Source organism: Anolis sagrei, chromosome 2 (assembly GCF_037176765.1).
Source record: "Anolis sagrei isolate rAnoSag1 chromosome 2, rAnoSag1.mat, whole genome shotgun sequence".
Classification (NCBI taxonomy): Eukaryota; Metazoa; Chordata; class Lepidosauria; order Squamata; family Dactyloidae; genus Anolis; species Anolis sagrei.
In genome coordinates, this window is record NC_090022.1 from 251,931,101 (window position 1) to 252,075,279 (window position 144,179).

The 144,179-nt window shown below is 40.8% G+C and overlaps 1 protein-coding gene and 1 long non-coding RNA gene across 4 annotated transcripts; both read right to left on the reverse strand.

Annotated features, from left to right (window-relative positions):
- Positions 1 to 3,856: 3,856 nt before the first annotated feature.
- RGMB (repulsive guidance molecule BMP co-receptor b) lies at positions 3,857 to 62,012 on the reverse strand. Of its 3 annotated transcripts, XM_060761829.2 has the most exons (5): positions 61,766 to 62,011; positions 57,711 to 57,803; positions 46,572 to 46,819; positions 29,689 to 30,197; positions 3,857 to 4,734 (listed from the first exon to the last, which is right to left on the reverse strand). In XM_060761829.2, the coding sequence occupies exons 2-5, from the start codon at positions 57,713 to 57,715 to the stop codon at positions 4,072 to 4,074; spliced, it is 1,425 nt and encodes a 474-aa protein (XP_060617812.2). In that variant the 5' UTR covers positions 57,716 to 57,803; positions 61,766 to 62,011; the 3' UTR covers positions 3,857 to 4,071. The 3 variants fall into 3 exon arrangements, with proteins under 3 accessions (XP_060617812.2, XP_060617811.2, XP_067320631.1); XM_060761828.2 differs by lacking the exon at positions 57,711 to 57,803 and having other exon boundaries at positions 61,766 to 62,012; XM_067464530.1 differs by lacking the exons at positions 57,711 to 57,803; positions 61,766 to 62,011 and having other exon boundaries at positions 46,572 to 47,070.
- Positions 62,013 to 91,323: 29,311 nt separating this feature from the next.
- Positions 91,324 to 120,293, reverse strand: LOC137096436 (uncharacterized). The gene is made up of 2 exons (XR_010909472.1): positions 120,105 to 120,293; positions 91,324 to 91,625 (listed from the first exon to the last, which is right to left on the reverse strand). It is a non-coding gene; the product is annotated as an uncharacterized lncRNA (long non-coding RNA).
- Between the last annotated feature and the right edge of the window lie 23,886 nt (positions 120,294 to 144,179).

The window sequence follows — 144,179 nt, forward strand, 5'->3', positions numbered from 1 at the left end:
AAGGGCTTTTCAACGACAATAAGAAAAAAACTGGGCACTCTGTGGGGTGGGGATTCATTTCCCCCTCCCTCTCAAAGCGTAAAAATCAGCTTGAAGCCTTCTGTGTGCGAGAGAGAAAGAAAGAGAGAGACAGCCATTTGGAGTGTCTGTGAAAACCAGTGTTCCCTCTAAGCATAAGTTCTCCCCAGAGACCACTCACCAGCTTCAAACTATCCATATGTTTGGCATTAACTGTGGGGGACTTCAAGAGCCGACATGTGCAAATAACATTTTCTCATGAAATCCCACAGCGGGGCCAAGAAAATTAAAAACTAATTTTTTTAAAAAGGGGAAAAGAAATATACATTCCAGGTACTAACATTTCTGAAATATTACTTATCTCTGGACTTCATGATTTAAATATTAGCGTACATATAGACTTGTGGGGCTTGGGAACACAGGAAATTAGCTAGCACGCAGCTGTTGTTTACGATGGGCTCACATTGCAGCTAACAACTCTAGACTTGTCTACCAGACTTCTTCCACAAATACCTTACCACTTGGCACACAAAAAAGGTAAAATTCAACTACTCTAAGGTCATCATGTTTCTCTCCATACAAAACCAAGGGGTGGGGTAGGGCTCTTTTTGTGCTTCAAATACTCCATTTCCAAAACTATGAATTAAAGGCAGTGTGGTTTTTTTTTTCTTTTATCATAAAGCGAAACAGTTCGGGACTGCATGAATTAATTTATGTGAAACTACGAAATGAGAGCCTAGTCCTGACACCATTTTGACTTCACAGAATGGCAGTTTTACCCATATATAATGGAGCTCCCAGTGGTGCAATGGATTAAACCCTTGTGCCGGCAGGACTGAAGACCAGCAGCCTGATATTACTGGGTATTATGGAGGTGAAGGAGCCTAATTGCAACATCATGATAGGTTGGAGGTTTGAATCTGGGGAGAGCATGGATGAATTCCCTCTGTCAGCTCCAGCTCCCCATACGGGGACATGAGAAAAGCCTCACACAAGGATGGTAAAACATCAAAACATCCTGGGCAACGTCCTTGCAGACAGCCATTTCTCTTGCACCAGAAGTGACTTACCGTTTCTCAACTCGCTCCTGACACAGAAAAAAAAAACCTCCACATATAATCATTTCCTACACCGACAAATTATAAAATGATGCACAGTCAGCCCTCCACATTTGCTGAGATAAGGAGCCCAAAACTCTGTGAAAGTGAAAAAACATGAATAAATAAACTGCCTTTAAAAAAAGAGAGAGAGAGAGAGAGAGAGAACATCCACTAGGAATCTCTAGGTTCAGCACAACTGTATTGTTAATATCCACAAGAAGCTGAACACAGAACTGCACTGGGAAAAGAAGTCTCCCTAGAAATCTCTAAGTCATCCAGCATGATAGGGGACTTTGCCCATGGGGTCACACTGGAGGATTAAGAGATTCCTAGAGAGAACATTTGAAATCAAATCTGCAAATCAAATCAAGTCTACACCGCAAACGTGGAATGCTGCCTATATTTCTTTGATTCTATCATTAAATCAAAGTACTGTCAGATGAATCATAAAAATGTAACCTTTGCTTGGGTTTAACTTCACAGAGCCACCAAAGAGAGGCTGATATTACTGGGTCTTATGGAGGTGAAGGAGCCTAATTGCAACATCACCAGTTATTCCTTAGCACATAGCTTTAACCACTGTATGTCATCAACTCTCAATTCAATCCCAATTAGCATCTAGGCATAGCTCAAAATGAGTCCCAAGCAGGCTCTACTGCAGATCAAAAGTGTGGCACAACACGCACGGGGGACAGAAAGCTCAAATCCCAAGAAACATTGGCAAAAGAGACAGAAATCTATGCTTTGTAACAAGGCTGGATGAAGTCTTTCCCATGAAATAGCTCAGTGTTCTTGGCTCGAGAGAGGGGAAATAAACCTATCCTCCTCCAGATGTTTGTGAACTTCATTTTGCAGTATCCCCACTGACAACATAGCCTGAGCCTAATGGAAACTGTAATCCAGTGTTCCTCAACCTGTGGGTCCCCAGATGTTTTGGCCTTCAACTCCCAGAAATCCTAACAGCTGGTAAACTGGCTGAGATTCCTGGGAGTTGTAGGCCAAAACACCTAGGGACCCACAGGTTGAGAACCACAATTGTAGTCCAACATCTTGAGGGCCACAAGTTGCTTGGGCCTAGGGTAATGAACTAATAACATGATTCAGTACAAAGCAACAGAACATATTCATGACATGGTGCCTTTCTTTTCTCATTAGAAGTAGCAGAAGGAGGTGAAACGTAGGGTCCTTTAGACACCACTGGATAACATATTCATACATGAACCGGTGGGAACTGGAGTCTCAACAACTGGGCAGACCACAGATTTCCATATCTGAGCCTTAATTACTGCTATCTCTCTATATATTCTTTTTGAATTGAGGCGGTTGGCATCTTTTCTGGATCTTGAATCTCCACATCTTCCACGCAACTTGGAAGATGTTTCTTTGCAACAAATTACAAAGCAGACCTACAACCTGCCACTTTATATAAAAAGAAAGAAAAACAGGCTAGTGGCATTCATTTTTGCAAGGTGAAGTTGAGTTTCTTAATGGGGCTTATAGAATCATAGATTGCAACGTAACCCTAAATTGAATGTAGTCCAACTTCCTACTCATGCAAGAGTTGTCTCGTTACAACAGACACACTTTAGCTAGCATTGCTGGTCTTTAAAAAGGCATCGCGCGATTCTAGGGTTGAGTGAGGTCTAACAGGCTAACATGGCTACTCTGTGGAAGATGTCGCAAATGAGAAACTTGTTTGAAACCGAATTTACCATGTGGATCAAACTATGCCAGCCTTCTTTAGAGCAACGATAAGTTACATGTGGCCTCTATTATTTCTGCCTCTATTATTATTTTTTGACAACTCAGGATACTAAAATCCAGAATATTTTGGGGCTACTTGGAAAAAAACATACCTGCAGCTTGGATGGACATATTTCTAGACTGGAGATGGGGACAGAGAGAGAAATGAACCAGGTAAGGCCTACTACTATAATAGGCTACACATTTAATACAAACAACTTGAAGACATCCATCTACCAATATATACTAAAGAGACTTGTATCCAAATCACCCCCAAAGCTTTGGGCCCTGCTCACATACACTTGGAAGTGAAGGGAAAGACTCATGTTCTGTACATGTGCCCTTCATACAAATCAATACAAGGTGTGTCGTTTTGTGCTTGTGCATTATAATCCAAGTACAAAACAATCACATAAAAGTAGTCCTTAAGAAAAGGAAGCAAAGATTATCTGCATCAAGGAGGGGGGGGGGGACCAAGATGCAGTTCTGACTGCTGTGAACATGAGAACCAACAATAAAGGAAGATCTTTGTTTCCACGAAACAAAGACTACTGGCCCAATGTCCAGGCAAAGGTGGGAAACTTGCAGCCCTCCAGTTAGATATGGACTACAATTCCCATCAAGCATGCCCAGGCAACACAGCCAGTGGGAACTGTAGTTCAATAAGATCTGGAGGACTAATTGTTGCTCACTGCTGCTCCAAGTGGAAGAGCGGGCTCTTCCCAAACCTGTACAAAAATTCAAAGCCAGGCTTAACTTGCCAAAGGAATGGGAGAGGGGAAAGGGAAGGATCAGTATGTTGATTAAGCTAGAAAATACTTAGAGGGAGCACTGGGTATGGTTTATATACACAAAGATATAAGCTGTACATATTACCTAAGTACACATAAATATTTAATATATAAAAAATAAAGTGCTTTCTATCAGGTCCTGATGAAAGGACATTATAAAACATTTCACCAACTGCAAAGCAAAAAAAAAATTACAATCAAAAATGATGTTTCATCCAACATACATTGGGGGGGGGGGGGGGGACGGGACGGGACGGGACTGGTAAAACAATATATACAATTCGCTGGGTGTCCCAGGACAGAAAAAAAAGCATCCCTTCATATACATGGTATATACATATATACTCTTTACTCAATATATTATGACAATATATATTTTAAACCCTTTGTTCTCAACCACAACAGGAGAAAAAAAAACCCTACAAAAACACAACAAGCATCAAACACACAAGTCCAAGATGAAGAGACAACTTCCTCTCCCAGCTCCCAGCCCCATTGTTGGGGAAAATGTGCCATCTCTCCTTCCTGGGGTGCAGCGCCTCGACATCCTGCAAGGCACTATGAGCAGCGGCTGTGAAATTGGCATCCCCGGTGGTGAGCAAATCAAAGACGCAAGAGTAAAAATAGAGGTCCTTCAGCAGCATCTTCTCGTGGCACTTTGCTGTGGCGCTCTCCAGCGTGTAGACAGACCGACTCTGACTCGAAGCACCAGAAGGAAGGAGCTGCCCCATGACCGGCAAAGGGAGGTGTCCACTGTCATCAATGCGTTCGCTTGAGGGGCAGCCATTCACACAGAGCTGGAGGTCCTGGCTCTCTTCATAAGCCATGGCTAGCTCTTTCGGCATACGGATGGCCAGTGTTAAGTAGCGGCCTAGCTGGCGTACAAACACAGTCGTCCCGATGTACCGGGCATGCATTTCCACATATTTGCCGCTCACTCGCTCCACAATACGTAGGCTTTTGGTGTCACCATCACCGCCACTTGTGGTGCCATCCACAAAAGCTGCTGGCAAATCGTCAGTCACTGCCTGGTACACTTTTTGATCTGTACAGTCTTGGTAAGATTTGAAGATAATGGTGATCTGTGAAGAGGAAGAAACAAGGAGGATAAAGTTAGACGAGGACGATCTATTTTAATACTTGGAAGCGAGCTACCCCTTAATACAGTTCCTCGTGTTTTGACCCCCCCCCCAAACCAAACATTATTTTTGTTGCTACTTCATAACTTTAATATTGCTATTGTTATGAATTGTAATGTAAATTATCTTATATACACTGGACTAAATTTGGCACAAATACACAATACACTCAAATTTGAATACTGGTGGAGTTGGGGGGAGGGCGTTGATTTTCTCTTTTGGGAGTTGTAGTTGCTGGGATTTATAGTTAACCTACTATCAAAGAGTATTCTGAATTCCACCAATGATAGAACTGAACTAAATTTGCCACACAGAACCTCCATGACAACAGAAAATACTGTGTTTTCTGATGGTCTTTGGTGACTTGTATGACACTCCCTCACGGCCCCCGACCCCCAGGTTGAGAAACTTTGATATAGAGGGATCCCTTATCCCAATGACTTCATATTTGTGGATTGGGAGAGGATTTAATGCACTATCTGTTACATTTCCTTTGCATACTGATCCTAGAAACAATCTTCTGGGAGAGCTTTTGGAAGAAAGGGCAGCATGGCAAGAGTCAGCAGTTATCTGTGACTTGTTAGCAGATTATTCCAAAAATAATATTAAAGGTTGCCACATTTGCAGTCGTAGCCCAAAAAATCTGAGCCAAAATAGTAAAGTCCCCAGGGGAGTCTTGAAATGGAAATGGAGATAGTCTGGGATGATACAAATCAGACATTTGTTATTGTTATCATGTCACTGCTACTATAATTTTAAAGATCCAGTATATGGAATAAGTGTTAATGTTTATATTAGAAAGTGCTTATTGTACTTTTAAAGATTGTATATTATTTGATGTCATGGCCTGTGGCTGGTACAATAAACGATTCATTGATATTTGATAGGTATCTAAGGGTTTACATATTCCACTAATATGATTAGTTGAAAGCGACTATGAAAAGAACCAATTTGTCATTACAATCGGCCCAATGTAGCAGATTACAATTTTCAGATTCTGTACCCACAAATCCAACTAACTATTGCTTCAAAATATTCCAAGAAAATTCCAAAAAGCAAACTCTAATTTGGGCATTTTGTACAAGAAATACCATTTTGTTATGTCGTTATACATAATGGAACCTTGGTGCCCACATATTTTGGTTCCTGGAACCAACTTCATCAGATAGTGAGGGTCCACGATACTTATGAAGCACAATTTTGAGCCTGCAACACTGTTACGGGTCTAACGGTAAAAAGCAAAGCTGGAAAATTTTCTAGCGATTATCAGATTAAGCATGTAAGTTAAAATGTTATATTGAAATGAATGATGGCATTATTTTACTGGACTGTTTATAATACTGTAAAGATAATACACCTCCCTTCTATTGTAATAAAAATGACTAGACCTGAAAGAACACTGCATTTCAGGACACATCAAAAGAGAGACATACCAGTTATATCTTATACCAACAGGTTAACTTTCTATTGCTGGGATGTAGCTGAAGCATGTTTCACTTTGAATTACTTATCAGTTTCAGTCCAAGTTGAGAAAATAATGTAGTAAAGTTTATAGAAGCTTGTATCCATTATTTAGATCATCCTAACATGATTGATTGTTGTACAATAGCTGAGACAACTATGGATAAACATGAGTGGCTGCGTAAGAAATTTTCCATGGAAAAATAGACCAATGGAAAATTGTCTATTTTTGAAAAAAATCTACCCTACATTTCTGAAATACAACCCTTCCAAGCAATCACTGCAGTGAAACAATATCCTTAAGAATTAAACATATTCATTTTTAAGCATCCGGTGTACTCCAGCATGGGCATATACTTGGAAAAGTAGATTTACAACACTCATTGCTATGTATTAATATGCATCGATTATTTAAATGGGAAGTGTATTGAGGCATTCAAGTATGGACAGTTGTAAGCATCTGACTTGAAGCTATACAGTAAGGAGAACTTTAGTAGATTTGATCCTAGAACCTCAATAGGAAGATGTGATGCACTAAGATGCTGACCATCTGCAATAGAGAAGACTTCAAACCTGTGCTCTGTACTAGTAGTTCTCTAATTTTGGTCTACAGGTGTTTTCAGGTCTTCAGTTCCCAGCATCCCTAACTAATGGTCAGGCTGGTTGAGGCTTCTCAAGTCCAAAATGATTAGATGACTGAAGGTTGAAAGCCATAGCTTTGCACAGCAGTCATGCAGACTGAGCATCACAGAGCATGACTGGTGTGGTATCCTAGAAGAGGAGGAGATAGAACTAAGGCAGGCATCAAAAACCAGAATGCCCAAGAAAGGTGGAGGACAGGCAAAGCCTAAAACTAAGTTTCTGGAAAGGTTTAACACAGCGGTTCCCAACTTGTGGTCCATGGACCACCGGTGCTCCCCAAGAACTAAAATATGGTCTGCAGCCTCAATGTTACTACAAGAGCAACTGGTCTCACAAAATCCTCTTATAGTGCTGAGGCTTGTTAAATATAATGTTCTGTGGACGAGCAGATGGCAACTACTGGATTGCATATGTTCTGTATCAGAAACTAGAGCTGATGTGGTCTATCCAATGCAATTTTCTGAATCAGCACCCCAAATAACCCAAACTGAATCTCAAGTTGACCAAAAACCGATGTGTAACCCTTTTGGTACTAATGTTAGAGAGTGGTCCCTGGTCAAAGAAAAGGTTGGGAACTACTGGTTTAATGGAAGGCTGCAAAATGCTTGAAGGACTCTGGCATATGTCTTTTCAGGAGTAGATTGGAAACACTGCGATTTCCCCAACTGCCACAGTTCCTATCTTCTTTGTCCATGAAAAACAAGAATTGTACCAAGCATTTCGTAGCCTTCCAATTAAAAAGATACAAGAATACAACGCCTGCAGGCCACATTTGTCCCTTTGCCACAAAGGTTCCACCATAAATCCAGAGTCAACTGCAAGACATGCTGGAAGACACAGTCTGACACTATTTGGAAGGCTGCACAATCCTCCTCCTTAAAGACGCATCCCAAGGACAACTGTGGCAAAAAGTACATGGATCAGGCACAGGAGGAAATAAGTAGGAGCAAGATGTTCCTATATTGTAGGAGACCTAATTCTCCAACTTTGTTTTTCACCATCAGATTTGTGCAATCCACAAAAGAAAAACCCTGCTGGGCACAAAAGCACTGAATCAGATTGTCTCTGAATTTGCAAAGCCTCCTTGAACCTTCCAGAAGTGCAGCCTCAAATGTTCATGCGGAGAAGGATGAAAATCTGTTGAAACGGCTCCACCACACAAAGAACACAAGACAAAACTGAGGTTCAACCTCCTTTACGATAGCTGACATATTCCCCACAGCCCCACCATTCTTCACCTCACTCCACCCCCGCCGCGACGAATACACCCCTCATTATTTTCACTCCACATGTTCCCACCAGTGCTGTCTGACTGGAATTTTCCAACAGTTTCTTTAGTTTAAATCACTTCCACTTCTAACTGGAGGCCAGCTGCAGTCGAGCAATCTGTTAAACTCATAGCCCTGAGCTAGAGCTGGGACTGCAGGGCTTTGAGGGGAAGTCTGCTCCTGTGTTGTCTGGATTTAAGCAAGAATCCTGCCCTTTTTACTCCACCGGAGAAAGCCACAATTCCTCCTCAGTATTAATCATGCTCGCTCAGTTCAGAATCCCCCCAGGACCCCGCGCTGGAGGCTGTCTCACAAGTGATTTGTTGTGCTGCCAATTCTTCCCTCACAAATGCTCTCAAGAAAGGGAGAGGGATGTAGAAACAGCTGCTTTCTACAGGACAGGAAATACAGTTTATCTTGTGAGTAACCACACGTAGACGCAGCACTCAGCACTGCAGCCACTCAGAGAGGGAAAGTTTCTTGGCAGCCATGTTGAAAGTGGAATTCCATGCAAGTCTGCTCACATCGGAGAGATTAACTCAACAAATTATTCCTAATGAGACGCAGAAGGCTTTCTTCCTCTTTTGTCTTCCCCCCAACCACTGATACCTTCGCTCTTCCAAGTAACAGAAACCAGACACAATAAAGAAGAACACCTCCTTAACAAGTGTTCTCTTATTTTGAGGGAATTGTGTCTTTTTCCACCACAGGAGAAAACTATGGTTAGATATATTGATTTATTTATCATATCAGAAGCAAACTGAGGGTACAGTTGTAATGTATTTAAAAACACAAACAAAGTTTTAAACTAAATGTCCTTTAACCAGTAGCTGGCCTTTTGGAGTGCCTCAGGTGTTGCTATAAGAAGGTCCTCCATTGTGCATGTGGCTGGCCACGACCGCATTGTAGCAGGTTTATCTGTGGTTTGCTCTTAGATATATAACTGGTCAAGTTTCTGGGTCACTTTTTAGATCACGTCTCAAACTCAAGGTCCGTGGGCTGTATCTGGCCCACCATGTCATTTTATGTGGCCCACAAGGTATAGCAACACTGACCGCGGGAAAACGGTAAGCATTTTAAAAAAAACTTGAATTTGAATACATTTGAATGGTTATGCTTGCATTTTGTGTTTGTTGCCATTTTCAGAACACGATCAATGGATGGGGATGGTGTGTGTGATATAGTGTCTCAGGTTTTTTAACAGTATGTTATGAGGAGTTACATTTATACAATCCTCCAATTACAAACGGCCTTTTGAAGGCAACCATAAGGCTGATGTGACCCTCTGTGAAAGTAAATTTGACACCCCTGCTTAAGTGAGATAAAGCAGGTTAGAAACAAATGGGGGGGGGGGGGGGAGAAGAGAGGATGAGGAGAAGGATAACAACTCCTTATGGCAGCAAAACAGTCTGAGGCAGGTAATACAACCATCTATAGTGCTCCTGGAATGATGCTCCAGCAAAGCTCTGAATCCTTCTCCATTTGTCTGGCCACTTCAGCTCTCTCCAAAATTTCATGGCACTCTACTACATGGGCTCACACCAGAATCTCAGCCTGTGTTCATAAGATTTATGAGAAGGTTTTTAAGCACAACTGAAAATAGGAAACAGGGAAATAGTGGTACCTAATTGTATATAGCCCTTAGCACCATCTATCTCCATGAAGAGTTAGAAAGCTGCACCAACTTCATGTACTATCCCCATGGACACTAATTTGTTATTTTTCTTAAAATAGAAGTGATACCCCAGTTACTTTTCACAAAGTCTATGTACACAGAGCCATCAGAAAACAAAGATATATCTATCTCAGTCACCCATGTAGATAATTTTGTATTTTTCAGGATAAGCAATGCTCAACCTGTTACTTTCAAAGTTATTTGGGGGGGGGGGGGGGGAATGCCAGGCGACCCAGTTCCAGTCTCATTCATTCAAACTTCAAAATGCTACTTTTACAACTACAACTCCCAGAAACCCCAACCAATTTGGGATTATTGGTATTACAGAGTCCAAAATGTCAACCTTACCATGCTCTGCCTTTTGCACAACGGCAACACATTTCTTCATGGGCTATACTATCAGATCTTAGAATACATATATCTCCCGAGGAAATGCCCTTCTTGTCACACACTAGACTGCTATTGTCAATTATTGCCCCTTAAAACCTTCTTGGAAGATAATCCATTCAACACATCACTTTTGTACACCCCCTCTCTTTGAATAGGTACATGGAAATACTTTTCTGAAATCTATGAACCTCCAAACACCACCTGCATTTGTTATTTTGCTTTCCTGACCTAATCCATAAACTGCAATAACTTATTCTGGCACATTTGCTCTACACCACACCATTTATTATTAATAGACAATGTTCCATTTAAAATATCAATGCCTTTGTTAAACATTTCGCCTCCCTGCCCCACTTTGCCAACTCTTCCCCTAAACTACTTTGGCCCTCCTCATTCATTTTTAATGCTTCAATTCTACTCAATCCCTCCCACTTCACCAGTGATCTATACTTGCTATCAAAGCCCAGCTCTCCAGGGATGCCCTGCAAAAGAAACACTTGATTTCTACACTCCATGCATACCTTTCAAATTTAGATTTACTGCTTGGCTTTAAATGGAAAAGGCCAGTATCTAGTGGTACATCTCTAAATAATTTGCACTAGATCCTCAATATTTTTTTTACTTGCCACCATTTCACAAGAGCATATGAAATCATAAGAAAAAGTATCAACTGTCTTGGCATTCTCATCTGTAAAACAGGGATACCAGCTGTTGTTTTGGACCTAGTCTTTTCATCTTTGTGCCCCTCTGTGTGCCCCTCATGTCTTTTCTGAATTATGGCAACTAGCGGCAAACCTATCATGGAATTTTCTTTGTTCACAGAGAGGTTGTCTTTCTCTAAAGCTGAAACTGAGGCTAGCACAAATTTAGCTAGTTTCCATGGTCGAGCATGAGTTTTAAACTTGTTAGTGCACTACTACATCTCAACATATGACTTTATCCCTAGAGCATCTGTTTTGCGTATGACAAGTTGGAAATCTTGGCATTATGGTAAAAACAAGTGTCTATTATCAGGATAGAGTCTGCCCATCTTACTTATTTCCATCTAAAACCTTCAATATGTAAGAGTGGAATCCATGTACCTCCATAGACACACTCTAAAAATGCTCATTCAGATTGTACATGGACCTATCAAAGAAAACAAACAAAGAAAAACAAAGAAATATGAACCTCCTTGGAGATTAAGATCTTCTGGGGAGGGCCTGCTCTTGGTATCACCTTTGTCGCAAGTACAACTGGTGCAACTCTCTCCCCAGTCGCAATAGATCAGCCCCCTCCCTTCTAGCCTTCAGAAAGAGAGTAAAAACCTGGCTATGGGATCAGGCTTTCAGGGAAGCAGTGCAGTAATTGGTATATGTGCAATGACTATGGAACGGCCTTAGATTACGACTTCTGGATGGCATATAATGAATGTAATTTTAAATGCTTTTATGTACCACTTTTTAATCCAGTTGTTTTTAAGCTTAATGTTTATATGGGTTTAAGGCATTGAATAATTGCCATATGTAAGCCGCCTTGAGTCCCCCTTGGGGTAGAGAAAGGCGGGGTACAAATAGGGCAAATAAAATAAATAAATAAATAAATAAATAAATACACCTTCCTGGAAGAGATAAAAATTGGAGGGCAGAATCAATAGGGGTGGCCATGTATTCAGTGGCATACTTGAGTACCTTCAACAGGTCACACCCAAAATAAATACAAACTTTTATTTGGAAATCCTTTCATTTTTATTAAGAAACCTGTAAAGATATGACAATTCAAGAGCATGCTGTTTCCTTTTATAGCCTTTTTTTTCAGAACGAGAACAATATAAACTGTTAAAACTGATTTTACCAGGCCAAAATACTAAATATGGTACATTAATATACCAAGCCATCCACATGAGTGTCTTCTTGGTGTTATCACTTGAAAATATTTAATCACATCTATTTTAGGATTTTTGCCATTGTTTGGAAACAGCATTGTGAAAATGAAGGGGGGGGGATTATAAGGAGATACTGTAGTAGAAAAAACATCTGCCACAAAAATCACTACTGCAAGAACAGAACCAGAATGGTAACTTTTCCTGATCTGTTTAACACACAATAGAAGGGTGTGATCTTATGTAAGCGATCTCCTATTTTCTGAGCGCTTAATAGATTCTACCCACAAGCATTTCCTGAGTTTCATTACCCAATGACTACAAACAAACAATACTACATTCAAAAAAATTAATCTGGCTCTGGCTCTTGAACATGATCAGGTAAACAGGAAAAGGAAAAAGCCCATTCTGCCTGTTTGCTGAATGAAGGAAACTTTTTATTTTGGACTTTGATCAGTGCATAGTATTCCAATTGCATATATTGCACCACTGGTGTAAAATGTGGTTATCCAATCAGTAATTCTATTTATAGCCTGCATTTGAATGCTGGGGCACAGATGTGGCATTGCAACATTAATTAACCAGCATAACTTTCAAGACAATATCATTTCCTGCTTAGATGAAGAGGTTGTTCTGGTTTCTTCTGTCATCAGGCACGAATAATAAGAACTGGAGGTAGAGAAAATGTACCCTGGCAGAAAATGATACTTTTAAGCATACTTGAGAATCTTTGTACTTTAAAAGAAAGGGCATGAATTGTCTTCTGTCTTACTTGGTGCTAGCTCCTCTCATGCTTACAAGGATAAGTCGGTTTGATTTTTTAAAAACAGGTAAGATCTACCTGGACTTTCCTCAGGTAGTCCTAAAGGTGGCTCAGAAAAGTATATAAATATAAGAGATGCCAGGATGATCAACTGAAAAATATTTTGTGCTCAGAACTCAATATGCGCAACAAGAGCCCATATAATAAGCAGGTCTACTGTACAATGTCTTGAGTGTTGGACCAGGATTCCAGTCAATTAATCTTTTAATCCCTGCTTGGTCATGGAAACTCACTGGATTGCCCTGGGCAAGGCATTGCCTATGAGCAGTGGTTCTCAACCTGTGGGTGCCCAGGTGTTTTGGCCTACAACTGGGAGTTGAAGGCCAAAACATCTGGGGACCCATAGATTGAGAACCACTGACTAAGAAGAAGGCAATAACAAACCACCTCTGAACAGATCTTTTCATGAAAACTCCTGTGGCCAGCCAGGTATTTGGGGCTCCAACTTCCAGAAGCCCCAGCCAGCTTGTCTTATGGTCAGGGATTCTGGGAGCTCAAGTCCCAAAGACCTGGAGGGCCACAGGTTTAAGATGCTTGCTCTAGGCCAGTAGTTCTCAACCTGTGGGTCCCCAGATGTTTTGGTCTTCAACTCCCAGAAATCCGAACAGCTGGCAAACCGGCTGGGATTTTTGGGAGTTGTAGGCCAAAACACCTGAGGACCCACAGGTTGAGAACCACTGCTCTAGGATATGGTCAGCTGCCATAGGTTGGAGTTCACCTGAAGGCACAAAACAGCAACACGTGTATCAATGACATTTCAGGATAGGAGGAATCAAGAGAGTGAGCAGGGAGGGCTGAGTGAAGCTGCACCAATTTCATTCTTGGCCTGCCACTTTAGGAAACAGAAGAATGTAAATGAAAGAAGAAGGAATAATTACCCAGACACCTTTTCAAAGTATTTTCAGTATTGATGAGTACAAAAAAAGACTTTTCCACAAACATCTTGTCACTGTAGCAAGTTGTCATCTGTAACTATAATTGACATGCAAGTACAATGCAATCCACCAACAGGTCTGTGGAGCTGGCATATCTATAAACCTTTTCAAAGCATGGTTGTCATGCAGACTGCTGAACTAGCAAGTTGAGTCAACAGAAAGAACACTTAGCTATTTTTAGATCTTTCATTTTCCAACATAGGACTTTTGAAAAGACGTATCTTCGCTGTGCTGTCGCACGCTGGGCCTGTACATTAGACCGTACACAGGACATAAATTCTCTGTGCCCAACGGGACGCCGGGGCTGCCTCAGAATAAAGGCCCTTAGATTCCCCCAAACAGAGTCTTTAGAATTCTTAAAGTAAGTCCAACAAAGTTCTTTTATTAAGGAACAAACAGGTATTGTAGAGCTTTAAAGTATCAGTTCTCTCAAACTTGTCCGCAGGGAACAGGCACTGTCTTCTTAACTATAATTAACTAAAGGGGAAATCCTAGCTTCTAATCTGGGCAGTCTGTACTTGCCTCTGTTGACGTGGAGCCCCTGCACCCGGTACCAACTGCGTCTGGCTTCCGCGAGCGACCCTTGCCCCAACAGAGCTTTGTAGACCTCCAGGTTGCTGTGATGGCCGACTGGAGTCCCTCAGCCAAGCTGTAGCTGTATGTCTCCTGGCCAAGCCGTAGGGCTGTATAACCCCGGCCAAGCTGTAAAAGACGAAGCTTTTCTACAGGAGCCACTTCGTTCTATGTCCTGTGTGAAAGGCTTCTCTGTGAGAACTAACTCAAAATGGCTTTTTTCCCTCCAAAACTCAACAAGGGGCGGGATCAGGGAACCTAACTATAACTGGCAGGTGGCTTACCCTATAAATGCAAATTATAACAGGAAACCCCCTGCTGCAAAATCCCAAGCATGGGATTGCACACAAACATTTAAACACAGCAAATACATCTGGAGCTCCTGGAACAGCTGTTCCAGAACACTCCTGGCCTAGATTTCTCAATGATGAGAAATCTACACTATAATAAACGGACCAAAACATCGTGAGTCAAATTCTTACACTCTAAAAACATAGCATTCAAAATCTTTCTATCCAAACCAATCATACGTTCCCACACACCCCCCATGTGAGACGCATGCAGTACATTAAACAATCATGAAACCTTTTTTGTACTCAAATACCTATTGACACTGGGGTCCTATCTGGGGGCACTTTTAACTTAGGGATGGTGGCATCAGATGGAGCAATCTCGGCCCTGGCCCTAACAAAACCCAAAGAGCAAGAACTAGAGCCTTTTTGTCTGGCATAAGCCACAGCTGTGATAGCTTTCTCCAAAGCGTCGCAAAAGACATGGAGTTCGGTGTGCAAGCTCTGTAAAGGGCTCCTGGCCGTGAGTTGGCGTGGGATGCTCAGCTGGTGTAAATCTTGAGCCTGAACGATTTGCTGTTTGGTCTTGGGATCACGCTGTATCTTGCGTCTCAAAGACGGCAGTCTCTTCTTTGCTACCTGTCTGTTGGGAGGCAGGGTAGGCCGGTCTGCTTTGAAGGGCAAAGGGGCGATCCAATTCCCTTCCTCGCTGAGAGTGACCTCGGAGTTCATGATGTTCAGGAACTCTTGTTCATCTCGGGAGAGCGCAGTGTTCTCGTCGTCCTGGGATACATCGCAGATGGATGAAAACTCAGATGAAACTCCTTGGCAGCAAACAGAAATGTGGCTGAGGCAACTCTGCATGAGGGTGACTCTGCCACAGCTGAGGGTGTTTGGCTGATCTGGACACAGAGAAGACGGAGGATGCATTTTGTCGACACATACAGGTCCCTGTATGGTCCATCCTAATGGAGTCTTCTGTGCCAAAGGTGCACCAGGAGGACCTCTCTTTTCAGCTCGGATGCTCATCAAGCTGGGGCAGTTGGATCCAATGAGCAGGACTATGTCGATACCCGGCTCAAAAGGTGGAATGAGGTCCTGTAGTCCTTTTAGGTGGGGATGCGCTTGCATCATCTCTCTGGTAGCAATCTGGTCCTTATTGCGTGGGATGGACGCACACTCAATAAGGTCAGGTAACTCAAAACAAATGTCTTTGCCACATGGCGAAATGATAAATCCAGACGCAACGCGGCCCTGTCTTCGTTGTTTGCCTGTACAAGTGGAAATACAATAGTCAATAGTCTTTGCCTGCCCCTTAAAGATTTTGAAGAAGTCAGGGGTGGCCAGGGAACCGTCGCTTTGGTTGTCAAGGGCCACGTACATTTTCTTCTTCATCCAAGGCTTGCTGGCAGGAAAAACCTCTGCCAAACAAATGGGGTGGCAAATCCTAGTCTTCTTTGGGCTGCCGCACAGCTGTGTGCAGGCCACAGAGGGTGCCTCAGTGCCCGATGAAGGTCCAGCTGAATCTTCTTGGCAGTGTTGACTGGTGGCCCCGCTCTTGATCTTGGAGGGCACGAAATCCTTGTCATGCATGGCTGAGCAATGCTTTTCGGATTGGCACACCTCGCACTTCACCTTTTCTTTGCATGACTTTGACTGGTGGGGAGTTGCACCGCAGCACCTGAAGCAAATCCTGGAGCTTTTGAGGATCTTGACCTTGTCTCCGTGAGGCTTCTTGGCAAACTCCCTGCAGTCGGCCAAACTGTGGGGCTTTGCATGCAGTGGGCACAAGACATCCTCGGGGTCAGCTGGAGATGAGTTGGTCTCCGTGGACTTGACGGTGATGTTTCTTTTGGTGCCACTGTCTGCAGGTTTCTTAGGGTCTTTGATGGGCCTGTCCATCCTTGGGGTCCCATAAAGAGTTGGAAATCCCGTCTGTGGGTCGTTGAGTTGCATGGCTGCATTTGTAACAAAGTCCACAAGATGGGTGAATGGTGGGTAGACCTGATGGTTGGCCTGTTTGAATCTGAAGACTTCTTTGCCCCACTCTTCTTGTAAGGAGAATGGCAGCTTCTGGATGATGGCAGTTTGGGACAGGTGTTGGTCCAGGCAGGCAAACCCTGGAAGATGTGGGTTTCCCTTGGCAGACTGAAGCTCAGTCAATAAGTCTGACAAGTCCCAAAGCTGTTCAAAGTCTTTTGGTTTGAGCACTGGGAACTTATGAAGTCTGTCCATCAGTGAGGCTTCAATTTGGGTGCTGGTCCCGTAGCGCTGATCAAGCCTCGTCCATGCAGTGTCCAACGCTCTGTCTGGTTGATCGATGAGAGCGGAGAAAATCCTTCTCACCTGCTGAGCTGATACTGGACCAAGCCAGGCGATCAAAAGAGTCAATTGTTCCTCAGAGGTGAGTCTTAAACTCTGAATGGCTCGCTGAAAAGTCTTTTTCCAAAGTAGGAAATCTTCTGGCTGGTCAGAGAATTTCTCCACACCTTTGTCCCTCAAATCTTTTCTCGGGTTCCTAAACAAAGACTCAAGCTGCAACTGAGGAGTCTGAAGGAACGGAAGGGGTGTTTGGTCAGGGGTAAAGGTGAAGTTCTTCTGAAATGTCGAAGATCCATTCCAAGGAACACCTGTGGCCTCAGGAATGGGCGAAACTCTGATTTCTGGGCTGGGCTTTGGTGCCTGAGTTGGCGGCTGTGGGCTCCTGGCCCTGAATTGCTCGACCAGCCTGCGTGGCGTGATGTCGCTGTCCGCATGCACCAGGTTGCCGTCTTGGAAACCAACGTGGGCTGGCAAAAGAGGTGTGGTAGGAGGCGTTGGCAAACGGTTGACATTTTCTTGAGATAGTTCTCCTAGCAGCGCCTTTGCCAAGATGTCGGCACGGACTCTTTTCTGCGCTGCCTCCTGCTGGATGCGCGACAACTTTAATTTCGCCTCTAACTCGGCTTGTGACTGCTTTTGCTTCGCCTCTAACTCGGCTTGTGACTGCTTTTGCTTCGTCTCTAACTCTAGTTGAGCCCGCTCAAAGTTCAGGCCTAGGTCTGCCGCTGCAGCCTCAGCTTCTGCTTCTAGGATTTTTTCTCGCAGTTTGAGACGCCTTGTTTCTCTGTTGTAAAAGGCCGCCATAGATGAGGAGCTGTTTCTGGAGACAGACGATCCTGATGCGGAGCCATGTCTGCTGCTATGCCTCCTGCTGGTGTGGCTGTGCTTGCTTTGGCCAGAAACACCTCCCTGACTGCTCTGCACACTTAAAGCCTTTGGGGAACCTGAGATGTGAGCCATGACAGAAAATTGCCCAAACAGTATAGCAATACAGGTAAAATGCCAATTGGAGCAATCAGTATATCAATAACCAGCAGTCAATGGAACACACAATATGGAAATGCAGTAATAAAGCAGTCAGTGAAATGATGCAGGTATAATAAGCAATATATCAATGCAATTATATACACACAAATGGCTTATCACTTTGAAGCAATGCAATAATGACAGGTAAAGACGCAATAATTTAAATGCACATCAAACTCTTGCTGAAAGGCTGTAAAAAGCCAAAGGCGATTGCAAAAAACCCTTTCCAAAAATCTGAAAGGCAAAGCAGAAACAAGGCTTGTTTCAAAAGAGCGGGAAAGCTTGCTTCTGCTGGAAACTGTAGCAGGACCTAGCAGAGCTTGCTATGTAGATACTTAAGAAAGGACTGGAAGAATGTTGCAATTCCATGCAGACCTGCTGTGCAAAAGCTGGAGGAGAAATGTAGCAACTTGCAAACTGAGTAGATCTTCAAAATGGTGGGAAGAGAGCTGAAGCAAAGAAGGAGGCTGCCAGCCCCTCCCTTCTGGTCTTCCAAAATGGCCGAAAATGAAGAGACGCAGACAGATGGGCTCCTCTTCAAGATGGCCGAAACTCCTCAGACACACACACACAGATGGATGGATCCAGGTAATGAAGACTTGAAATGGCTTGTACAATCTTCTTAAAACACTGTTCTGTAGCTGTAAAGCCTTTTTCTCTATTCCCGGGTGGCAGAAGCCACCAGCTCCGTCTTTTACTGTGCTGTCGCACGCTGGGCTTGTACATTAGACCGTACACAGGACATAAATTCTCTGTGCCCAACGGGACGCCGGGGCTGCCTCAGAATAAAGGCCCTTAGATTCCCCCAAACAGAGTCTTTAGAATTCTTAAAGTAAGTCCAACAAAGTTCTTTTATTAAGGAACAAACAGGTATTGTAGAGCTTTAAAGTATCAGTTCTCTCAAACTTGTCCGCAGGGAACAGGCACTGTCTTCTTAACTATAATTAACTAAAGGGGAAATCCTAGCTTCTAATCTGGGCAGTCTGTACTTGCCTCTGTTGACGTGGAGCCCCTGCACCCGGTACCAACTGCGTCTGGCTTCCGCGAGCGACCCTTGCCCCAACAGAGCTTTGTAGACCTCCAGGTTGCTGTGATGGCCGACTGGAGTCCCTCAGCCAAGCTGTAGCTGTATGTCTCCTGGCCAAGCCGTAGGGCTGTATAACCCCGGCCAAGCTGTAAAAGACGAAGCTTTTCTACAGGAGCCACTTCGTTCTATGTCCTGTGTGAAAGGCTTCTCTGTGAGAACTAACTCAAAATGGCTTTTTTCCCTCCAAAACTCAACAAGGGGTGGGATCAGGGAACCTAACTATAACTGGCAGGTGGCTTACCCTATAAATGCAAATTATAACAGGAAACCCCCTGCTGCAAAATCCCAAGCATGGGATTGCACACAAACATTTAAACACAGCAAATACATCTGGAGCTCCTGGAACAGCTGTTCCAGAACATTCGCTAACTGCATTTCAGAGGACAGAAGCTGCAGATGCTGTTGATGGGAACGACAATTAACTGGATTTAATAAAACTTCAGATACGTCACAATAGGAAATAAGGAGGGAAATCAGATTTAATAAACTCTGATATAAGAAAGTCAAAAAGTCTCTAGGAAGGTGGAAATATGTCATCACCAAAAAGATCTATGAACTCTGAATAAGGGTAAACAAAGCCAGTGATGCAAATTACAAAGAAACTAGACAACCTTTCCATTGTACCAAGTTTTCAAATCAAGGAAGTAAAACCAGTATAAAGAGAACAAAGTAAATAATAATCACACTGCCCTAAGGTCAAATTTACTTGATTATTCTTGCAATTTATTTAAAGCAAATAATAGCATTTCCTATTTACTGTTCAGCAACTTTGGGAGGAAATTTGAAGGGAGATTTAACTAGCATCAGTCATCATTTCAGTCACTGGAAGTCTTGCTGATAAGAAACCCAGAGGCAGACAAGTGTCAGAGAACTAATGATTTCTGGAAATCTTAATTTACAGTCCTCTCAGTTAAAACTTGAAGCCCCACACAGCAATGAGGTAAGAACACCTTGGCAATATAAAGCTTTAGGAGTATGACAAAACAATGAGGCTAACCCATCAAGGTTTTAAGAACTGGATCTATGGAACTCCCTACGACAACATTGAATGAAGTTCTCACTTACAATGATGAAATGTTGCATTTATTATAGACTCATTAACACAAGCTGAACAACACATAGTCCTCAAACCCCTATGCTATATGTTGCTGTATGTCTCTTTGTTGCTAACCAATGTGTCACTATGATCCATGGTGCCATTATTCTGTAACGAGTATTCGGATTCCCTTTCCTGTCACTTCCTTTAGCAACAAAGGACAAAAGACAATCTACCCTGAAATCTCAAAGGTCTCCAGGGTTCGGATGGATGCTCTCTTGGCAATGAAGCTGCCAAAATAAGTGCCACTTATTTTGGCAATCACTCTGTGCTCAGCTCCTGTAGAATACCCATGGGATTGGCACTACTACGAGACACAAACTTGTAAGAGGAAACAAATCAAGATGTTAATCATGAGAACAATTTGCATAAAGGAATAGTTTTGCTTTCCAAATGATAGAGTAAGGCAACTTAAACGTACAGTCGGTAGGGTAAATCTGCTTAGTTACAGGAGACTTCCGCAGCTAATTAAACTCATAATAGCTTTTCCCTCAAACCAGATCTATCTAATCTTCATGCCAACAACCAGGAACAGATGCTGTACAGCAACCTTCCTCTGCTTCATGATTCTAGGATGACTCAGATGTTTCAAAGACAATTACTGAATTCCCTTCGGAGAGACTTCTGCTTGAGGATTGTTACTTAAGCAGGCTCTGCAGCTTTCTTAAAACTTCAGCATGACCTCACATCTTCCTGCTTTCCATGTTCATCTACTCTGAAGCTCGAACAAAGCCCTCCTCAACTCTGCTTTTCTTAAGCCACTGTCTCCTATCTTCAGGTTTTTTTTAACTGAATGCTACTGCCAATCACCAATAAACATATGTCTTACTGAGCCTTAAAAATACCATGACCAAAATCTCTGATCAACCACATTCTTACCCTGTGTCATTGTCCTGGCTTATTGGTCTCTGGGGGAAAACTGGTGGCTCTTGAAGAAACTTTTAATTATGAATCAAATTTGTTGATCTCCCAATGGATCCAAATTATATATTCTCTCTTCTTAGTACCTATGTAAACAAGCAAATTCTCCCAGAGTCATTTTCAAACTGTCAGCTAAAAGTTTCCCTCCCATAGTACCTATAACTAAGGCAAGTCTCCATTGCCTTTATGCCCAACATATACTTGTAAATCCAGATTTCTGGCTTAAGAGCAGAAAAAAAGATGATGTACTGAAAGACATCTGGATATTTTGCAGCAGTACAGCATGGATTTCTGGGGGTCCATTTATAAGACACCATTCTCTATTCTACTTTATTCTACTTTACCCTATCCCATGGAAGCCTGGAATTTGCAGTTTAAGGGTTTAGGGAGAAGCAGTTTTAGTATTAGACTAGGACACTGGGAAGCCCCATATAACCACAGAAATCCACTGACCTTGAGAAAATAATACCCTCTGAGCCTCAGAAGAAGAAAATAGCAACCCCCCTCTGAATAAATCTTGCCAGGAAAAGCTATGATAGGTTTGCTTTAGCGGCACTATATGTCAGAAATGACTTGAAGTACATAACAACATCATCAATTTAGATTTCACATCAAGGGCACTCTTGTGCACTGGCAAACTACCAAGCCCAGTGGTTCTGAAGGATGTTGCTATGGCAGTTACAGTGGAAAACATGCTTTGTTTAGTGTAATAGGTACATGATTCTCAAACTCTTAACAAAAGCAACAAAATGATAGGAAAAAAGGCAACAGTAGAAGGATTCCGTGCTGTAGTCCTTCATTAAAATTGAAACTCCATAAGCCTGCTTTTTTCTTCTGGTGGGTAGGTCTCAGAAGTCAACAATAACACATGTAGAAGATACAGCAAGTCTTAAGTATGTCCACTTCTGAGTTTCATCATTGCCCCACTCAAAGTTTACTCACAATCAAAACACAAACAGACAAAAAGATTATGGTTCTTCTCAAGCAGAAGAAGAAACTTCAGATAGATACTGGTCAGAAATGTTGTCCCAACTTCACAAAATGGTCAATGAAGAAAAACAATCCTAGGAGGTGAGAAAAGAACACACACCCTTTGGTTTCAACATGGGAAAGGATAGAGTACTTCAGACCCAGTTAAACTAATTAGTAAATCAATATTTTAGGCACACACAGGACCTAGAGTAGAGTACAAACACTTTGGGTGGGGTGGGGGTATCTTCCGGAGTGCAGGTAACTGTACCGTTAATATTGAATCCATGGATAAAGGACACGCACTGTACTTGTGTAGTGTGAAAGGGCTCATTATTCAAAAAACTCATACATTAACATTGCTTTTCCTTCAAGCAGTTCCCTGCCCCAAAGTGACATCACTCATTAGCAATGTATTACTTAAAAATACAAAAACAGCTTGATCCCTCAAACTAACCCTTCTGAAGTCATGAATAAACTGTACCTATTAAACCACAAATCCTAACCATGTCAGTAACTGCTAAGTAGCTTTCTAAATCATTGCTCCCTGATGTCAGGGGAGAACTGCCACCAGAGGAATATACTTCTCCACTGTATCTCTCCCAAATAGATTTTTACTTGTTTAACATTCAATTTATTTATTTATTTATTTATTTATTTATTTATTTCACAGTTTTCTATACCGAGCTTCTCAACCTCATTGAGGGACTCAGCCCGGTTTCCAGCCATAAAAAACATATACACTCATTAAAATATCATATATCACAATTACAAAAACAACTTTAAAAACACTATATATAAAACTACAGTGGTCAGTCGTCCTATTAAGATGGATCTACATCAGCTTCCATCCAGGGTCCTATGGTGTTCTCTCATTCATCGAAGGCCTGACTCCACAGCCACGTCTTCACCCGTTTCCTAAATGTTAGGATGGATGGGGCGGTTCTGGCCTCCAGAGGGAGAGAGTTCCAGAGCCGCGGGGCCACCACCAAGAAGGCCCTGTCCCTCGTCCCCACCAGGCGCGCTTGCGAGGCCGGTGGGACCGAGAGCAGGACCTCTCCAGATGATCTTAAAAATGCTCCTCCACATGTGAAGAACAATGTGCTCATGTCCTCCCCTACTGCTTTGGACCCAAGTGGAGTTTTTCAACTTTAGGCAACTATTTAGATATTTTCCAATCAATTAAAAAACTATTACCTATGTTGAAACTTGGAGTTTTCAATTCACAATACAAAGCATCACATTGTCCAGGGTCATTCCAACCAACCATTTCATCCCATAACTGTACAACATTGAAAATCAGAAAACTAGAACCACTTGACCCAATTGCATCCATCTATCCCAGAACTTGAAGATATTCCCCTCCACCCATAAATTCCAAAAAGCAAATCTTTGATATTTTTTTTACAATGCCATTGTATAAAAAAAGACTTGAGCATCAATGGATTTTGCTATCCACAGAGTTCTGAAATCAAACCTCAATGAATACCAAGGGCCCACTGTATTCAGAAGTTGTTGCAGAACAACCACCACACATAAAATGCCACAACCTGAACTACAGGAGAAGCAACCTACATTCTGCATTTTTCACCTGTATCAAGCATGTCATTGGGATTGTGTTTGACTCCGTCCTCTGCCCTACAAATCTTCCAGGTGTAAATTGGACTGCAACTTCCATAAACATATGATGACATAAAAATGACCAGGCCATCAAAGTTAACAGTAATGGGTTAGATAGACTACTTGTCTGACCCAACAAACAGAAGCTTCCTATGACCACAGCTTTGTCACATGCAAATGTCCAGTCCTAAGAACAGTTATCATGTTAGTAATTGTATTTTGGACTATAGCATGTGAGCACCAGAGCATGGCTTTGTCAGACTAGAATTGCATGGTGTACCTTGTGGTCTTAGTGGTCAAGAATAAAGAGGGCATGTTTACTAGAATGAACTAAAAACTTTATTCACTCTAAACTCCTACTTAAGGGATATTATTATCTTTATCATATAAAAATCACTACAGAGAACACACCAAAAGAGAGAAACATATATTGACAATAGTTTGGCACAAATAAAGAGAAGAAAGCACACTTAGGCTAGGGACATGCCCAACACAATAAAGAATTACTTCAGTCAAAAGAATGTAAGAGCCCGCAGGACAAGACGGCTCAAGAAGAACAAAAGAAAAAGCAATGTTCATGCAGGACTCATGCAATGTCATAGATTTTTGCTGCAGAATATCTCCAGAAGCCAAGAGGACTAAACTGAGACTGTCATACATTGTCCATATCATGAGAAGACAGGACTCACTAGAAAAGATAATAATGCTTGGTAAAGCGGAGGACCATCCCATATTCCAGCTGAATCAGCTCAATCAGGGAAGCAAAGTCTGCAAGCCCTGATAGGGTCACTTGGAGGTCTTGCATTCTTAGGGTTGGCAAAAGTCGAAGGACAATTATAAACAAAAATCCCAAAGATCTTGAAACTGACCTCTGCATGCCTTCATAATGAAAGGGAGTAAAGTACATTTAACAGATCACCAATCCAACCAAATTCATTTTGCAGACTGTAACAAAGCTTGCTTTTCATGCCCTGTTACAGTAAAGTGTATGAAGCAACAGATTAACACAGAATGAAACCGTAGTCTTAAATACTGAATTACAGTAGCCTACTCTTTCAGAAACATGAAGACTTGACTACAGACCTATTACACATTCATCAAAAGCCTCCTGCAAACAGCAAAACAAGTCATCCAGGACCACAATGAGAAAGATATTCAGTGATCACTACAACCGTTACTGAAGGGGTTACATCAAGCTTCACATCAAGTTTAAGCCTAATCATAACTGGAATTAGTACATCCCATTTACAACCCACCTTTCTTTCCATTCAGTTGAAGGCAGTATATGTGGTTCTTTTCCTCCCCTTGTTAAACTCACAAAACCCCTGTTAGACAGGCCAAGCTGAACGGGGTTAATGGATCCACGTTCATCCAAATCTTTATGACTCAGATAGGTCTTCAATCTACATATCCTAAATACTGGTCCAATACTATTACACAACATTGGCTCTCTAATACTAATACAGATTCATTCCCTCAAGAGATAAAGTCATATCAAAAAGCACTGTAGTACTTGAAAAAGGAAGGGGTTGCTTTTGGAGAACTCATTACCGGGAAACCGCTTTGCCACACATTTTGTATGTTCTGTGACTTCAGAAAAAAGTTATAGAAGCTGTAAATAACACTGCAATCTGATATGATATATATGAAAAGAAAGGGGAGTTATTGTCATTTCTACTTAAGTCCTGTAGGCCAAATATAGCCTTCCATGTCATTTTATGTGGCCCTCTAGATACTGGACTAAAACTCCCATATTCCTCACCATTAGACATTATGACCAGAGCAGATTGGAGTTGTGATACAGTAACATCTGGAAGGACACAGTTTGTTCTGTTTAGTCAATATAGTGGGGTTTGATTTTAAATACGAAGCTTACAAATCCCATGATACCCAGTCCTCATGACAGATAATCAAAAGTGATGGGAGTTGTCATTCAATAACATCTGGGCACCCTAACTGGGTAAAAACTAAATAGCCTCAACCACTATGTGTGTATGTATATGTATGTGTGTGTATGTGTATATATATTCTCTGTCCATGGATTCAACAGCCCTTTAAAGGCAACCAAAAGGCTGATGCAGCTCTCACTGACAATGAGTTTGACAACCCTGAGTTAAATTGTTTTGCTGGCAAGTTTTTTTTATCTATTAGAAAGAAAATATTTCAGACAAAATGAGAGTTGTGCAGACTCTCAAGGGAATGAGTCTGCATTAGAGTATATAAAGCTGTATATAAAATGGTTACTTCCTAAGTATTACTCTTACTTGCTAGGGAGAATAATCAATATGCTTGGTTAGTAGTAGGGAGAAATCAATACGATTCCAAAATGTTTGGTGTCAAGAATTTAAAAAGCCTCCCCTGTTAAGTGGAGGAAGCCATATCCACAACACATTGCACAGAACTGACAAAATAATCCTAGAAGGCAATGAATTTTCCACCTCACATCTTTTAAAAAAGAAAAGTCTCGGCTCAGAAAGCACAGGCTTCAACTAATGCATTAAGGCTTTCCAACACATGTCATGGGCAGCAGCCATGACAGCTAGAGTGGTGCATGAATTCCCACAAAGGTGTTCTGATAAAAGCATTACTGCCTGGCAGTGGAAGCAAAACCTCAAGGCTGCAACACTTCCAGCAGAACCACCACTGCCAAGAAACCTCTTTCAGGCATCCTACAGCGAAAGCCTCTGCACACATACACCATTAGCTGCTTCTGCCTGCTGTAACCTCCCTGTGGATACAGAATGAAAGTTCAGATCAATCATCTCTTAACATCGAGCTGTATTTTCTGGTTAGTGCTGCTGCTGTTGCTGTTAAAAGGAAGGGTGGTGAACACAGCACTTTTTAACAGGCTTGTGGGCCAAGGTGAGAAGGAAACTCAACTTTAAAGCAGCCTAAGTGGAAATAAGAGAACCCAACACTCAGGACAGCCTCCACCTCAGTTATTATCTGACAGCTCCAAACCTGTTCATCCACCGAGTGGGAGGAAACGATAAAACATTTAAAAGGAGGAGTAAAAAAAGGTTATGACTAGAAAACAGACTTTTGAAAGGTTATTGTTTTTTCCTTTCAAAAAAAGGCAAAGATTTCTTTCCCTCCAAGTCCACGAAAACTCCAAATTCCATATGGAGCAAAGTATACTGAAGACTTTCAATATACCTGAACTCAAACAACTGAAACTCTCAAGCAACCGACAAAGGAATTAAAAAATACTTGAAATAAAATAATTATTGAAATACAAATCATTATGTTATGAAATGTAACATTATGTTAAGTTGGTCTTTATTTGTCTCCATTTGTTTTGATTCCTCTGTTTCAATACTAATATCAAGTTAATATAGAGTTTATGGTATTGCGCAGAATGGGTTATGGTATTTATTAGCCCTATTTTTTAATAACAACTCTCAAGAAACCAGAAATTACATTTATCTGGCATCTACCAATCCCCATGGGTGCCAGTTAACTACTGGACTATGTGATCTTGAAGAGCAACTAGCCAATAAAAGGACAACAGTAAAACTCAGGTATGTGCTGATCATGAAGCTACAGCCAATTGACCTCTCCGGAATATGACTCAATAAGACACTCTTTTGTAAGCATAGCATTTTGCAACCTATTTATATTCCAACACATACACATAATTGGCTGCATGTTAAATGTTTTAATGAAAGCCCATCTCCCTCACCTTCCTGTGAACTCTTGTTTACTAGACTGCATACGATGTCTTCACTCTGGGATCCTCACAGATCATCATTAAGAGCCTTATCAAACTATGCTATATTATTTCATCTTTGCTGCCTGTGGGAATTCTGGGCTTTGTAGTTTAGTGTGGCTCAAAAGCTCTCTGGCTGGAAATTTTAAGTTTGTTGCTGTGTGTCTTCAAGTCCTGTTTGACTTATGGCAATGCTAAAGTGAACCAATCACAGGGTTTTGTTGGCAAGATTCAAAGAGGGTTTGCTATATGAGGCTGAGGCCACATCTACACTGCCATATAAAATCAAGATTATCTGATTTGAACTGGATTATATGGCAGTGTAGATGTATACAATCCAGTTCAAAGCAGACAATGTGGATTATCTGCTTTGATAATCTGAATTATATGGCAGTGTAGAAGGGGCCTGAGAGAGTAAAACTTGCCCAAGATCAGTCAGTGGGTTCTCATGGCCAGGAAGGAATTAAAGCTCTTGGTGACTAAATGCCCCTCCCAAAACTGCAAATCCCAGGATTCCACAGGATGTTAGCATGGAACTTAAAATAGAAAATATATTGCTATACCAGTGTGGAGTAATAAGGCTTTTAATTGCGTTCGTCTTCAAATTATAACATCTAATATGACTATTGTGCAAAAAGGGTGTCCCTGGAATTTGAAAGTCTAATGACATGAATAACTCAGATAACTAGATTAAGTGTATGTACTAAATCCATTCTTAATCCTACTTAGAGTGGAGCTATTAAAACCAATAGGATTTAAGCCACTTATAATTAACAAATCCTATTAATTGATTCATGGGGCTAACATGAGATTTAGTATAAGATCTATTACTGCTTGGTTCAGAAGGATTTTCCCATTAAAGCAGGTGCTTTAGAGTTCACTACAAAAGCATAATTTCTTAACATAATCAACGGATAAGATTCTTTAGAACCTGTCGATTTAAATCAACACACAGGTTCTTCATGGATAATGACAGCAGCCAGGTTTTTTTATTGATTTGTTCTTTGATAAATAATTATGATCTCTTATGGCACCAGCGATGATGGCATTCCAGCGCCAAGTAAGAACTTAGCTGTTTCTTAAAGTGTTGGGGCCATGACTGATTTCATCCAAATGTCCATGCTTAAATAGTTTTACATTGTTTTAACTGCATTCAAACTTTCTTAAGTGTCAAATGCTTTTAGCCTTTACGTTATTGTTATTATTTCAAACGGTTTCAATTGATTTTACTGTGCACTGCCTTGAGAACCTCCGATATAGAGTGATGTTGATCCTTAATAACACAGTAATATCTTGTTCACCCAGAAAAGGTCTACCTCCTATAGTCCTCTTTGCAGGAATAATCCCAATCAGAAATGCAAACGGATCCACCAGCAGCACAATCTACTTTCTGCTAACAACTAATTTTGATATTATAACAGGGCTTTGTTTCACATACAAACCATCCATTCCAGGTCTTATCTTGACCATCTTTCCCATGGATCCATCCATGAGGTCTTCTACTGCCTTCACCATGACGGATCAGTTGCTGTAGTGGCTCTTAAGTAACAATTCACCTTGGTCCATCTCATAACAACTGTTTAATCACCATGCTTTCTCTTGTGGGTTGGATGTTATTGAATTGAAACTCTAAGCAACTATAGCTAGCATAGCCAATGGTGAGAAATGCTGAGAGTTACAGTCCAACAACACTGGAAGTGCTGCATAATTCTGACTCCTAGTTTACTTCAATGATTTTCCAGCTCTCTATATTCAATCACTTGGAAAACAGCTTTAGCTTTGGACCCTTTTTTATTCATATTGTCTCTATATCCCCTAGTTGTGCATTTTTGTTCCTACTCCATGTTGGGCCAAGGGAGTGATGTGATAAGCAGTGCCCACAGGGCCTCAATCTTTGTCATGCTCATTGTCTCATTCCTACATGAGAACAGTTTAGAAATTCATAATTAGGCACTAAAGCATAAAGAAATGTTTCTTCACCAATAAAACGGGGAAACAACTGGCCCACTTAGAGTAACAAAAGTATTATGGGATCAGCTGTTTTAAAGATGGCAGAAGATACTATGTGAAGACTGAGCAACCATATTTTACAGACTCAGGTGCATTCCACTTGCTATGGACCCTACATGAACAAAAGCAACATTAAAAATCTCCCTTGACAATGCCTTTGTACTTTTGGATTCCAAGTTTGCATTAAAGAGGAGAGTTGGTGCCAGGGACCATACGCACCTTATTTGTGGCAGTAGCACTGGATCCTGCGACCACAGGAACATTCGTCACTTGCACTGACAAGTAGTTGTTGTCTATGAGAGGCCAGGCCCCTTCCACTTTGCATGTCTGAAAGTGATCCTTAAAGGTCCGTAGATGGGGATCTCCAAATAAGCCACAGAAAAAGTATGTAGGAGGAGTCTGCTCCCCTCCGCGTTGCTCTCTGGCTCCCTGGCGCCCACTGTAATTGCATGGGTCATGTATGACTTCGGGGTTAGTCGAGGATGTCGGGCCATCCTTGGAGCAGTTCCTCTGGCTCATGAGGTCACTGATCCCCAACACAGCAGAATGATAGACCAGGTTCCCTCGACAAACTTTGGAATTGCGGGTGGTGCAGGCGGAATAGGCACGCAGGGCTTTGCAGAACTCCAAATCAAAGCCATCAATGGCAGAATTTAAGTGAGAAGTCAACGATACAAAGTCTGTGGTGCATTTCTGGATACGACATGGCGTCTGCAACTGGCAATCACCTTAGTGGAAAAGAAGAAAAGGAACATTAGCTTGTGGCATAACATTCTTAGGAATCGATAAGGAAAAGTTTGCCTTTTAAGACTGGGCAGTCTACATGAATCTCTCTTGGTCCCCATGTACTCCACATTCCCATAGGCTACATGTATCATGTGCAGGGGAATAATAATAATAACAACTTTGTTTTTGTAACACACCTCAATCTCCCTGAAGGGACTATGGGCGGCTTACATATGGCAAAACGTGCCAAGATGAAGCATAAAATAAGCACACAGTACAATACCATAAAGTAAAAATGTTAGCATATCAAAACAACAGTTTAAAACTCAGAACAAGACCCAATGACTTATGGTGACAACTACCATAAGATATGGCCAAACTGTAAACAAGACAAGGGAATGTGATAGTGCAAATTGTAGCTAAGGAACAGGGCATGAGGTGAAAGTGAAGTGCTGTGTCACTGATTGAGGACCACTGGGCTAAACATTCTCAAAGTCTTGTTTAAACATCCAAGTCTTCAGATCTCTATGGAAGGAGAACAGTATGGGGGCCTGCCTAATCTCCCTGGGGAGGATGTTCCAAAGCTGGGGGCCACCACCGAGAAGACCCTCTTCCTTGTCCTCACCAACCACACTTGTGACTGCGGTGGAACCAAGAGGAGGATCTCCCCAACATACGTTAACGCTTGAGCAAGTACACAGGGAGGGATGCAGTCACGAAGATAGACAGGGCCCAAACCAGCCCAAATCCTAGTTCTTCATAAACACCTGAAGCAAGTGCTACCAATTTCAGTGGGACTTATTCCCAAACAAATGTGCATAGGATTGCTGTCTCACTCTCAGGTTAACAAACATTTGACTTGGCTGATGCCAGCCCCCTAAGTCCCAAGACGACCAGCAGCTCAATCCTATGTATGTTTTATTGGAACAAAATCTCTGGCATCCATAAATGAGTCTTGTTTCCAGCAAGTATGCTTAGGAGCCCAGCCAAAAGTGGTTTGTACTTTGGGCTTCTTTGTTTGTTTGTTTTAAAGTAGTGTGCCTAATGCAGCACTTAATTTCCAAAGTCAAAACTGGATTTAAGCGCAAAGACCATAGGCAAATACACCAAGATGTTGTTGTTGTTTGCTTTTAATTTAAAAATAACAACCAATGCTTTGTAACCAGAGCTGTGTTTATCTTTCATGGCCCGCTCCTTTCCCAAAGACGGCCCAAGAAATTAGGACATTTTACAGCAAGGAAGTCAAAATTTAACCATCTGAATTAAACAACAGCACGATTTGACAAATTATTATCTGTATTTAACATTCATGATTCAGATTTATAAAACACCCTGGGATATTATAAACAAATAGTAAAGCTAAAGGTCTTCCCCTTACATTAAGTCTAGTCGTGTCCAACTCAGTGGGGGGGGGGGGTACTCATCTTCATTTCTAAGGTGAAGAGCCGGCGTTGTCCTTAGACACCTCCAAGGTCTTGTGGCACTCCATGACTGCATGGAGTGCCATTAACAGTAATTATTGATCTACTCACACTGGCATGTTTTTGAACTGCTAGGTTGGTAAAGGCTGGGCCTAACAGCGAGAGTTCATCCCGCTCCCCAGATTCGAACCACTGACCTTTCGGTTAGCAAGTTCAGCAGCTCAGCAGTTTAACCTGCTGCACCACCAGGGGCTCCCCTATAAATGAATAGTCATCCAAAAATAAGTAGCAGGTACCCGTCATGGGAACAATATTAAGATGACAAGCAAGAGCACTGGGAGAACAAAGGTTAAGAGGGAAATCATATAAGAGAAATCATAATTTGAAAATGTTGCTTTTTTGGGACTAAGATTGCCAGAATCTCCCTTTTCCAGTTACAAAAGGGACAGACTTCTAATTTAAATCATTAGACATTTCCACTAACACACCACTAAATTTATAAGCAATTTTTTCTTCCATACTTCTTATTTAAAAGAGTGCAGTGACTTCCAGGATTTTGTGTTAGTGTAATGATACCACAATACAGACTGCACATAAACTCTCACACATTCAATGAAATTGAAAGGAACAGAGCGTGCAAAGTTACCTTTTGGCAAAAAAAGAAATATGCAGGCCCCAAACCCAGTTTGACTTCCTTCTTGGCTGAAACCCAAGTGCTTGCTCTCCTTATAGAAAGATGGGGCCTCTATCCAGCCTCCCACAATTATTCAAAACTGTATTTAATATGCATTAACCATAAAAACCACACAGTGCAGCTATGCCTCGTAGCCTGAGGGGGAGATGGAGGGGGGCATGGCAGGCAGGTGGCAAATTTATAATTCAATCCACTAAAAAAAAATTCCAAACACCACTAACTTCTCACTACGTCATGATTGCCTGGCTTCTGGGGGAAAAAATCCTGGCTGAATTGGTACCCATAAAGGGACTCCCCTGTTGCCCTCCTTCTAACTAATCTGTTCAAGCTTCTTAACTAAACTCAGCTGAAAAGCACAGCTCGTGTAGAATCCTAGTAAAAACACTCTCAAAGGACAGGCTTTCAGATGGTTTGGACTTAAAATCTGTTGCATTCCTAATATAAATATAAATAAAGTGTTGTTGTTGTTGTGGTTGTTGTTGTTAGTCATGCTAGCTGCTGGGAGTTCAAGTCCAAGACATCTGGTTGGGAAAGGCCACAGTGGGTCATTCCAATTTGTACTTTTGGCCAATTCATATCCTATGATTGGCATTGCTAATTTCTCCCATATGAGTCTTATTGGTAAACCTAGATGTAGGCAATTGAAATTGAGAGTACTGAACCTGTGGATATTGGGGGAGGGATATATTTTGTATACCAATTAGTGAAAGAAATGGAGAAAGTGGCTCCCTTCTTGTTCCATTATTTTACAATCTGGGAATTCAATGCCATTTACAATTATAGGACTTTTTAGTGTCAGGAGTGACTTGAGAAACTGCAAGTTGCTTCTGGTGTGAGAAAACTAGCTGTCTGCAAGGACGCCACCCAGGGGACGCCCAGATATTTTGCCATCCTGTGGGAGGCTTCTCTCATGTCCCCGAATGAGAAGCTGGAGCTGATACATCGGAGCTCACCCCGCTCCCTGGATTTGAACCACCGACCTTTCGGTCAGCAGTATAGACGGCACAGCCACAAGCAAACTTCCGCCCGCCAGGTGTTTTGGACTTCAACTCCCACAATTCTTAAGTGGCTGAGTGGGGGAAGGAAGAGGCCTGAGGCCGTTAGGAATTGTCGTAGTTGAAGTCCAAAATACTTGGAGGGTTGAAGCCTGGTTTAACCCATTGTGTCACCGGAGGCTCCTAACTATAAGACTAAAACTTCTGAAAGTTGGATTGACTGCACCCTTATGCTCTTCAAGAGAGTTTCAATACTAATTTTCATACCCACAAAACAGAAAAGAATTAAATTTCTGATACAACCAAATAAATATAGGGTTACCTGTGGTGACAGCTGATAAAAACTGATAATAAACCTGGATAATGAATATATAACAAATGTATTACCAGGAAAGAGGGAATGCCAATGGCTCCATAATAACAAATTGAAAGTTGTCGGTGTTCTTGGAAGATTAGGGAGGAAGTGATAGTAGGAGCAAAATATTTATGAGTTAGTTTGGGAGATTTCTCAGGTCTGATAGTAAGGCACTGAATGAAATCACTGTGGATCTGTGTTCTAGGAGCACTATACACCAACATAATTAAATGCCGTTCTTAACAAGCACACGGCCCAGCAAAAGCGTATGGTCTCAAATGTCTTGAACACTTGTCTTTTCATACTCTCCAGCATTCCAGCCAGGATAAACTTCTGAAGAGCCTGAAACAGCATTCCATGCACAAAGCCTTCCCACTTTTCAAAACAGTATTCATTACACTGCCCAGCAAAAAAAAAAAAAAAAAAAAAAGCCAGCCATATTAAATGACTTTGCATGTGTGTGAAGTATATGTTCATATAAGTAAGGGATATTTTTAAGCTATACAGCAGGATTTCACTTCAGAGCACTCTGGAGCATCTCCAAGAAATGCTACAATCCGCTTTGTTCTCTTAATAAGAATGCTCTTTGGGGAACTGTAAACCACCCGAAGTGGATAAAGAAAGTGAGCAAAATAGGATCATGACTAAGTTAACTTCAGCAGAGCTTAGAAAAGTTATTTAGTTTGGATGCCAATAAAGTAAGATAAGGGAAAAAAGATGGAAATTCCTTCCCTCTTCCATTGAAATCAGGACGGTCAATGATTCATTTTTGGCTGCATTACAAACCAAATGTTTCTGTCGAACTGTGATCACTGTCTTAGAACTGAAGCCCAAAACAGCAACATTTCCAAACTTTGCTTTTAGCAAGACTGTCTGATGGCATCAGATGGCATCCATTTGAGGAGTAATACTATCATTATACCTCTGATTAATAGCTATCATTCGTATCCGTGCCCTGTTCGCACCATCAGCTCAATAGATATCTTGAGCAATAATCAATTTGCCCCCAAATGATGCTTCCATTCAATATTTGTGGTTTTTTCTTACGTCTAATATAACAGGCTGCATTTTTTATTTAATTTTAGTTGTTAAGTCATAATTTGTTTTTGTATGTTGGGTTGCCAAATTTCATTACTATGGATGTATTGTTGTTGTCTTCGGGCATTGACTGTTTGACTTTATGTTTGGAATCCGCTCAGAGTCCCTCTGGTGAGATAGGGCAGGAAATAAATAAAGTATAATTATTATTATAATTATTATTTTTACATTTTCACAAAGGAAATGTGCCAGGCATATTTGGAATTATTATAAAATATATTCACAAGCTATGAAGTTGTTAGTAATTTCCAAACTTTACTGAAAAGATCAACAGGGATGTTTTCAGTAAAGCTGCATTAGGGAAAGCCTGTGCCATTAAAAATGGCATCTGTGACCAATGCAACTAAAATAAATAAATAAATAGACAATGCTTATTTTTAAATCCATCTTTCTCTTCCCAGTCCCACTGATCCACCTTCCACTGCATTTGTTTCCTCCCCACTTTATAATTAACTGGTTGCCATGGACACCCGAATGCAATGGTGGTTGTTTTCAAACTCAAGACTAAACCAAAAAGGGCACAAAGGAGTAAAAACCTTAGTAAGAGCTCTATGTAATGTTAAATAGTGGTATTGTTTTCAGTGTCCACAAGAGGAAAAGAGTACATCAGTATTAGCAGCTTCACGTCTTCTGTTTATAGACCGATCTGTTTCATTCCTTCAGTTAGAAGGAAGAAATAGCCAGTCTCCGGTTGCTTAAAAATCAAAACCCTTGTTTGTTAAAAGTCTGACAGCTCAGAGATTGGGGGAGGAGGGAAGATTTGAGGATAAGGAATTCTGGGTTTGGCCTTTATGTTAAAAGAACAGGGACTGGTTCAGCCCTGATAATTCAAGTAAACCCACAGGTGGCCTGTCACAAAGCCAGGAAGAGGAGAAAAATATGCAGACAATCCCAATTTTATGCATTTTTAACTTGGAGATAATTTCCACTCCCTTCAGAGTTCACCAAGACTCTTTTAGGAGAACTTCTATCTAGAACTGCATCTTGTTTACTCAGAATTATGTGAATCTACTTCCAACTAATGAAGCATTGTTCAACATGGGGATCGGGACCCCTGGGGTGGGGGGCGCGAAAGGATGTCAGGGGGGTTGCTAAAGACCATTGGAAAACACAATATTTTATGTTGGTCATGGGGATTCTGTGTGGGCCGTTTGGACCAATTCTATCATTGGTGGGGTTCAGAATGCTCTTTAATTGTATGTGAACTATAAATCCCAGCAACTACAACTCCCAAATGTCAAGCTCTATTTTCCCCAAACAGCATCAGTGTTCACATTTGGGCATATTGTGTATCCATGCTAAGTTTGGTCTAGATTTATCATTGTTTGAGTCCACAGTGCTCTTTGGAGGACCACTCCAAAACTCAAGGTCAATGCCCACCAAACCCTTCTAGTATGTTCTGTTGGATATGGGAGTTGTGTGTGCCAATTTTGGTTCAATTCCATCATTGGTGGAGTTCAGAATGCTCTTTGATTGTAGGAGAACTATAAATCCCAGCAACTACAACTTCCAAATGACAAAATCAATCCTCCCCAACCCCACCACTATTTGGGCATCTTGGATATTTGTGCCAAATGTGGTCCTGTGAGCGAAAATGCATCCTGCAAATCAGATATTTATATTACGATTCATAACAGTAGCAAAATTACAGTTATGAAGTAACAACGAAAATAATTTTATGGTTGGGGGTCACCACAGCATGAGTAACTGTATTAAGGAGTCGCAGCATTAGGAAGGTTTAGAAACACTTAAGTAATGGATATAAGGTCAGTTGTGACTGCAATTTTCCTGCTTCTTGGCAGGGGACTGGATGGCCCATGAGGTCTCTTCCAACTCTATGATTCTATGGCTTAGTACTGAGTTAGGTAGGGATTTGCCTTGAAATCTGACTGAAGTTTGGCCTGAATGTTCCCTGTCACAATTAAAATGGCTTGAGAAGTTGTATCTGAAGCATTAAAACTGAAGCACACTTGGCACCATTAAGGCAGCGTTCACAAAACTATAAATTCACCATGAAAGCAATACCACAAGATTGCCAATTTCAGCCGCACTGGTGCCTGTTCTTCCAATATCCCTATTAATGTGGCTTGCTGTTTAGAGAAACGGAGAGGAGTTTTAAAAGCTGCATGAGTGAGGAAATAAGTAATGTGGGTGCAATAAAACATATGCCTAACCACCTGCAGGAGGGAAAGCATTTGGATGACGACCTTGCAAAATCCTGCAAGAAATCACTCGCACTTCAGAAGGACCCCACAAAAAAAAGGCAGCGGGAGCTGGGTGGCATTCAAGTCATTTTTTTCAACAACTTCTATTGGATATAGAGTAACATTTACCTGAATTCCAATTATAACTGAAAAGGCCAATTAAAAAAAACTTTAAAAACAGCTAGCTTGTTTGTATTCCACCATATTAGACTGAATCTGAATATTATACATCATATACATTTCATGCAAACCAGGGAATCTAGACAAATCCAGACATAAATTGGATTGTATCTACTTTTACCTCTACTCCATGAACTAGAAAAAAACCCTAATATTTGAAAGTTTTTCACTTCAACTACCATTAGTGTTGCCAGATCAAAACTATACTAGGTCCTGAAATTTCAAGGACAAAACCAAAGATATAGGGACAATTATTTATTCAATTATTTATTTTTAACTTCATTTATATACTGCTTTTTTCACCCCTGGGGAGACTCAAAGTGGTGTACATCAAGTAATGGGAAGATTCAATGCCAACATATATATAAAACCAATGCATAATAAATAAAACAATGACATCTATATAAATAAAAATGTAATGTTCATTTGCGGGATTACCATAACTCAAAAACCACTGGACCAATTGACACCAAATTTGGACACAATACACCTATTAGGCCAACAAGTCACCATCACTCATAAAAACACAAAACACAGCAGAAGAGACTTAAAAGCCAAAAAAAACACATTACAATGCATGCGAAAAACCACACATATATATGCAAACACACATATACACAAATATATACATACATACATACATACATATATATATATATATAGTTCTGAGAGTGCCTTGGACTGCGAGAAGATCCAACCAGTCCATCCTCCAGGAAATAAAGCCCGACTGCTCACTGGAGGGAAAGATACTAGAGACAAAGTTGAAGTACTTTGGCCACATCATGAGGAGACAGGAAAGCCTAGAGAAGACAATTATGCTGGGGAAAGTGGAAGGCAAAAGGAAGAGGGGCCGACCAAGGGCAAGATGGATGGATGGCATCCTTGAAGTGACTGGACTGACCTTGAGGGAGCTGGGGGTGGTAACGGCCGACAGGGAGCTCTGGCGTGGGCTGGTCCATGAGGTCACAAAGAGTCGGAGACGACTGAACGAATGAACAACAACAATACATGCACATATACACATATATACACACACAAAACACATATACTGGGTCACAGTAACGTGTGGCAGGGGACAGCTGGTATGACTATAAATAACAACCCTTAAAATCATATCAAACTTAAAACATAAGCAAACATTTAGAAAATTAAAACTTAGAATTAAAAACATCTTAATATGACATTAAAATCGCATGATTCAAAATTGTAGTCCGAAGTCATTCCAAATTGTCAACTGCGCTTATTTCCTAATAATTTCTTGTACTGCATTACTTTACTGCCCAACAGCTTGGTCCCATAGCCATGTCTTTACATTCTTTCTGAAGGCCAGGAGGGAGGGCACTGATTTAATTTCACTGAGGAGGGAGTTCCAGAGCCAAAGACCCATCACTGAGAAGGCCCTGTCTCTCGTTCCCACCAACTGCATCTGTGAAGGAGGTGGGACCAAGAGCAGGGCCTCTCTGTAGTTGCTGGGATTCACAGTTCACCTACAATCAAAGAGCATCCTGAACTCCACCAACACGTTTTGGAGTTTTAGTTCATCAACATCCAGAGAGCGCTGTGGACTCAAACAATGATGGGTCTGGACCAAACTTGCCACGAATACCCAATATGCCCAAATGTGAGCACTGGTGGAGTTTGGGGGAAAATAGAGCTTGACATTTGGGAGTTGTAGTTGCTGGGATTTATAGTTCAGCTACACTCAAAGAGCCCATTTCTAATGGTCTTTGGAGACCCCTTTGAAACCCCCCTCACAACCCCCCCCCGGGGTCCCAACCCCAGCTTGGGAAACACTGCACTGCATTGGATCTAGAAGGTAGAATGAACCCTGATGTATTTAATCTAGCTAGGTCTGGGAGAGTGTAGGGAATGAAGCAGTCATGGGAGATCTGACAATATGGGGTATATTGGAGCATGAGCAAGAATATGGTTATGGACATTCAGTGAAGCGTCTATTGACACGTTTTCAAATAGTAATCCAGAATCAAGGTGTTCCTTCCTCGCTCAATTCCAATTCCCTCTATGCTTTTCAGTCTAAATGCTTTGCACTAGTCCCTCCACAGTCGAGTGAGTTTTCTATCTAACATAATCAAGTCAGCATCAGAAAGAGAACATTCAAGTTTCCCCACCCAATCAAGAATAAAACCAGTCTCTTGGGAAGTACTGAATTACTTAACTAAACTTCTACTGGCTTAAACCAGATCCGAATCAAAACCAAAAGTAAACAAACAACAACCAAAGAGCCATTGGACTAAATGACTCAGAACACAAGAACTGCCTAACAACACTCAATCTGATGAACAAAAGAAACAGTTGTAAATAACTAGTATGACTGGAAAGGAAAACTAGTCTTTTATCAGGCTACAGTCTGTCCTAGTTCCAAACACTGAGTGCATGTATTCAGGTCACTGGATTACTTGCAATACAAGTATTGGGCATGAACTATAGCTGAAGGCCTTTTCATTCCAGACTGCCAAGATAAACAGGATGCATTATTTTTGCTCATCACTCTCAATCAAAGGCCAAGAACTACAATTTCATTTCCCAAACCCTGCGCATAACCCTACGCTGTGTGCTGAACTGAATATTACACAGGGACATGACCCAGTAGATTGCATCTAGTTCTTTTCCACATTGTAGGCTTTGGTTCTTAGACAAAAGTCCCAACAGAGACCTGTACCTTACTCTGGGGCTTTTCCGTAAACAGCAATTCAGACTCTAAAACAAGAATGTCTGAATATGTAATAAAGGAAGCCAAGGAGGTGAACTCTCTGTTTGTTCAGGGCTATGTGCTAGATATTTAACAAAGGAAGTCACAAGGAGAATTTATTATTTGTCAATATTATTCCTCCCCTGCAAGCACAAAAAGCCACTAAATCTCCAAATTCTACTTCTTTTGCTGATGTATTCTTTGTATTACAAAGAATACTTTGTATTCTTTGTGATACAAACATTAGGCCTGGGTAACAACAGAAAAATTTGTTTCTAAAATCGATTTGTATTTGGGGGGGGGGGGGGGTTTGTTTCGATATTTAAAATAATTACAAAATTTTCCCTTTAAAAAGTTCGATATTTACGAAATTTCGTAAATGTGAAAAAAATTACAAAACATTAACGAATCGATTTCCGAAACAATAACGAATCGATTCGTTAATGGCGGACATGACCACGAAATACGCTAAAAAACCTCCAAAAACTTCTGAAGCTTCCCTCTCCCTCTGTTGTTGACTGTTGGTGTGATATTATAATTTTTTTTCACTAATTAAACAAAAAACTTGCCCCAGACATGCGGAAATAATAACAAAACGACCTCAGAACAATAACGAAACGAATACAATAACGAAATACGAAGCATTTACAAAACGTATTTAAAAAATCGTTTTTTAAAAAAATTGCTCCAGAATGGTTCGTTATCGTTTTGTAATTGAAAAAATTAACGAATTATTAACGAATTACGAATTAACGAAACGAAACCGCCCAGTCCTAACAAACATTCTTTGTATCATCAACATTCTTTGTATTCTTGTATCACAAGAATAAGCCACACAAGGGAGAAAGAAACATACTGAAATCATTTTAAATCTCCTATCTTAAATCTGGAGCTTGGAGAAGTTATTTTGGACTACATCTTCCAGAATCCCCTAGTTAACATGGCCACTGTGTAAGTGAACTACATAAGGGGCCATGCTGTCTGGATTCTAATAACCCAAAAATGTAACTTTTCCATACTCTGCCTGAAGTTTTATGCCCTCAGACTGAAACAAGAGACTTTTGCTACAACACTTTAAAATCCAAGAAGTCTCTTTGCTTCTCTGAGGAGGGACATAAATGCTCTATGAGAAGTTGAACAATAGAATTCCAAATATTTTAAGCCATACTGGGCCAAAAGTAGAATCAAGCATTTCTGGAAGACTGCTCTGATTTATGACTGTTTTCTGTTACTTCTGCAGCATGATTTCTCAATGAAAAAAAGGATAACTTGACCGCAATATCCTCAAACAAGGCCCAATGCTTCACTTTATACATCCAAATACAGTTCCTACTGGATTTCTGTGTTTGTACCAAGAACATACGTGACTAACTTTATACATCCAGCCCTTAAAAATAACTGATTTTAGTTTTAGGAAGCATTTTTTAAACTACCAGCTGCATTATTTTAAATGTTTAGACAGAACAGCTGAATAAAAGATATTGCAAAACTACACCAGACAAGCAATATGCGGACAAGGAAAACAAAAGTTTTACTGCCACAGCTCTCATTCATCTTGGAGAAGCATGACAAGAAAAACAGTGGGTATATTGGGTAATTTTCCTAAGTTTCCTAACTCTTGTTTGGGAACCAGTCATTCTCTTTTACCTCCCAGCCACCCATTCAAAATTCTATCTCATTCCCTGAACAGTCCTATAAGGATCAATTCAAGACTAATGGTGCGTCTCCACTGTAGAAGTAATGCAGTTACTCTTTGGCAGAGAAGGCTAAAGACCTTATAAAATTAAAGCTCCAGGATTCCACAGCACTGAGACTTGTTATTTAAAGTGGTGTCAAGCTGCATTAATTTGACTGTGTATATGCACCCTGAGTTAAATCTCTGGGGTTGGGGTATTAGGCCCCTGGAAAGCTTTCCTTACACACTCAAAGGGAAAGGGTGTTTTTTTTTCCACTCCCCAAAATGGTTGGATCTGATCCAACACAGTAAGGCCAATAGCAAAACAATCAATGTGTGTGCGTGATTTTATTTTCAGAGGTGAGAAAAGAAACATGTAGGAAAGAGGACAGGCAAGTCGAATCAAGTTGTATCAGAGAGCAGATAGAGAGAAAAAACAAGGGCTGGAAAAAATGACTTCTCAGAATCCACTGGGAGTTGTTGCAATTTTCACCAGCCCTTGTTGTTGTTTTTTCCAATTCAGAGAACTGCAAGTTGCATCTACACTGTAGAATGAATGCAGTCTGGCACCACTTTTAACTACCAGTGCTCAATGCTCTGGATTCCTGAGAGCTGTAGCTTGTCAGGACGGCAGTGCACCACCTCTTTGGCTTAAAAGGATAAAGACCACTGTAAAACTTTAACACTCGTGATTCCATAACGTTGAATCCTGGCAGTTCAAGTGATGTTCAACTGTATTCATTCTACAGTGTAGACCAGTCATGGGCAAACTTCGGCCCTCCAGGTGTTTTGGACTTCAACTCCTTTGACCAATAGCTGGCCACTTGGAGTGCCTCTGGTGTTGCTATAAGAAGGTCCTCCATTCTGCAAGTGGCAGGACTCAAGACTGCATTGTAATAGGTGGTCTGTGGTTTGCTCTTCTGCATACTTGCATGTCGTGGACTCCACTTTGTGGCCCCATTTCTTAAAGTTGGCTCTGCATCTCATGGTGACACAGCGCAGTCTGTTCAGCGCCTTCCAAGTCACCCTGTTTTCTGTGTGTCCAGAAGGGAATCTCTCATTTGGGTATCAGCCATGGATTGAGGTTCTGGATTTTACCCTGCCAGTTTTGGACTCTCGCTTCCTGAGGTGTTCCAGCGAGTGTCTCTGTAGATCTTAGAAAACTATTTCTTGACTTAAGTCATTGGTGTGCTGGCTGGTAGAATGAGATTAGACTAGACCAGGGGTCCTCAAACTTTTTAAACAGAGGGCCAGGTCACAATCCCTCAAACTGTTGGAGGGTCGGATTATCATTTGGAGAAAAAAAACATGAATTCCTATGCACACTGCACATATCTTATTTGTAGTACAAAAAAACCCACTTAAAAACAATACAATAATTAAAATGAATTTTAACAAATATAAACTTATTAGTATTTCCATGGGAAGTGTGGGCCTGCTTTTGGCTGATGAGAAAGGATTGTTGTTGTTGTGTGCTTTCAAGACATTTCAAACTTAGGTTGACCCTGAGCGAGGGCCAGGTAAAAGACCTTGGGGGGCCGTATCTGGCCCCTGGGCCTTAGTTTGAGGACCCCTGGATTAGACAATCCTCCTAACTCTGTTACATCTATGGGTGAATTTACACCAGGCATGGGCAAACTACCAGCTGTTAGGAATTGTTGGAGCCCAAAGCATCTGGAGGGCCAAAGTTTGCCCATGCCTGGTGTAGACGCACCTGTAAAAGCCACTTTCCCCGACTCAAGGAAATTGTTTTGTTTTTCAATCCCAAACCAGATCCAGAAAAGCCTCGCCTTCCCCTCCCCAGCTTCTTTAGCGCCAGCTGCAGTTTAGCAAAACCAGAGGAGGAGGAGGCAAAGGCAAGAAAGAGGAGTGAAACCTGATCTCAGCACTGCTGCCTTAGTAAACACGCCAGGGCCAGGATGGGGGAGCGGTGCCAGCCAACCGCCCAAACTCTGTAGCAGAAGACACACACACTCCTCCATTATTTATTCTATTTTATTTGCCAGTAGCGCAACTAGTCAGTTTTGGCTCTGATTCCTCTGGGGATTTAAAAGAAAACCAAAAGAAGTAAAGCCTTTGGGGTCTAAAAGAGAGCCCCCTCCCTTTTCCTTTCTACCTACACTGTAGAATTAATCCAGTCTGACGCCAGTTTATACTGCTACGGCTCTGAAGAAGCTGGAGACCCTTGTAGCAGAGATGGACAAGCTAGTGGTGCTGATCAAGGAGAAATCTTTGACCAACTCCAAAACAGATTGGGACTTGTTTATCACCTTCCCACAAGCAAGGATGTAAACAACTCTTGGATTTTATAAATGCGAGGGATATTTTCAAAAGTTGAAGTATGGAATTATCTAAAGGGAGAAGGTGATCAGGGCTAAACCTTGACAGACAGTGAGCGTAAGATTGGTAGAACAGTTTCCGTAGTTGTTTGTTTAGTAGGTGTATATTAACGTTGGTAGGTGCTAGGTTAGTGTGCTTTAGAATTACGCTTCGTGAGATGAAGTAGTTTTAGGGTTATATATTTTGAAAGTCTGTCTTTTTTGTTTGTATTGTTTTTGTTCTTTTGATTCTTCCTTCATGATTTAACAAAAATGAGGATTTAAAGAAGTATCCCTCCCGTGATTCCATCGCATTAAGCCCTGGCAACTAAAGTACTGACAACTTGCATTAATTCTACAGCCTTAATGCCCCCAATCCTATGGAACGCAGGGAGTTGTAGTTGGCGAAACACCAAAGAGGCAGAGAAGGCTCAAGAATTTATTAAACTACAACTCCCAAGATCCCATAACATTGAGCCATGGTAGATGTCCCCCATCCTATGGAATGTAGGGAGCTGTAGATTGACGAGGAACCAAAGAGGCAGAGAAGGCTCAAGACCTTGTAAAACTACAACTCCCAAGACCCCATAACATTGAGCCATGGCAAATGCCCAGAATCCTATGGAACATACGGAGCTGTAGTCTGACGAGGCACCAAAGAGGCAGAGAAAGCTCAAGACTTGTAAAACTACAACTCCTAAAGTCCCATAACATTGAGCCACGGCAGAGGCCCACAATCCTATGGAGCATAGGGAGTTGTAGTTTGCCCCCAATGGGATGGAACCCAGCAAGTCTTCCACTATAGAATGAATGGAATTTGACAACACTTTAACTGCCTTGACTCAATGCTATGGAATCCAGGGAGTTGTAATTTGACAAGGCACTAAAGAGGCAGAGAAGGCTCAAGACCTTATTAAACTACCACTCCTGAGGTCCCAGAACACTGAGCCATGATAGATGATTCCAATTCTATGGAATGGAGGGAGGTGTGGTTTGCTGAGGTACCAAAGAGGCAGAGAATGCTAAAGATCCTGTAAAACTACAACTCCCAGGATCCCATAACCTTGAGCCACAGTAGATGCCCCACTGTGATGGAACCCAGCAAGACTTCCACTATAGAATGAATGCGATTTGACACCACTTTAACTACCTTGACTCAATGCTATGGAATCCAAGGAGTTGTAGTTTGACAAGGCAGAGAAGACTCAAAAACTTATTAAACTACAACTCTTGAGATCCCATAAAACTGTGCTGTAGAAATTACAAGTGTTGTCAAACTGCATTCATTCCACTGTGTAGGTGCACCCATTGAAAAAACTACAACTCCCAGGATTCCACAGCATTGAGAGATAGCAGTTAGGAGTGGTGCCAGGATGTGTTAATTCTACCACATCCAAGCCTAGGAAACTCTGAAAGTTGCAGTTTGTAGAAAAGGCTCAATGTCTTGTAAAACTACAATTCCCAGGATTCCACAACATCAAGGGGATGGCTGTTAGGAGCGGTGCCAAGCTGTGTCAATGCTACCGAATCCAAACCTATGGAATCCTGGGAGTTGTAGTTTGCTAAGGCAGAAGAGGCTCAAGGCTTTGCAAAACTACAGCTCCTAGGATTCCATGCTGCCTTAATTCTACTGCATTGAAGGCTATGGAATCCTGGGAGTTGTAGTTTGATAAGGCAGAGGAGGCTAAAACCTTGCAAAACTACAACTCCCAGGATTTCCACAGCATCGAGGGATTGCAGTTAGGAGTGGTGCCAAGCTGTGTTAATGCTAACTGCATCCAAGCCTATTGAATCCTGGGAGTTGTAGTTTGTAGCAAAGGCTCAAGACCCTGCAAAACTACAACTCCCAGGATTACACAACATGGAGGGATGACGGTTAGGAGCGGTGCCAAGCTGTGTCAATGCTATTGAATCCAAATCTATGGAATCCTGGGAGTTGTAGTTTGCTAAGGCAGAGGAGGCTTAAAACCTTGCAAAACTACAACTCCCAGGATTCCAAACCATGGAGGGATGGCCGTTAGGAGAAGCAGTGCCAAACTGCTTTAATTCTATTGCATTCAAGCCTATTGAATCCTGGGAGTTGTAGTTTGTAGCAAAGACTCAAGACTATGCAAAACTACAACTCCCAGGATTACACAACATGGAGGGGTGGCGGTTAGGAGCAGTGCCAAGCTGTGTTAATGCTACTGCGTCCAAGCCTATGGAATCCTGGGAGTTATAGTTTCCAATGGCTGAAGAGGGTCGAAACCTTGCAAAACTACAAGGCAGCTAGGAATGGTGCCAAACTGCTTTAATGCTATTGCACCCAAGCCTATGGAAACTTGGGAGTTGTAACTTGCAGAAGACGCTCAAGATCTTGCGAAACTACAATTCTCAGGATTTCGCAGCACAGAAGGATGGCGGTTTGGAGCTGTCCTAGCTGTGTTAGTTCTACTGCTTCCAAGCCTATGGAATCCTGGGAGTTGTAGATTGCAGAAGAGGCTCATGAACTTTGCAAAACTACAACTCCCGGGATAACACAGCTTGGAGGGGTGGCGGTTAGGAGCCAAGTTGCGTTAACTCTACCGCATCGAGGGCTACGGAATCCTGGGAGTTGTAGTTCGCGAAGGCAGAGGAGGCTCAAGACCTTGCAAAACTACAACTCCCAGGATTCCATAAGATGGGTAAAGTGGTGCCAATGCGCATTGACAGTCTACACCCGGGAAAGAGAGCGTCGGCGGCGGTACCTGCGTGAAGAAGGAGCCCGAGGCCGACGAGGAGCCCCAGGAGAGGCGGGGGTTGGCGCTGCTTGCGGCGTTGCTGCTGCTGCTGCGGCTCCTCCTCAGCGCATGCGCAGTACGGGCCCGCCCTCCCCATGCCCGTCCATGCAGCTCTGCGGGGCTCCAGCGGCGAGGAGGCGGCGGCGGGGCGGGTGCATGAGCCGCCGGGCGGGCCTCCTCCTTTTCCTCCTTCTCCTCGCTTCCTCTTCTTCTTCCTGAGGGTCAGCCCCAGCCAGGGACAGGCAGCGAAGGCGGCGGCAGCAGCATCCCCAAGCCAGAAAGAGAAAGAAGAGGCACAAAGCCAGTCAGAATCCGCGAGCGCCGTTCCTCCTTCTCGCCTTCCCTCCCTCCGGACCTTCCTCACTGGAAACAATCTCGGCTCCGCTCTTCCCCGCCCGGCGCCCCTCCCGCCGCGCTCCCATTGGTTCCGCCCCGCCCACCACGCTCCCATTGGTTCTTCCCCGTCCGCTGCGCTCCCATTGGCTGGATGGCGCCGTCCAACAAAACAAAGGCGGCTCTCATAGGAGGCCGGAACTTTCCTCCCCCTCCTTTGAAAAAAAAATTGGAGTCGACTTTTGCCAAAGAGCGCAGTGGCTTGTCTGGGTGTTTACACTTTAAGGAGTGGGTGGGGTTGGCTTTCCTTTCCTTTTGGTTGGGCTGGTTAGGCTCAAAACAACACTGCATCCTGGGAGGATTACAAAAAGGGAATCTAGCTCCTGGAGTATGGGTGCATCTGCACTGTAGGGTTAATCCAGTTTGGCACTGCTTTAACTGCCATGGCTCAATGCTATGGAATCCCGGAATTTGTTTGGTCGCCAACATTCATAGAATCACAGAGTTGGAAGAGGCCTCGTGGGCCATCCAGTCCAATCCCATTCGGCCAAGAAGCAGGAAAATCGCATTCAAAACACCCCCGACAGAGGGTCATAAATTTGGAAGAGGTTTCGTGGGCCATTCAGTCCAAGCCCATTCTGCCAAGAAGCAGGAAAACCACATTCAAAACACTCCCAACAGATGGTCATAGAGTTGGAAGAGATTTCGTGGGCCATTCAGTCCAACCCCATTCCGCCAAGAAGCAGGAAAATCACATTCAAAACACCCCAGACAGATGGTCATAGAGTTGGAAGAGACCTCGTGGGCCATCTAGTCCAACCCCATTCGGCCAAGAAGCAGGAAAATCACATTCAAAACACCCCTGACAGATGGTCATAGAGTTGGAAGAGATTTAGTGAGCCATTCAGTCCAACTCCCTGCCAAGAAGCAGGAAAATCGCATTCAAAACACCCCAGACAGATGGTCATAGAGTTGGAAGAGATTTTGTGACCATTCAGTCCAACCCCATTCTGCCAAGAAGCAGGAAAATTGCATTCAAAACACACCCGACAGATGGCCATCCAGCCTCTGCTTAAAAGCCTACAAAGGAGCCTCCACCACACATTCTTTAGAAGAAAAGACTATAAAGAGCTTGCAAAACTACAACTCCCATTATTACAAAGTGGGATCGAGCTGCACTAATTCTAAAGGCATGGGCAGACTTTGGCCCTTCCTCCTGGTGTTCTGGACTACAACTCCCATAATTCCTAACAGCAATTAGGCTATTAGGAATTGTGGGAGTTGTAGTCCAAAACACCTGGAGGGAGGGCCAAAGTTTGCCCATGCCTGGTGTAAATGCATGCATAGATTCAACAGTTAGGAAGATCCTCTAATCCAGGGGTCCTCAAACTTTTTAAACAGAGGGCCATGTCACAGTCCCTCAAACTGTTGGAGGGCTGGGTTATAATTTCAAAAAACCATGAATGAATTCCTATGTACACTGCACATATATTATTTGTAGTGCAAAAATACTTAAAACAATACAGCAATTAAAATTAAGAACGATTTTAACAGATATAAACTTATTAGTATTTCAATTGAAACTGTGGGGCCTGCTTTGGCTAATGAGATAGGATTGCTGTTGTATGCTTTCAAGTCGTTTCAGACTTAGGATGAACCTGAGCGAGGGCTAGGTAGATGACCTTGGAGGGCCGTATCCGGCCCCCGGGCCTTAGTTTGAGGACCCCTGGTCTAATCTAAACTCATTCTGCCAGCCAGCATGCCAATGACTTAAATCAAGAAATAGTTTTCTAAGATCTACAGAGACACTCAGCAAGCGAGAGTCCAAAAGTGGCAAGTTAAAACCCAGCACCTAAATCCATGGCCAATACCAAATGAGAAACTCCCTCCTGGACACACAGAAAACTGGGTGACTTGGAAGGTTCTGAACAGACTGCACTCTAGCATCACAAGATGCAGAGCCAACCTTAAGAAATGGGGCCACAAAGTGGAGTCCACAACATGAGAGTGTGGAAAAGAGCAAACCACAGACGACCTATTACAATGCAGCCTGAGCCCTGCCACATGCACAATGGAGGACCTTCTTATAGCAACACCAGAGGTACTCTAAGTGGCCAGCTACAGGTCAAAGGACATTTAATATAATGCCAAGTTTTCAAACTTTGTGTTTTTTAAAAAAATACGATGTAACCGTAGCCTTGGTTCGCTCCTGATACAATAAATAAATATCCTGATAGATGGCCATACAGTCTTTGTTTAAAAATAAACTCTCAAATATGTCATATGACAGATGTATTACTTATATGCACAATATAGAAGAGCAATTTCTCTTTATCATGGATAAATGACCATATTCATAGATAAACACAATAGTCCAATTTGTCTGATGGTTTAAAGTCCTTTGGTTTAATAGTCCTTTGAAACATCTACAAATGACTCTTTCAGTCATCAGACAAATTGGACTATTATGTTTATCTACATGAATATGGGCATTTATCCATGATAAAGAGAAGTTGTTATTCTATATTGTGTATATAAGTAATAAATCTGTCATATGACATCATATTTGAAGTTTCAACAACAATAACATAATACTTTGTGTATCTCAGTAATAGATATCTGTGTTCTATATATTTAAAAAAAACCTCTAAAACAAGGTGATTTTTAAAAACACATCTTAAGTTATAGGAAATTCGGGACGTGCCCTTTAAGAAGGCAAAGCGCGCTCTGAAAACCCGCAGGCTGACTCCTTCAGCCCTGCGTCGTACTTCCTACAGCCAATCAGAGCGCCCGCTGCTTTGTCCCAACATTCCGATTTGGAACATAAGGCTTCCAAAGCCAAGAGCACTTAGCTGGGACAGGCTGGGAATATGATTGGCTGGGAGCGAGGAATAGGGAAGGGGGGGGGGGCATTGTGTCACGTGACCCATGGAAGCTCGGTTTAGGTTACAGACCGAGCGAGCGCCAACTAGACGGATTCCTAGAGGGCAAAAAAGCTCGGCTGGAACTTGAATGCTGGAGGAAGGGAGAGACGCCAAGGGATTGCCACCGATTTTGTAATAGCAACTTAGGGTACATCTACACCAGGAATGGGCCAACTTGGGCTCTCCCTCCAGGTCTTTTGGACTTCAACTCCCACCATTCCTAACAGCCTCAGGCCCTTTCCTTTAAGTTGTTAGGACTTGTGGGAGTTGAAGTCCAAAACACCTGGAGGAAGGGCCCAAGTTTGCCCAGGCCTGCTCCACACCAACCCAAGTGGTCAGATGGGCCCTGGGAAAGGAATCCCACTTGGCTGGAACAGAGAAATGTAGGGAGTTCTAGTTTGCTCCCAATGGATGGAACTCAGCAAGACTTCCCCTATAGAATGAATGCAATTTGACACCACTTTAACTGCCTTGAGTCAATACTATGGAATCCAGGGAGTTGTAGTTTGATGAGGCAGTGAAGACTCAAGAACTTAGAAAACTACAGCTCCCAGGACTCCACAGCATGGAGCCATAGAAACTACAAGTGTTGTCAAACTGCAGTTATTCCGCAGTGTAGAGGCGCACGTTGCAAAACTACAATTCTCAGGATTCCACAGCATGGAGGGATGGCAGTTAGGAGTGGTTCCAAGCTCTACTGCATCCAAGCCTATGGAATCCTGGGAGTTGTAGTTTGGTGAGGCACCGAAGATGCAGGGAAGGCTCAAGAATTTAGAAAACTACAGCTCCCAGGACTCCACAGAGCCGTAGAAATTACAAGCGTTGTCAAACTGCAGTCATTCCACAGTGTAGGTGCGCCCGTTGCAAAACTACAATTCTCAGGATTCCACAGCATAGAAGGATGGCAGTTAGGAGCAGTCCCAAGCTGTATTAGTTCTGCTGCTTCCAAGCCTATGGAATCCTGGGAATTGTAATTTGCAGAAGAGGCTCAATACCTTGAAAACTACAACTCCCACAATTCCACAGCTTGAAGGGATGGCAGTTAGAAGCGGTTCCAAGCTGTGTTAGTTCTACTGTAGCCAAGCCTATGGAATCCTGGGAGTTTTAGTTTGCAGAAGAGGCCCAATACCTTGCAAAACTACAACTCCCAGGATTCCACAGCACGGAGGGCCAGCAGTAAGAAGCAGTTCCAAGCTGTGTTAGTTCTACTGCATCCAAGCCTATGGAGTACTGGAAGTTGAAGTTTGCAGAAGAGGCTCAATACCTTGCAAAACTACAATTCCCAGGATTCCATAGCATGGGGGGATGGCAGCAAGAAGCGGTTCCAAACTGTGTTAAGCGGCTGAGGGGGAAAAGGAAGGGGCCTGAGGCTGTCAGGAATGGTAGGAATTGAAGTCCAAAACAGCTGGAGGGAGGCCCCAAATTGGCCCATTCCTGCTATAAATTGTAACTAAAAACAACTACATTGATGGCTCTGGTCTGTTTTGCTCTGTGCACTTCCCCAATAGCCACCAAACATTCCAAAAGCCAATAGAAGAGGAGGGGAACAGACACAATCTTGGGGGAGGGAGCCTAACAGGATCCAATTTCCTTATCAGTAAGTGTAAAGTGGAATCTAATCTTTGTGAATTGCTTTAACACTTGAATACACTTTCCTGTTCACCAGCTCCTATACGCCGTTCCTTCCTCAGGGCAGAGGTTTTATTAACTGTCATCCACAGCCACAAATCTATTTCTTGGTATAGTTTTTTATACCAAACTTGAAACTTCTCATCAGCCCTATCAAGGTACACAGTATTGACAAGGTTGCTGTGAGTTTTCCAGGCTGCATGGCCATGCTCCAGAAGCATTCTCTCCTGAAGTTTCACCCACATCAGATCTCACAACCTCTGGGGATGTCGTCTGATGGGAGAAAAACTGAAACTTGCTTTGAAATGTGATTGTTTTAATAGGGTTATGTTTATTTTTTCTAATGCTTCGTTTTTGTCGTTCGGCAATTGAATGTTTTGCCCTTGGTTGGAAACCGTATTGAGTTCTTTTGGGGAGATAGGGTGATATATAAATAAAGCATTATTATTATTATTATTATTATTATTATTATTATTATTTTGTCATAGATGTGGGCAAAACATCAGGAGAGAATGCTTCTGGAACACGTCCATACAGCCCAGAAAACTCATAGCAACCCAGTGATTCTGGCTATGAAAGCCTTTGACAACAAAATTTACAAGCTTAGCATCTCCCAAGCCTGGGAAAGTTGGATTTCCGTGCTACAAATCTTCGAATCCTCAGCCATGGTGATGGGGATTCTGGTAGCTGTAGTATAAAAATCTATTTATCCCTCAATTTTTTCAAGTTGAGTCTGTTAATTTATCTGAGGAAATGATTTGCAATCCACCCAAATCCATGCTAAAAATTGATTTATTTTAAAGTGGTGTCTAAGGCTTTCATGGAGAGGAATCATTGGGTTGCTGTGAGTTTTCTGGGCTGTATGGCCATGTTCCAGAAGCATTCTTTCCTGACATTTCACCCACATCTGTGGCAGGCATCCTCAGAGATTGTGAAATCTGTTGGAAACTAGGCAAGTGGAGTTTCTATATCTGTGGAATGTCCAGGGTGGGAGAAAGAACTCTTGTCTGTTTGAAGTAGGTTTGAATGTTGCAATTGGCCTGTTGGAAACTAGGCAAGTGAGCTTTATATATATCTGTGGAATGTCCACTAAGAAAATCCAACAAATGCTACGTTCAGTAAAGGACAAGAGGGATCCCCTTACCTCTGCAAGAGTCTACAGTATACCATGCAGCTGTGGACAAGTCTACATAGGGATCACCAAACGTAGCATTGTCCAAAGACAAATCAAGGAACATGAAAGGCACTGCAGACTACTTCAACCAGAGAAGTCAGCCATAGCAGAGCACCTGATGAACCAACCTGGTCACATTCTAACAGCCACCATGTCAGACTACACAGAGAAGCCATTGAAATCCACAAACATGTGGACAATTTCAATAGAAAGGAAGGAACCATTAAAATGAACAAAATCTGGCTACCAGTATTGAAAAACTCTAAAATCAGGACAGTGAATAAAGAACAACACTCAAAAACCGGGGAATTCCAGACAAGAAACAATCAGGACCAGCTAACACCTCCGAACAAAGGATTCCCCCAGGCAGGAAGCAGCAAGCTTTGAAGCTGCAAAGCCATTCAGTGTTAATCAAGATTATCAATTGCAACATTCACACTTGCCTCAAATAGACAAGAGTTCTTTCTTCCACCCTTGACATTCCACATTTGCTTAATTTCAACAAACCTCACAACCTCTCAGGATGCCTGCCATAGATGTAGAAAGAGCATGGCCAAACAGCCCGGAAAACTCAAACAACTCATTGGTTTATTTTAATCATACCAAAAGACATTGTCCTCACGCATCACCCCCTTAATTTTTTTAATCTAATCCTTTAAACAGAAAAGAGGCATCAATGATTGCTGTGAGGAAAGCCCTGTTCCACAAATGTAAATGGGATTAAGTCACTGGAGCAAATGTAGTAACAATGCTCTTTAACTTAATCCTGAGATAATTTTCTGCCAGTTGTTTTAATTAACTTCCGCCATAGTTTCTGAGAACATATTTGCACGCTGACCACAATGTAGCTACATATGCAGAATTAAGCCTTTAAAATGTTTATTCAGAATGATAGCCCACCCAGTTCCATGGGAGTGGCTCCTTAGTAAAAACACCAGCCTTGAGAAGCAGGTGTACTCATCCCAAATAGTCCCATGTGAAAATAAATAAATTCCAAGAAATAATGGATTCAAATTACTAAAGAAGAAGTTCCATTCAAACATTTGGAAGAACTTCCTGATTGTAAGAATGATTTGCTGGTCATAGGATAATAGAATTATAGAGTTGGAAGAGACCTTATGGGCCATCCAGTCCAACCCCCTTTGAAGAAGCAAGAAAATCACATTCAAAGCACCCCCGACAGATGGAGCCCCAGGTGACGCAGTGGGTTAAACCCCTGTGCCGGTAGGACTGAAGACCGACAGGTCGCAGGTTCGAATCCGGGGAGAGGCAGATGAGCTCCCTCTATCAGCTCCAGCTCCTCATGCGGGGACATGAGAGAAGCCTCCCACGAGGATGATAAAAACACCAATTCATCCGGGCGTCCCCTGGGCAACGTCCTTGCAGACGGCCAATTCTCTCACACCAGAAGCGACTTGCAGTTTCTCAGGTCGCTGCTGACATGACAGCCGACAGATGACCATCCAGCCTCTGCTTAAAAGCCTCCAAAAAAGGAGCCTCCACCACACTCTGGGGCAGAGAGTTCCACTGCTGAACAGCTCTCACAGTCAGGAAGTTCTTCGTTTGCCTATGTCTTCTTCTGAGGCTGAGAGAATGTGACTTGTCCAAGGGTATCCAGTGGTTTTTTTCATTCAAACCACCTCATCGTACAGGAAAATAATTTACTTTACTAGGAAGATTCAAGAGATGTTATGGGGATTAAGTTGATGACCACAGGACACTGCAAATTTCAAACCTGTGCCCTGTATGAACTGCCTACGATAATACAGACACAAGGGGCAAAGCTTTTTCCACAACTTATCTCCAGAGCATCAGAAAGTTAATGTGAACTACAACTCCCAGAGCCTGGAGGAATTCTGGCTGTAGATTCTGAGAACTGTAATCCAAAAACTGCAATGTGTTGTTGAAGGCTTTCATGACCATAATAACTGGGTTGCTATGAGTTTTCCAGGCTGTATGGCCATGTTCCAGAAGCATTCTCTCCTGATGTTTTGCCCACATCTACAATAGGCATCCTCAGAGGTTGTGAGGTGTGTCAATCAGCATTGGATGGGGTTATATTCCTTACCCCTGAATGACTTTTTTCACAGATTGAGGGTACTCCTGATCCATCTCTTCAAATGTTAGCCTAGGTAGATGCCACAGTTAAGAGTGCTTATATTACCTTCAGCTGATGCGTCAGCTGTGCTACTTCCTAGAATCAGAGGACCTACAAATGGTAGCACATATTATTATTATTATTATTATTATTATTATTATTATTATTAGTTACCCACCACTCCTCATGGCTCGAGGTGGGTTATAGTACACATGCTGGTAACCTAAAGGTTGGACTTTTGCAATGTTCTGTACATCGGACTACCTGTGTATCAAGTTTGGAAACTCACTTAGTTCAAAACATGGCAGCCAGATTGGTTACAGAAACATCTAGGAGAGAGCATATCACACCCATACTAAAATCACTCCATGGATTGCCAATTGGTTTCCAGACAAAGCACAAAACTTTGGTTATAATTTAAAGTCCTACAAGGTTTGAGTCCAGGTTACATACAGGATCACCTTCTCCCATATAGTCCTTCCCTTAGGACACTTCGGTCCTCTGAGGGGCATCTTCTCCAGCCAGCCAAAACCTGATTGGACCTTTCATTGGCTGCCCCAAGACTGTGGAAAATTAAACCATGAATTTTAAATGTGCATTCTATTACTATGTATTTTAATCTTTGCACTGTGTGTTTTAATATATGCATTTTCTTGGATGTATTTTATTTTATCTTGGTGTGTTTTGATTGTTTTGTACCATATCTCAGGCCATGAGCAGAGGCAAGTAACAAATAAAATGTATATTACTACTACTACTACTACTAGTAGGAGTAGTAGTAGTATTACTGCAATCGTTCACATCTTTTTGGCTATGCTTTGTTTTAATTGGTTGTAATATATGTTAGGTCCTGCACTGGGAGAAAGGTAGGATATAAATTAGATGATAGATATACAGACAAATATAGATTTGGCTGCATGATCCCTTACAAAATAGTATTTAGCCACTCAAGGGGGCTTGAGTACACTTGTCAGTATGAACTGGAAATTAAATGGCTATGCTGAGGGATTTGATATATTGTGGTCCAAAAATGTAACTGTTCCAGGCTCTTTATTTGTCCAGGGACCCACCAACTAGTTCAATGTCTATTTATCCCTGGTAATTCAACTTACATAAAAGTGCTACAATCCCTCCCCTGGGACTCAGTTCTCACTTTGTTATGTCCCCCCACCTCCCTTAAAACAATTATTTAGTTCTAAAGCATGATCAGAGAAGGAGACAATACTAACACTGTGTTGATAAAAGAACTATCTTTCAAAAGGTATATGTCACGAGTTCAATATAACAGATATTTCAAAGCCAGAAATCTATCACAAATATTCCTTTTCTTCTTTGGCAACCAATAAACAAATGTGGGAGAGGTCTTACTCTGCAGGAAATGTTGACAGCATAAATGTATCCTATTAAGACTACTATTAAATGTAACATTCCTATTCAGAAACCTGGAGTTGCATGCTGTCCCTCATGCTGTAGAGGGAGCTCTTGCGTTTTGTAAACATTCACCTCATGAAATGTTACAGCTTTCATAAAAAGAAGCTACATTTCCCAAAAGGAGCTTTTATTGTTCCGTAGCAAAGGCTGAGAAAATTGACTGTAATGCTTTCTATTTGCATCTTTTACAATGAAATAAATGGCAGCGGTAGGAAGATGTTTAGAAATGCTGGCATTCATAGAAACACTCCCTAAAATAAATGTTAACTCTCTGCCTTTGGCCCCCAGTGAACTTTTGGATGTGGTTCTTCTGAGGCCAAAAGTGTGGGAAGCTGATCAAGTGCTGGCATGTTAAAATAGATTAACAAGTTTGTGTGTGTATATATAACGTTTAAACATTCAGCAAAGCAATAAACTGGAAAGAACTTGCTGGCTAGTTCTGCTTCACTTGCCCCGAAACAGACACCTTTTGTGTGCCAATCCAGAGGCAAATAACCAATTCTTAATGGATGTCAACTCCCATCATCCCTAACCAAGGCAGTCAAGACAGGCACAATGGGACTTAGAGTTTAGCAAGAACTGGAGGGGCCCGAAAGAAAGTAAAAAACTTATTGCAAAGCATGACAGGGTGAGCAGGTTCATACTGGACCCTTTTATTTGAGATGTTTACATTCCATAACATTGACAGATTTAGCAAGAGTGGACAAAGTGACCAGGGTTCAATTCCCTTCTCAGCCATGGAAACCCACTGGGTAAGTCACATAAACGTAATCCTAGAAAACCCTGTAATAAACCCGCTTTACAATTGCCATAAGTTTGAAAGGACTTGAAGGAATACACCAACAGCAACAACAAACTTAACATATTGGGATGGGGGAAGGATTCTATGGAAAGTTAGGGGAGGGAGTTATTCTGGGGAAAATTATTTAGTGCCAACTGTCTTCCACTTCAGGCTGGGATCCTAAATAGCCACCCTTGGGAGTCACTGAACCCAGCAAGACTTCCACTATAGAATGAATGCAATTTAATACCACTTTAACTGCCCTGGTTCAATGCTATGGAATCCTGGGAGTTGTGATTTGATGAAGCACCAGCACTTTGGCAGATAAGGCTAAAGATCTTGTAAAATTACAACACCCAGGATTCCATAGCATTAAGCCAGGAAAGTTAAAGGGGCGTCAAACCTTAATTCATTCTACTGTATAGCCCAAGGATCCCAGAGATAAGTCATTTTGAGAATGAGTGTCCTTACACTTCAGAACAAATGTGGTTTGACACCACTTTAACTGCCCTAGCTCAATGCTATGGAATCCTGAGAGTTGTAGTTTGGTGAGACATTAGCACTCCTTGGCAGAGAAAGCTAAAGACATTGTAAAAGTCCAGCTCCCAGGATTCCAAAGGACTGAACCATGGCAGTTAAAGTGGTGTCAACCTGCATTAATTCTAAAATGTAGATGCATATACAGGGCGAGAGGCAAGAAATAAAAGCCCAGCCTCAAAGTCTTTTGACTACTCACATCATTTTGAAGCCTTCCGGCACAGCGAGCTCCCTCGTCAAAAGCACATCGTCCTGGATTGGGCCTTTCGGATGGGTCTGGGTCGCTCAGGACCTGGTCGGAAGAAGTACAATGAATGTTTTTTATTGGGGAAGGGAAAGGAAATTGAGACTGAAGAATCGAATCGGGGAAAAGTAAGCACTAGATAAGGGGGAAAGCCCTGTACTGGGCAGAGCAGAAGGTGCCAAAAGGCCTTGTCCTCCACAACAAAAGTTAACCACTTCTTTACCAGTCCAGACTTCAAGTTGTTTCCAATTTATAAAAACCTGAGCAATTTATAGAAACCCATCAACCACAAAAGCCCACTTGGGCAACTACATCTATAGTAGTGTAGATTTAGTGCAGCTTGACACCCACATTAACTGCCATGGGTCAATGCTATGGAATCCTGGGAGATGTAGTTTTACAAGGTCTTTAGCCTTCACTGTCAAAGAATGCTCGTTTCTCATTCTACTGCAAATCCCAGGATTCCATGACAAGTCATTGCAGTTAAAATGGGTCAAACTGCATTAATTCTACAGCATAGATGCAGCCTGGGTTTCCGAAAACCCCTTGATAGAGTCACTGTAAGTCAGAAACAACAACAACAACAAGGAGGAGAGGAGGGAACCTGACAGCCAGGTCTCAAATCCCTACTCATCCATAGAAGCCCACAGTGCAACCTTGGAAACCCTGACACTCAACCTCAAAAGAAGGCACACCCCCTCAAAAAAAACCTACACAAAAAAACCTTGTCAAAACTGCACAATAGATTCCTCTCCATTACTGTTGTGTACATTCAGTCACTCCTGATTTAAGGTGACTCTAAGGCAAACATAACAGAGTGGGTGTGCCCTTAGCTTTCCTCTGAGGCTGAGAGTGTGGGACTTGCCCAAAGGCTTTCCAGTCAAACAGGACTCAAACCTGGGTCTCCCAAGGTCCTTCTCCAACACTCAGTCCACTATATAGAGTTGCCCTTCAATCGAATCTTGAGGTCCCTTAATGCTGTGCTTCTCAGACTATAATGAGGATATGTGTAGGTTTTTTATTTTCTTAGTATATTTGTATTCATTGGCTGCAACTTTTCCTCCCTCCCTCCCTCCCCCCTTTCCTTTCCCCCTCCTTTCTTCCTTCCCTCCCTGCTTCCTTCCTTTCTTTCATTCATCCTTTCTCACCTCCTACCTCCCCTTCTTTTCCTTCCTTCCTCATTCTCTTCTTCCCTCCACTTTTATGTTCCCTTCCTTTCTTTTCTCCTTCTTTCCTTCTTGCTTCCTTACTCATCCTTCCCTTCCCTTCATTCCTTCCTTCCTTTCCTTCCTTATCCCCTCCTTCCTGCCTTTCCTTCCTTCCTTCTTTCCTTCCTCATTCTCTTTTTCTCACTTTTGTTCCCTTCCTTCCCTCCTTTCTTCCTTATCCCCTCCTTCCTTCCCTTCTTTTCCTTCCTTCCTCATTCTCTCCTTCCATCCACTTTTCTGTTCCCTTCCTTCCTCATCCTCTCCTTCTCTTCTTTTCCTTCCTTCTTCATCCCCTCCTTCTTTCTCTTCTTTTCCGTCCTTCTTCATCCTTTCCTTCCTTCCTTCCTTCCTGTCTCCCTCCCTTTCTTCCCTCCTTCCCCATTCTCTCCTTCCCTCCACTTTTCTCTTCCCTTCCTTTCTTTTCAGGTACCACCAGTCCATGTCTCTGGGGCCAAGACGATCCAGAAACTATCCCAAATGTGTAATACTATTTTAAAATACGTGGGGGACTTGTTCGAGTCCAACAAACCTGCGTGTCTTTCCAGAGCCACAAGAGTCTTCGGGTGCATCTACATGGAAGAATGAAGGCAGTTTGACACTACTTTTGCTGCCAGAACTCAGTGCGATGGCATCGTGGGAGGAGCTGTAGCAGTCACAAAACGTCTTTAGCCTTCCCTGCCTCGGTTTGGTGCCTCACCAAAGGACCATCTCCCAAGTTGTCATAGCACTGAGCCTGGGCAGTTAAAGCGGGGTCAAACTGCGTTCAATCTGGAGCGGAGATCCATCCCTCGCCAGTCAACGACAATAAAAAGCGTAACGAAGCCCGCTTCTAAACACATGTCAAGCCCGACTCAGCGCCAAATGCCAACAGATTGGGCTCCTCGATCCCTTTCGCTTTGTTAAACCAACTCACAAATGCATTTCAGTCGGACCAAGAGAGTCATTTAATGTTTTTCGACAGTTCGGAGTATTCTCTCTATTTTCGCCAGGGTAGCACACAAACAAAGGCAGGCCGGTGCTGTCAAAAGCTTCACTCCCCTTCTGCTCGGCTGTCTTTTTCGAAGAAGGATTCGCCCTTCTTGCAAAGTCTCAGCTTGCTGATCCGATCAGGAGGTTTTTGGCACGCCCCACAAAGCGGGACCCCTCGCGAGACAAGGGACCTCCCGGACCTGGACTCCCTTCCGAACCAAACTGAGCCTGCCTTCGGGCCCTTCCCTCACGCCCACGGGTCACAAGGAAGGAAGGAAGGAAGGAAGGAAGGAAGGAAGGAAGGAAGGAAGGAAGGAAGGAAGGAGAGAGAGAGAGAAAGAAAGAAAGAAAGGATAAGGAAGAATGAGGGGACACAAAAGTGGAGATGAGAGAATGAAGAAGGAAGGAAGGAAAGAGAGAGAGAGAAAGAAAGAAAGGATGAGGAAGAATGAGGAAGGACAGGGACACAAAAGTGGAGATGAGAGAATGAAGAAGAATGGAAGGAAAGAAAGGATGAGGAAGAAAGGGAGGAAGTGGAGGAAAGAATGAGGAAGGAAGGAAGGAAGGAAGGAAGGGATGAGGGAGGGAGGGAGGGACGGGACACAAAAGTGGAGAGGAGAGAATAAGGAAGGATGGGATGAGGAAGGGAGGGAGGGAGGGGACACAAAAGTGGAAAGGAAAGAATAGGAAGGGAGGGATGGATGAGGAAAGAAGGAAGGGAGGGAGGGGACACAAAAGTGGAAAGGAAAGAATAGGAAGGGAGGGAGGGATGAGGAAAGAAGGAAGGGAGGGAGGGAGGGAGGGGACACAAAAGTGGAGAGGAGAGAACGAGGAAAGATGGACGGGATTAGGAAAAAAGGAAGGGATGAAGAAGGAAGGAAGAGAGGAAGGAGACACAAAAGTGGAGAGGAGAGAATGAGGAAGGAAGGAAGGAAGGAAGGAAGGAAGGAAGGGACGAGGAAAGAAGGAAGGGGGGGATGAGGAATGGGACACAAAAGTGGAGAGGAAAGAATGTGGAAGGGAGGGAGGGAGGGAGGGAGGAAGGGATGAAGAAGGAAGGGAGGGAGAGGACACAAAAGTGGAGAGGAGAGAATGAGGAAGTAAGGAAGAAAGAAAAGAAGGAAGCAAGGGATGAGGAAGGAAGGAAGGAGGAGAAAATGAAGTAAGAAGCCAGTGAGGAAGGAAAGCAGGACCGACGGACACCCTCGGAAAGAGGAGCAGCTCCCTCCCACCGGGGAAGGCTCCCAGGAGAAGCGCCCACCTTCACCGCACCCTCTCCCTATCTCCTCTCTCTCTAACAACATCAAACATTAAAACCGAGTCACTTTGGCCCCACGCGTGAGGCATCTGAGCTTGCCTTTCCCCTCGTGCTTCTGGGCAGCGGAGGCAGGCAACTTCGGGTGCGCCTACACTGTAGAATTGATGCAGTTCGGCAACAGTTTAAGGCTCAACGCCACGGCACCCTGGGCGTTGACAAGGTCTTCCGCCTTCTCTGCCACAAGGATTCCAGAGCATTGAGCCAGGGAAGGGAAACCTCATTCAATCTGCCGTGTAAATGCACTCCAAAGGCGTTTCAATGGGATCTCTATCATAACCGACGATCTGGGGAGCGGGCAACTTGGGCGAAGTGTATTATCTCCTCTCGGGCGTGTTCGTGGACAACCAATCCCATCATGCCGTCGCCAGAGAGGGAGAAGTTGTTGTCCCGACGGAGGCACACTCCAGCCACCGGGAGCAGTTTGGGAGTGGAGAGGAGCCGAGGGGAAAGGGAGTCAAGCCGACCCACCCACCGCCACCCTCCTCTTCCTCGGCTACAAAGCAAGCGGCACTCACCGGGCGCATCGCATCGCTGGCGCCTTCTTCGCAGCAGCCCAGCCGGGCAGGCGAGCCTCCTTCCCCTTGGCCACTCCTCAAGCCTTCCTCCTCCTCCTCCTCCTCCTCCTCCCTCTCCCCCGCCTCCTCCTTCCGTCGCCACCGAAGGAGCGCGCGGATCAAGGAGGGCGAGCGAAGCGACTGCCGGCTCGGAAGCTCAACCTACACCCGGGAGGGAGCCTCTCCTCGCCGGCGCTGGATTTCCCGCCCACCGCCTCTGCTGCCCCCTGCCGGAGAGCGCGAGAAAGAAGGCGCCTCGCCTCTGGACCCTCCGCTGGACTGGACTGGGCAGCCCAGCCCTTCCTCGCCCTTCCAGACAAAGGAGGCTTTCTCTCTTCTCGCCCAGCCTTCCTTCCTTCCTTCCTTCCTTCCTTCCTTCCTTCCTTCCTTCCTTCCTTCCTTCCTTCCTTCCTTCCTTCCTTCCTTCCTTCCCTCCTTCCTTCTCTCTTTCTCTCTCTTCCTTCCTTCCTCTATCGCTCACTCTCTCTCTCCCTTACTTCCTCCCTCTCTCCCCCCTCTCTTTCTCTCTCCCTCTGCCTTCCTTCCTTCCTTCCTTCCTTCCTTCCTTCCTTCCTTCCTTCCATCCATCCATCCATCCATCTCTCACTTTCTCTCTTCCTTCCTTCCTTCCTTCCTCTCTCCCTCTCCCTTCCTTCCTTCCTCTCTCTCTCCCTCCCTCCCTCCCTTCCTTCCTTCCTCTCTCTCTTTCCCTTCCTTCCTCTCTCCCTCCCTCCCCCTCTCTCTCTTCCTTCTGTCCTTCCCCTCTCTCTCCTTTCTTTCTTTCTTTCTTTCTTTCTTTCTTTCTTTCTTTCATGGGGCACCAAAAAAAAAGCCTTCCTCTCTTTCTCTTCCTCTCTCTCCCCCTTCTTTCTTTTCTTCCTCTCTCTCTTTCCCTTCCTTCCTCTCTCTCTTTTTTCTTTCTCTATCCCTTCCTTCCCCCCCCCCCTCTCTCTCTCCCTTCTGTCCTTCCTCTCTCTCTCCCCTCCCTCCCTCCCTCCCTTTCTTTCTTTCTTTCTTTCTTTCTTTCTTTCTTTCTTTCTTTCTTTCTTTCTTTCAGGGGGCACCAAAAAAAGCCAATGGGATTTTGGCCGGCATCAATAGGAATCTAGTGTCTAGATCCAGGGAAGTCACACTATCCCTCTATTCCATCTTGGTCAGACCACACTTAGAATACTGTGTCCAATTCTGGGAACCGCAATTGAAGGGAGATGTTGGCAAGCTGAAATGGGTCCAGAGGACTGAGACTAAAATGATCAAGGGTCTAGAGCAGTTGTCCTCAAACTTTTTAAACAGAGGGCCAGGTCACAGTTCCTCAAACTGTTGGAGCGCCAGATTATAATTTGGAAAAAAATGAATGAATTCCTATGTGCACTGCGCATATCTTATATGTAGTGCAAAAACACTTTAAAAAATACAATAATTCAAATGAACAATTTTAGCAAATATAAACTTATTAGTATTTCAATGGGAAGCGTGGGCCTTCTTTTGGCTGATGAGATAGGATTGTTGTTTTCGTTGTGTGCTTTCAAATAATTTCAGACAGGTTGACCCTGAGCGAGTGCCGGATAAATGACCTTGGGGGGCCGCATCCAGCCCCCAGGCCTTAGTTTGAGGACCCCTGGTCTAGAGAATAAGCTCTATGAGGAGCAGCTTAAAGAGCTGGGCATGTTTAGCCTGCAGAAGAGAAGACTGAGAGGAGACATGATAGCCATGTATAAATATGTGAGGGGAAGTCACAAGGAGGAGGGAGCAAGCTTGTTTTCTGCTGCCCTGGAGACTAGGACACAGAACAATGGCTTCAAACTTCTGGAAAGGAGATTCCACTTGAACATGAGGAAGAACTTCCTGACTGTGAGAGCTGTTCAGTGGTGGAACTCTCTGCCCTGGAGTGTGGTGGAGGCTTCTTCTTTGGAGACTTTTAAGCAGAGGCTGGATGGCCATCTTTGAATGTGATTTTCCTGCTTCTTGGCAGGGGGTTGGACAGGATGGCCCACCAGGTCTCTTCCAACTCTATGACTCTATGATCCTTCCTTCCTTATTTATTTGTGGTATTTGTATACCGCCCTGAGTCCCCCTGAAGGGGACTCAGGGCGGGTCACAGTGTTGGTAACAATTCAATAAAAAAATTATAAAACATCAATTGACCCTCCCCTGATAAAACATTAAACATTATTAAATACAGCACATAAAATAACAAAGACATAACCATTGTCTGTAAACAGTCCTGGGTCATTGCACTTTCAACTTTCACTTTATATTTAAATATCCCTATGATGGATTGAACGCTTGGTTCCACAGCCAAGTCTTTAGCTGTCTCCTAAAGGTCAGGAGGGAGGGAGCTGACCTGATCTCACTCAGGAGGGAGTTCCACAGCCATGGGGCCACCACCGAGAAGGCCCTGTCCCTCGTCCCCACCAACCGCACCTGTGAGATCGGTGGAGCTGAGAGCAGGACCTCTCTGGAAGATCTTAATCTTAATCTTAATCCACGACCTTAATTCCTTCCTTCCTTCCTCTGCTCTGAGCTAACGAGGAAAAGCCACTCATGGAAGAATCACAGAGTGCATCAAGACTAGTGTAGGATCTATATGCTTGTACTGATTCCTCTTCCAAGGACAACTAACCATGTGGCTAAGAGGCCCACCCTTTAATTCCATAAAGTATTCAATCCATTTTTACAGAATCATATCTCAAAGCACTTCTGATAAAACACACTATCTCGTTTGCCACATGTTTTTCCCCTTTGTCAGAGCTTCTATACCTTTATCAGTATGTAGAATTCAAGGACTGAGGTTTTCCATCTCTTTAGATCTGTTATGCAATTAACTGGGAAACTAAATAAATAAATCTACAATCTGACCTTTTAAGACAAGGGTGAAACTAGACATTAAAATACATGCACTGTTACATCAAACATGATTCCCTTCTAAAATCAAAGGGTCAGATGAGGACTGTCATAGGCAAAGAAGGAGACAATGCCTAGTATTAATTATCATTGGTTGGACCAGAGATTCTTAACCTGTGGACCACGGACCACCAGTGGGCCATGAGAATGTAAATCTGGTCTGCGAGCCTCCTTCCTCTTTATTTATTCATTTTATTTCTGCTCCTTTTGCACTGCCTGCCACTCCTTCCCTGTCGCTGACCATGGCATATGTTCTGTATCAGAAACTAGAGCTGATGTGGTCTATCCAATGCAATTTTCTGAATCAGCACCCCAAACCAAATCTAAAGTTGACCAAAAACTGATTTGTAACCCTTTTGGTACTAATGTTGGTCAAAGTGGTCCCTGGTCAAGTGGTCCCTGGTCAAAAAAAGATTGGTGACCACTGGGTTGGACTGATGGAAGTTGTAACCCAATAACTTCTGGTAGCCTGTATTAGTCTCTCTTCTGAGTTACATGCACAGAGGAAGTGAAAAAATAGGGAATGAAATCTTTTTCCCAATGTAAATTGCATTGGGCTGGGCTTTAGCACAGTGGGTTAAATTGCCAGCTGCAGAAAACCTTGCCAGTCGAAACGTTGACAGTTTAAGCCCGTTTTGGGGTGAGCTCAACCTAGCTTCTGCTCAACTCAGCTTCTGCTCACCTAGCAGTTTGAAAACAGTAATGTGAGTAGATAAATAGGTACCACTTTGGCAGAGAGGTAGTAAAAGACGCCCATGCAGACATGCCGGTGATTTGATTGGGAGAGCATTTAAAGACAACAAAGCTCCTTGGCATGGAAGATGGAGTGACAACACACACACACACACATACACACACACACACATAGCCAAAGTCAAGCGCAGCCTCCAAATGCCAGAGATGGAAAAAGATGGGAAGCCTACCTCTGTTTATTTATTGTCTGTCTTTGTTAATTGTATAACAGCATTGAACGTTTGCCATATATGAGTACTGTAATCCATCCTGAGTCCTCTCGAGGAGATAGGGCACAATATAAATAAAGTTGTTTATTATTATTATTATTATTATTATTATTACTATTATCTTTGTAGGAGGAGGTGTTTTTTCCAGGACAACATGGGCCCTACCAGGGCTATCTTTTTGTTTTTTAAAAAAGTCTGTCCATTACAAAGAATAATAACTGAATCTAATAAATTGATCCCAACAAACTACCATTACCACAAAGGTAGATAGATATATTTTAATGCATATTTCTGATTTCCAATATGCCTGTTTGGATATACATCTTGTTGAAAAGATCGGGACCCACCAGTTGTTTTAGTTTCCATTCTGCAGAAGCCCCAGTTTGTTTCACCAGCAGCAGGAAATTATGGGAACAATAGTCCAAAACCTCTAAGGGACAAATCTTCTCCACCCTGGCTTATTGAAAGCAATTTTTAGAGATGAAGGAGATAGAGTTTTCTCATTATGAATCTATTCCATCCCATTTTTCTCCAAGTCCCTTGTGTATTTTTTTCTAAATCAGCACCCCAAATAACCAAACCAAATCTGAAGTTGCCCAAAAACCGATTCATAACCCTTTTGGTACTAATGCTGGAGAGTGATCCCTGGTCAAAGGGCTCCCTGGTCAAGTGGTTCCTTGTCAAAAACAAGTTGGGAACCACTGGTTGAGATGAAGCTTCCATCTACAGATAAGCAAGACTGACTCTGAACCACATCCCCTGAGTTCGCCATTGGGAACCCCTATACAAGCCAGTGCCTACTATTGGCCAATGACCATCCAATCCTGGATTCAAGACCACTCCATAAAGTTGTAACAAAGTAGGACAATATAACACATATCCTAATATAATGAAAGGTGGGTGGGACAAGTCTTGTAGCAATGCACGCTCGTTCCATCATGTGAATAAAAACTCAATCACCTTACTGGAGTGAAAACCACAGCTGGACTACTCCAGATGGCTAATCAGGGGCTGCCAGCCATAGAGTGTGTAGCATGCTGCTGCCAACCCATTGACTGGCCCCAGCACTGGAGGCAGGGAGACTGGGAGAAACCGCCATGCTTTGCACCCATTCTGACATGCAACTTTGGCTGATTACTAGCTATATTATGCACCATATTTATCAAATTTCCCTTAGGAGGAGGAGACTGTCTCCAACATTACTTTCACGACTCTCGCTTACCGTTTGCAGTGGCAATAATACAGCATGTTTCTCAATGATTTACTGGCAGCAGCTGCAAATCACTGAGAAATCATTGGGTTGATAAACTGGCCACAATTTTGTATCTTCCACAATAGACCTTGTATGGTTTTGAAGGCTGGGGATGAAATCTGCAGACATCAAACCCCACACAGTGGAGAATATATGACAAAGGGACCTTCATTTTCATTTTCTCTCTCTCAGAAAAATGCCCTTTGAGATATTATAGCCCTGCTATAGTTCTGCCCCCACTTTCCAATACAGCAAAGGAGGAAATTGCAAAACTGCTTTCAATGGGAGAGGTGGAACATCAGCTTTTTCAAGTATAGTAGCTTGTTCAGTGTTCAAAGAGGCAAGAAAAGAAGTCAGCGGTGGATGGATAGCAGATCTTTAGCCCTTTGCCATATATCTCCAAATGCACTTAGGAGTAAACTAAAAGGCCTGAAACCCCAGGTTCATAAATTGATTCATTTGTAGGTCACCGAGGTTCTCTAATTTGAGAAACCACCCATGATGGCGCTGTAAGAAAATATCATAAAAGCTGAAAGCATAAACGGAGCAGTTTTGAGCTCCAATAAATCTCAAATTCCCAGAGATACATTAATATTGTTGTCTCATCCTAAGGACAGTTTCATTTTACCTTGGAGTACTTCACCAAGACATAATGGTTGTGTTGATCTGCAGAAAATCATTTTAACCCCCCCCCCCCCAAATCTCAAGTATTTTAATAAAACACAGCCAAATGATTGCCAACATTAAAGTCCACTTTTCCTATTTTTGCAACACGATAAAATGAATCCTGTGGAGCACCTGCCTGTTGTAGTTAATTAAATATATGTATCACATCTGAAAAGGTTGATGGTGAATAAGGAAAGAATAATAAACAGCCCATTTTCATTTTTAATGGAAATTTTGAATGCATACTTGCCTTTCCCTCTTTTCCTTGTCTATCATTTCTAATGATTTCTCTTCAAAAGTAGTCTAGGCAGGGACAGTCGTACAATTAGCCAGATTAAGACTGTGGTTTTTGCATGATATGAAAGGGGAGCTAATCGTTACTTATTTACTTAATTATTGTTGGTTTTTAACTCATCCCAGAGATTGGAAGATGTTCTTGTGGGGTTTTCTGCTTCATCTACCAAACTGCTTTGGCTGACTTTAGCTACTATAAGCAGCATGCTGGTGACACACACCTCTGCCTCTCACTTCCACTTGAAGGTCCCAGGGACATTGTGGAATCGTTGAACACGTATCTGAATGCAATTTTGGAGGGGACGAGGCCACAAAAAGTGATGCTTACTTCAGAGATATAGCAGATAGGAAAACCTTCTGATCTGTATGGAAGTATTAGACTGGTATTGGATGGAGTTTCACTCCCTCCTTCCCCCAATAACCAAGTCTACAACTTGGGGATTTATCTATGGAGGTGTTTTGGCATTTATCAGACTTGGTTGCACCCATATTGGGGAGAGGGAATGATTTAGTCAAACATATCCTGGTTGCATAAATTAGACTATTGTCAGGTGCTCTAAATTGTTCTATATTTACATATAGTTTGGGGGTTCTTGTCAGAGTTTTATATTGATTAGATCATTTCTAAAGTGAAAAATGGGTAAGTGATTGTAAGAATCGTGTCCAATCATTGTATGACCAGCAACAATCAAGCCACCTGTGGAAGGTGAAGTACTACTAATAGAGGCTAAGTACATTGTATTACTGGGGGGTTTTGTAAAAAGGTTGAAAAAGGTTTGAAGATTGGACAGAGTTTGGAGCTCAAGGCTAGAGCTGGAGTTGCCGGAGGTGTATTATTGCTACAACGTCTGAAGAGCAAGACTGTAGAGTCTTATCTGGAGATAAGGACTTTGTGTTTACAAGCCATCGTGTGGAAGCAGCTGAATATTGTAAAGACACTGCTTTATTTGTAAATACCTTCATATAAAATTTCCTTTGCTAAAAGACAGTTTATTTTTGTTGGGTTTTTCCGCCTTAGATGAAGGGCTCAACTTCCGCAGAAGGGGTTGAATGTTTGGAACCCCAGTTTGATAGCTGCGACAGTTCTTGCTTTAGACACCCATGAATTTTCTCCACAACTTTCCCATGTAATCTCTCAGACCGACGTAATTTATTTTCAGCTCTGATTTGTAAATGAAGACTTTTGTTGATCTCCGCAGCTACAGGTGGTTTCCCCTGGGAACGTTCCTTATCACTCAGCTCTTCACTCGATTCCTTATCTTCTGTTGCTCCTTCTGGCTCTTCTGACTGGCCCTGAGGCCCTGTACTCTCTGAGCCAGTTTTCTCACAGAGAGAACCATCATTTCCCAGAGCTGAATTTCCTAGACTTGAGGGCCCATCAATATATGTCACAGGAAAACCCACACTCATCTCTAAATCATCAGTTAGACCACCAGCCTCTGGCTGATCTACAACAAAGTAGGTGCTTATGTTATACAGATTGAGTATCCCTTCACTGAAATGCTTGGGACAACACATGCACACACACACACACACCACTCAGATTTTTATATCTTGGTCTGAAAATTCATGGTAGCAGTCAGGAGGGTAGTTGTTTTGATTAGAAATCCTGAAGGCAACTTTTGTGTGTTTCTCTCCATCTTCCCTTGTTGTAAGCATAAAACAGATCTTACACATAAAATAATAATGAGGGAGAGTTCAAAGCAATCCTAGAAACCTTGCCTCAGAGGGTATATTCTAATGTAGTTCCAGCCTCTTTCTCCTGTTCTCATGGTTGAGATTTTACCTGTGAAAAATAAGGAAAAAAAGAAAATTCTGTCAAGAGGAGAGTAGCTTGTTTCTTCTCTCAAGGAAGATTAGGCAGCATGTCTAAGTACTTAGCTTATTAGGATTAAAATAAACACAGTAATGAAATAAACACATTGTAATTTAGTCCAGAATTGGCCCCTTCAGCTCAAGGGACCTTGGCTTTGGCAGCTATCCTGGGCTAATTTTTGTCTGATTTCCAATTCTTTTGACACTTCGAAGAATGATCCCCTATGGGATTTCCTTTGGGTTTCAAGCAACTGGAAACATCATAAAGGAAGATGCAATACAATCTGTCCATATTTTTTGGCTACCCTTCAAAGTTTAAGCCCAAAATAAAACAAAACCCTAAACCGACAATGAGATTAGCATTAATATAATGAACCAGCTTCTTTGAGCTGTTCTGTATACAATGGCTTGTGGGAGTGAGCAAAGCAATTGTCCCATTGCTTAGAATCCCTTGATTCAACATTTTGATGTACAGAATTTAAGAGTGAAACAAAACATCTGCTTCAGAGTTTGGTAAAGTCGTTTATTTCAGACTACATCTACCAGACTCATCCAAATAGATTTTTAACTTGTCAAAGAAAGAAGTACATTTTTTTCTAAATTCTGGAATATTTGTAAAGAAAGATAAACTTTGTATTTGGTGCAGACCCTGATCACAGACAATTGTCCATGATGAAAACATTGAAATAGTTCAAGATTTTCTATACCTTCGCATAGTCATTAATCAAAGTGGATACTGAAGTAAGATATCAGAAGGAGGGATGTATCTATTATAGGATTAATGCAGTTTGACACCATTTTAACTGCCCTGGCCATGACATCATGGTAGTTGTAGTTTGGTGACATACCAGCTAAAGGCCTTGTATAACTACAAATCCCATGATCCCATAGCATTGATCGGTGTGCTACCAAGCACAATTCAAAGTGCTGGCTTTAACCTATAAATCCCTAAATGGTTCCGATCCAGCTTACCTGTTCAAACACATATCCCTTTATGAGCCAGTTATGACACTAAGATCTGCCGTGGAGGTTCCGCTCTCGGTCCCGCCACCTTTGCGTGTCAAACTACTACATACATGGTGTAGATATACCCTTGAATTTGGAAAGCCAGCTATGAAGGAACTAGACAAAATCTGAAGTATCAATGTGTAGAATTGAATACTAGAGTTAAGATGGTCCATGTCATCTTATTCCTTATTATTATAGATCACGGAAAAGGCTGATAGGCAGAAAATCAACTCATTTGAACTATGGTCGTGGGAAAGAGTATTGCAGATACCACTCATTGTCAAAAAGACAAATAAATGGGTCCTAGAACACATCTCCATAAAAGCCACAATTAGTAAATGAAGGCTGTTGTATTTTGGCTATATCATGAAAAATGACTCATTAGTAGAGAAAATAATGTTTTATAAATTGGATGTTAGCAGGAAAAGAGGAAGACTGCATTCCAGATGGATGGACTCAATCAGGGAAGCAATTGCCCTGGATCTTAAAGACTGAGCAAAGCTGTTGATGAGAGGGAGACTTGGACGCCTCTCATTCAAGGGGCAAAAAAGGGATTTGAGAGCAGTTAATAACAAAACAGGCTTTCCCATATGCCTTATCCTCATTTTCACTGGAGTTAAAACCACGCCATCTGAAAGAAATTGTTACTTGGTGACCACATTCATATTCAAATCATTGAAATGTGGATAACCTTCAGACTGAGGAGGAAAAGGAACAGAGTGAATAGAGCTCTGAAAATATATTTACACAAGTTATTAGCTTTGCAGATTTTTTAAAAACAGCTTGCCCTTCTATCTGTAAATATAGAATTTGTTTTTAAAAAACAACCTCAGATCTTATGATATTGGTTAATGCTGCAATCAGCGCAGGATTACAAAATATATATGTTAGGCACTTCTGTTACTGCTCTACAGTAGTTTCAAGAAGTTATTAGAATAAATGTAGAGCACACAGTAAAAGTAAAATCATGAATCTTCTAATGCAAGAGTTTTAAGATTTCGAATGATTTTTTCTAGGATTATTTTCTGGGAAGAAAATATTTGTTAGATCATTGTTTTAATGTGTAGGAAAAGACAATGATTCTGCAAAGCTGCTTTTTCTCCTTTCCATTCCCCTCCCTGCACATCTTTTAAAAACAAAAACAAGGTTTTTAAAGTGAAGATGGAGATTTCTTTCCATTCTCCTGTACGCAACTTTACACATAACATCCTGTATCCTAGTTTGCTCAAAAACATTTTCTACCAGATTTCAACCTTGAAGCAATATTGGTTTCATCCTCAATTGAGCAACTAAGAAAAAGTCCTTCTGAACCCTCTATTTTGGTAGGTCTCATGGGGTTATCCACTTATTTTAGTTGACTCTATCTCCTTCCTACACTTCCCTCATTGAAATCTGTAGGGATGACGGGTGGAAGAGAATTACTAGTCCCATTATCTTCAAAGGGTAGTACTGTAATTGTCTTTTAGAACAAAGCAGTCATAGAACCTCATGCCTTGTTTTGTCCATTCACTCCCAAAACTTCCAAACACTTCCTGTTTTGTTCATTGTGGATGGTGCAACCTATTAGGGATGGTAAACTTGGTTTGTGTAATTGTTTTAACTACAATATACATATTACTGTGTTTTACTGTTATTTTGTTTCAATTGATGTGTTCTATGTTAACCCCTGTTGTTGTAAATTTTGTTGTAAATTTTGTCACTTGGCATTTTATTGTTTTTAGTTAAATTCTGTGTATTATTTTATGAATTTCATTTGCATTGTTTTGCCATGTAAGCCACCTCGAGTCTCTTTGTGGAGATGGGGTGGGATACAAATAAAGTTGTTGTTGTTGTTTTTGTTGCTATTATTATTATTGCAAGATCAAGGTCAGATTAGGTCAACAAACACCATCCTCCAACCACCAAGTAACAAGGACAACCCTCCATTGACATCACTAGGGTAGATGTCACTCAGTGTGGTGACTCATGTAATGTTTTTGTACTAATGTTACTCATAAATCTTTATTACTACATTTGATGAAATCAGTGACCATAAAAAACCAGCAGTGAAGGAAACAAAAACATGTGCTTATAAAGTGTAGAGACAAAACCATGTGATTCTAAGCACAATTCTAATTGGGTAATAATGACAGCTCTGGCCAGAGCACATGTGCATTAGAAGATTCAGAAAGTTAATTAGCATGGCATTTTAACCTTCTAGGTATATAGATAAGGGAGCCCCCGGTGGCACAGTGGGTTAAAGCACTGAGCTGCTGAGCTTGTTGATCAAAAGGTCACAGGTTCGATTCCGGGGAGCGGCATGAGCTTCCGCTGTCAGCCCTAGCTTCTGCCAACCTAGCAGTTCGAAAACATGCAAATGTGAGTAGATCAATAGGTACCGCTCCGGCGGGAAGGTAACGGTGCTCCATGCAGTCATGCCAGCCACATGACCTTGGAGGTGTCTACGGACAACGCTGGCTCTTCGGCTTAGAAATGGAGATGAGCACCACACCCCAGAATCAGACATGACTGGACTTAATGTCAGGGGACTACCTTTACCTTTTTAGGTATATAGATATAGTACAGGTAAGCTGGTTTTGTGGTTATAACTAGCTGTGGTGATATTCCTATAAAAAAATAAATTTCTGCTTAAACACTGAATAAGATTTTATAGTCTTTCGGATTTTCCTCCTTTGGATGGTGTCACCCCATGTGGTTTACACACCTCATGCACTTCCTAGTAATGCCGCTGCAAATCTGTACTCTCAATCAAATTAAGTAGCAGAGCTTCCAGGGCAGATGGCATGATATGTATGCAGCTTTAAACTTTTGATCCCTTGCATTTACTTTGGGACTTAAGCTCTGGTCTATGAACATCTGCAAAATCTCATTCTCATTTTTGAGTATTGTTTTGCTTTGGGGTTTTGTTTAAAACTAGTGTTTGTTTTTTTTTTAAAAAAAAATTAAGGGTTACTATAGTGTACCTGCTATTTCTGGCCAATTTCACCCCAAACTTTTTTATTAGTGTTTCAGTTCCTAATCTGAATTTGTCTTCTTGGTTCATTGACTAAACTGTAGGCGTCCATTTGTATCTACTGGATTCCCAAAGCTCAAGTTGCTCATGTTTTAACAATGTTTTGGACAGAGCAAATTCAACCACTAAATTCAGACATTAGCAATCTGTATCAAGCTCTGAAGCAACATCCAGCCCTTTAAAAATAGCTTCCAGAGGGCCAACATTTCATCTGGGACTTTTCGTGCTGATCTGAACTTTTTCTCCACCCTCTAATCAAAAGTAACTTGGACTTTGTAATGAATTACTCCTAAGATATACCCCCACCCCATAAAGTTGGCAAAGTGAGATTCAGTCAGGCAGGGAAGCTTTGTGATTTCTACTGAGGAGTGGAATAATGTTGTTTTCTCTTGCTGAAGGAATCCATCTCCTATCACAAGCCGCTTGATGACATTTCACCTGGAAAGATGAAGCATGTGCTGTGTAACTCCCCTCCACCATCCACCATGTTTACTTTCTTTTTCTCTTCCAAATTATGCTGCATCCATTTGTTATGCAGGAGACACCTGGGAAGATTGATAAGGGTGCTCAAAAGACAGTTTCTCCCTCCTCTCCAGTTTGTGAATGTCAGATAAGCAATGAATATTAATACTTTTTTCCATGCAACAATGTTAGCATTTCATTAATTTCAACTCAAATAGTCCATTATATCATTTGATAGGGCAGTGATTTCTCGTGGGTCATCTCGTCTATCCCCTATGGCAGAATAATTTGATAGCTATAAACTTTTTTAAATTGATGGGTGTCAGCAGTAACCTTGAAATGTATGAACCAACAGGAATCCTGCAGCTGCTACTTGCAATCACTTCCTCAGTTAGGCAACAGTTCCTAATAGTAAAGTACTGTTTTAACTAGTAACATATGTGACTAATTGGTCTTTAATTGATCTCAGTTTAGTCCTTCCCCCACCTCAGTTTCATCTCTAATTGCTTGATTACAGTTATGGATGGATTTATGAGCAACTCATGTGAGATAAGTACTCTTTTGTACTGGATGAAAGCATGAGATCTGGGATCAAGTCTCACCTCATTCTAGGAATGGGTGAAACTATTAATTTCAATTATTTCCAAATTCTCGCTTTCCCATATTGCAGGACTCTCATAATTGCATCAGCCATATTAAATCCATAGTCTAGGCATTCTACCCAGAACCTATCAGGGTCATTAGCTAGCCCAGATTGTAATATTTCATTAAAAAACATAAAGAGAATATAATTATAATCCAAGATTATTCCCTACCTACAGAAGCAGAAGAAGTAAAAAGCATCAACGGTGAAAACCAGGGGAAGTTGATCACACACCTAAAATGGATATGTTGAGTATCATAGAGGGTTGGAATGCAAAACTAGGAAATGGAGAAGAGCAAAGATTGGTGAAGAATTTGACTGAGGATCAAGAAAAGGATCAGAAGACCAACTGATTGAATTTTCTGACATCAATAGTTTGTTCACTGCAAGCACATTCTTCAGGCAACCAAAGGAATGACTGTCTATACGGATGTCTCCTAATGGCCAATATAGAAATCAAATAGTTGTAATTGAAATTGGCAGCAGAAGATAGAGATGTTCAATTCTTTCTGCAAACAGAAGACCAGGAATAGATGTGGCACCAACTCTGAACTGCTAATATCAAAAAATTTAGAGTAAAACTAAAGAAGAACACAACATCAATCATCATGCCAAAATGGAACATGAAGAACATCCATGTATAATTTAAAGTTATTGCAGAAAAATAAATGTGAACTGTTAATTTTAACTGACTGGAAGTAGAAGAACTCTGTACTGAAGTAAGGGACATGTGAGGGAGGAATGCAAAAGGTCCCATTTCCATCCAGAAAAAGTCTCATTTGGTTACCAGTGAAATGCTTCAAACAGTTAAGGGTAGAATAGAAACAAAAGTAAAAGGTGACTGAAATAGAATCAGAATCCTAAATGCAACTGTTGAGCAACTGGACAGTGAAAGATATGATAATAGCCAGTGCAGAGCAATAGAAGACAACAGAAAGATATAAGTGCTGGGGGACTTCAATGTCCATGCAGAGACCACTCTTTCAGGAGCGGCTCAGGACTTCATGGCCACCATGGCAAACATGTGGCTGTCCCAGCGAGTATCTGGCCCTACCCACTGTGCTGGACACACACTTGACCTGGTTTTCTGTCAGGGTTGGGAAGATAGTGGCGGTGTGGAGGAGCTGTCCATCACTCCATTGCCATGGACCGACCACCACCTGATCAGGTTTAGACTTTCTGCAACTCCTAACCTTCGCAGGGGTGGTGGATCCATCAGGATGGTCCGCCCCAGGAGGCTTATGGATCCAGATGGACTCCTGACGGCTCTTGGGGAGTTTCCCGCTACCTTGGCAGGTGATTCTGTCGATGCTCTGGTCGCTCATTGGAATAGTGAGCTGACTAGGGCAATAGACACGATCGCTCTGGAGCGCCCCCTCCTAAGCAACCGAGCTAAACCATCTCCTTGGTTCACCGAGGAGTTGGCGGGAGGAAGCGAATGAAGAGGTGGCTAGAGAGCGTGTGGCGGAAAGAGCCTAACGAGTCAAATCGAACACGCCTATGCCTTTATCTAAGAACATATGGCGCGGCAATAGAGGCTGCTCAAAATTCCTTTTACTCAGCCAATATTGCGTCCGCAAAGAACCGTCCGGCAGAGCTGTTTCGAGTAGTCAGAGGGTTGTTGAACCCCACCTCGAGTGGGTCCCCTGACGACTCGGCAGCGCGCTGTGAAGCATTTGCTCAATACTTTGCGGACAAAGTTGCTTTGATCCATTCGGGCTTTGACACCATATTAACGGCAGTCTCTGAGGATGTAACACGAGCACCTGCTTGTCCAATTTTGATGGATTTGTTTCAATCTGTTCAACTCGAGGATGTCGACAGGATTCTTGGGGAAGCGAGGCCTCCCACATGCATCCTAGACCCCTGCCCATCCTGGCTGGTAAAGGAAGCCAGAGGGGGTTTGGCAGAGTGGGTAAAGGTGGTGGTTAATGCCTCCCTTCGGGAAGGCATCATTCCAGCCAGCTTAAAACAAGCTGTTATAAAACCGCTGTTGAAAAAACCATCACTGGACCCCACTCAATTCGTCAACTATTGGCCAGTTTCCAATCTCCCCTATTTGGGCAAAGTCCTGGAACGTGTGGTGGCCTCGCAACTCCAGGAGTTCCTGCTAGACACGGATTACCTAGATCCTGCGCAGTCTGGTTTTAGGCCGGGGCATGGTACCGAGACAGCCTTGGTCGCCTTAGTGGATGATCTCCGCCGGGAACTGGACAGGGGGAGTGTGTCCCTGTTGGTTCTGCTGGACCTCTCTTCGGCCTTCGATACTGTCAATCATGATATCCTTCTGGGACGTCTCGCGGGAATGGGCCTTGGGGGTACTGTCTTGCAGTGGCTCCAGTCCATTCCTTAACAACAACAAAAAGACTGTGAACATATGCAGCGTTCTCATTGGGATTTGGATCTTTCCAAATCCCAATGAGATTATTATTATTATTTATACTGGCATGATTGTATATCTAAAGATCAATAAAAGAGCATTTCCACTGTGTTTCTTCTCTGGCCATTATAAGTATTCATTTCATTTCATTTTTATTGCCGAAAATAATTTTGTTGTAGAGAGGAGGGAGGTGACTGAAAAAACATTTACAATGATTTAAAAATAATCTTCACTGGGTGTTAAATGTGCGAAGTACACCACTGAGTTGTAGCTGTTGTTACAGAATGATGAGGAAACTGCTGCGGGGCCACTCCTCCCTAAATTCTTCACAAAACAATAATGAAACATGAAAATGCTCATAAAGCTCAGTCATTTGGAAAGTGCAGAACAATGGGGTATAACAATAATTAAAGACAATGCTAGGTAATTTGCACATGAAGTCAATAAAACCCAAGATATGCTTTACTTTTTCAAAAAAATTGAAAGCCCCTTCTCCATGGGTGAGTCTTATGGAGACAGCAGTTCAAATAACATTCATATTACACAGATGAAGTGTAGGTGAGATTGAGTTTGCATTTAGAAAATTATAGCAAGGTTACCTTAAATGATATCAGGAAATATGCATGAAAGGCAAAGGCTAAATGTACCTTATGTGTGATAATACCAATATTAGAAGTGAGTTGTCCAATATTCTACTGATTTTTCCTCATGTAAAACATGGATGCAAGGTTGCATGTACACCAGTGGTTCCCAACCTTTTTTTGACCAGGGACCACTTAACCAGGGACCACTCTCCAACATTGGTACCCAAAGGGTTGTGAATCAGTTTTTGGTCAACTTCAGATTTGGTTTGGTTATTTGGGGTGCTGATTCAGAAAATTGCACTGGATAGACCACATCAGCTCTAGTTTCTGATACAGAGCTTGTAACCAGTGATAAAGAGGAGGCAAAGCTCATAGGGTCACCCACAGAAAACCATATTTAAAAACCTAGAGCTGATGTGGTCTATCCAATGCGCCTCCACTTCCAGGCGCCACATGGAACAGCTGAACTCAGGGGGAGGGAGGGAGGGAGGGAGGAGGAGGAGAAGCAGCAGTCAGAAGGCTTGTTGTTGTGCCTTTTGTGGGTAGTCAGCCTCTTCCCTCCTGACATCCCTGTTGCCTCAGCACTTTAGGAGGGTTTTGCAAGCCCAGTCCCTCTTGTTGCAATGGTGTAGTAAAATATGGCAGACTATATTTTAGTTCTTGGGGACCACTGGTGGTCCAGGGACCACAGGTTGGGAACTTCTGATCTACACTATATAATTAATTCTGTTTAACACACTTTGGGAGCTGTAGTTTTACAAAGTCTTTAATGTCTTTGCCAAAGGGGGCTGATACCTCACCAAACTACAAGTACCTGGATTCCATAAGACTGAAATGAACCATGGAAATTAAAGTAGTGTCAAATTGCATTAATTCTGCAAAGTAGATGCAGTTTTATTTCAACTTAGGTACATTTGCAAGTATATTTTGATTTCTTTTAAAGAGGGTTCTCTTTTTCATTTAACTAGAATTTACATTTTAAGGTTCATTTCAATGTTCCTTCAAACTGTTAAACTAGATTCCTGTCCATCTCCATACTGATGACTATTAATAAAATGGGATGCTTTGGCAACTTATATTTCCCTACTCTGGTTAATGATGGATACTTTCATTTTTCTTTCTTTCTTTGATGAAACTGGATTTAAAAATGATTAAGTTTCAGATAATCTGTGGTAGGCTGTTTTACATTCAGAATGCTTACTCCAACTTCTTATTACAGTTTTAGTTAGAAAGTGATATGGATCTTTGGGCTTTGCCTGAGGCAGAATTATTGAAAGTTCAGTGAGAGACTACACCATTTCAAAATGCAAAATCTTCTCGTAATTGGAAAGACCAGGAGTGGGCACAACTCTGAAACTGAATACCTTGCCCTACCTCAAAAGTTAGGTTTTTTAATCACTAAACACATAATTGGATCCATTACCTTGTATTCATATCATTGCTGCACTGATAAAGAAAGAATCAGTAATGAAATGGTGACTTACAAGTAAGATACATAGTTAAAATTATGATAAACTTTCCAAGTCTCTGCAGAATTTTTAAATAATGCAACTGTAGACATTTTTTGCACAGAAAACAAATTTCTTGCATACAAACAAGTAGAAAATACTATTTTCTGCATTAAAAATCACTCTATATAGTTATTAAATGCATTATTTTCTATAGAAAAATGGTCCTGTTCTGAAGTCATTGCATTGAAAAGTCTCAGAGAAAAACTACCTCAAAGTTAATAGTTCTTGCACTCACTAAGCTTTTTGTAATGTAATGGTTTTCAATTGCCCATTCAAAATGAAGTTATTTAGAATGCATCATATTAAAACAATGTTGAATACTATAACAGGAAAATAGTATTTCCATTTCAACTACTGTAAGGATTTCAGCTAAATTCACAGGGAAAAGGGAATATGGAGGTGTTTATAATGAAAAAAAATACTACTTTGACCCTATGAGCTTTGCCTCCTCTTTATCACTGGTTACAAGCTCTGCATATTACTGATTAAGAAGTCAAGTAATATATACACATGGTCCAATTTGTTGAGTTGTTGTTATTGTGCCTTCTACTTATTTCCATCTTATGATGGCACTAAGGTGAACTTTAATAGGAATTGTTTAGAGGAGGTTTGACTTTGCTTTTCTCTGAGGCTGAGAGTGTGACTTGCCTAAGGTCACCCAGTGGGTTTCCATGACTGAGAAAGAATTGAAACCCTGGTCTCTAGAGTCATAGTTCTCCAGATTAGACCTGGTAGCAGGGCAGAGATCACATGGTCCAGCCTCACTAGATCATCACTTTCCTTTCCCTGTCTCTCTTTCTCGTTGGTCGAAAAGTACAGGAGAGCTGCTGGTTATTGCATGAACCTTTAGTTGTCATGAGTTTGCCCAACCAGGGACAGGAGAGGCAATCTCTCTTCCTTTTCCTTGTTCACATGATGTCAGCGTTGGGCACCTGCGATGGCCAGGAGCAATCCCTGATATCGATGACAGTAGAGATAAGGGCAACATGAGCCCAATCCATCCCCTCATCAGTGCAGGGAAAAGGGAATGATGGCAGTGGTCCATGTGGACAGTGGACCAGTCTGCATCAGACCAGGTTGTGTTGTCCACACTGTGTCCAACATACAAGGTTGCTCTGGATTCTTGGGCAAACTCCAGAGCACTTCTTGGCATTGCTTGGCACAGGGCTAAACTGGTTCAATCTGTTTACAATGATGTCCAGGCATCCCTGAACATCATATAAACTTCCAGAAGCAACTTCTCAGACTCTTAAATCCATATAGACCAGCCCCTCTTTTCCATATTGATTTATCAGTGTTACCATTCCTATCTTGGAATTTGTCCTCAATCCAGCTGGTACTCCTAATTTACACAGAGCTATTGAATTCACAGCATCTACACAAATGTTTTTTAGAATTTCTATTGATTTAATTGTTTCACTCTCATTGCGATTAAGAGTTGGATTAAGGGCACATGTGTCCCTAAATGTTATTGAAATATCAGAAGTCCTGGCCAACGTAGCCAATGGTAATGTATATCAGGACATTCAGAGCAACAATATCTAGTGGTTTTCATGATCCCCACCTTGATTTAAGCCAATGACATTCTTGAAGATGTGAATAGAACATTTTTGATAAATTCCTAAAAAATAGGAAATCGAAAGGAAATTCTCCCTAACATTTTTTAATTAAATAGGTATAGCAATTTCAAGATGGCAAGGACCACATTATATATTATAAATAATCAATCACATTAAAAACAAAGAAAATATTAAAAGAATGTTAAAACTTTTCAAATATAACAAAGAAGTAGAGATGTATAGTGTATAATTTGATGTGTAATCATTGTTAGGTATATCTGTGTTTATGTTTATTTGTTTTTTCTGTTTTAATTTTTAATTAAAAATGTTGAGAAAATAATAAAATAAAATATGACAAGGAAAGAAATTGTGCAGATTTCACCTTTAAATGATGGCCAAGAGATGACAAGTTCAAAAGGCCATCCCAAAAAGAAAACTGTTGCATGCCACTGAAGGGAGAGCAGAAAGGTGCCAACTTGGCCTCTTATGGGAGAGAATTCCATATTCTGGGAGCAGCTACCAAGAAAGTCTTCTTTTCTGTTCTCAGCCAAAAATTATGTAATAATGATTGATGTTCTTGGTGATATGGGGTACCAAGTCACCTTATCTGTCTCCTGAGGAAATTGTATAACAACCAAGTAGCAACAGTAAAATAGACCGCGGAACAACAGACTGGTTCAAGATTGGGAAAGGAGTATGGCAGGGCTGTAAACTCTCACCAGACCTATTCAACTTGTATGCAGAACACATCATGCGACATGTGGGGCTTGATGAATCCAAGGGTGGAGTTAAAATTGCTGGAAGAAATATTAACAAACTTAGATATGCAGATGATACCATTTTGATGGCCAAAAGCAAGGAGGAGCTGAGGAATCTTATAACCAAGGTGAAAGAAGAAAGTGCAAAAGCTGGGTTGAAGTTAAATATATAAAAAATCAAGATTATGGCAACCAGACTGATTGATAACTGGAAAACAGAGGGAGAAAACATGGAGGGAGTAACAGACTTTGTATTTGTAGGTATGAAGATTATTGTAGACACAGAAAGCAGCCAGGAAATCAGAAGTCATTTACTCCTTGGGAGAAGAGCAATGACCAACCTTAATAAAATAGTGAAGAGTAGCGACATCACACTGGCAATGAAGATCCACATAGTTAAAGCAATGGTATTTCTCGTAGTAACCTGTGGATGCCACAGCTGGACCATAAAGAAGACAGAGCAAAGGAACGTTTGAACTGTGGTGTTGGAGGAAAATTCTGAGAGTGCCTTGGATCGCAAGAAGATCAAACCAGTCCATACTCCAGGTAATAATTCCTGACTGGTCACTGGAGTGAAGGATATTAGAGGCTAAGTTGATGTACTTTGACCACATAATGGGAAGACAGGAAAGATTGGAGAAGATAATGATACTAGGGAAAATGGAAGGAAAAAGGAAGAGGGGCTGACCAAGGGCAAGATGGTTGGATGTTGAAGTAACTGGCTTGACTTTGAAGGAGCTGGAGGTGGCGACAGCCGACAGGGAGCTCTGGCGCGGGCTGGTTCATGAGATCATCTCAGAACTCAGAAAGGTTCATACGACAACATATCATTTTGAGATAGTCTGACTCTGAACTGTATAGTTATAGAGTGTGATGAATATTTTGAACTGTGTCTGAAAATGGAGAGGTACCCCAAAACCAGCTTCATGAGCATTTAATGAAGACTACTAAAAAAATTACATAAAACATTTTGAAATGAGTTATAGACATGCCTATATTTATCCTCCTCTCCTTGGTGGGATTCAGATATATTTGAAGCTGCTCTGAAACTTGGCTGCCAAATTATTTCAGACACCCTTGTTATATATCTCTTTCATTATTATATGATTTGTTTCCCCATGTATACTATCAGAAGATGTTTTACCTCTCTCTCTCCCCCCCCCTCCCCCCTTGTCATCCTCATGGACTCATCTAACATTTCATGTTTTAGGAGAGCTGCCCAATCTGCTGCATTTCTGTCCTATTCATTATAATGTCCTTTGTTCCAAAACGTAATGTCCTTTATGCCAGCCAGGCAGTTGATAATAAAGTGCTTAGAATTTTCCAATAATCTTTGTGTCCTGAACCTGACAAGTACTGATCCAGTAATTTAGTGTCTCAGAATTTCCGTTCTATTTCAGCACTTAATTTGCTATTTCTGTGTGTGTGTGTGTGTGTAAGAAAGAGAGGTTTAAGTCTATCTGCCTGCCTTCCTGCTTGCCTGTCTTTCACAATCACAGAGAGACTGACACACTCTACATACAAATATAACAGTCTTTTGATGATGCAGAACATTATGAATTATTAACTGATTCATATATAGCAACCCGCTGTGCTTAGTACTAATGTGCATACCTGAGACTGAACAGACACACTTTGTCTTTGATTGTTCTGTAGAGCTGGGCTGCCAAGAAACCCTCATTAAAAAGCGAAAGGGGATGGAATCATAGTGTTCTTAGGCTATTATTTCAGAACAAACATTTTATTAATAAATCTGCTTTTATGAACCTTCCTTTACAAGCTAGGAAGAAATCGTAACAATTGCAATAGGTACAACAGCCAAGGGAGACTTTAAGAGCAAATCAGCATTGCTAGAGAAATATGGTTCAATGAGGGATCTTGTTGAAATGTTCATAAGAGGAGCAAAGCATTTGAAGCAGGGTTATTTCTATTATTCTGAATTTCTTAACTGAAGGTACAGGTGTAGCTCCCTTAACTAAGCAGGCGTGTTTCTGGGCATTACTTGAGCAAAGGAAAAATTGAAGTGCCAGAGACAGAAATCATGTGGAAAGAATCATTAATGAAAAATTTAGTGCCAGAGACAGAAATCATGTGGAAATAATAGGGATAGGTTCCTACCCCACCAAAAAGAAGAGCAATTTATTAAATTCAAGCAATGTTTTATTCAAAATTTACAATATGCTTGTGTAAAATGGAACCACCAGATCTGGTAAGCCTTGCATAAGTAAAAAAAAAATTTTGGGAATATTTAGCGATCACATACAGACTTCTTCCAAAATCGACCCAGGGATTACTTTCGTTGGTTGGTTTGCAGTTTTGTTTGTTTGTTCACTGGCACCCACCATTCCTTTGATTTCAAGTTGCTGGTTAGACTTACATATCTCTATTTTTTATGTTCTGTGAGTAGCTGCTAAGTAGTCTCCCTCCTTTCTTCTGTTTTGCTCTTGATGTATCTAAGAATTTCTGGAAGCAGATGCTGTTTACCTTGCCAGTTGTGGGCAGGCACAAATGGCTACAGTGGAATCAGCTTCAGGAAAATCCTGCTTTTCCTTTGCTCAAGCTTTGTTTATTGCATATTTTACTGCACACACACAGCTGCAAACCTGACACTAGAATTGTGTGTTTCCCCATCCCTCCTTCAGCATACTCGCAACACTGATCCTGGCAGAAAAGAAAAGAAAAAGCATTCTAGCTATACACTGGGTGAAGAAAATGGGAGGGGGGGGGGGAGGTAGCAAAGCACACAAAGACTTTGTTAAAAGGAATTTCACTTTCAGAGACTCCATTAACAGTTATAGCGTAAGTCTATGCCAGGTAATGCTCTATAGGCATTGTATATTCTAAAACGTTTGTAAAACTATAAGTAAACGATAAGTAAACCAAATAACTCCCTAGAAATGAACCACATAGCTATAGAGAGAAGCTCTTAAAGACCATAGTTTTGAAAAGTTACTTCTTGGATTCAAATTACTGGAACCTCCTGCTAGTAACAGGGGGATCCTGAGAACTCTAGTGCAAAGATAACTTTTCTGATCTTTGCATGGTGAATCAGAATAGGTGGGGGAGGATTTCAGTTCAGTTTGGGGGTTTTTTTCTAGGAGTTTACCAAATTTTGAAACTGAAACTGAATTAATACTTACTTCCTGAAAATATGGGTACGATAGCTCATGTATTCTCTTCTAAATTAGAATTGCCACCTCTTTTTTCTGAAGTATTCTTACCACCTCTTCACACAGCCCTTTTGGGCCATGTCGTTGCATCGCTAAAGGGAAGGTATTCAGGGCAGCTCGTGGCACCCCGTGTGCCCTCTCTCCTCCACTCATTACACAGTGGTGATGGGACAGGGTGTGTTGGCACCCTTTCCCTTCCCCCATCAGATGGCAGAAAGGGTGGCAACACGTATTGCCCCATCACCCTTTCTGCCATCACATCAGAGCTATCCAGAAAACATTGCTTGATCAGAATTTACACTTTCCACTATTGATGAAGGGGCAACATTTACATTCATATATTCCTTACAAGCTTAAGATGAATTCCCTGGTAATAACCACTACTTCAAAAACTAACAGAGTATCCATGAAGTTAGAACCTGAATTATTTTTGTTGTTGTTAGCAGTCATTAGGTCCACTTTGAAATATGATGATGACCCTTTGAATGAGAGACCCTCAAGTCACCTGATATTCAACAACCATGCTTAGTTCTTGCAGATTTAGTTCCATGGTTTCCCTAATAAAGTCTATCCATCTGTGATGTGGTCTTCAACTTTTAATACTACCTCCTAACTTACCAAGCATTATTATCTTTTCTAGTGAGTCAAGTTTTCATGACAGATCCAAAGCATGACAGCCTCCGTTTACTCATTCCAGGGCCTGCCCAGACCAGTTCATTTATCTCAGAGGCTTCCACAGCAAACAGGAGGGTGGCCAGATGCTGTTCCCTGTAAATGCAGAAGCAGTCACTACAAAAGTAAAAAAAGATTTTCAGGTGTGGGAATATAATGGTTTTGAGCTGAATATCCACATCATTGAACCTCTCTATGTCCCTGCAATTGGAAGTCATTAGATTTTTAAATCTAGGTTTGTTCCCGGGTTTTAGATATTTATTCCTGATTGATTGGTCTCTAAAAAGAAGGTGACAGTTGAGTACAACACACAAACTTTGTTTGTATGGCAGATACTTCATGAAATGTCTGGAGGGCACAGTTTCTCTGGTCAGGACAAAGAACAAAACTTTGGCAGTGATTTACTGCAGCGATTCTCCTCATATCCACTTCTTGTTTTTTTTTGTTTTTTTTTTAAAAACAGCACCGAAGTTTTTGGTGGAAGTCCCACAGCAGCCATCTTGGGAGTCTCTAAATCTCACAACAAAGCATCAAGTCTGGACAATGGAGGCAGAAATCCCGGCACCAATATATCTGTAGGTGGAACTCTTCTGAAGTCCCAGAATGTTTTGCCCCTGTTAAAAACCCGTGATTTAGTGCTGTCTGGAAGTGCCCCCAATTTGTATGGAGAGTTCAGGCTTGATTTGCTCAAGGATTCCCCTCTAGTATAATATGATTTTCTTCCCATCAGCTTTTCTCACTGTCCATCTTTCACAACCATAAAAGAAATGGGGCCTTCAAAGCAGTAAACTATAACACATTTTTCTTCAAATACTATGACACATATTGTTGTGTTTCCTCTCGCAAACCAAAATAACTATGCCTTTTTATTTTCCCATTATCCTTCCATCTGAGTGATAAAATGAGATAGGACTGATTGTTTTTTGTATGGTAATGCCATCAACAAAGTCCCTTTGCATTTTTGAATAGCCCTAATCTTATCGGTTAACATTGCCACACTGGAACAATGAGGTAGTGAAGGTTATCTGGGAAATTAAAATGTTTCCCTTTGAACTTGTCATGCCTACTGCTGTCATCCTTGGCCAAACATGCTGCTGTGTTGGTGGGAGGGAGAGCAAACTCCCCTCCCTTCCTGAAATTCCCCTTGGCAACGACTTAGAAGAGGCGCTTTGAAGATTTTTTCCATTCTGAATAATTTGACTTAATAGGGATTTTAAAGCAGAGGGACATTTTATGATCTGAAAAGTGTCTGAACCTTTTTGGAAGAGAAAGCATGTTCAGTTCTCCCTTGAGAATGAACACTGGGAAGAGTTCCTACATGACAGAAGAAGTTTTTCAAGTTGGAGTTTTGGTTGCAATGTCAAAGGCAAGCTCATCGTGTAATCCATTTCCCAATGTGAAGTCTTTGGAGAACAACAAGCAGCAATCTCACTGCAAATGAAAAGTTGTGTGTGTATGTATGTGTATTGCTCAGTATTATGGGAATCAATAAGAAATTCCTTTGGCTGAACATTTCAGCAGACTTCTTAATATTGTGTGTATTGGGCACTAGGGGTGGATGGGTTAAGGATAGAGCATTATCTTCTTTCTCCTTCTCTCCAACCTAGTGCTAAAGGAGAATAACTCAGATAATTTAAAATGTGTTTTCCCTAAAGCATGATGTAGAAATAATGGTTGTCATCATAGATTGGGAGAAATATTGTAAACAGGTTAAAATATGATACATTGCCTCCTGCTTCCTCCCTAATCTGACTTTTCAGCTGCTACTGCTCACCTCTCCCACAGCACTTCCATTATCTGTCATAAGGACATGGTGAAGAAGCTGCCAGGTTATGTTTTTATAACTGGACACATAATGACAAGCATCCTCAAGGATCTCTGGGATCTCCCAGAGGTCCTGAAGAATCATGCTATCTGGATTGCAGATATGATTAATGACTTCTTGTTTTAGGATGAACTTTTTTCATTTCCAATTTATGATGAGCCTAACCTAAGGCTAAGAGTGTGTTACTTGGCCAAGGTCATCCAGTGGGTTTTCATGGATGAGTAAGGAACAAACCCTGCCAAGAAAAAATGTTCACTTTAGGGTCAGCATAAATTGCAATGACTTGAATAACAACAACAACAGTAGCAGCAGCAGCAGCAGCAACAATCCTCTCTTCCCCAGGCCCCTTAGGAATTCAGGAGAGTGCCGTTATTACTGTGAAGTGCAGATACATCCCCAGAGAGTGTGTATATATGTACTCACTGATGGTTTATTTAACAGTTCAGCAACACACACTGATTTTCTACCTAGATTTTTTCCACTTCCCTGAGATATTTTGCCATGACATTGATGAGAATGTCTATAGCATTGTTAGTGCTTCAAACTATTACATCAGATCCTGATTTTGGTTTCCCCAAAGCAGATTTCAGATCAAACCATAAGACAGATGAAGGAATTGGGGCATAAGGGAGTGGCGAGGAGGAAGCATAAAAACATGAAGTACACTATGTTGCTAAACATCCAACTATTGGTTGGATGATTATCTGAGTGGAGCCATTGGTACTGGATGAACTTCCCTTCAGTAGTTTGATCATGCTACATCATTCCAAGAATATAAACATTTTTTGCCATACAGTCTTGCAGTCTAAGGCATTTCTCCAAATGAAAACGAGAGTCCCATTGTTTAAATCAGAGGAATCAGAACCAGATGCCAAAAAGAGACTTCTGCAAACTAAGAAATCATAATTCTTAGAAATCGCTATGATCAACAAAATGAATGATTTGTGAATTTCTTATGAGGTGGACTATTCTAAGTTCGATGTATGCATGTCCTAGACAATGAACTTTACATTAACATGGCAGTATCCATCTTAGTGTCATGCAAGAGAGGAACCATGAGGTGGGACTTTCCAAGTGGTTTATGGCCCTTCCTCGGCTTTCCTCCAACAGTTAAATTCTGCAAATCTTGAGGTAAGATCATGTGGGGAACTTTGAATGCTGTGGCCTAAACTGAATGATGAAGTGTTTAATTCTTCCAATCAGGCATGTAGCCGGGGGGGGGGGGGGGGAGGGGGGGGGCTTGAGGGGCTTCAGTCCCCCCCCCCGAAATTCTCATGGTGGTTCGCAAAAAGGCCTTACTGGTGCATTATTTAAACTGTTATGTTTATTCATATCATGATCTGATCACCATACTCAATATATCCCATATGCATGGGGGTATTGGGGTAATGATACAAAAGGTTTGCTAGGGTAGACCCTCTTTCACTCAGACTCAGCCCCCCCCCCGAAACTTAGCACTGCCCAACCCCCCCTGAAAAAAACTCAGCCCCCTCCCCCCGAATCGAAATCCTGCTTCCAATAGATACATTTATACAAATGAAAAAATCCTAAGGTTTCAGAGGAAAGAGGAAAGGAAAGAAGAGTCTGGGGGCTCAGGAAGGGAACCATATAGAAGTCAGTCAACAGGACTGCAAAGGAGTGGGAAAAATGTCAGGAAATCAAGAAAGGCTACTGATTTATATTTATTTATTTATTTATTTATTATTTAAACTTATATGCTGCCACTCCCCTGGGGCTCGGAGCGGTTTACAAGGATGTTATAAAATCTAACAAAATTTAAAAGCAATTTAAAACAATTTAAAACAGTAATATCAAACATTAAAAGCCTGTCGAAACAGATATGTCTTACATGCCCTGCGGAAAGCTGGTAAGTCCCGCAAGGCATGGACTTCAGGTGGCAGAGTATTCCAGAGTGATGATGCCACTGCTGTGAAGGCTGCGAGTCTGGTTGCTGTTAGATGCAAGGTCTTGACACTGGGGACTTCCAATAGATCTTGGTCCTCAGAATGGAGGGATCTCTGGGGTTGGTAGGGGGTGAGGCGGTCCCTCAGATACATCAGCCCCAGACCATGCAAGGCCTTAAAGATGAGTACCATCACTTTGAAAGTGATCCGGTGCTCAATTGGTAACCAATGCAGCTGTAGTAAGATTGGTGTTATGTGGCATCTCATCGGAATTCCCGCAAGAAGCCGACCAGCTGCATTTTGTACCAACTTGAGCTTCCGGATCACTGACAGAGGAAGGCCAATGTAGAGGGCGTTACAGTAGTCCAGTCTTGAGATGACCGTGGCGTGGATCACCGTAGCTAGGTCGTCCCTGGACAGGTAGGGGGCCAGCCGTCTAGCCTGCCGCAGATGAAAAAGGCAGTTCTGCTAACGGCGGAGACCTGGGCCTCCATCGTCAGCAGAGGGTCCAAGAGGACTCCCAGACTCTTTACCAATGATGACGGGCATAGCGCCTCGCCATCCAGGGTAGGCAGCTGGATGTCCCCACTGCCCGGTCAACCCAGCCATAGGATCTCCGTCTTTGCTGGATTCACCCTCAACCTGCTGGCATGCAGCCATCCAGTAACGGCCTTGAGGCACTGATGGAAACAATCGGGTACAGAGTCTGGTCAGCTTTCCATCTTCAGCACCAGCTGAGAGTCATCGGCGTACTGATAACACTCAAGCCCAAAACCTCGAACCAGCTGAGCAAGTGGTCACATATAGATGTTAAACAACAGAGGGGAGAGAATGGCCCCCTGAGGAACCCCACAAGATAGAGGGGACCTCTCAGAGACCAGGCCTCCCCTCTCCACTCGCTGTCCATTGTTGTGAAGAAAGGAGGACAGCCAGTTTAAAGCTGTCCCCCTGACTCCAGCAACAGCAAGGCGGTGGGTCAAAAGATTGTGGTCGACTGTGTCAAATGCTGCTGTGAGATCCAATAACACAAACAGTGCTGACCCGCCCTGGTCAAGCTGGCATTGAAGGTGATCTGTGATGGAGACCAGCACAGTCTCTGTCCCGTGCCCTGCACGGAAGCCGGACTGGAAGGGATCTAGTCCGGCTGTGTCGTCTAGGAATTGCTGCAACTGGTCCGCAACTGCTCCACTATGCAAATATTATTTATATACAATTCATGTGGAAATAATCCAACACAGTGGAGCCATGAACATGGTAGGAACACCCTTTTGTGATTTCAGGGTGGGGCAACTATATGGCCTTCAAGACCAATTTGAGTTTAGATTAAAATGTGTGAGTATGGTGCCAATGGTGTCAAACCAGGGCAAGATACTGTGTCCTGGAGCTGGGATACAGGCTTCATGTGGATTCAACCCATGGTGAAGGTCGAAAGAGGGGAGAAAATGCAGAACATTTTAAAAATCACTAAGAAAGAGGGATGGTAGGGGATTGACCTTGGGCTATCTCTGGCAAAATGGAAGAGTTGGACGGTATGGGGAGTTATCGACCAATGTTAGCTGGAGTGGCATAGATTCTCATTCCTCATCTACCAACTTTGATCTTTTCATTTTGCAACACATAAATCAAGTCTAATTGTTTCTGTACAGAACTAGATATTCTGATAAAAATTCTTTTGTGTGACAAATCTGGGTAATCTTTTTGAAATTAAAACCTAAAAGGTTTTCTTTCTTTCCTCCCCTCCTCTCTGGCACAAAATTCACACAGACTGTGTGAATATTGGAGGATATTCATCTTGGAGGATAACTGTAGCAGTGAGGAATGTTCTTTCAAGAAACATACGCCTACAGCCCAGATGTGCAGCTGGCCAACCAAAGAGCGTTTTTTTTTCCTGCTCTAACTAGTTCTTGAACACAGGGAGGAATAGTACAAAGCTCCGGACTTTTTCCAAGATTTATCATTGAGCGTGCAGTCCAAAGGTTTGTATGGGTTGGCTGAGAAAAGAATCACATTTCCTGCCCCAGCCAGTTTAGCTCCTACAGCTGTACTTAACTTCCCATCTGAGGTATACTTTTAAAAAATCACATTCTGACATAGTACAGAATCCCTGATGGAGTGTGCAAGAGGGAATCCAAGGAGGTAAAGTATCATTGATTTTAATAGGACGTGTTTGTAATATTTTCCTTTAAGGATATTGAAAATTTAGCCAAGCAAGGAGAAGTGTTCACCTCTTTGGGCTTCTTTTCCAAACTCTTGTTTACATCCTCAGACAGCAACAGCTGGAAGGAATCCCATATAGTTGGAACAAATGGTATCATAAATAATAGCTCTCATGCTATATTTCCAGTTGCATAGAGTTTAACACTTTGACTTTCAAAACTGTGCCTGAGGATGGTGGGATGGTGAGAAGGATCTTTCTTGAAGATCTCAAGCCCAGGCAAGCTAGTATGGAGAGAACATGATCTTTCAAAAAGAGAAATGATAATACAATCAAATAAAACAAAAAATACAATTAAAAACATAAAAGAAATTTAAAAACACAGTGAAAAGATGTCAGAAACAGAAAGAACCGGACCCATCAAATCGACAACCCTTTCCTCTCTTCTATACAGATGACATTACCAAAGCCTTTTTTTCACAGCTGAAATCCAGGAATAAACCCATTACAACAGACTCTAAGTATGAAGTGGTTCACCTTTCTGCAGACACAGCTTCTTACAGTATTAGCAATAAAAATATTTTAAGTATAAATAGGCCAGGATTATTCCAAACAATAGTGAAAGAGAGAAGGGGCAGGCAAGCATGAAATTTCAGTCTCTTTGCCTCCCTGATGGCTTTTGAAAATAATTTAATTGACATTATGATTGAAAATATGAGCAATGTTTTTACATCTTGACCAAAAACATACAAGGCTTTGGAAAAGTAGAACACCCCCCCCCCCCCCACACACACACTTTCTGGCTCATGCCGTGAGTTAACAAATCCTTGTATTACATATTGCCCAAACTGAGTCACGTAGCCACTATTGCGCCAGACTTTTGCAAATCCAATGGAGCTGGGTGGGTCCATCCTATGTTTTATACTACTGGCTGGGCTGGTGTTAAAATGATCTAAATACCCTCAGCTGTCCATAATATTTGAGGAGAAAAAAGATCCATGTAATTTCCTTCCTCCCTTTTAAAAATGTGTAAAATCTTCTTATTGACTATTCATGTTCACACATTTCCATAGTCATAAAAATATTTATGTATATTGTTGATAAAAATAATTAATATACCAAACTCATTCAGATGTCATGTCTACTTATAAGCTTGTTTTACATGACAAAAAGAACACGTTAGGCAGTAAGAATATGGTGGTAGGTCTTCTTTAGTCAGGGATCCAGGCCCCTGCTTGGTAGATTCATAAGGCATAATTATATGTACCACATTTCTGCTTCCTCTCTTGGGAAAAGGGGTCAAAACTCAATAAGAACTTTGATGATCTGATCTGCACTTATAAGTATTTGTCTGAAAATCAGAAGTGAGTCTACATTAGGCATGGGCAAACTTCAGCCCTCCGGGTGTTTTGGACTTCAACTCACACAGTTGTGGGAGTTGAAGTCCAAAAAACCAGGAGGGCCAAAGTTTGCCCATGCCTGGTCTACATCATGGTTGGAATCTGCCTCATCATAGTATCAGGGTGCAGCTACACTGTAGAATTCATGCAGTTTGACAACACTTTAACTGCCATGGCTCAATGCTATGGAATCCTGGGATTTGTAGTTCGGCAAGGCACCCTTGGTTAATTCCAACTAGAGTAGACCCATAGAAACAATTGTTAAGTGGTGATTGGACACATAATAAATTTTGTTGATTCAGTCCTGTGGCTAACCAAGGCAACTTCGGCCATTGTATGATGAAAATATGTTTACGCGTACCCTATTTTAAGCCTACTTATTTTTATTCTTTTTCTATTCAATCTACATTTTATTGTCTGTTAATTCCTGGATCTGTATACACAGTTCTTGCCATTTACTGTATGTGAGGATGACATAAATTAAGTTTAAAAACCTAACAGGAACTGTGAGCATAAAGGACGTTTCATACCACCATGCCCTTGTAGCTGATTCTTTTTTGAAGACCAATAAATATGACATGCAACAGTCTTGTGAGCAGAACATAGTATGGCACCATACTATCAGCAACTCCTGAAAGATCTGTCTAGGGCAGTTGCTATGTAAACTGTAAGAGTCAAAAAGAAGGAGTTCACCCATACACATACACACGTACAGTTTGCCTTTGAAAAAAGCAAAACTAAGCATATTGTCCTTATCACGATTTAACAGATTTTGAGAACATATTTGCACTACTGTTAAGATGTTAGGAGTAACCCAGATAGATAAAGTGGCCTTGTGCATTAGTAATCTGCAGATAAAACGGTACACTCTCCAAAGCTTTCAAGTAAGCCTACCGATAACAACTTGGCCAGTTAATTTCCATGGCCTATCACAATTTTCTGTTGAAGTGCTAACAGTGAGTTCAGAGACTTCAGCGATTGTGAGGCTTGCTGTTCGGAGTTGAACAACTCAATCTGAATTACAACATAAGCCTAAGTAAGCATCACAAATGTGCTCACCCAAGCTCAAGAGCAGTTGATGTCAAATCTGATGTGTTACCGCAAGGCAACTCTGTCAAGTACATCGCCAGCACATTACTGATTCAACATTGCACTGTATAACATATTACCGAATGATGCCCACACAGCAACATCTGAATACTTCTGACTCTAAGGTGGTTTCTTTAGTGCAGGTGTCCCCAAACTATGGCCTGCAGTATGGACGCGTCCCTCCACATTCATTTACTTGCCCCTCCCCATCCTAAACTTTAGATTTAAGGTCACCCTAAGTCTATTATTTATCATGTCAGAAGCAAATTGAGAATACAGTTATAATGTATAGAAAAACCACAAACAAAGTTAAAAACTTGGCATTGTACTAAATTTCCTTTGACCAGAAGCTGGCCACTTAGGGTGCCTCTGGTGTCACACTGAGAAAGTCTTCTATTGTGCATATGGTAAGGCTCAGACTGCATTGTAATAAGTGGTCTGTGGTTTACTCTTCTCCACACTCACATTTCGTGGACTCCACTTTGTGGCCCCATTTCTTACGGTTAGCTCTGCATCTCGTGATGCCAGAGCACAGTTTGTTCAGTGCCTTCCAAGTCGCCCACTCTTCTGTGTGCCCAGGAGGAGTTTCTCATCTGGTATCAGCCACTGATTGAGGTTCTGTGTTTTAGCCTGCCACTTTTGGACTCTCACTTGCTGAGGTGTTCCTGTGAGTGTCTTGGTACACCTTAAAAGCTATTTCTTGATTTAAGGCATTGACCTGCTGGCTGATATCCAAACAGAGGATGGGCTGGGGATGTCAATGCCCTAAGTCTGAAATGACTTGAAGGCATACAACAACAATCCTAATTAACTTGATACTATCATCAGCCAAAAGAAGGCCACCACTTCCCATTGAAATACTGGTAAGTTTATGTTGGTTAACATTGTTCTTTATTTTAAATATTGTATTATTCTTTCACGCTTTTTGCACTACAAACAAAATATGTGCAGTGTGCACAGGAATTCTTCAACAATCTGAGGGTCTGTTTAAAAAGTTTGATGGCCCCAGCTTTAGTGAAAATGAGCCTTTAAGTTAATATTAATTAAGGAAAAATTTGAAATAAATGCTGTAATCATAGACTTATGGAGTTGGAAGGGACCACAGGGGCCATCTAGTCCAGTTCCCTAACACACAGGAATACACAATTCAAGCACTCCTGAGAGAGACTCATTCATTCTCTGTTGGAAAATATCTAAAAAGGCAGTCAATTCTACAGTTTTTACCACCAGAAAATTCTTCCTAATGTTTAGGCAGATTATTTTTTCGTGTATTTTGAATCTCTTTGTTTTGCATCATTGTCTCTGGAGTAGGAGAAGACAACCTAAATGAATCCACATTTCAGAAAAAAGAAAGCCAATGAATTAATAAGTACCTAAATGGACACTTGTGCCTAGATAAGATTTCTGAGAAATATTTTTTTACGCTCTGTGATTTTTCTTTTACACCCTGATTAAAGTTCACCCAGATTTATTCATCATTTATTTTAATGATTTTATTCCAACAATCACTGAAATGGTATATACATCAGCCAAATAAAAGATGGCATTGAAAAAGGATCAGATAAATTTGTGATGGATAAGACCCTAACAGCATGACTGAAAATGCAAGTTGGTGGGGAACATGAGAAGAATGGGGCTTTTATTCTTATGTGTTGCTTTAGGAGTTTACATCTATAGCTGGCAACTGTGAGAAACAGGATAAGGACTAGGGAGGACTCTGCTTGGATCTAGCAGGGCTCTTCTTATGTTCCTTACTATATTTTCTCACTCCTTTTACTGTCTACATTAGATATCTGGTTTGTCAGTGTTCTTCTTGAATTTGGCATTTCATCCTCCTACTTTTGTACAACCTCATAAAAGACACCAAACCTTATATCAGTTGTGACATTCATGAGACTCAGATCACTGTTAAATTTCCAGATCTCATCCAAATTTTGAACACCATCATCGGGAAAGCTCTCCAGTGCAGCACTGTCATTTTCCCTAAAGTCAATGCTGTCCAATTAATGTCAAACTACAAAAATTAAATTAATGAAATTGATGTTAGAAAAGGAAAACTCAAGCCAGCCACAGTAGGTGACTACTATGTTGTAACCATAGGAACAGGGCTAGTTTTGCAGTATGGACGACTCCTAACTATGTATCACACAGCAAGAGGTAAGGATGAGAAAAGGACTGTCAAAACTTTTATTTACTTATTTATTCATTTGTGGCTGTTTCAGAAAGGTCACTGGGTTGTGAATATCTTCCTTTTTCCCCTTTTTTATGAAGCAAAAAATTAAATTATGCAGCAGCAGACATAGGTCTATGCCTTCCAAAAATAAAAGCACTCAGTGATATATCAGATATCATGTATATATTAGATATCATAATATTTTCTGTTTATATATATCTGTCTATGCATGTGTATGGCAGTAATAGTGAAATTAACCTTAAAAGAATAGAAGTTAGTATGATAACTAAAAATATAAACATTCAAGATTGTCTATATAAGTATATCTTGCTGAATTGCTGACTTTTGATGGTCCTCTTCCTCCTCCTCTTTGTTATTGCTGTTATTGTTAATACAATACTTATCTTACTCAACTTTTTCACCTTCCTAAGCTGGTTCACAATTAAAAAGCATCTCAGATTTAAAGATAATTCAAAAAAGTTAAAACAAAGTAATTTCAAATATTTAACAGTAACAAACACCATAAAATATTTCCTCTGAAAAAGCTATTAAATGAAATAAAAGTTAGGACCCCTGTACTTTTAATTGTTATGTAGATGGGAGTATTTCTGCACCTCTTACTTGTTACCTGTTTTTGTGACAGACAACACCTGCTGAAGTTCTACTACACAGCCATTAAAGTAACAGCAGCCATCTCCCCTGTTTCGTCTGGCAAGTCTAGAAAATGTTTAGAGAGAGCAAGCGTGCTTCCTTCTAAAGCAGTGTTTCTCAATCTGGGATCCCCAGATATTTTTGGCCTACAACTCCCAGAAATCCCAGCCAGTTTACCAGCTATTAGGATTTCTGGGAGTTGAAGGCCAAATCATCTGGGGACCCACAGGTTGAGAACCACTGTTCTAAAGAGTGGCCAGAGGCAAAGCTAGACATTGCTTTTTTGGCAGACCATTTACAGGCCAGAGACTTTGTATGGTGCACCATAGTGTTGTTATTTGCATTTTTAGTATATTTCATAGCATGTTATAATAATGCTATTTATCTAGTTGTTAATGCAAAATTTCACTTGATCATTTCATGGTTTAAATTTGCCATTGTTTTGGCACATACAACTAACAAATGTTTTTCAATAAGTCTTTTATTTCTCCTTTTGCTGCTCTTATATGTTAACCTTTTCGTTAGGGCGGAGCCCATTTTTTTAAAAAAAGTTCCTTATTGATAAATTACCTAACTCCCCCCCCCCCCCCTTCCAGGTGTGAGAGAATTAGCCATCTGCAAGGATGTTGCCCAGGGGACGCCCTGATGTTTTGATGTTTTACTATCCTTGTGGGAGGCTCCTCTCATGTGCCCGCATGGAGATCCAGAGCTGGCAGAGGGAGTTCATCTGCGTTCTCCCTGGATTGGAATCTCTGATCTGTCAGTCTTCAGTCCTGCCGGCACAAAGGTTTAACCCATTGCATAACCAGGGGTTCCATTGCATAAGTGATATGAGGTCATTATTTGACAAATCCTTATTCTCAATCTCAAATAAAGAGATCATTAGTGGTGTCCTAAAATAAGCCCATTTCCTCACTATTTGACTGATTCAAGAAAGAACATCCCAGAATCCTCATCCTTTTGAATATGTTAGCCACATGTGGTTCTGATCTCTATTTCTTCCTGTCTTCTTTAACATAGTTTTGCTGTTTTCTCTGACCTTGAAGTATGAATGGTTCCCACATGGACCAAAAGGAAGGGGTAAGAGTCAATGAAATTCATAAGTCTTGTCAGACGCTATGGGCTTGAAGTCACTATTCCACAGCATTCCTGCACCTAGGGAGAGGAGTAACTTACCAAAATAATTACCTTCACCATTGTATATTTCTGAGTGACGCACTACTGCAACACTTTGCAGATCCTGGATAGCAGCAGAACCCTGCCCTGATGGTTCCACTGGTCTGGAGGTATCATTTTAAAATATTTTTATTTTAGTAGAAGCAATTGTGCAATTGCGGTAAAGTTTAAAGTTTTTGTTTTTTTTAAAAAAAAATACCAATCACAGCCCTGGAAGTGGTGGAGAATGACAATTCCACCTCCTGATGTCACTTCCGTGCCAGCACAGAAGCAGGTTAGGAGATCATCGCATAGGTAAGCCATGGCACTGTGGAACATTCAGGGTTTTTTTTGACAGGTTTTGCCCATCAATATCAGTAGATGGGTGTGCCACATGAAGGTAGCAGATCGGCAATGGATTGCATGCTTTGCTGTGCAATTGGAAAAAGCACCATAAGTAATAGTCCTGCTTCTTTGCCTGCTTGCCACCTTTGTGTGATAAAGTCCTATGATAAAGTACAGATTTTTGCAGCACACACCTCAAGGCATCCTATCAGGTTCACAAACTACTGTTTCTTTATCCCTCAGTAGAGAGATCCTGTCACCATCACACTTCTCTGACTATCAGCAGGGGCTTTTCCAGTGTGTGGAAGCTTCCAAGGTCACCAGCATGTTCTTTCAGGATTGACACTGTTGCTCTTCTTCCTGTTTTTTGTCACTACTTATATTTTTTTTATTCCGTGTCACAATCATTGCATAAATAAATATAAAACTGATAAAATAGAGAAAGCACAAGAGACTAAATAATTTTAGACCAAAATCTGGCAACAGAGACCACATTGTCTGTAGCATTAAACAATTCTTCTTCTGTGCCTGAGGCAGGGATTGTGGGCAAGCTTACAGATGCAGATTTGCTTGTTCTGCTCCAGTCACACAAGGGGGAGGATTCTTCTAGGTAGTGCTATTTTGCCGGGTTGTCTTTTAATCTGCCCACTCCACTTCTGAGTTTGTTCAGAAACTTCAAGTTGCCCATTCCTGTGTTGTTCCTGGAGGCAGACCCTTGTGGGGAGCCATCCAATTGGGATTTCCTGGTTTAGCTGCCCAGGGGGATACTCTTGCTATTGCTGGGGGAACATTAAGAGGAGTGGTGGTTCTAATGAAGCTTCTCCTTGATTTGAGTCTGCTGGGAGGAAGCTGTTAACCATGCAGAGGATGGTTTTCACAGTGTTCAACCTTATTTCTCTCACATTAGTTCCCATTGCACATCGGGGGGAGGGGGGCAATGGCAGCTAGCTTATAGAGTTTTTTTGTCACTATTGACAAGGGAGAGAATTTTGAAACTGTCAGAACGATCCCTGGTCTTTTTCTTCTATGTGCCATATTCCTCTAAATTCTATGTTTGGAAACTAATTTCCTCAGAGACATCTCATAATATGTAAGTCAAAATAAATTGACTTAAAAGAGGAGCAAGATTCATGACGCAGGCTAAAATAAAGGCAGATTTTGAAAAAGTTACATGCTTTGTCCACTACAGGGGGAATTCTCCACCAGGTCACTAAATAAAATATTTTGTGCTGAGCCAAACCATTATTTTGTTTTTGGAGTATCGAGTTCACAAGGGATGCTAAGCAAAGGAGTACATTTTACATATTTTTGTAAACTATGTTTCAATCAAATCAATAATTCAGCACCATAGAAAGGAACCTTTGGTATTTGTCCATTCTGTCACTTTAAATGAGGCGAACCCCTGTGTATTTCATCACTTATAATCTTTCCATTTAATTTGGATAATTCTGTAATCGGATTTCCATCAAAATTGCTTCTCAAGTTTGTTCTTTTAGCTTAGGACTCAGACAAATGCCTTGTTCTTGGGTCTTCCAGCTGTTCAAATATTTACCATCAAACACTCCCTGGGGATTAGTTAGAAAGATGGACAAATGACATTACAGGCATCAATTAACTGTAGTGTAACTATATTTTAGAAACCCTAGGTTTACCTCCACTGACAACACTTCCTCTTAAATTCTACTGACAATATAATATCATTCATTTATATAAGTTGTGATATTAACTGATATAATAAATTTTATCTGTTTTGTTTAATTTATAGCCTGTGTTTTTCCCAGGGTTGAGGTGCATGTAAAGATTTCAAAAGAGACACAATAAATTATATGCATCATAAGGCAAATTGGACATATTATAATATTAAAAACTAATTTAAAATAATAGAAATATTGTAGTAATAATAAGTAATCTGTACATATTAAAATGTTCAAGATATCCTTTTTAAAAGGTGAGACATTTTAAATTAACTAGTTGCTGAAGGTTGCCGTGAATAGAAAAGTCAAGACAACAAAGAGGGAGCCTATACAATACCAATATTAATTTATGTTGCATTTACTCTTGTCATCACAGCAGTTGCTATGAGGATAGTTAGATGTTTTGAAATGTTTCCTTTCTTTGTCTAAAATATATCTAAAACATTTTCAAAAGCAAAAATATATAAAATATATAACATCAAGATTAAAAAGACATAAAACAGACCAGAAGAGATTGCTAAGTACAGGGTTGATCATGGAATATGCTTGCTTTTGGTCACTTCCTTAAAGTAATCTGCAAGAATAAGGACCATGAATAAAACCTTCCTTGTTGGGCTCATTGATCAATGGTTTATAAGGCAGAAACCATCTAGATTTCAAACCTTAACAAATCTTGAAGGTGACCTAATAGCAAATAGATGATCGGTGCTGTTTGCTCAAAAAGGAGGTAGTGGATTTACAACTTGGCATTTTATTTAGCACCTCCACAGCTGTGACCTGTTCCAGCTCCACATATGGAGTATATAACAGTAATCCAACTATGACGTTGCCAATGTGCTCATCCCAGGCTGGATCTACACTGTAATATAATCCAGTTTCTGAATCCAGATTATCTACTTTTAACTGGATTATGTGGCACTGTAGACTCATAAAACCCAGTTCAAATCAGATAATCTGGATTATATGACAGTGTAGATAGGGCAACAGTCTCAAATTGTTCAGATCAGGATATCTTTAAGAGGCAGCTTTAAGAGGCATCCAATATATTTGTTGTTCATTCGTTCAGTCGTCTCCGACTCTTCCTGACCTCATGGACCAGCCCACGCCAGAGCTCCCTGTCGGCTGTCACCACCCCCAGCTCCTTCAAGGTCAGTCCAGTCACTTCAAGGATGCCATCCATCCATCTTGCCCTTGGTCGGCCCCTCTTCCTTTTACCTTCCACCTTCCCCAGCATAATTGTCTCCTCCAGGCTTTGCTGTCTCCTCATGATGTGGCCAAAGTACTTCAACTTTGTCTCTAGTATCCTTCCCTCCAATGAGCAGTCGGGCTTTATTTCCTGGAGGATGGACTGGTTGGATCTTCTTGCAGTCCAAGGCACTCTCAGAACTTTCCTCCAACACCACAGTTCAAAAGCATCTATCTTCCTTCGCTCAGCCTTCCCTAAGGTCCAGCTCTCACATCCGTAGGTTACTACAGGGAATACCATGGCTTTGACTAGGCGGATCTTTGTTGCCAGTGTGATGTCTCTACTCTTTACGATTTTATCGAGACTGGACATTGCTCTCCTCCCAAGAAGTAAACATCTTCTGATTTCCTGGCCACAGTCTGCATCTGCAGTAATCTTTGCACCTAGAAATACAAAGTCTGTCACGGCCTCCACATTATCTCCCTCTATTTCCCAGTTGTCAATCATTCTTGTTGCCATAATCTTGTTTTTTTTTTTTTTGACGTTTAGCTGCAACTCAGCTTTTGAGCTTTCTTCTTTCACCTTGATTAGAAGGCTCCTCAGCTCCTCCTTGCTTTCGGCCATCAGAGTGGTGTCATCTGCATATCTGAGGTTGTTAATGTTTCTTCCAGCAATTTTCACCCCAGCTTTGCATTCCTCAAGCCCCACACATCGCATGATGTGTTCTGCATACAAGTTAAAAAGGTTGGGTGAGAGTATGCAGCCTTGCCGTATGCCTTTCCCAATCTTGAACCAGTCTGTTGATCCGTGGTCAGTTCTGACTGTTGCGACTTGGTCCTTGTAGAGATTACTCAGGAGAGAGACAAGGTGGCTTGGGATTCCCATCCCACCAAGAACTTGCCACAATTTATTATGATCCACACAGTCAAAAGCTTTAGAATAGTCAATGAAGCAGAAATAGATGTTTTTCTGAAACTCCCTGCCTTTCTCCATTATCCAGCGGATATTGGCAATTTGGTCTCATTCCTCTGCCTTTTCTAAACCCAGCTTGAACATCTGGCAACTCTTGCTCCATGTATTGCTGGAGTCTTCCTTGCAGGATCTTGAGCATTACCTTACTGGCATGAGAAATAAGGGCCAATGTACGGAAGTTTGAGCAGTCTTTCGCATTTCCCTTTTTTGGTATGGGGATATAAGTTGATTTTTTCCAGTCTGATGGCCATTCTTGTGTTTTCCATATTTGCTGGCATATGGCATGGATCACCTTGACAGCATCATCTTTTAAGATTTTAAACAGTTCAGCTGTTTATGCTAAACCATAAATCCTGAAAAAATTAACCACACATGCATGAAGTTTCAGTCTTACCAGATTTTAGGCTCAATGTGATGAGCTTCAGTTGCCCTACTGTCATAATAGAGTCTGGTGTCATCATCCTACTAGTGACACTATGATTGGGATCCTATTGAGTATGTACACAGGTGTGAATGTAATTGAGAAGGTGGCAAAAGTATGGTGACTGGAGAATGAAAAAGACAAGGAGTACACTAACACTGAAGGAAGGCAGGCATAGCACTGGTGTCATGAGAAGAATGCTGCTAGATCTAGTGTCTACCTTCTAGATGAAGGCAGAGTGTCCTTGGGGTCTAGTTGTACTGAAAATGCTTGAAGGATCATCTGTTCCATGAAATGTTGGTATTTCCAGACTATTTAGCTTGATAAGACACCTTGCAGGAACCTTGAAGGAACAGGCTGTTTGGAGTTTTAAACAGGTGGAAGCCTTTCCCTCCAGACAATGATGGAGAGGGCTTAGTTTTTCATCTTTTTATTACTGCACAACCTTTGAAAAAGTGACAAGTCCTTGCAGAAAGGACCATTATGTGAGTGAGTGCACTGATGGGATGATAGTCCACTTCTTAATTTTTAGAGCCTATTTTCTTTTTATAAATCTCTTCTTATTCTATCCATGCTTCAATAAACATGGTTCTATGCTGCATGACACATGAGTGTATGGAAAACAAATAGTAAAATAAAAAGCATATGCCATGTTCAAGTCCCTGCATTTTGTGAATAAGGCTTCTCCAATTTGATGTCCTCCAGTTGTGTTGGACTGCTCCTGCTACCTTATATAGTGGCTTCTAGGAAGTAGGAATTGCTGCCTTGGTGTCAGAGTTATCAGTATCATGCACCCTGGTGTTATGCTCCCAAGCTAATCCCATGCTTCTGATGCTGTCAAGGATGTTGTTCCATCATCAGTATTGAGTTAAATTTAGATTCAGAGTGTGACTCTGGAAAGGTGATGAGGTTCCATGTTATTATTTGCTATGAATAAGAAAAAGATTTGGCCTGGCTTTGAAGAAAGGGCCAGTGGTAGGCCCAGAGATGTGCTAAACTATGGCCATTTAGGGCTTAAGAATGTCAGGATATTAATAAACACCATGGACAAAAGGAATGAGTTTGCTTAGAGCTGAAAATCCAAGTAGAAAAAAGATTACAAGGAAAAGCTGTGGCTTCAGCTGTAATTTGGAATGACCCACCATGGTTGACTTGTTCTGTCAAGATTTTTTCTAAATAAAACATGGTAATGTAAACAAATCCCTTCTGCCATTTTTTTTAAAAAAATGTCTTTAGAAGCTGATACCTTTTTAGCATATTTAGAGCAGCTGACATTTGGTAAGAATTATATGGAACAATTCCAAAAAAGGCTGATACTGCTTGTCAAACTTTTAAAACTGTCACCCTTTAAAGCATTGGCATATATGACAGATCAAAATTGTAGTAACAGCCAAGGCTAGAAATGCTGTTTAAATAATATGCCTTAGGCAGCATTACTTCAGAGCTTTCAGGAAGCTTTGGAGTAAATCCTGTGTTCCCTTGACATGGATTAATGGCTGAATGCAGCGGATGTGCTCTGCATTCAGCCTATGCATCATATGGACTCACCTCCACAACTGAGATGAGTACAGATTATTTTCGCCATGAAGACATTCAAGAAGGAACTATAATTTGCATCTTGCAATTTGAATGTGGAAGTTTAAGAATGCGATCGGTCATCCATATCCATAGATTCTGAAACTATGGATTCAATTATCCAAGGCTTGAATATATATATATTTTTAAACACCAAAAAGCGAACCTTTTGAACTGTGGGGTTGGAGGAAAATCCTGAGAGTGCCTTGGACCACCAGAAGATCCAGCCAGTCCATACTTCAGGAAATAAATCCCGACTGCTCATTGGAGGGAAGGATAGTAGAGGCAAGGATGAAGTACTTTGGCCACATCATGAGAAGAAAGGAAAGCTTAGAGAAGACAATTATGCTGGGGGAAATTGAAGGAAAAAGGAAGAGGGGCTGACCAAGGGCAAGATGGATGGATGGGATCCTTGAAGTGACTGGATTGACCTCAAAGGAGCTGGGGGTGGTGACGGCTGACAGGGAGATCTGGCGTGGGCTGGTCCATGAGGTCATGAAGAGTTGGAAATAACTGACAAAATGAACAACAACAAAGGACACAATTTTACTATATCACTATATAAAATAGGATTTGAGCATCTCCAGATGTTGGTACCCACAATGTGTATGGGTATCTGGCAACCAAAGGCCCATTGTGTAGGAATCTGCTTTGTACAATATCAGAGGGTTTGAGTTATTAATTCCACCAATTATTTGTAACTAATTTCTCCTTCAACAATCTTTTCCCCCCTTTATGTTTTAAGTAAAGGTTTGTCCAGGAAGGAAAGAAGTCCCTAGAAGTGTTGAAATTTTCCAATCCTTTGTGTTTTTATTTTACCTACTTGTTCACAGGTTTGCTTGCACATTCTCTCTTTAAATATCCTGGGATTGATTTCCAGGTAATACAAATATATTTTAGAGTGTAACTTGAAAGATAATTGAATAAAAACGACAAGTATTTCCCGGTCCAGAAACTTAGGGAAAAATATAGATCTGGGTAATTGGGAATAGTCATGGGAAAAAGGATTTAAAATGTCAATAGAGGGGATAGAACATGTGTTCTTTCAGAGAAAACATGTGCACAATGCTCTATAGAAGAAGGTATGTAACTCCTGAATTAATAGCTAAAATTGATAAATCCCAAAAGGGGGATAGCGGAGATGCAAAATGCAGAAAGGCACCTTCTTCCATGTTTGGTGGACCTGTTTGGTGGTAAAAAGGTTTTGAAAAAAGTTGACTAAAGAAACCAACAAAATGATTAATAAGAAGATTAAAGAAAACTCAGAAATGTGCTTATTGGGTTTATTTTGGATGTCGAAATTTGCCAATATAGTTTTGTGGCAGTGAGAATCACAATAACAAAATCTTGGAAGCGGGGAAAATAACTACCTGTTAAGGACTGAAGAAGAAAATTAGTAGATTATATTCAAATGGCCAAGATCTCCAAAAGCATTAGGCGGGGGGGGGGGGGGGGGGGGACACAAAGAAACTAGAAAATGGAGATTGGTATTGGGGTATTTTTTTTTAAAAAAAGACAAAAGTAGATTTTGAAATAGCTTAATGGGTGAGTTATTAGTGTAATGATAAAGACAATTTTTAGTTAGATACTAGTTCCATATGGTGTGGTGTCGGAAGACATGGGTGTTGGTTCACAGTTGGGAAAGGGAAGGTGGTGGGACTGGGGAAATAATACTTGTATTTGGATGGTTGAATTTTGAAGTTTGAATTTTTTGTCATATATCACAATAAAAATTTAAACCATATCTATCTATCTATCTATCTATCTGTCTGTCTGTCTGTCTGTCTATCTCCTGGGTTTCCCTCCCTTTCTTTTATGTTCTTCTTTCTCTCCCTCATACAACATTTTAAAAATCAATTTTCAGCAATTTCCACAGAACATTTTATTATTATTATTCAGGAGTTCTAATCAAAATATTTAAGTGATTTAGCAGTATTAAATCACTTTGTTTTTCGTGCTGACATTCCGCTTTCTCTTGCTTTATCCTTGCTGAATCCGTGTCCTAGAAACAAGAGCTCTGTATTACTGGCTGTGGTCATTGTAACTATTGCTGGAATAATGCAAACAGACTGACAAGTATAGATATGTTTCATTTTGCAAAATACTGGGTCAATTTAAAGTGACCTGAGAAATAGGAATGAAAAGTAATTACAGAAGTTCCCAGTAAATATGTTGGGATGAAGAAAATGTCATATAGATCGCTAAAATAGAGCACAAATGGCATAGTTCAGAAAAACAATACAGGCCATCAGTAAAATGTCAGCTATTGTCAAAATGGTATTAATCAGGCTAATGACAACAGACCAGCTGCATCTGTAATTCATATTTTACATCAGTAACATGCAATATTGTACTTTTAAGTGGATGGAAAGGAATCTCTTCTCACTCCTGCTTCCCAAAATCATCTTCAGGAGATTGTGGGAAATCCCCAGAAGAGTGAGAGGTGGAATGTCCCAGAGCAGTAGTGGAAGGGAAGCATTGCCACAAATAAGGAAGACTCATATGATCGGATCAGTCTGGATGATAAGGTCAAATTTTAGGATTCTATGTAACAGGATCATGTTATAGAGATTCCCCATGTTCTCAGGAAACTTTAGAAGAGAAGAGGAGTTACACTGTGAAAAGGGCCAATACCACTACATTTTTTTTTCTTGTGTTGTTTTGCTGCTCACCTACTTTTCTCTAGATAGAGGTCTTATTTTTTGTATTTATTTTATTCTGTATGGTCATTCTGCAAAATGCTGCAGGAGACTTTGGGGCCAGACATGTTTTAATTATAGCTCACAAAGAAAATCTAAACTAAATCGAGGAAGCTATACAGTCAAGAGAATTATGAGTTAAAATGACATTTGGCTAAAGGGGATGCAGTATTTGCCTGAAAATGATTTTTCTCCTTTATATAAAATATATGATAAAACTCTGGGGAAATGCATCAAGAACAACTGGCCATCAGGACCTGTGTGCATTCTCTGCTTTTTTCTTCTTCTTTTTTTCCTTTTTTTCTTTATTTTTTATTATTTGACGCAAACAATCTCATATATAATCAGAAAATAGACATTTAAAAATAATGAAATGTGTCTAGATCTGTATGCAGATGGCAACTTGTACAAAATAAGTATAACATACTTTACCATTCACTCGAGTTTAAGACATTTTCAAAGAAAAATCCATACAAACTATTCCTAACTAGAACTGATTCCATGTAGATAACAGCAATAGTGCCATCAGCTACTTCTCCCCCACACCCATATCATATGCAAAAAATTTAATAAAATAAATCCCAATGTATCTTTTTTTAGGAAATTCCTTACAAGGCAAGAAATATATCTTCATGATCAAGAGAGTTTCAGAGCATGTCCAAATACATCCTGATATCACATCAACAAAAAAAAACATAAGAATGGGAGCAGGCAACAAAGTACCCTCAAAATGCATTTTACCATTGATTTGGGATTGATTGTGTTCCTTCATCTCTCCTTGAAAATTCTACCCCAGTTATATCCTACCTTGTCCATGTCCAGCATTATTTTTAATTTTAATCTATTACATTTGGCCCGGGCATTGGTTTTAAATGCTTGTGTGTTACTGTTGATTTATTGTTTATTTTTGTTATGTGATTTATATTAATTGTATTGCTTTGATTGTTTTGTTAGTGCTTTTGTTTATTGATATACTTTGGGCTTGGCCTCATGTATGCTGCACCGAGTCCCTTGGGGAGATGGTAGCAGGGTACAAATAAAGGTATTATTATTATTATTATTATTATTATTATTATTATTATTATTATGACTAGAGCTTTCTGACTATTTTACATACATAGGAATGGACAACTGCAAAAACCCAATTCGCATAAATTGAAAGATGTCCAAAATCATAATCAAATGTTTCATTAACATTATGCCAACATATTTAACTTTTCCAGGAATCACTTTTTTTCTATTTTGTAGCATTCCAGCTTGTCCACATAGTATTACATATTTCTTTTTTAATACTTTCCCTCTCCTTTCCCCCCATTTCCCCCTCCCCTTTCTTTTCTTGACAACCATGTATAATCCCCTTTCTAAACATCAACATAGTGTTCACATCTCAAGAGTTCCACCATAACACATATATACCATGGAAAAGAAAGTCACACCAAAAGAGTAACAAAGGATTCTTCATCATGTCTTTCTTCAGAAGGAAGTAAAACTATTTGATGAAAATTAGGATTTTGTATTAGTCTAACTTGAAATCCCCATGTTGAAATAACCTTTCCTTCTAAAAACCTTTTGAAGGGTTCCCAGTCTTTCCTAAATTCTGAAGGAATACCACTACATTGATACAGTTACTTTGTATGCAGAAAGTGCCTTTTCAATCTTCTGCATCTCCAGGTGGAAAAAAAATCCTGAAACCTTGGCCAGTCACTGACACTCAGTGGATCTAGCCACACCACACAATTATAGTGCTATATTGCTGTTATCATTAAATACCAAGGTCAGAATCATCCAGTCCATTGTATTTCTGATTTCTATCTATGATTGTGAAAGCTGAACAGTGAAGAAAAGGAACAGAAAGAAAATAACTCAGTTGAAATGTTGAGCTGGATAAGAGTTCTACAGATATCATGGACTGCTAAAAATGACAAATGAATAGGTCGTAGAGCAAATCAAGCTAGTGTTCTCACTAGAAGCCAAGACAATTACATCAAAGCTGTAGAACTAAGAGCTGATATGACTCATTGGAAAGCACGATAATGCTTGGTAAAGTAGAAGAGAGTAGAAAAGGAGGGAAGTTGGTGGATTGATTCAATCAAAGAAGACACAACCTCCAGTATGCAAGATCTGAGCAGGGCAGTTGATGACCAAGGTTCTTGGAAGTCTCTCATTCATAAGGTTGCCATAAGTCAAAGTAGAATTGATGGTAAATAACAACAAAATACCTCTTGAATTGTCATGGCAACATTCTATGGAATCCTAAGATTAGTAATGTGGTGAGCCACTAGAGCAGTGGTTCTCACCTTGTGGGTCCCCAGGTGTTTTGACCTACAACTCCCAGAAATCCCAGCCAATTTACCAGCTGTTAGGATTTCTAGGAGTTGAAGGCCAAAACATCTGGGGACCCACAGGTTGAGAATCACTACACTAGAGCTTTCTTGATGAGAATTCAAAATACTTCTCCTGTGATACTGAGACAGATCAGCCAATGGTCTGAAACAATATCTGGTAGTTTTACTATATTTGGATGTCTGTAAGTTATTGTTAAGGCAGCTTTTATTAAGTTCTGCAAAGAAATAGGAGGAAGAGTCATGGAAAGGACTGACTGCAGCAGTAGAAAATCTGTAGGCTATTCATCATGATGCAAGTCTTGATGGTCAGACCGGACATGCCCAGTGAAACAATTTATCAGGTGTAACCTAAATCTGAAATAGCTCTTCATCTAAACTCAAATCTTGCATGGCTGTCAGAATCTAGTTTGACTATCACTATACTTAACGCAAGCAAACTCATTGTATTCATCTAAGGGGAGATATCCTGGGGAGCAGGCCTCAGAATTTTTCTAATTCATTCATCTTGTGCTTTGTTGAAAGAAATCTTGATTGCATAAAAGAAGGCAGCAGTTTTCAAATGTATGGCTTTCTTTTTATTGTTCTCACGGCACGATGACTGATTCACTCTGCCATTGTTCAGGATGTCTTTGAATGAAGTGGTTGCTTCAGCACTGTTAGGAATTGCAATAAGGTTTTCAGGTGGCAGGAGGAAAGAAGAAATGCTGTCAATGGCAATAGAACACCAAGTTGGTGTCACTGACATATTTTTTTTATTTGCATGCTCTTTGTGTGTCAGATAACATTATTCAAAGATGTGTCCCTTTTAGAAGAATCAGAAAGATGTGCTATTTCAGTAGGATTTGAGTTTAGTAAGGAAGGTCCTGTAGGAAGTCTATGGACTAGGGATATAATTCCTTGTAAGTGTATTTCCTGCATGTAAAACACATTTTTTCTGCCTTTCTCCTAATTATAAGAAAGTTCTTAAAAACTATGAAGTTTTTGACTTTTGATAGTTTGGACCAGGGGTCCACAAACTTTTTAAACAGAGGGCCAGATCACAGTCCCTCAAACTGCTGGGGGGCTGGATTATAATTTGAAAAAAAATGAATGAATTCCTATGCACACTGCACATTTGTAGTGAAAAAAAAACCCACTTTAAAACAATACAATAATTAAAATGAATAACAATTTAAAGAAATATAAACTTATCAATGGGATGTGTAGGCCTGCTTTTGGCTGTTGTTGTTGTTGTTGTTGTGTGCTTTCAAGTCGTTTCAGACTTACATTGACCCTGAGCGAGGACCGGGTAAATGACCTTGGAGGGCCGTATCCGGCCCCCGGGCCGTAGTTTGAGGACCCCTGGTTTGGACCATGTTGTGAATGAAAAGGTGGGGTTCTGCATCAAGCACAGAATAAATATTTTCTGCAGAAAAATCCAAACCTACGAAGCTGTGTAGCATTGGAGAATGTGCTTTATGATGATTTCCCAGCACCCAGTAAACCTTATTTTTAACCATTATTTATTTATTTATTTATTTATTTATTTATTTATTTATTTATTTATTTATTGTATTTATATTCCACCCTTCTCACCCCGCAGGGGACTCAAGGCAGATTACAATGCACATATACATGGCAAACATTCACTGCCAATTATATTTAACATATATAGACAGACACAGAGGCAATTTAACATTCCAGCTCTGAGATCAGAGTGAAGAGAGGGGCCAGTCTGGCTCAATCTCGGCCACAGGGGGAGCATTGATGGAGTACTTCCTCATTCTTCTGCACGCTGCTGGAAGGTTTTAATGTAATATTAAACATTTTCCATCTCTATTGTGGACTGCATATTTTTTTTTTATTTGTTTGTTTATTTATTTACAACATTTATATGCCACCCTTCTCACCCTGAAGGGGACTCAGAGTGGCTTACAATTAAAAAGTAAATACAATATATTATATTATATTATCATAGCACAATATTAATATTATATATTACATTGTACTATAACATTATACTGCAATATTATTAGTAATATTACATTTAATATAAAATATATAATTACAACATATTAGTAGTAGTATATTGTATCACATTATAATATTATCAATATTATATGTATATATTATATTATATTATAAGTACAGTGCAGGAGACAAGATGGAACTGCCTTTCTGGCCCCTCTCTTCACTCTGATCTCAGAGCAGCTGTTGGTGCTGGGGGGGGGGGGCTTCCAACTGATTACACTGGAGGCAAGATGGAACTGCTTTCATGGTCCCTCTCTTCATTCCGATCTCAGAGCATGTGTGCCCACCCACCTGCCCAACAATTTTATAGTCAGTCTTTCCAGTCCACATGTTGTCTCCCCCCCCCCCCCACACACACACACACAAACAAAAGTACAGCAGTTTGACCAAGTCCATAGAGTGAGCAAAGGAAACTAGATGCTTTTGAACTGTGGTGATGGAGAAAAATTCTGAGAGTACCTTGGACTGCGAGAAGATCAAACTAGTCAATGCTTCAGGAAATAAATCCTGACTGCTCATTGGAGGGAAGATATTAGAAGCAAAGATGACATTCTTTGGCCACATAATGAGAAGACAGGAAAGCTTGGAGAAGATAATGATGCTGGGGGGAAAGGAAGGAAAAAGGAAGAGGGGCTGACCCAGCACAAGATGGATGGATGGTATCCTTGAATTGACTGTCTTGACCTTGAAGGAGCTGGGGGTGGTGATGGCCAACAGGGAGCTCTGGCGTGGGCTGGTCCATGAGGTCATGAAGATTGGGAAGAAACTGAACAAATAAACAACAACATAGGGTGAATTAAGAGCTAAAGTGAGATTTAAGTTGTGGGCTCGCTGATGACCAGATTCACACTAACAAGTGCAGATGAATGAAAAAAAAAAAAACAAACAAATCTGGTTGTGTCAATGAAATCTATTCTTTTGGATTTTTCTTTGAGTTACATGAAACCACTGAACTAGCATGTCTGGATTGTGCGTACTGGGATATTGACTCTGTTCTATTCAGTGAGTTCTTTGACATAGCCAAAGACTTACAAATATATAGAAGCCATGGGTGGCTTCTAAGTGTAGCCAACATTAGGACCCAGAATTTTCTTTTAAAGACAAATAAACAGGTGTTTTTAAAGGTTCTTGCTATGTCTAAAATATCTGTATTCTTTGAAATAGTCTTCTGTTACCATCAGTAAGTATAATTGGGATATTCTCCTAAATTTATCTCTGAACTAAAATTGGCCTCAGCAATTCATCCTCTAGTTATCTTCAGATTAAATAGATTAGAAAAAATATGCTTTTCTGCACTTGAAGGTAATGTTAAAAATACATTTAGTTTACATCTCTTTGCAAATCAGACTATATCTGATCCTTCTTTTGTGCCAGACAACCACCAGGCTCAATTCATGATTTTGGTTTTGATCTTTACAAAATAGCCTAGGATCAAAATATGTCAAGAATCTCTCTGCTCCATATCAGTGTCAATGGATTTTAACTCCATGTCCCTTGCTAATGAACTAGGTAGCTATCTGGAGAGGTGCTTTGCAGTTATGGGGAAGATATGAAATATTTTCTCGTGTGAAGTTTATCTGAATCCTTTTGAACTTCACTTTTAGATGATAAAAAATAATTGCTTTACAATCAGCCCTGTTACTATCCATGGCTTAATTTTATTTAAAAAATAATTCACAACCCAAGCTTGATATTATCATTTTATATAAGGGATGCCATTTACAACACTATCATATATAACCAGTCTTGCGCATTCACAGATGTTTGTACCACAAGGGGCCTAGAACCAAATTCTAGCAGATACCAAGGTATCACTGTTCTTTGAAAGATTGTTGTAGGTTGTTGTGTTTTATTTCTTTGCTTTGGTTTGGTTTTGGTACTGCATCTTTTAAAGGAGAGATGGCATGGACAAGATTCTTGGAGTGGTAAGAGCAACCACTGGTGCATTAGATCCTTGCCACTCCTGGTTTACCAAACCTGCTGGTGAGGGATTGGCTAAGTGTTTCTCGAGGATCATCAATGCCTCATTGGAGTAGGGAAAAATTCCATCTAGCTTGAAAAAAGAAATCATAAAACAAATTTTAAAAATGTTGTCCCTATACTCCTTTATAGTAAATAACTACTGGCCTATTTCTAATCTCCCTTTTTTGGGGGCAAAGTTCTGGAGCGAGTGGTGGTTTTTCAACTCCAGGGATTCTTGGATGAATCTGATTATCTTGATCCTTCTCAGCCTGGCTTTAGGCCCGATCATGGAATGGGTCTGGGGGTCACTGTGTTGCTCTTCCACTGTGCCTTTCCACTGCGCCTTTGATGAGTAGGTATACAATTTCACATGACTGTTTAGCCTTAAAGTTCTGTCATTGGAGTAGATGTCCCCCCCTTGTGGGAAAGCTTGACTCCACAACCCCCGCCATAATGAGCACTACTCCGCATATTATCTGCTTCTCTCTTTTATCTTGTCTTAATTTTTAATTAGTTTTAATCACTTTGTCTTTTAATCATTACATGTAGCCTGCCCATTGTCACTGTGCTTGTGTCTATTGTAATTCTTATATTGTTATGTATTCATATGTTTTATGTAATTATGATGTTATTGTTTATTGTTTGCGTTTTCAGTTGTGTCTTGGTTTTCTTTATTGTAATTGTTGTTCGGGCCTGGCCCCATGTAAGCCTCTCCGAGTCCCCATCGGGGAGATGGTGGCGGGGTATAAATAAAGTTTATTTATTTATTATTTATATATAGGATGCCAACCTGTGCCCGACAGGGTTACACTCCCCTGAGGACACAGATTTGCAGTCCTGGTGTCCTTCTGGAGTCATAGTTGACGCTTAAAGCTCAGGTGTTGGCAGTGGCCAGGAGGGCCTTCCTACAATTAAAACTTGTGTGCCAGCTGTGACCATACCTTGAAAAACCTGACTTGGCCATGGTGGTCTATGCTTACTGTAATGCACTCTATGTGGAGTTGCTTTTGAAGACGGTTCAGAAATTGCAGTTAGTACAATGATTGGCTGCCAGATTGCTAACTGGGCTAGCTAGAGGGAACATTGCACATTGCACCTACCCTATAATCCTTACGTATCACCTGTCACATCAGCACTTTTAATTCTGTACCCATTACTCTGGCCCGGCCAGTTTTATTGTGTTTTGGTGTATTGTTTATTGCTTGTTGTTTTGTTGTTTAATATTGCTTTAATTGTTTTAATTTGCTTTAGGTTGTATTGTTATGTTGTGTATTGAGGCCTTGGCCTTTGTAAGCCGCATCGAGTCCTTCGGGAGATGCTAGCAGGGTACAAATAAAGTTAATAATAATAATAATAATAATAATAATAATAATAACATACTATGCCCCAACTCAAGCATCTCCACTGGCTTCTGACAATTTTCTGCGCTCAATTCAAGGTGCAAGTTATTACCTACAAAGCCCTATAAGCTTCGGGTTCAACCTTTCTTCAAGACTGCATTCCCTTCTATGATCAGGTGCGAGCTTTGAGATCAGTAGAAGTAGCCCTTCTCTCGGTTCCACTACCGTCTCAAATGCGGTTGGTGGGGATGAGAGAGAGGACCTTCTCTCTAGTGGCTCCCCGTCTCTGGAACACCCTCTCAAAAGAGATTAGATTAGCCCCCATCCTTGAATCCTTCCACTCCAGTCTAAAAAAATGGATTTTTAAACAGGGTTTTGGCATCGAGTAGGCTGAAATGGACCCATTTGAGGTTGATACTCTGGCACTTTAGTTGTGAACTGATGGCAGCTAGTTTTAACTATAGATGGCCTACATTTTTAAATTGAGGTATTTTATTTTATTTTATGTGTTGATAGTGGTTGTTTTATAACTTTATATGTGATATTGTTTTATACTCACGAACTGTTTATATTATATTGCACTTGGAGTGCCTTGTAAACCACCCCAAGCCTCTTTTGGGAGGTTGTGGTGGAATATAAATAAAGATGATTATTATTATTATTATTTGTAGTAGTATAAAGCCCACAAAACCTTGGTGTGCAGCTGTCAGGACATGCTAGCTATCAAGTTCGGGGCCAGAAACTAAAAGGAGCAAATCTTCAGTCTCTTCAAAAGTTCATTTAGTTCTGTTCTTATGTTTTTTAAAGCCAAATGTTACTCTATGTTACAGGAGATTTCAGTAAATATATGAACAGCGTTTTTCCATATTGAAAAGGGTTTAAGCTGATACTGCTATTTTAATCTTTAACAATCGATTTTGCCAGGTTTATATCTTATCTAATTAAGACATTAGTTATGATCTCATAGGTCTCAATGAGATTATACACCTAGGTTTGACAAGTTCTTACAGAATGGACTTTCTTACCAAAATGAAAAAAATTAAAATTGCTCCAGGTAGAAAGGCATGAATTGAAAGGCTCTTGCCTGGTCCTTATCCTATCATGCTAGTAGTCCACTAAACACAAAAAATAGTTTTCCTCCTGAAATGCTGGACCATTCAAACCTGTTGGTGCCTACCCAACCCAAAGGGGTACACACTGGTCACAGTTTTATCACATCTTAATCACACATTTCAAGGAGAAAATGAGCCCATTGTCCTTCAGGCAAATGTCTTCTCCTCACACATTTTGACAGCTGCCATGACAAACTGTCAGCTCTCATTACAAGATTCCAAATAAAACCAAAACAGAAGCCTGGAGAAAGAAAACAATGGAGTGTGAAACAGACAAAAGAAGCCCCAAGAGGAACACCCTCACACGCATACACTATTTTTTTAAACATCTATTTCAAAGCCATAAAGTAAAGAGAAAGATTTTTTTGTTGTCCTTCAGAGCTTTTATTTCTTTGCTCTTTTCTTGTAAAGTTGCCTTACATGGTGTGTCCATTGTCAATTATTGCTAAGGGGACTGCTGAAGAGCTGGAGAGAAAGGTGCTCCCTGAGTTTCTGAGTGTGCTTCCTATTTTATTCTGACATGGTAAATGAGACACTTCTGACAAAAGACACTTTGAAGGTGTCCCAAAAGGGGCTTGTCTGCATGTTGGATTTCTCTGAGGACGAGTAGCTTTTTCTTTTTAAGAAAGAAAAGTTAATGCTTAAAGAGATGGCACATTTTTATTCTTATTCCCAGTGATGTTGCTGACAACATTGCACATACTGTATGTGACTGTCTAGAATATGTAGACTACAGATGCAATCAGGGATCCTTATTTTTCAGTGCTCATTCTTTGGGCTTTCATTTTCCTCTCCTACCTCATTAATTCTGGGATGGAGATGGTACTTTTTATCAAGACCTACCAATAACAAAATGTGGGTCTCCACAGCAGTTGAATCAGCACTGGTAGAACATTTCTCCAGTTACTCAGTTTAAAAATAGCAAAAATGTGTCCTTCATGGCCACCCATCACAAATATCACAGACATCAGAAGGATCTTTTGCTACAAGGATACTGCCTTGCGGTGATCTCAATCACACTAAAGAAAGGAGTTAAGGACCTCATCGCATGCAGTGTTCTCTTTGTTTCTCTGCACTACCGAAATGGAGTCCCATTGAGGTCATCATATGATACAAGGCAACTTCATGGCCATCATATGATACAGGGCTACTTCATGGGACTCTGTTGCATCAGCGCAGGGGAAAAGAGGGAACACTGTGTTTTTAGGAGTTAGGTGCTACCCGACTCCCAATGACAAAAGCCAGAGAGAAGCTGGAGAGAAGCCGGAAAAGACTGGGAAAGTACATGGGATGGCTGCCATTCCTAAAGACAGAAAGGCATGGGACGTTGACTACTTTCCCCTGCTCTTCCCACTTTCATACGATGAGGTCCTATGTCTAAAACAGTAAGAATGGAGAAAAGCTGGTGCAAATGCATACCAAGTACAGTGAGAATGGTAAACCCTGCTTTATAAGCTCTACCCTTTGCTTTAAAAAGACAAAATATGTATATTCCTCATCATAGCAGTGCTGCTAAAAGCATGGAAATCAACAGAGATCCATAGAGCAAGGCTTCTGGTGATCAGAGACAATGTGTCTGCTTTCACTTTCCCTTTTCTCATGCTTGTCATGATCGGCCAGTTCTCTCCTATCTTACTTAGCTTCATGGAAGCAACAAGGAACCCCTGGTAGTGCAGTGGGTTAAACCCTTGTGCCAGTAGGACTGAAGACCGACAGGTCGCAGGCTCGAATCCAGGGAGAGTGCAGATGAACTCCCTCTGTCAGCTCCAGCTCCCCATGTGGGGACATGAGAGAAGCCTCTCACAAGGATGATAAAACATCAAAACATCCAGGTATCCCCTGAGCAACGTCTTTGCAGAAGGCCAATTCTCTCACACCAGAAGTGACTTGCAGTTTCTCAAGTCGCTCCTCACACACACACACACACTCACTCACTCACTCTCACACACAAAATGGAAGCAACAACACTTGGTGTCCATCTGTGTGGATGATCTGTTGTCACCAGGAAGATGGGTTCTAGAATCTTTATCAGCTTAAGGAACAAAGCTGCTGCCTACCCTGTCTGTTGTAGGCAGGCACATAAACAACTACAATAGATCACTTACAGGCAAACACGTTGACAGCTACAATAGGAACTTTCCAAGATCATGCTTTATTGTATTGTCTGATGTTGCTGCAACCTGATGCCGGATACCTGTGCTTCTTTGGACCTCCTTCATCATCTCCCAGTACTGATGCTACTAAAATACTTCTATCCAGACAGAGGTCAAGGAAGAAAAGAGGGGGGGGGGGGGGGGAGGTGGGTTGAAAAGATGTCACTTTAGATGCTTTCTTAGTTGAGGTAGGACTGTAGTCCTCTTTAACTGCCATGTCAACTATCTATGTAATCTTGGAATTTGCAGTTTTATGAAACTGCAAACACCAGGATTCTGTAGGATGCAGTCATGACAGTTACAATGGAATCATACTGAGATAATTTTGTATTGTGTATTGTGTATTATGAAAGGCCCCCGAGAGAATAAGTCTTCCTGTTAACAATGTGCTTGTACTATTCACTATATCTATTAAGATGGCAAATGGATCATGCCTATATGGGATAGATTCCTTTTTGGTCACTCCCTGTATAAATGTGAAGAGTCATCTTCCAGTTGCTTCACCAAGGGGGAGTGTGCATCCAGCTCATGGAATCTAGTATATCCACCCACAGAGCAATGTTGGCTCTGTGATATTCTTGGGCAGAATTTGTTGTTAGGTGGCCTGACACTAACATTTGTTATAAAGAAATGCCAAGAGCCAACAATTTAAGAGCTTTCAGACTTTTCTGTATTGTAGTCTACCTGCTGCATCAATTTACCACCAGTAAAGCATATCCTCTAGCAGAGATGTTTGCACATTTTCAACACTGAAGACCAGTTCCAGCTCAGAACACCATCTACCAGCCCATTCGTTGGATCCCAAACTCTTTAACCTTTGCAAAATTAAAAATAAAAATTGCCAGTGGAATCAGTTAGGCAAGTAAAAGGCAACCATAAAATGTCTACCCCATATAGGCAACTCAGCAGACAATCCAACGGATTCATGGTTGAAAGATTAGAGGCAATCTAGGTGACTCCTGACAAGGAGATGAAATCTGAATGCTCAAAATGGGTGCGGAAAATCTGTTGGGTTAGCTAAATGCAAGCTGCTGTGAAAGCTTTGCCATTTTAAAAAATATAGTACAACAAAAAATAAATCTTCCAGAAATGCAGAGTGTGCTTTGACAAGGGGCCTGCTAAGGTCTTGATAATGGAACTAATCACACTAGTCAGGCTTGAGTGTGACACACTAGCAATGATGGCACTAATAGCTTATTGACCAGCTCTGACTGAGTGGCCAGCAAAGCATCATTTAATCGCTGCAGAATAACAATTCAGGCTGTGGAACAAAGGTCAATTACTACTTCAAACTCCAGTCCTCCTCACGCTCCCTCGCCATCCTAAGCAAGCACAAAGCTAAATGCAGCATATTTGTTCTCTTATGCCTGATTGCATTAATAATAACAACAAAAACCCAGCTCCATATATTTTCTACAACGGAGTTATTAAAGCTAATTAAGTCTATTCTGTTCCAGGTTTTCAATAGGAAGAGCCGCATTATCGGAAGCAAGTTTCTCAGAAGCTAGATTCTTAAAGGACCTATGTTGTGGCACAGCTTTTTACCATTTCCATCTGAGGATGCTAAAGTGGAAGGGGAGTGATGAACGGTTCAAAAACAGAGTTGTTGCTTACTCCGTTGGATGGGAAATTATAGTCATTTGGGTGTGAGGACTGCTTTATACATTGTGCAAATGGCAGAAAAATATATAATTATCTGAAGATATTCAGTGACATCAATCATGAAAACTGCCGGCATATTCTGTCCATGACTACTTGACTCTATTTAAAACAGAGTTAGCTGACATTGGAACGAACTGTCTCAGGAGCTATTGGACTCAAGCTTCACTGGAGATATTTAAATGGAAGCTGGATGGCTGACTCTCAGGGATGCTCTGACTGGATTCTGTATTCAACAGGAGGTTCGATTAGATGACCTCTGACTTCACCTTTCAAGTTATTGTTGCTTGGGTTGCATAACGTAAAGACATTTACAATGTATGGTGATTCTAAAAAACCCTATCATAAGGTTTTCTTGTTCAGACACAGTTTGCTCTTCTCTAAGGCTGAGAGAGTGTGACTTGCTCAAGATCACCCAGTAGGTTTTCATGGCTGATTGGGGCCCTGAACCCAAATCCCCAGAGTTGTAGTCCAACAAGAAACTGCTAAACTGTGTTGCCTCTTGTGTACTATACAGTTATTCACTCGCAAATTTTAGGGAAGGTAAATGCATTGCAGAATGCTTTTGGATTTCTAAAGGTCTGGACTGTATACGAGGGGTGTAAATGTTTTTTAAATACTATTGTGCATTTGAGGAGTAGACTCAGGATGGCTACTTCGTTAGCCGTCCTGAGTCCCTCTGCGGACGTTGAGAAAGGACGGGATATAAAAGCCCTAAATAAATAAATAAATAAATAAATAAAGGGAAACAAAGGACTATTACTGAAGTTTGCCAACAGGCACAATTATGACAGAATGAAAGTATATGTTGATGGCACTTACCACATGACATGGTGGCTGTCTTGTAGTTGCATTGCACTTCACTTGTGATTGGGTCATCTCTTTTCATTGATTGGAAAAATTGACCAATGAACCCAATATTGCTGTTGCTCCATTTTTTTTCCCATGTAAAAATCTTTTCTTGCTGCAGTCCTAATATTGCAAAATGGAGGTGGCATTGTGGGAATAACAAAGCTGTGCGACTGTACAATTGCAGCAAAATAAAAAAATAAAAAAACAGAACAAAACACTGTGTGTGTAGGGCAAACATGGGAAGAAAGTAAGGTTGTACCTAAGATTGTTCACAGGAATTTGCATCAGTAAAGTGCCAGCACTGCACAATTATGCTGTAGCGTGAAAGAGCTCATTGCAATAATATTTTGCTCAGTTCTTGTGGGTTTTTTCGGGCTATATGGCCATGTTCTAGAGGCATTTCTCTTGACGTTTCGCCTGTATCTATGGCAAGCATCCTCAGAGGTGACCTCAACTCTGAGGATGCTTGCCATAGATGCAGGCGAAATGTCAGGAGAAATGCCTCTAGAACATTTATTTATTTGTTAATTTATTTATTTCATTTACTTATACCCCACCCTTCTCACCCTGGGGGGGACTCAGGGCGGCTTACAGAGGAGGCACAATTAGATGCCTAAATCAATTGACAGCAATACAAAGTACAAAAAAGCAATTCAACAGTTAAATCAATGCATAATAAAATATTAAAACAATCTCATGCTCGGGTTCAGAGTCCATATATCCATTCCATTCCATTTGTCCTTGTCTATCGTCAGATCCTTAATTTAGTTGCCAGTGTGTCCAAAGGCTTGGTCCCAAACCCAGGTCTTCAGTTTTTTCCTGAATGCCAGAAGGGAAGTCACTGATCTAATCTCCCCGGGGAGTGAGTTCCACAGGTGGGGGGCCACCACTGAGAAGGCCCTGCTCCTCGTCCCCGCCAACCTCACTTGTGAGAGTGGCGGGGTTGAGAGCAGGGCCTCCCCAGAAGATCTTAAACTTCGAGGTGGGATGTAGAGGGAGATCCGTTCGGACAAATACACTGGGCCGGAACCGTATAGGGGTTTGTAGGTCAAAACCAGCACTTTGAATTGTGCTCAGAATTGGATCGGCAGCCAGTGGAGCTGACGCAGCAGGGGGGTATATAGCCCAAAAAACCCACAAGAACTGAGTGATTCCAGCCATGAAAGCCTTCGACAATACAATAATATTTTGATTTGCTTAAATAATGTGATTATGAGAAGACAACAGGTTGATGTGATAAAGTACAAAAAGAGAGAGAGAGAGAGAGAGAGAATAAGTATACTGCCAAGAAAGAGGATGAAACAGGACACATTTGCAGGGAAGTTAATAACAGAGTGTCTTGGAGGTCTGTCATTCATAGAGTTCAAGCTGACTTGACTCTGATTAACAAGAAAATGATTCAAATGGAAATACAATGCATCACAGCATAGTGGGAAAGCGACCTGTAGTGTCTGTTCGGTTTTCTGTCCACATGCTAAATGTTGTTGGGGAAATGTAAAGACCCCTGCAGCTCTGCTTTCTTACTGTACTATGTCTTTATAAGCCCTTAAACTAGACAGACCTTCAAAGAAACTAGACAGACCTTCAAATAAAGGGCTGTTCTCTGGTAGTCCATCCAATAAAACACTGTCCTCTGCAAAGTAGAATACAAGACCGCTCTATTTATGTGTGGGAAGGTTAGGATTTATTATCAGAATGCACTGAAGTAAATCCACAAGGCCTTTTCTGTGTTTGTTCGAAATGAAACAGCAGGACGTTCTAACAAAGTTCCTCCATTCCCATTCTACTCTACAGGAGTCTTTTGCTAACCATCCTAGAGTATTGGGGCTGGCAGTTTGCAGGAAGTCTGATCTTCACGGTCCCATTACACTGCTTTTCTTTTCATTGCATTCAATCAGTTCAGGTAATTGCTTGTGTAGTACTTTCCAAAGTACAGTTGTGTCTGATAACAAACCTATGAGTTAAGTTGAGAGAAACATAAAAATACGGTATTGTCTCTGTCCACAGATCTCTCTTTTCCCTCTACATTTTGTGCCTCTTTTCTTTATGGAATTAGAATGGATGAATTCGTTAATAAAAAAATCTGTCCTGATTCATCTAGAAAGTCTGGACAAGCAACAAAAAGAAAAACCTATATAACACAGATGAAACAGATGAAAGTACTGTTAAGCACTCCCCATGCCCCCGAGGTAAGGAGTCCAAGGCAAGTTTTCTTTGGAAGAGAGAGCACTGGAGACATTTAGAAATGTCTCTGTATCATTCATCTGCATCACAAGCAATAATATTATCCCAACAGGCAGAAGCATAAATACTGTTCTTGCTTCACACATTCAAGAAAGCTTTCCAATATTCATTTGGATCATGGATGTGGGAAGAAGCCTTCTACACATGTCCCTACTTAACACAGCCAGTCAAGAATGCTTCAAGAGAGACTGGTATTCTCAACTCCATCTTTTCATTTCACTTGATGTATATATGTATGCATGAGTATGTGTTCGCGTACATGCATGCATGTGCCTGCCTTCAAATTGCCTGATGACTTCTGCCAACTTCATGTATTTCATAGAGTTTTTTGTAGGCAAGGAATATTCAGAGGCAGTTTTGCTCCTTCTTTGAAAGTATACCAGTTTCTAAATGGGGCTATGAAACAGTTTGTCCTATGAACACAGATTGGAACATATTAAAACAACAGGAGAGTAAATATCCTTTCTGAAGTGTCTTTAATCTTATGAACAAACGTATTTTTATATACAGGAAGTCCCTGAGTTAAAAACATCCGATTTACAAACAACTCATAGTTAAGAATGGGGGTGAGACAACAGGAAGTGAAATAAATCTACCCTTCGGTAGGGAAATTCACTTCTAGAAGAGTTATCATGAGGAAAAGATAGCTCAGCTGAAGCTTTATCACCAATCCTTGTTTCCACAACAAGCCATTTTTTCAAAATCCAATTATCAAAGAGACAGAAAGTGAGGTGAAATCTTCTGACCAGGGGCACAGACAACAAAACAAACACCACAGGGATATTAACACTTCCATATGCTATCCAAAACTAATATATGTATATATTTGGATGGAGTTACACTTAAGAAATGAACCTGTTCTGTCTTACATGCAAATTCAACTTAAGAACAAACTTACAGAACCCATCTTGGTCATAACCTGGGGACTGCTGGTATTCTCGTACTTTTTGGAAGTTTAGTAATCAGATTTGCTGAACAATTGCTCACTTACATTGTTGCGATTTTTTTCAGAATGAATGTTAGATTCCATAAAGCCTACTCTGCCATATTGTGATGGAATAGATTTGACTCCAGGCTCTTGAATGGTATATCAGTAGAGCACAAGCAATGACAGGTTCTATCAAGTTGATCAGGTTTGGTGTATTGGTCATAGAGACAAACTGTATATCTTCTCTCCAGTCCAGTGGCCAGCTTAGCCAGCAAGGGGAATCTCATCACCAGAAGACTGGTCAATACTTATAAATTTGTTACTGCAAACATAAATAGAATAGCAGTGGGAAACCTTTATAGTGTGCTTCAATGATGGGCAGGGGCGGCTCAATCCATTACGCAAAGTAAGCATTTGCAGTATAGTTGATTTTGCCCAGGAGCGCTCTTGAGGCGCTCTTGGGGGAAAATAGACCAAATAGACCTTGACATATGCGAGTTGTAGTTACTGGGATGTATAGTTCACCTACAATCAAAGAGCATTCTGAACTCCACCAATGATGGAATTGAACCAAATATGGCACACAGAACTCCCACGACGAACAGAAAATATATATCAGTAATTGGTGTGTGTGTGTGTGTGTGGGGGGGGGGGGGGAATACCGTCTGCTTACCACTGAAAATTGCCTAGGGCCGCCTCTGATGATGGGACTAGAATCAGAGTTGGAAGAGACCTCATGAGCCATCCAGTCCAACCCCCTGCCAAGAAGCTACAATGAAATCACAGAAGGGAAGCATGGCAGTATTACTTTGCCTTTCCATTTTCCTACCTGGGTCGTGACAAAATAAAAATGCTCAGATGTTGGATAGTATAGATTGGGTGTTTTTCTTCCTAAAGGAAGATTAGTCACATGACCCCACAAATTCAGTCTGATTAAGTGTGGATAAAGTGAACAAATTTTGGTTTCCATCTGTTATGGGTCTGACTGTCATACAGCCTTGCATGCGAGCCTTCAAAAAAAAAAAAAAAGCCAGGGACGCAAAGTATTTTTTGACAATTAAAATCTACTTTTCTCCAAGGTTGACAGACAAGGTAGAAAATAAGTGCCCTTGAGCAAAAATGGAATAATAGCTTTCTTAAGTCTTGAACCCAGGGATGGGTAATGGAAGAGCTGACATAAGAGTAATGAGTGATGGTGAATGGTGGCATTGTTATAATTGGCAGCTCGCAATGGCCAAAGCCATTTGCTTGAATTATTTATGCAAAAAACTGACAGGAAATTCATAAGAGCAAATAAGGGAAGTCCGGAGGGTGCCGTTTACATGATGCAATCACACGTCTGATTGACTGGAGGGCCACATCTGCCGGGGATGCTTTAAATACCCCTGGGATGGGTTGATTTACAAGGAGCACACACCTATTGTCATCTCCTCATCAGCTCTTGATTATTCAGTCATCATCTGGGCCTCACTCATTGCAGAAAGTGATCTTACATTAATATGAGTGATTCAGTGCATTTTATTAAAAATCAGCAGCATGTACGTGTGAGGGATCCTATTAGGCTAGAAAATTATCCTCTTTTCTTTTTCACAATAGACTCATCCTGAGTGACATTGTCACTCCTCTCTCAAGGGGAACATCATCCACATTTTCATCAGCTGCAAAAGAGTCAGGCTCCTAAATAGGAATCCAATTTTTACCCCTCCAGCAGGCTGACTATAATAGGGATCGGAAATAGTATCAAATGCAAAGCTTACAGGACTAGCAATTTTATCCGAAGAGCTTCAAATAAGGAAGGACGCAAAGTACTGACACCTATTGTGCTTATGGGTGGTTGTATTTCAGTGCCATCCAAGGCTGATCAGAAGAAGTATCTGAGGTTTTTGTTCATGGATCTGGGTGCTTTTCCCATTTGACAGACAGAGCATAGAACCCTAATGAACCCTCATTACTTTCTGAATGCCCCACTGAGTGACAGAATAGTGCGAAATTAAACCAGTAGATTCATGGAGAATATGTTCCTGAATTTTAAAAAGTGTTAAATTTAGTCATAATGGCTAGTGTACTTTGGTAAGCTCTGCTACTGCATTTGGAGATGATGTATGATTTTTTTTGCCCATTATTTTGTTTCCTGGCTTTCTTATTTTCCTCTGTACTTTGTTCAGCTACCTTTGTTTGTGATTACATTTTTGCTCTTTGTAGTAGGAAATTATTAAACATATCTGTGTGATTCAAAGTAGTCATCAATGGATTGGTCCATGAACCATCAGATGCCACTGATTTACCAAAAAAATAAACAGTTGTAATAAATGGCACAAATATGGTGCTGTGTGCTGATATATTGAGGGTGGAATGCCAATCTACTACAGCATATACATGAGAAGCATTGAAATAATTCACACTTATTATGGGCTCTCACCAAGGTGCATCTAGATTGTTGAATTAATGCAGTTTGACATCAATTTAACTGTCATGGCTCAATGCTATGAAATAACAGGAACCATAGTTTTACAAGGTCTTTAGCCTTCTCTGCCAAATAGTACTGTTGTCTCACCCAAACTAGCTCGGGATTCCATAGCATTGAGCCATGGCAGTTATAATGGTGTCAAACTGCATTAATTCTACAGATTCACCCTAAGTGTTTCTGGTTTTGATCCTCTAATGACAGGAATAAAAGACACACACGTTTGCTCTCATACAATCACTTTTATGGTCAGAAACTTGCAGTCTTTCTGATGTAGATGAACTACAGTTCCCATTGTCACTTCTCATTTCCTATTCTGACGGAAGTTGGAATCCAGCAAGTTCTGTGGAGCCACAGATTTTCTCATCCTTCAGTTAAATGAATCCTTGGATAAGGGTCTTTAATAATTTTATGTATGATTAAGTATATTCCTAACATTTTTAAAGTTCAGGGGTATAATTTAATACATCCCATCTGTTTATTTATACATGGGAATCTGTGGGGCAGTTCATTTTTCCTATAAGACTGATATTATTAGGGTTTTTTTTTTGCTTTTTGTTTGCTTAGTGTTTTACCCCCTCTATTTCTGCATTTCTTTGCTTTTCTCAGTTTTCTCTCTGGTGCTGGTTTCATATGATACACAGGATTTACTTTTCCACTGCTGACTCTGGAAAAGGCTTCCCCCATCATACAGACTTTTGTTCTTGAATAAATTTCCCCCCTGAATCCAAATGGTCTTTTCAAACATAGTTCATAGAATTGATTGCCAAAACGAAGTGTGAAGGAATCCAATTAAGTTTTTTCCTTTGGAAAAAAGATTTTCTGGGCATCTGGAAGTGAAGGTGAGGATCTTTCACCACCCATTAAAGTTTTACATGCTCTTAAGGAAATAAGCACTTTGAAAATGCTGACATGGTTGAATCAGAGAAGTCCTGTCATAAGGAACCAGCCTTGTAACTCTTACCGTGGTCTCGCTTGGCTTATAAACCATTTTTCCTTAGGTTGGTGCCCCTCAGAGGCGTTGAACCACAACTCCCATCATCTGGGCACAAATGAAAGAGCAATAAATAAATAAATAAATAAATAAATAAAATGTTTAATTTCTTTGCAACCATGGTGGAAATATGAGCATTTCTGGACATTACAAATATGAACCCAACTTTGTGAAAATATCTCCTTTAATCACTGAAAAATCTAGAATGTCACATGAAAGTGAAGCAAAATATAGTAAAACCCATCATGACAATACCTGTGAACTTTGAAAGCTTGTATAGTGTATTTGTGGTTTTTTCATTGGCCTGATAAAAGTATCACTGATTTTTTTTGCAACTTTTAGCTGGGAGATCCAAAGTAATATAGTGCTTTGAGTGTTGGACCTGGACACTGAGAGGCCAGAGTTCAAATCCATGGAAACCCAGTGCATGTTCTTGGGCAAGTTTATCTCCTCTAAACAAATTCTGTCAAGAAAACCCCATGGTAGTTTCCACATAGTGTTGCCATAATCCAGAAATGACATAAAGCCACATAACAATATATGTTTTGCATGACCAACCAGCTATCCCTGTATATATATCTTATGGATATGAAGTTCTCTACCATAACTTGACAACATAACATTTGTTTTTCCAAATGAAAGGATTTGAATCAGTGTGTTCACATTACAAGAAATTTGAACTAAACATCAAAGAGAACTTCTTGATATTACGAACTGTTCAATAGGCTCTCAGCATCTAATAAACTTGCTTTCATTTCAACATTTCCTAGTACAGGAAACCCCTGTTGAAGTGCTGTAGTAGTAAATTTCCTGCATTGGCATGGCATTGATCTCTCAAATAATCTTTTTACATACATTAATTCATTAATTTATTGGACAAAAAAGAGACAGTTATAAATAGGGCAGAGTGGTGTTTCACAATGAAGTGATAATGTTCCTAATCCTAGATCCCAATATTTTAAGTCAATAACACCTTCTTTTGTGACCAAGTGTGGCTGAGAATTTACCGGCCCTCCTTACCTTCCAAACCCCAGTGCTGTTTGCTCTGGGCACTGGAGGAATGTCCAAATCTGACCTTATGGAAGATTGACACCTATCACCTACACTATCAAGGCAAGAGTTGGGTTGAGAAGGAATGGCTGCAGCTGAAAGTTGGGTTTTGGAAGATGAGAGAGGACAGGTATCTTAGGCCCATCTACACGGACACTATTATGTGGCTGCAGTAACCAGAAAATGCATGCTGCCAATGAACATTGCAGAGCACATATAAGAGCATATAACACATTTCTAAAAGTTATAGGAAAGTCTGAATTCAGACAAATTAAGAGCTGCAGCTGAATCCAGTGCATCCTAGATTCAGGTCAATATTGGCTCCACAAAATGCAGCTCACATTGTAGACACCTGACCCTGCTCAACTGCATTGCATTGCATGAAAAAAAAAACCTCTGCAAAGTACTGTATATACTTGAGTATAAGCCAACCCGAATATAAGCCGAAACACCTAATATTACCACAAAAAACTGAGAAAACTTATTGACTTGAGTATAAGCCAAGGGTGGGAAATGCAGCAAGTAAATAAATAAATAACAAAAAACTTTATTTATATCCTGCCACCATCTCCCCGAAGGGACTTGGGGTGGCTTACAAAGCACTCCAGGGTGCACATATAATGTACAACCGGTAAAAATGGTACAAAGTATAAAACAAGTCACATAAAATTATAACAACAACCCCTGTTAACACGTGTTAGCATAGAATCAAAACAATACAATTTTAAAACAACAGTAGATAAAACTAACTGCCGTCATTTCACAGGTGCTTCATATGGGCCCATTCAGCCTACTCAAGGTCAAGGGCCTGTCTGAACATGCACATTTACATTGAAGAAGTTAATAAGAAGAAGAATAATTTAATCAGAGTTGGATCATTTTATCTTAAATTACAGTTTTATATAAATATTCAAAAACATTCACCTGCTGATGCCTCAATTAATGTAATTTTATTAGTATCTGTAGTGCTTCCCCCTCCCCCTCCCCGGCTCTGGAACACCCTCCCAAAAGAGATTAGATTAGCCCCCACCCTTCAATCTTTTCGTTCCAACCTGAAAATATGGTTACGTATCTTTCCAATAATTATCATAGTTTATTTTAACTAGACATTTTGGGGAAAATGTTGTGTGTGTTTGAACAAGGAAAAGTGGAAAAGACTGGTGCTGAGAGAGGAGAGGAAGGTGTATACTGTGCAAGAGAGGAAGGAGAGCTGGGTTGTTGCGTTGAGAGGTGAGGGATGTGGCAGGAAGGCGTGGGCTAAAAGAAGCCCCTCTTTCAGCCCCAGGCCTTCCTGCCAGGACCCTTACCCAAGCATATGACAAGGGAAGCTTTTTCAGCCTTAAAAAAGGGCTGAAAAGCTCGGCTTATATTCAAGTAAATACAGTAGTTTGAGACCAGGTGCCATGTTTAACCTTTCTGGTCTCAAACAAGTGTCAGTGTTGATGTGCCCTCAGTTCAACCTGAACCTGAGCTTTATAGTACATCATCTAACTTCATGATCTGTTGAGAATTAAATTTAAAGGAGCCCTATCTGAATTCAATCTGGTTAACCCAGGAATATTCTATTCTGCATCCACACAAACTTATGTGGGCCAAGTGCACTTTACTATTCCATAAGACATTCGCATTAGAATAAAAAAAATCTCCTAGACTAGAACTAAATGGATTTTCTTTTAAAAAATCATCATGAGGGTTAATTACTAGTTTGATAGAGACAGAAAAATCCAATGTCCTTTGCTGTTGGCTTTATTCTCAAGAGAGGTCAAGCTCAGCCTCCAGAATATTTTTAAAGGCAGCAAACAAAATAAAACAAGTAAGCCACATTATTTTTCTTGTAATGGGATTTCCTGCTCTTTTTGCAACTGGTATTTCTAAGACAAAATGGGGACGCAATTTTAAAAGCAGCATTTGGTCTTTGTAGAACTTTATTTATACCTTTTCTTCAAACAGTTTAGGCATTTCAAGTGTAATTTTCAGGCATTTGAAAACAACACTGTTCTCAGGTATCACTGCTATAGACTGCAGTGAATGCCACTCTCTTACTAAACCCACTGATTTTCAAAATTCTATATTGTGCTTTCTGTGTATTTCTTTTGAATGATTTGTTCATAAACTCCAACATTCTAGGTCTTGTGTTGCCAAACAATATCAGAGTGTGGTCAAGACAGTGAGAGTTATTAATGAGGATTAACATAAAGGCGTGGAAGAACCTGCAGTGATTTGCATTTGTCCCATGAAGGGCAAAACTCCCCCCTTTCCCACAGCTTTGTTAATCAAGTACAAATTACAGTTAAACCTCATAAAAACAGAAAAAAATATCCATGGGTTCATTTAGCCACAACTTGAGAAAATAGACATTTGTCAAGTCCTCCAGCATGATTCTAAGGAATGATTCCCCTGGAAATTGCCAGTGTTTTACTGGAGGACCTAACAAATGCCTAGAGAGAATACTCTTTTAGGAAATGATGGCTCCTCCAGTACATTTCTGTGGTATGCTGGGACTATACATCATTTTAATTTTGTGCCTGTTTGTTCCAAAGTTCTTTTCTCTTTTTCATCCATCTGCTTTTATTAAAATCCCTTTTCCAATTTTAGTGGGTGAACATAAATACATTTTGGTATGGGAGACCAAATTTGAGCTTACCATGTGATGTAAATGATGTTTTTGGCAGGTGAGAGCTTGGAAAGCTGGGTTTGCTTTATTTTAATACCCCATTTGTGTGGCAGTTTCACCAAGGAAAGCTACAGGAAAAGACTTTGAAAAGAGAGCTCTGTATTTTCATGACTCGGGACCAGAAGAGATCAGTGTGTGTAGTGGCTGAGGACTTAAAAACCAACAGCAGGGTAAAGGATTAAAACAGACTCTTCATATCAATAAGGACCTCGTCACATTAAGTTGCCTAATGCAGGCAACAGTGGGGGGATTCACTGGACATTGTGGTAAATCCATGGGGCAATGGGGGAATACATCACCCCGTGACTCGCATTGCCTGCAGCACTGCCTTCCCTATCACATGGGGGAAAGTGTTGCTGCCTGCTTTCTTCCTGTGTTCACCCTGTTGTAGGCAACAAGAACATGAGAAGCCTCCCTTGTTTTTGTTGCTCCTTCATGTGACATTTTCAGCACAGTTTGGGGATAGAACTCTGCCAGAAGTAGCTGTATGTCATTTGATGGCTCTATCCCCAAGCTGTGAAAATGTAATACAATGGGTAAATTTGCCTATGTGATGAAGTCCTAAGAGATTGATGTCAATACACTGATTCAGAGCCAGAAGAAATTACTTTTTGGATGATAATTCCCAGAATTCCCCAGCAAGCATCACCTTAGAAATGCCAGAAGATCTAGTCTGTAAAAATATTTTTTTCCAACTGTGCAAGATCAACAAAAATTGGGAAAATATCTATCCTTTGGGTTGTTGTAGGTTTTTCGGGCTGTATGGCTATATTCTAGAAGCATTCTCTCATGATGTTTCACTTGTAACTGTGGCAAGCATCCTCAACCTCTGAGGATGCAGGCAAAACATCAGGAGAGAATGCTTATAGAACATGGCTGTACAGCCTGAAAAACCTATAACAACCCAGTGATTCCAGTCATGAAAGCCTTCAACAATATATCGATGCTTTGCCACTCTGACTTCAGTTTACTGCATCTAGAACACCTAGATCATGGGCAATGTAGAAGGTGCCTCAGGGACGGTTCCTGGCTTTTGTCATATGAGCAGAGCCTACTGTTGTCATAGAGATCTCTATCACACATAATGCTATTATTGCACTTTAACTGCCATGGCAAAACCCTGTGAAATTCTGGAGCCCCATCTACACTGTCATATTGTCTAGTTTCTGAATCCAGATTGTCTGCCTTGAATTGGGTTATATGGCAGTGTAGACTCAGCAGATAATCTGGATTCAGGAATTGGATTATATGGCAGTGTGGATCTAGCCTGGAATTTGTGGTTGAGTGAGACCCTCAAGCTCTTTGGTGGAGGACCCCTCTTTAGACTACAAACCCCAGGGTTCAGTAGGTTATTGCCATGATAGTTAAAGCAGAACAATAGTGCTACAAAGCAGTGAGATATGGCTATAAGTGTTATGTCTTAAGTGTCTTCCATAGATGATCATCACAGCATCTTTAAATACACATACATTTACAAAGCTTATTTTCCTGGGGGAAAATTGTCTTTGTAAATTTCAGTACTGTATTGAAACCAATTGTTTGCAAAATTCAGGAACCTGAGCAGCCAGCTAGAAGATTCTTACTCATTGCCTGATCAGAGGTCTGCATTCATCCTTGTTTTTCATATGAAATCCACCCCAAGACAATTGGAGCATTTGAATCATTGCCTATTAATTGCAGGTAACTCACCAAAACTGTTGACTTCAGGTGACAATCCTAATAGTAGATATAAACTCCGAAGAATAGTAGGTATATATAACTATTGTTATTGTCAAATTTACTTATAGTATCTGTTTCAAAATATTTAAGGACCTGTTTCCAACTCATGTGAATTTTCCAATATAATTTAGTTTTCTTAATCCCAGCCATAGATTTTTATTTAATAAGTAACTTTTATGCATGGTTTCCTGGTGGATAGGACACACATCCATCTTTTAGAACTGGTTTTTCTCTCTTATCATAGAGGCTTGTGCCTAGTTTATATTTTTTAAAGGAAACTACTTCATCATGGGAATAAAGCACCTAGTTATTCCCAGAAGAAATATATCCAGTGTGAACAAGTTTACAGACATCTCACTCTCCTTCAATGTTTGGGATTAAAACACTTTAATCTAAGCATTGTGTTTTGATTCATGTATAACATAAATCTAGGAAATGTTTTTCTTAAAATGTATTAATATAAAGGGTATTGGCCAGAGACAAAAGAGTCCAAACATATCACTAGCCAAAGCTTTTAGCAATTCACGATACGCCTTGTATTGCATAAACCTTCTTTAATGGGGCCTAACATTCTTTAGCTTCTGTCTGTCCCTCCTTCAGGTTTTTTCCCCCTCTTAATGCCCCAGACAACTGCTGCAAACTGTTAAGCCTGGCTTTCATCAGCCCTTTATGTATGTGCATGGCTGAGAATATTTCCTTTCATGGTGAATTCCGCATTTCCTTGTTGACTTGTGTCTCTTTAGGAGCCATAAATCAGCATAGTCGGCACTATGCCTCAGTGCAGATGCTGCCGAAAGAGAGACAGAGAGAGCAGGTCATCCACTGAAAACAAATGCAGAGTGACTCTTCTTTCCCAGTGAGACTAATCCGCATGAATCCCAACCAAGGCTTCGCACCCTGCAGAACATCAAAGCTTCCTAAAGGGAAGATGTCACTTGGGAGATTAAGAGCCAGCACATGCTGCCTTTGATTTCACCCCAAAGTCACCACCTAGAGAAGCTAGCTTTAACACCTGTGTTAAGAATGAAAATTAGATTGGGAACCCAAAGGACCTGCTTCACTGCCTACTTTGAAGGAGTTACTTTCTCTTCAAGGCGTCTTGTCACAAAGGGAATCAGAACCAAATGGGTTTCTGGAAATGGTGTGCTTTATGGGACAAGATTACAAAGGATCGATAAAGCCAGCATGGGGTTCTTCTTGCATCCCATCTAATCAGCTGATTGAACTTGATAGTGTAAAGGTTATTGGTGAGTAGTGTTTGAAGTGCCTTGAATAAAAGAACACATGAAAGGGCAGTTGGAAGGCTGTGACATAACATATTCTTAAAAATTAATAACCAATGAAGACATTGGAAGTTGAAAAAAGGAACTGTTTCATCCAGGGGCATGCTTGTGTTTAACTGTGTTTTCTAGTAGGAGTGGGGAAATTTGTCAGCTTTCCTGCTTAAATACATCTTTCCCTTATTTCCACCAGTCAAATGCATTAAATAGCCTTCCCCAGGATGGAGAGGATCAAACAGTGTCTGCTTGTCATGCCACTGTTAAAGATGATGCACTTCAGAGGGGGAAAAATGGAAAAATTAATTGTGCAGCTCAAACATGGTATAGAATAAATAAGGCTTCAAACTGTGGATTTTAATGGTTAAGCACTCAGAACTGTGGACCTGGAAATACACTTTCTCTCATGTTGGATTTTTTGTAAAAAATAAAATAAAATCTTCAGGTTTTTTCCATTCAGAATATGAAGAAATGTATGGCTTTTGATGGAGTCTTTTCAGAAATGAATGGTCATGAAATCCTCACTCATCTCTATTTATAAAACCACATTATACTTCTTCAGCACACTGAGGGCTCCTCCAGACAATCAAATTTGTCAAGGAACTGCAGTATGTGTCACTGCAGTCCTTTTTAAAAATTAAAAAACTCTCCAAAAAATCTGTTGCTCCAGACTATTTTGTGAAATTCTTGGTACCGGATACAATATTTTATTCCCACACTCAAGTACATTTCTTTTAAAGCCATATTTCTCTTCTCCCTTCTTAGAATTATAGTGCTACAGTGATTTGGTGAAAGGGCACTGTTGTTATCCAAAACTCAGATATTGAAAAATCAGGGCCATGAGTTTGGGGCTCAGATAGATAATCTCACATGATTTCAGGGGCAGAAAACACCTCACATAATAGGCACAAGTTACCAGAAAGCACAGGAGCTTTCTTCTCAGCCATGCTCTGAGCTCATTAATAAGTTCATAATGTAGATAATCACAGGACATATCAGTCATACGCAGATACAGTAGATCTACCTAGAGGGGAGACAAGCCCATCACTACAGTCCTGCTCCTCATTGTTCCATCCAGGGCCACTCTTCCCCAGCACCACCCACTTCCCCACCTGGGAAGCCCCCTCCAGGCAAAAGGGCAGGCAGAGGGTGTGTGTGTGCGTGCTCACAAACAGCAGGCAGACTGAGGTTTTCCTCCAATATAGACTTTATTAAGTTTCCCACCATACATATTCCACCAATCATGGGCTGTAAAACATGCAAACAATGAATGCACTTTGAACCAATAAGAACAATGTCTGTTATTGTCAAATGTCTCTATATAATGTCAATGCCTGTATGGAGAGCATGTCGGATTTGGGAAATTCCCCTGGTATCCTTCCTTGGCCAACTGAAGCAATAAAGCAATATTTGACACTGTCCTCATCTCTGCATGTCTGAAATGGAACTAATTGGAGCTGAGATGCTCGGAACAAATCTAGAATTCCAGCCAACATTATAATACTATAACTTTAAGAATTAAAAAAACAAACAAACACCAGTTCAGTCCACAGAACCAGCTCACTAGTGTGGATTCAAGAAATCACTACATAGACATACAGCCTCTCCATATAAACTCAAAATGATATGAGTGTACACAGAGGCAACAAGAGGGAGAAAAACCTGAGGAGCTAGTATACTTCAAGAAGTCATATTTCTTTATGCCAAGGGCTTGTCTACACTAGCCAGTTATTTCTTGACTGGTCTGGAGCAGAAATGCCCTAGACTAGGTATGAATATGCTATGTGCCTGTCTATGGTGGCAGCAGGGTGGAGTGTACACAGTTGAGCTTGGCTGAAACCAATCCAGCCCAGCGGTACTGTCACTTTCCCTTCCCTATTGCCATAATCCCAGGATAGGTTCTTGCTATCACAGGCAGCCAGTGCTGACATCTCCACATCAGCAGGGAGGAGGAGCAATCTACCTTCTCTTTGGTTGTGTGAGTGCCTCTGCTGATGTTAACATAGAGAGCACTTGACGATTCTACAATTTTCCTTAGCATCAGGCTAAACTGTTTTAACCCAGTTTACCTCCTGTTAAGCACGGGAAATCTCTGGACACTGCAAAAAAAGCCAGTTTGAGTTTTGTGGACAACGTAGACAAATCCTAGAAAAGCCTAAGGGTGGTTCCAAACAGATGGCTTCTACTATCTTTCTTGCTTTAGCAAACCACCCCCTCCCCCATCACAATAAAAGATGTTCTAGGAATGAGGGAGTGAAATAGTATGGTAAAAGTCTTTTCTGTTAGGGAATATGGGCTGGATCCAGATTTAGTCAGTTATTTTATAGCTTCCTAAGTTAATATTTTATATCTCCTTAGTAAATACCCTTAAGGCACCAAATCTCATCTGAAGCTCAGCAGAAATAGCCCTGGTTAGTATTTGGATGGGAAACCACCAACAAATTCAGAGAAAGGAACTTAGAAATCAACCTCTGAGCATTCTTTGCCTAAGAGAGCCCCATGGAATTCATGGGGGTCACCATGAGTCAACAGACACTTTGAAGACACATATATATACAGTTTCAATGGGCCTATTCTGAATATGCCTAAATCAATATCCTATCCCATGGCTAATATTCTAATATGAACTCCCTGAAAAATTCAGAAATGTACTAAAAACCATATCAGATGTTAATATGCTAGCCTACCTTATGGATAATGACATAACTGTCCAAATGCTAAAATGACAGAAATTTCATCGGTCAACCCTCTCTTGTGGCAGATAACTCAGAGGTTAATTAATTCATATCAAATTCAGCCCATTATTTAAAAATTCCCATTGATCTAAAATTATACTGAATTTTACCCACTGAAGGACAATATAAGTTTCTTCAAAGCCACTGCTCAGTTTCTCAAGCAAAGAGCATAGCAAATTCTGCCAAAACTAATATTATGAATATTTCTGAAGATATGTTTCCACAGTTAGTACCAAGGAACTGTTTACAGTTTAAGTTGAACTTTGACCTTCCATGTTCTGGATACTGCCAATACATATCCTTCCACAGGAAACAGGAATCCATATTACATAGACAAACCGCACCTTCTCCTTCTCTGTCAATTGACACATATGGTATGGTAGCTTTATATAAACTCAGTTGACCCTCTGTATCCACAGATTTAATCATCCATGACTCAAAAGTATTTTTTTTAAATCTCAATAAAATACATTTTATAATAGGACACCATTTTATTCTGCCATTGTAGATCCATGGATTTTGGTATCCAAAATGGGTCCTGAAAATAAACTCCAGTGTATACCAATCATAGACTAGCAAATGTTGTATTCTTTGTCTTATTTATTGTATTACTGTTGCTGATTAAAGTAAGTAAGTAAGCAAGCTAGCTAGCTATTTACCAGTAAGTGGCCTTCATGAGCTTGTTAAAGTAGTCACAGAGGGAGACCCCTAATATAAGCAATAGTGTAACATATATTTCAAGGTATGTGTTCTGATAAACCCACAGCTTCTTCCACTTTTGAGAAATGTTGAATCATCGACTGAAGATGAACAACACAAAATAAATTCAATGACCAAATTGTTCATTTCAAATAGTTAGATCTAAGACTCATAGCATCAAGGTGACATTGCAGGGAATATTCACACCAGCTCCTGAAATGAAATGGATTAACACCATATATCCACGGCCTTATCAGCGATTCCCCCCACCGTCTTTGTAATATAAATAGTGGAAAATGGACCATGTTAAAAAGAAACAGCACAACATCATTGCTATTAAATGACTTCCCATAAGTAAAAGACACATCTACTTATGGTGCCCCCATGCTGAACTTCATTCTAAACAGTCTCTTCAGAAATGTTGATGTCCTGAGTAGGTTCATTTCCCAAGGAAATGACAGTAAAACTGTGATTTGGAAAATACAAATAAAATGCTTTCATCACTATTTTTATTATATATTGAGTACCCCTTATCTGAAATGCTTGGAACCAAAAGTGATTCAGATTTTGGATTTTAAAAAATTTGAATTTTTGCATATACACAATGATATATTGTGGAGAAGTGCGTTAAGTCTAAACCTGACATTCATTTATTTCACACACACACACACACACACACACACACATATATTCTACTTATTACATGAAGGTAATTTCATACACAATATTTCAAATAGTTTTGTGCACAAAACACAGTTTGTATACATAATCATCACAAAGATTCACTATCTCAACTAGTTTTGGATTTTGGAGCATTCCACATTTGTGATTAGAACTGAATTCAGTGGTATTGGGCCGTAAGAATTCCCTCCCACCTCTGCAGTGACTGAGTGGATGGGATGCCTTTGTAACCAATCTTGGGGCTGATCCAATGTACACCAAGCCGAATATTCCCTGGGATAGCAGGGCAATGTAAATCCGCCCACACAGTAGTGAAATCACCATAATTAACAAACTCACCTTGCTGTTACGGGATGGTCCACATTTCTAATCTTTCACATGGCTGTAACTGCTCCACTATTTTTTCCTCTTTTCTATCATGAGTATAAATATATGATTTTTTTTTTGTTAAGCAGGGAATGCTGATAAACTAATATGTAAGTATCTGTTCACACACATCTTCTTTTTTAAAAAACAAAACAAATAAATACAATTCAGGCTGAAAATGAGATGAGATGTCTGATTCATTGGACAGCTGAGGTTGCAGTGTAAAGTGGGAGGAATGCAAAGATGGCTTCCTTCCTGCACTGCTTTCCCCCAGCAACCTCTTCATTCTGTGAACCTTGTTTGAGGTGCAGTTGAGCTGCCAGTCAAGGGGAACGATTCTGCCAGCTCTCATTGTTAGTTTCCCCTCACCTTGACTGGAGTGGCCTAAATATCCAGTTTTCACTGCAGTCATTTGGGGATAATTGATGTCAAGCCAGCCAGAGAGACAGTTCTCTCCAAGCCTCATCCCATATTCTGTTTGGATTGAACTCTGTTCATATCTGTCATAATGATGGGGTGGTGATGGCATGGCTCATGGACATGGGATGTATGCCACTGGAATTGGATTGGAGCCCCCCTCCCCTATGGGGGACCCGGGGTATATGGCTGGGAGCTGGTTGTGTTCAGTCAAGGGTGGACAGTTTGCCCACACCCTCTTGCATCGAGTGTAACCATGCTGGGGTTCCACTCAGCTGGCATTTCATGTGCCATCCCATGGGATCCAGCAGTGGGCCAGATTGGCATGCTCATCAATCAACGTGGGCTGGTCAATGCCTGGATCCAGATCCATTCAGATACCAATAATATTTTCAGCTGTAACCAAATAAAGTTGTGGCATATTTCTTTTCACTTTTATGGTGTCTGTTAACTGTGGGGTAAAAGGCAAAGACTTTCCCATCCTTTTTGAAATAAATGTTGCTCTTCATCACAAAAGAACTGTTTTGTCTCTACCATAAAATTCCAAACAAACAAACAAAGGAGACTCTTGATCAGTGTGATGAGGTCCTTAGTCATACAGTGTTATAGTATTTATTGATATTGTGACTGTCAGATTTACCCAACAAAGTTCAAATATGTTGTCATGAGGACCATAATATAAAATTGGTTTCAACTCCTCCAGCCTACTAGGTTTGGAAATGGACTGACTACTGATGTAGTTGAATATTAACAGTAGAAATTACTCTATGTTCATGGATGGGGCTCTGATTCTCATGTCACTTATTCCAGTATCTGAAAAACTGTAGTTTAAGGTTAAATTGCATGTAATAATGAAACTCTGTGGTATGGCTACTATACACAGATAAATAGGTATCTAGATGAATGCACTAGAGATCATAGAATCATAGAGTTGGAAGAGACCACAAGAGTTCTCCAGTCCAACCCCCTGCCATGCAGGAACAAACAATCAAAGTACCACTGATGGATGGCCACCCAGGCCCTGTTAAACTGTTAACATCCACCTCACTCCCAGATATGAAGACTCCACCACATCCCGAGGTAGCCTGTTCCACTGTCAAACAACTTTTACCATCAGGAAGTTCTTCCTAATATTTAGGTGGAATCTCTTTTCCTATAGTTTGCATCCATTGCTCCATCTCATTTTGAAGACTAAGCAGGGTCAACTCAGGTTAGTATTTGGATGAGACCATGAATAAATATCAAGTGTTCTAGGCTATATTTCAGAATAAGGAACTGGCAAAACCACCTCTGAGGTCCTTGCAAAGAAAAAATCCTATGAAATAGATGGGGTCAACATAAGATTACAGATGATTTGAGGCTACATACATGCATACACACATGTACCTAGACAGACACATGGAAGTATTGATGCATCTTTCTGTCCCTGAAAGCAGATTCTGTAGCTTTTTGAGATGAGACCATGGTTTTGGTGGGAAATGCTAATGCCCATTCCCTGATGCACATCATTCTGCTTCCCTGGAAATGCTATTAAACCATACCCTTCAATTGTCGTTAATCAGTTGTCATCCTGGTTAATCAATGAAGTAACTTCATGCTTATACTTTCCAGGGCCTTTTGAGATGTGGCTTCTTTCTAACCTTTGGAATAGTTAGTTAAAGTTAACTGCATTGTCTGCCATTCATTATTTCCACCGTTCTGACAGGCAGGAGCAACATGATATTCTCCATTCTGTTAACAGTTACAGCCGATGCAGACAAGTGAATGCTTCATTCATTTCATTATTTGCTCAGGACCTACCAAAATTCTTCATATACAGGATGGAACAAAGTTGAGATTTTTAAAATGTGCAGCCAGGAGAAAATGAAATTGATGCATTCGTTCTTCTCTATCTGTGATATACCTATTTCTTATCACTATAACATTAGATCACTCCCCTCCTTCCTGACTATCCACAAGAAACTGAAAACATAGCTTTTTGGTCAAGTCTTTGGAGATCTTGCATAATAGATAAATATGGAATTGTGCAATTGAATTTTGGAACAGCTCAGACTATGACTTTGGATAATGAAGCTAACAGTGATGGTATTGTTTTTTGTGTTTTAAATGTCTTAATGTATGCATTTTATAATTCTATTTTAAATGTTTGTTTTAGTTGTACTTTTTTTAAGGCATTGAATGGCTGCCTGGCTGTAAAGGTGGGGTAGAAATGTCATAAATGAATAAATAAATATTGAAAAGTTCAAAGGATAACTTGATTTTGTTGGACAGTTATTGTAGTGCAACTTCAAGTCATTTCTAACCCTAAGATGAACCTACTATAGGGTTTATTTGGCAAGATTTGTTTAGAGGAGGTTTGCATTTGCCCTTTTCTACAGTTGAGAAGGTGAGCCTTACCCAAGATTTTCCAGTGGGTCTTCAGTGTTGAGGAGGAAATCAAACCCTGGTCTCCAGAACCATTTTCCCATGCTGAAAGCACTACATCATATTGGCTCAATACTGATATTTTAAAATAAACAATTTAAAACTATTACCTGAATGTTCATGTTGCCTTTATTTTTCTTCCTGGTTTTCCTTCATCACCCTCAGGGTTCTTCTGCAGTTTAGTCATTACTTTGTCTTTTATAAACAGGTTGCACATTTTATAGCAATTACATTTATAGCTTGTTTGGTTTCTTTTGGAAAACCATTCCAGAGGTCCATTTATTAACCTGATGCAGATTTTCCACAGGAAGTCCAATTATAACAAATAATTTCATTTCGATTCCTCATGTTAAATTTCTTTCTTAAGGCAATTTTGATATTGTTAACAGCATTTGCAATCAAGTCCATTAGAACAATGCTTTTTATCTGAGTTGTGAGGAGAGACAGGTATGAAATACAATTATTATTATTATTATTATTATTATTATTATTATTATTCACTTGGCACAACAATAAAGGTGACAGTGGTGGATGGAGACAGTGTACAGGAATATCGGAAAATGATTGAAGGAGAAATTAAAAGAATGTTAAATTCTTCAAATCATAATAGCCAATAAAAATGTATCACATGCAAGGATACCAGGACTGTATAATGTGCAAAAGGAAAGAGTGGTTGACAAATTAGTAGCATGTGCTCAAATTGTTTTAGTGAGAGGTTGGAAAGATAAAACAGAGTGGATTCTGAAACACTGGTATATCTATATATTAAATATGTTAAATATGAAAATAACAAATTGTAAATTGAACAATATAGACAAAATAGAAAATGTTATAATCATTAAGAACATGTGGGATCCTGTTAGGAATTATTTAGAGAATGTATTAAGATGTAGAGTGGAAAAACTGAGACTAAAATAGATATTTCAAATGTAATTTCTGTAGTTTATTGTATAAATTGTGTGTTTGGGTGAAGGAGTGGAGGGTGGGAGTAGGATAAATAATAAAATAATAATAAAAATTTAAAAAAACCAGTGGTGGGTAGAGATGAATACTTGTTATTCTTATCAATATAGGAAAGAAAACTCATTTTGTTTGCCATAACACAAGATGCCTTCAGTATCTGTTTCTCAATTATGCTTTCAAGTTCTGACTGTTACAACTTTTTCTAAAGTATTTTCATGCTCTAGTAATGAGGTCTAAAGAAGAAGGATTGTATATAGTATAAATATTGCAACCTTGATGTGGTGTGTGTTTGAAAAATGTTCTTGTTTGACTGAATTTAATATATTGTTTCAAACAACATGGTTTGCTCTAGTAAGAAACCACATATGATTGGAAAAAATAAGATAAATAGATGCTTCATAAAATTATGCAAGCTCCCAATGCAACACAGCAGCAGCTGTTGAAAACAGAAGTCAAGAAACATATTATGTGGGTATTGATGCACTCCAACATGCTCATGGATATATCTGGATCCATGTCATAGCAGTAATGTGACTGCCCATGCTTAACAGATTCCAAAATATATCGAGAATGGGAAAATGTGTCAAAGACTCTATTTAAATTGAAACCATAACAGCTTTGAATTTCACCTTATGAAAGTAAGCCATTAGTAAGAATAAAGGTTCATAATGGCAACAGCACTAGAATTCCCAGTTAGCGATTGTCTTTAAAAGCCATCTGTTTCAGTCCGTAAATGAATTTGACTGATGACAGTAGGAAGCCAGGAAAGCACAGTTCAAAGCCGATGAAAGGTTTTATCTTTAATTCTTTTGATTATATAGTCAAGTACATCAATAGTGGGTGCAAATTGACTTCTTAACACTTTTGCAGGCACTTTTAATGGAAGCCTTCGAAGGAGAAATAATGATTTGTTTCAAATCCACTGTATTTAGTAATTTAGTTTCATTGATCAAAATGGCCTCTTCTTGGCTGTGATTCACAAACCACTCAAAGACAGCATGCTTACGCTTAAAGATGCAAAATTTTATCTCCCTGGCTATGATCCACAAAGCACTTAAACCAAAATATTTGCTCATAAATTATTTTAGTCTGATGTATTTTGACAAAACAAACCAGTTAAAGCAAGGTTGAAATCCTAAAGAAAACTTCCCTGGGAACATGCAGGTCCTTCCTTTTGAGTCATTGCATAGGATCAAGCTGCAAAGGTTAGATTAAAGGGACTTCCCATTATAATTTCAGACAGAATTTATATTTTGTACAGTTGAATGACTACATGCTATAAAGAAAGGATAATTTGTGAATTATAATGTTTTTAAATGTTTAATATATATTAATTTTAATTTTGATTTTAATTTCATTGGAATTGTATGTGTTTTAGAGTACATAAATAATAGGGTACCTAAATAAATAAATGATTTATATCTTCCTGTTGAGGGAACTGCTTATCATTTTCAGAGATATGGATCCAGAAGTTACTCTACATCAGGGGTCCGCAAATTTTTTAAACAAAGGGCTATGTCACAGTCCCTCAAACTGTTGGAGGGCCGGATTATAATTTGAAAAAAAAAAAGAATAAATTCCTATGCACACTGCACATATCTTATTTGAAGTGCAAAAACACTTTAAAGCAATACAATAATTAAAATGAAGAACAATTTTAACAAATATAAACTTATTAACATTTCAATGGGAAGTGTGGGCCTGCTTTTGGCTGATGGGATTGTTGTTGTTGTGTGCTTTCAAGTCATTTCAGACTTACGTTGACCCTGAGTGAGGGCCGGGTAAATGACCTTGGAGGATCGTATCCAGCCCCTGGGCCTTAGTTTGAGGACCTCGCTCTACGTATTTGCTTTCAATCCCATGTGAGTCTTAAAGCAGGATTAACTGTGTGCGTCTCCAGATGATACGGGATCCTACCACCTTTTACCAGAAGTGACTTGCAGTTTCTCAAGTTGCTCCTGACACGACAAGAAAAAACAAACCACCTTTTACCATTGGCTGTACTAGGGTTTTTATACCAATAATATCTGGAAGGCCATAGGTGCCTCGTTCCTTCATTAAAGACCCAGAAATACTACCAGAAGAATGGTGACACTATTTACTGACGTGCATGCACTAAGAGATCCAGAACCACATTTTATTAATGAGAAAATCTTGAAAAAGCTGTGGTGGTGTGATTGGTTAAACTCTTGTGCTGCAGAACTGCTGACCTGAATGTTGGCTGAACTGCTGACTTGAAGGTCAGAAGTTTGATCTGCAAGACATGGTGACCTCCCATTTGTCAGCTTCAGTTCCTGTCAACCTAGCAGTTCGAAAACATGTAATGTATGAGCAGATAAATAGGTACCACTTTAATGGGAAAAGGCAAAGAGATGCTTCAAGCATTCTTGCTGGCCACACAATCTGGAGA

Excerpts from the sequence above, each read along its gene's own strand:
- RGMB (XM_067464530.1), bottom strand. The coding sequence starts at position 47,055 with ATGGGAGCGTGGTGGGCGGGGCGGAACCAATGGGAGCGCGGCGGGAGG. Across the intron at positions 30,198-46,571 it reads CGGGCTCCTTCTTCACGCAG|GTGATTGCCAGTTGCAGACG; the intron begins GTACCGCCGCCG and ends TTTTCCACTAAG. Across the intron at positions 4,735-29,688 it reads GTGCTACTGCCACAAATAAG|ATCACCATTATCTTCAAATC; the intron begins GTGCGTATGGTC and ends TCCTCTTCACAG.